General features: G+C 41.7%; 2 protein-coding genes and 2 long non-coding RNA genes across 6 annotated transcripts; 2 read left to right on the top strand and 2 right to left on the bottom strand.

Moving 5' to 3' along the window:
• Positions 1 to 17,580: 17,580 nt before the first annotated feature.
• LOC124279847 lies at positions 17,581 to 53,910 on the bottom strand. Its single transcript, XM_046715726.1, has 8 exons — positions 53,294 to 53,910; positions 52,271 to 52,366; positions 35,571 to 35,636; positions 34,168 to 34,281; positions 32,904 to 33,056; positions 31,474 to 31,695; positions 18,378 to 18,490; positions 17,581 to 17,730 (listed from the first exon to the last, which is right to left on the bottom strand). The coding sequence occupies exons 1-8, from the start codon at positions 53,505 to 53,507 to the stop codon at positions 17,581 to 17,583; spliced, it is 1,128 nt and encodes a 375-aa protein (XP_046571682.1). The 5' UTR covers positions 53,508 to 53,910.
• LOC124279839 lies at positions 29,204 to 31,420 on the top strand. Its single transcript, XR_006899497.1, has 2 exons — positions 29,204 to 29,233; positions 31,293 to 31,420. It is a non-coding gene; the product is annotated as an uncharacterized LOC124279839 (long non-coding RNA).
• A 393-nt stretch (positions 53,911 to 54,303) lies between the features above and the next one.
• Positions 54,304 to 62,328, bottom strand: LOC124279838. The gene is made up of 3 exons (XR_006899496.1): positions 62,236 to 62,328; positions 61,963 to 62,073; positions 54,304 to 54,462 (listed from the first exon to the last, which is right to left on the bottom strand). It is a non-coding gene; the product is annotated as an uncharacterized LOC124279838 (long non-coding RNA).
• An 80-nt stretch (positions 62,329 to 62,408) lies between these two features.
• Positions 62,409 to 98,066, top strand: LOC124279837. 3 transcript variants are annotated; one of them, XR_006899495.1, is made up of 8 exons: positions 62,409 to 62,677; positions 64,700 to 65,389; positions 67,939 to 68,070; positions 69,170 to 69,277; positions 69,619 to 69,762; positions 76,491 to 78,818; positions 88,728 to 88,741; positions 98,056 to 98,066. XR_006899495.1 is itself a non-coding variant. In XM_046715718.1 (6 exons), the coding sequence occupies exons 2-6, from the start codon at positions 64,705 to 64,707 to the stop codon at positions 78,773 to 78,775; spliced, it is 3,354 nt and encodes a 1,117-aa protein (XP_046571674.1). In that variant the 5' UTR covers positions 62,409 to 62,677; positions 64,700 to 64,704; the 3' UTR covers positions 78,776 to 80,886. The 3 variants fall into 3 exon arrangements, 1 of the variants encoding a protein (XP_046571674.1); XR_006899494.1 differs by lacking the exons at positions 88,728 to 88,741; positions 98,056 to 98,066 and adding an exon at positions 79,359 to 80,886 and having other exon boundaries at positions 76,491 to 79,223; XM_046715718.1 differs by lacking the exons at positions 88,728 to 88,741; positions 98,056 to 98,066 and having other exon boundaries at positions 76,491 to 80,886.
• Positions 98,067 to 127,108: the final 29,042 nt, after the last annotated feature.

The following is a 127,108-nucleotide window of genomic DNA, read 5'->3' as shown; positions in this document are numbered from 1 at the left end:
TGTTTTTTTGCCCACATGCATTGTTCTCATTGAACTCTTACTTATATTCTCACTCTCTACCTACAACCTTCTATATTCTCACTCACCACAACATCCTATATTCTAACTTTCACCAACAACCTACTATATTCTCACTCCTCACCACAAGCTCTTATATTCTCACTCACCACAAGCTACTATATTCTCACTCTCACCACAACCTAATATATTCTCACTCTACTACAACAACAACCTTCTATATTCTCAGTCTCACTCACAACCTACTTCATATTCTCATACTCACCACAAGCTACTATATATTCTCTACTCACCACAACATTCCATATTCACAGTCTCACCTCACAACCTTCTATATTCCCTACCTCAAAACAACCTTCTAAGTATTCTAAGTCTCACCACAACCTGCTATATTCTCAGTCTCACAACAACCTACTATATGTTCAGTCTCTTACCACAACCTTTCTACATTCCCTCAGTCTCACCTACAACCTACTATATTCTCACTCTCACTACAACCTTTTTATATTCTCTACTCACCACAACCTACTATATTCTCACCCTCACCACAACCTACTATATTCTCACCTCACCACAACCTACTATATTCCCACACTCACCACAACCTTTCTATACTCTCTCACCACAACCTTCTATATTCTAAGTCTCACCACAAACCTTCTATATTCCCACCCTCACCACAACCTTCTATATTCTCATCCCTCACCACAACCTTCTATATTCTCACTCTCACCACAAACTTCTATCTTCCTCAGTCCCCACCACAACCTACTATGTTCTCACTCTCACCACAACCTTCTATATTCTCACTCTCACAACAACCTTCTATATTCTCACTCTCACCACAACATTCTATATTCTCAGTCTCACCACAACCTACTATATTCTCACTCTCACCACAACCTACTATGTTCTCAGTCTCACCACAACCTTCTATATTCTCACTCTCACCACAACCTACTATATTCTAACTCTCACCACAACCTACTATATTCTCACCCTCACCACAACCTACTATGTTCTCACTCTCACCACAACCTTCTATATTCTCACCCTCACCACAACCTTCTATATTCTCATCCTCACCACAACCTTCTATATTCTCACTCTCACCACAACCTACTATGTTCTCACTCTCACCACAACTTTCTATATTCTAAGTCTCAGCACAACCTTCTTTATTCTCACCTCCACCATATAACTTCTATATTCTCACCCCCTCACCTCACAACCTTCTATATTGTCACTTCACCACAACCTATGTTCTCACCTCACCACAACCTTTCTATATCCTAAGTCCTCACCACAACCTGCTATATTCTCACCTCACCAGAACCTTCTATATTCTCACTCAATTCACCACAACCTTCTATATTCTCACTCACCACCACATTCTATATTCTCCTCCTCCTCAACACAACCTACTATATTCCTCACTCCACCACAAGCTTTCTTTACTATATTCTAACTCTCCACAACAACCTTCTATAATGTCACGGAACAACAACTATATTCTCTCACTCTCCCCTCAACTTGCACTATATTCTCAGCCTCACCACAACCTTCTTCTATATTCTCACTCTCACCACAACCTAATATATTCCTCACCTCACCACAACCTCCTATGTTCTCACTCTCCCCTCAACTTTACTATATTCTCAGTCTCACCACAACCATCTACCGTAAACGTGTAGTATATTTCGCTCAGGTTTTATTCATGCTTTTCGCGCAAAACATTTTAGCGCTGAAAATTTATACACCGCGAATAAAACTATAACACATGAAGTACAGAAATCTACGGGAATCTTAAAATGACTTCAATCGATAGTAGCATAAAACAATCATACTTAACTGTCAGCTGTAATGGATTTCCCAAAAACAGTAACAAATAATGAGCCAAATCCCACTTCTGAATTACCGATGGAAGTTAATGTGTGTTGTGGCCGCCATGGAAATTGGTCACATGACAGATATTTCGATACAAAACAGATTAATGTTGAAACGACTCGGAAAGCAGCAATACAGCAGTATTTATTTATTCATTTATGGATACAAACGTATCATCATGAAGTTATAGCCAGTCACTTAACACTCAATCATCTCTTATATTCTACAAATACCCCGGCTTCAGTTTTGAAATCACAAAAGTTTTCCATATACAGTATAAGCACCTTGTCAGGATCGTCGTGAATTCGGAACATAAGACTGATGCGTTTTCATCTCTCCCGGGAGTAAACGCTATCGCGTACTCAGTATATCGCACAGATAGGATTTCCCGTGAGTATGCACAAACGCCGCCTGACATTTGGGGCCACCTGTTTGTTTTCATTGCTATTAGCGGTGGCCAAAGAGACAGCTGGCAGTTCTGGTACTACTGATTGCGCGAATAATTGACTGCGCTGAAGTAGTCTAAACTGTCAACTCCATGCGAAATTGCACCACGCGAAAATAAGTACGTTTACAGTATATTCTCACTCTCACCACAACCTACTATATTCTCACACTCTCACCACAACCTACTATATTCTCACTCTCACCACAACCTTCTATATTCTCAGTCTCACCACAACCTACTATATTCTCATAGCTCACCACAACCTACTATATTCTCACTCTCACCTCACAACCTTTCTATATTCTCACTCTCACCACAACCTACTATATTCTCACTCTCACCACAACCTCTACTATATTCTCAGTCTCACCACAACCTACTATATTCTCACCCCCAGTCCTACTCCATAACAACCTTCTATGTTCTCAGTCTCACCACAACCTACTATATTCTCACTCTCACCACAACCTACTATATTCTCACCCTCACCACAACCTTCTATATTCTCACTCTCACCACAACCTTCTATATTCCCTCACCTCACCACAACCTTCTATATTCTCACCCTCACCACAACCTTTCTATATTCCTACTTCACCACAACCTTCTATATTCTCACCCTCACCACAACCTTCTATATTCTCACCTCACCACAACCTACCTCACTATATTCTCACCTCACTTCACAACCTTCTATATTCCTATAGTCTCACCACAACCTTCTATATTCTCACCCTCACCACACTACCTTCTATATTCTCACTCACCACACAACCTACTATATTCTCACTCACACCACAACCTACTATATTCTCACTCTCACCACAACCTACTATATTCCCTCACCTCACCACAACCTTCTATATTCCTCAGTCTCACCACAACCTTCTATATTCTCACTCTCACCACAACCTTTCTATATTCCCCTCAGTCTCACCACAACCTTCTATATTCTCCCTCTCACCACAACCTACTATATTCTCTCACCTCACCACAACCTTCTATATTCTCACTCTCACAACAACTTCTATATTCTCTCACCTTCACCACAACCTTCTATATTCTCACCTCACCACAACCTTCTATATTCTCAGTCTCACCACAACCTACTATATTCTCAGTCCTCACCACACAACCTACTATATTCCTCAGTCTCACCACAACCTTCTATATTCCTCAGTCCTCACCACAACCTTCTATATTCTCAGTCCTCACCACAACATTCTATATTCCCTTAAAGTCCCACCACAACCTACTATATTCTCACCTCACCACAACCTTTCTATATTCCCACCTCACCACAACCTTCTATATTCTCAGTCCCTCAAACAACCTGTCTAATTCCCAACCTCACCTCACTACTATATTCCTCAGTCTCACCACAACCTACTATATTCCTCAGTCTCACCACAACCTTCTATATTCCTCACCTCACCACAACCTACTATATTCTCAGTCTCACTCACCACAACCTTCTATACCCTCATTCTCACTCCAACACCACAACCTACTATATTCCTCTCACTCTCACCACAACCTTCTATATTCTCACTCTCACCACAACCTTCTATATTCTCACCTCACCACAACCTTCTATATTCTCACACTCTCACCACAACCTACTATATTCTCACTCCTCACCACAACCTTCTATATTCTTACTCTCACCACAACCTCTCTATATTCCCTCACTCTCACCACAACCTACTATATTCTCACCTCACCACAACCTACTATATTCCCTAGCTCTCACCACAACCTACTATATTCTCACTCTCACCACAACCTACTATATTCTCACTCTCACAACAACCTCTATATTCTCTCACCACAACCTTTCTATATTCCTTACTTCCAAAACAACCTTTCTATATTCTCAGTCTCACCACAACCTACTATATTCTCAGTCTCAATTTCACAACCTACTATATGTTCAGTCTCACCACAACCTTTCTATATTCCACTCAGTCTCACTCACAACCTACTATATTTTCACTCTCACCACAACCTTTTATATTCTCACTCTCACCACAACCTACTATATTCTCACCCTCACCACAACCTACTATATTCTCACTCTCACCACAACCTACTATATTCTCACACTCACCACAACCTACTATATTCTCACTCTCACCACAACCTTCTATATTCTCACCTCTCACCACAACCTTCTATATTCTCACCTCACCACAACCTTCTACATTCTCACTCTCACCACAACCTTCTATATTCTCACCCTCACCACAACCTTCTATATTCTCACCTCACCACAACCTATGTACTCACTCTCACCACAACCTTCTATATCCTAAGTCTCACCACCACCTTCTATATATTCTCTCACCTCACCACAACCTTTCTATATTCCCTACCTCACACCACAACCTACTATATTCTCACTCACACCACAACCTACTATATTCTCCCTCACTCTCACTCACAACCTTTCTATATTCTCACTCACCACAACCTTCTATATTCTCACTCACCACCACAACCTTCTATATTCCTCACTCTCACCACAACCTACTATATTCTCACCTCACTCACCACAACCTTCTATATTCTCCTCTCAACACAACCTTTCTATATTCTCACACTCACCACAACCTACTATATATTCTCACTCTCAACAACAACCTTCTATATTCTCAGTCCGAACAACAACCTTTCTATATTCTCACTCTCACCACAACCTACTATATTCTCACCTCACTCACCACAACCTACTATATTCTCACTCTCACCACAACCTTTCTATATTCTCACTCTCACCACAACCTACTATATTCTCACTCTCACCACAACCTACTATATTCTCACTCTCACCACACAACCTTTCTATATTCTCACTCTCACCACAACCTTTCTATATTCTCAAGTCTCACCACAACCTTCTATATTCTCACTCTCACCACAACCTTCTATATTCTCACTCACACCACAACCTACTATATTCTCACTCTCACCACAACCTTCTATATTCTCACTCTCACCACAACCTCCTATATTCTCACTCTCACCACAACCTACTATATTCTCACTCTCACCACAACCTTCTATATTCTCACTCTCACCACAACCTACTATATTCTCACTCACCACAACCTACTATATTCTCACTCTCACCACAACCTTCTATATTCTCACTCTCACCACAACCTTCTATATTCTCACTCTCACCACAACCTTCTATATTCTCACTCTCAAAACAACCTTCTATATTCTCAAGTCTCACCACAACCTACTATATTCTCAGTCTCACAACAACCTACTATATTCTGAGTCTCACTACAACCTATTATATTCTCAGTCTCACCACAACCTTCTATATTCTCACTCTCACTCACAACCTTTTTATATTCTCACACTCACCACAACCTTTCTATATTCTCACACTCACCACAACCTACTATATTCTCAGTCCTCACCACAACCTACTATATTCTCACTCTCACCACAACCTACTATATTCTCACTCACCACAACCTTTCTATATTCTCACCTCACCACAACAACCATATTCTGAGTCTCACCACAACGTTCTTTACTCCTCACCACACAACCTTCTATATTCCTCAGTCTCACACAACCTTCTATATTCTCACTCTCACCACAACCTCCTATATTCTCACCCTCACCACAACCTTCTATATTCTCAGTCTCACCACAACCTATGTATTCCTCACTCTCACCACAACCTTCTATATCCTAAGTCTCACCACAACCTTCTATATTCTCACTCACCACAACCTTCTATATTCTCACTCTCACCACAACCTACTATATTCTCACTCCTCACCACAACCTTTCTATATTCTCACTCTCACCACAACCTACTTATATATTCTCACCTCACCACAACCTACTATATTCCTCACTCTCACTACACAACCTCACTATATGTTCTCAGTCTCACCACAACCTTTCTATATTCTCTAGTCTCACTCACAACCTTTCTATATATCCTCAGTCTCACCACAACCTTTCTATATTCTCACACTCACCACAACCTTCTATATTCCCTCACTCACCACAACCTTTCTATATTCTCACCTCACCACAACCTACTATATTCTCTCAGTCTCACCACAACCTACTATATTCTCACTCTCACCACAACCTTCTATATTCTCAGTCTCTCACCACAACCTTCTATATTCTCACTCACCACAACCTTCTATATTCTCAGTCTCACCACAACCTTCTATATTCTCACTCTCACCACAACCTTCTATATTCCTCACTCACCACAACCTACTATATTCTCACACTCACCACAACCTACTATATTCTACACTCACCACAACCTTCTATATTCTCACTCTCACCACAACCTTCTATACCTCACTCTCACCACAACCTTCTATATTCTCAGTCCACCACAACCTTTATATATTCTCCTCACTCACCACCTTTACTATATTCTCACTCTCACCACAACCTTCTATATTCTCAGTCTCACCACAACCTTTCTATACTCTCACCACAACCTTCTATATTCTCACTCTCACCACAACCTTCTATATTCTCAGTCTCACCACAACCTACTATATTCTCTCAGTCCTCACTCACAACCTTCTATATTCTCAGTCCTCACCACAACCTTTCTATATTCCAGTCCTCACCACAACCTTCTATATTCTCACCTCACCACAACCTTCTATATTCTCACCTCACCACAACCTTCTATATTCTCACTCATCACCACAACCTCTCTATATTCTCACTCTCACCACAACCTTCTATATTCTCACTCACCACAACCTTTCTATATTCCTCACTCCTCACAACAACCTTTATATTCTCACCTCACCACAACCTTCTATACTCTCACTACTTCTCACTACAACCTTCTATATTCTCACTGTCCCACTCACAACCTTCTATATTCCCTCAAGTCCTCACTCACAACCTGCTATATTCTCAGTCTCAACAACAACCTATCTATATTCTCAGTTCAACACAACTCTATCACAATCCTTTCTATATTCTCAGTCTCACCACAACACAACCTTCTATATTCTCACTCTCACCTCACAACCTTCTATATTCTCACCTCACCACAACCTTCTATATATTCACCTCACCTCACAACCTTACTATTATTCTCACTCTCACCACAACCTACTATATTCTCACTCACCACAACCTACTTACTATATTCTCACTCACCACAACCTACTATATTCTCACTCTCACCACAACATTCCTATATTCTCAGTCTCACCACAACCTTTCTATATTTTCAGTCTCACCACAACCTACTTCTATTCTCACACCTCACCACAACCTCTCTACGTCTACTCACCACACCTACTATATTCTCACTTCACTCACCTATTATTCTCATACTCTCACCTCCACAACCTTTCTATATTCTCTACTCTTCCTCACCACAACCTACTATATTCTCACTCCACCACACAACCTTCTATATTCTCACCTCACACCACAACCTACTATATTCTCACTCTCACCACAACCTTACTATATTCTCACCTCACTCACCAAACCTACTTTATTTCTCACTCTCACCACAACCTTTCTATATTCTCACCTCACAAACCTTCTATACCTCACTTTCTCACCACAACCTTCTAATATTCTCACTAGTCTCACCACAACCTAGTATATTCTCACTCACCACCATTGCTACTATATTCTCACCTCACTCGCACACACCATTCCATATTCTCAGTCTCACCACAACCTTCTATAATTCTCACTCCACTCACAACCTTCTATATTCTCACTAATTTCACCACAACCTACTATATTTCTTCACTCTCACCATTAACCTAACTATATTCTCACTCTCACCACAACTTACTATATTCTCAGTCTCACCACAACCTACTATATTCTCACTCTCACCACAACCTACTATATTCTCACTCTCACCACAACCTTCTATATTCTCAGTCTCACCACAACCTACTATATTCTCACTCTCACCACAACCTACTATATTCTCACCCTCACTCCACAACCTACTATGTTCTCTACTCCTCACCACAACCTACTTATATTCTCACCCTCACCACAACTCTCATATTCTCACCTCTCCTTACAACCTTCATATTCCTCACTCTCACCACAACCTACTATATTCTCACTCCTCACCACAACCTTCCATATTCCTCAATCTCACCACAACCTATGTCCCTACTATCACCACCAACCTTTCTATATCCTAACCACCCTCACCCTTCTATATTCCTCACTCTCACCACAACCTTTTATTTCTCACTTCACACCACAACCTACTATCATTCTCACCCTCACCACAACCTTCTATATTCTCACTCCTCACCACAACCTTCTATATTCTCACTCTCACCACACAACCTTCTATATTTCTCATTCTCACCACAACCTTACTATATTCCTCAGTCCTCACCACAACCTTCTATATTCCTCACTCTCACCACAAATTACTTCTATTCCTCACCCTCACCACAACCTTCTATATTCTCACCCTCACCACAACCTTCTATATTCTCACTCTCACCAGAACCTCTATATTCTCACCCTCACCTTTCAATATTCTCACTCTCACCTCACAACCTATATCCCACTCTCACCACAACCTCTATATATCCCAAGTCTCACCCACCACAACCTTCTATATTCTCACTCCTCACCACAACCTACTATATTCCTCACTACACCACACCACAACCTACTCTATATTCTCAACCTCACCACCACAACCTTTCTATATTCTCATACTCTCACCACAACATTCTCTTTATTCTCACTTCTCACCACAACCTTCTATATTCTCACTCTCTTACAACATAACCTTTCTATAATCTCAGTCCCAACAAATGTAACCTTCTATATTCTCACTCTCCCCCTCAACTTCTACTATATTCTCACTCTCACCACAACCTACTATGTTCTCACTCTCACCACAACTTTCTATATTCTCACTCCCTCACAACAACCTTCTATATTCTCACTCTCAAACAACCTTCTATATTTCTCACTCTCACCACAACCCTGCTATATTCTCAGTCTCACCACAACCTTCTATATTCCTGTTCACTAGTCTCATCACAACCTTCTATATTCCTCAGTTTCACCACAACCTACTATATTCCCTCACTCTCACCACAACCTTTCTATATTCTCACTCACCCTCACCACAACCTTTCTATATTCTCACTATTCTCACCACAACCTACTATATTCCCTCACTCTCACCACAACCTTCTATATTCTCACTCTCACCACAACCTACTATATTCCTCACTCACCACAACCTACTATATTCTCACCTCACCACAACCTTCTATATTCTCAGTCTCACCACAACCTTCTATATTCCTCACCTCACCACAACCTTCTATATTCTCAGTCTCACCACAACCTTCTATATTCTCACCTCTCACCACAACCTTCTCTATATCCTCACCTCACCACAACCTTCTATATTCTCACTCCTCTCTCTCACAACCTTTCTATATTCTTCACTCTCACCACAACCTACTATATTCTCAAGTACTCTCACCACAACCTTCTATATTCTCACTCCTCACCTCACAACCTACTATATTCTCACCTCACCACAACCTTTTCTATATTCTCACCTCACCACAACCTTTCTATATCTCTCACTCTCACCACAACCATCTATCCTGTCTCTCACTTATTCTCACTCTCACCACAACCTTCTATATTCGTGTAGTCTCACCACCTTACCTATCTATTCTCACTCTCACCACAACCTTCTATATTCTCACTCTCACCACAACCTACTATATTCTCACTCTCACCACAACCTTCTATATTCCTCACTCACCACAACCTTTTGAGACTATATTCCTCACCTCTCACCACAACCTTCTATATTCTGACTCTCACTCACACAACCTTCTATGTTCTCAGTCTCACCACAACCTTCTATATTCCTCCTCACCACAACCTTTCTATACTCTCCCTCACCTCACCACCTTCTATATTCCCTCACCTCACCACAACCTTTCTATATTCTCACACTCACCACAACAACTACTAGTCTCACCTCACCACAACCTACTATATTCCCTCACTCACCACAACCTTCTATATTCTCACCCTCACCACAACCTTTCTATACCTCACTCTCACCACAACCTTCTATATTCTCACTCTCACCACAACCTACTTCTATTCTCACCCTCACCACAACCTTTCTATATTCTCACCACAACCTCATGTCATCACCACTTACCTTCTATGTTCTCCTCTCACCACAACCTACTATATTCTCAATTTCACCATGCACAACCTTCTATATTCTCACTCACCACAAACCTACTATATTCTCACTCTCACCACAACCTTCTATATTCTCACTCTCACCACAACCTTCTATATTCTCACTCTCACCACAACATTCTATATTCTCACTCTCACCACAACCCTACTATATTCTTGTAGTCTCACCACAACCTACTATATTCTCACTCTCACTTACAACCTTTCTATATTCTCAGTCTCACCACAACCTACTATATTCTCACTCCCTCACCTCACAACCTTACTATATTCTCACCTCACACCACAACTCTACTATATTCTCACCCTCACCACAACCTTCTATATCCCTACCCTCACCACAACCTTTATATTCTCACTACTCCTCACAACCTTCTATATTCTCATACTCACCACAACTACTATATTCTCACTACCACAAGCTCTTATATTCTCACCTTCACCACAACCTACTTCTATGTTCCCTCACCTCTCACCACAACCTTTTCATATTCCCAAGTCCTCACCATTTTCTATACTCTCTCTCACTTCACCAAACCTTCTATATTCTCACTCTCACCACAACCTTTCTATATTCTCAGTCCCTCACCACAACCTGCTATATTCCCTCAGTCTCACAACAACCTACTATATTCCTCAGTCTCACCACAACCTTCTATGCCCTCAGTCTCACCACAACCTACTATATTCCTCACTCTCACCACAACCTTTCTATATTCTCACTCTCACCACAACCTACTATATTCTCACCCACTCACCACAACCTACTATATTCTCACCTCACCACAACCTTCATTCTATTCCCTCACTCCTCACCACAACCCTACTATTTCTCACTCACCACAACCTTTCTATATTCTCACTCTCACCACAACATTCTATACCTTCCTCACTCACCACAACCTTCTATATTCCCTCACCACAACCTTCTATATTCCTCACTCTCACCACAACCTTCTCTATTCTCACCCTCACCACAACCTTCTATATTCCTCATAATCTCACCACAACCTTCTATATTCTCAGCCCTCACCACAACCTTCTATATTTCTCACCTCACCACAACCTATATCCTCACTCTCACCACAACCTTTCTATATTCTCAGTCTCTACTCACAACCTTCTATATTCCTCACCCTCACCACAACCTTCTATATTCTCACTCTCACCACAACCTCTATATTCTCACCTCACACCACCTTCTATACATTCTCACTCTACCACAACCTTCTATATTTTCTACTCTCACCACAACCTTTCTATATTCTCACTCACCACAACATTCTATATTCTCACTCTCACCACAACCTACTATATTCTCTCACTCTCACCACCACATACTATATTCCCTCCTCTCACCACAACCTTTCTATATTCTCACTCACCATTAACCTACTATATTCCCACTCTCACAACAACCTTCTATAATCTCAGTCCGAATAACAACTGTCTCTACATTCTTTACTCTCCTATCAACTTACTCTTTATATTCTCAGTCCTTCACCCACAACCTACTATATTCTCACTCCTCACTCACAACCTTCTATATTCCCACATACTCCTCACCACAACCTACTTTCTATTCTCACTCTCACCACAACCTACTATATTCTCACTCTCACCACAACCTTCTATATTCCCACTCACCTGACTCACAACTTTACTATATTCTAAGTCTACACCACAACCTTCTATATTCTCACTCCTCACCACAACCTTCTATATTCCTCACCTCACCACAACCTACTATATTCTCTACTCCTCACCACAACCTTTCTATATTCTCCTATTTCCTGCGTCTCACCACAACCTCCTATATTCTCACTCTCACCACAACCTACTTCATATTCTCACCTCACCTCCACAACCTACTATATTCTCACTCTCACCACAACCTACTATATTCCTATTCCTCACCACCACAACCTACTATGTTCTCACCTCACAACAACCTCTATATTCTCATTCTCACCACAACCTTTCTATATTCTCACTCTCACCACCAACCTTTCTATATTCCTCACTCCTCACCACAACCTACTTATATTCTCACCTCACCACAACATCACTATCCCTCCTCACCACAACCTACTTCTATATTCTCTACTCACCACAACACTTATATTCTCACTCTCTATATTCTATATATCTCAGTCCTCAACAACAACCTTTTCTATATTCTCACTCTCTCCCTCACAACTTACTATATTCTCAGTCCCACCACACAACCTACTATATTCTCAGTCTCACCACAACCTTTCTATATTGTCACTCTCACCACAACCTACTATATTCTCACTCTCACTCACAACCTTTCTATATTCTCACTCTCACCACAACCTACTATATTCTCACTCTCACCACAACTTCTATATTCTCAGTCTCTCCTCACAACCTTTCTATATTCTCACTCCTCACCACAACCTTCTATATTCTCACTCTCACCACAACCTACTATATTCTTCTGACTCTCACCTCACAACCTTCTATATTCTTACTCGCACGACAACATCCTATATTCACACTTTCACCACAACCTTCTATATTCTCACTCTCACCACAACCTACTATATTCCCTACACTCACCACAACCTACTATATTCCTCACTCTCACCACAACCTACTATGTTCTACTCTCACAACAACCTATCTATATTCTCACCACAACCTTCTATACTCTCACTCACCACAACCTTCTATATTCTCAGTCTCAAAACAACCTTCTATATTCTCAAGTCTCACCACAACCTTTCTATATTCTCAGTCTCACAACAACCTTCTATATTCTCAGTCTCACCACAACCTTTCTATATTCTCAGTCTCACCACAACCTACTTCTCATATTCCCTCACCTCACCACAACCTACTTCATGTTCTCACTCTCACCACAACTTTCTATATTCTCACTCACACCACAACCTACTATATTCCTCACTCTCACCACAACCTTCTATATTCTCACTCTCACCACAACCTCCTATATATTCTCAGTCTCACCACAACATTTCTATATTCTCACTCTCACCACAACCTTTCTATATTCTCACTCACTCACAACCTTCTATATTCTCACTAGTCTCACCACAACCTACTATATTCTCACTCTCACCACAACCTTTCTATATTCTCACTCTCACCACAACCTACTATATTCTCACTCTCACCACAACCTACTATATTCTCTACTCTCACAACAACCTTCTATATTCTCACTCCACCACAACCTTCTATACTCTCACTCCTCACCACAACCTTCTATATTCTCACTCTCACTCACAACCTTCTATATTCTCTAGTCTCACCTCACCACAACTTTCTATATTCTCCTCCCTCACTCAACACAACCTTCTATTCTATTCTCACTCACAACCTTTATTATATTCTCACTCTCACAACAACTCTTCTATAATCTCTAGTCCTCAACCACAACCGCTTATATTCTTCACTCTCCTCCACAACCTTACTATATTCTCAGTCTCACTCACAACCTACTATATTCCCTCAGTCTCACCACAACCTTCTATATTCTCACTCCTACCACAACCTACTATATTCCCTCACTCCTCACCACAACTCTTCTATATTCTCACTCTCACCACAACCTTCTATATTCTCACTCTGACCACACACCTTTCTATTTCTAAGTCTCACCACAACCTTCTATATTCTCACTCCTCACCACAAACCTTCTATATTCTCACTCACACCACAACCTTCTATATTCTGACCTCACAAACCTTCTATATTCTCATACTCTCCACCACAACCTCCTATATTCTCACTTCTCACCACAACCTTCTATATTCTCAGTCCTCACCACAACCTACTATATTCTCACTCTCACCACAACCTTCTATATTTCTCACTCACCACAACCTTTCTATGTTCTCACTCTCACAACAACCTTTCTATATTCTCAGTCTCACCACAACCTTTCTATATTCTCACTCCTCACCACAACCTTTCTATATTCTCACTCTCAAAACAACCTTCTATATTCTAAGTCTCACCTCTACAACCTGCTATATTCTCAGTCTCTCAACAACCTACTATATGTTGAGTCTCACCACAACCTTTCTATATTCTCAGTCTCACCACAACCTACTATATTCTCACACTGTCACCACAACCTACTATGTTCTCATATTCTCACTCACCACAACCTTCTATATTCTCACACTCCCACCACAACCTACTATATTCTCAGTCCTCACCTCACAACCTTCTATATTCTCACTCTCACCACAACATTCTATATTCTCACTCTCACCACAACCTACTATATTCTCACTCTCACCACAACCTTCTATATTCTCACTCTCACCACAACCTACTATATTCTCAGTCTCACCACAACCTACTATATTCTCACTCTCACAACAACCTTCTATATTCTCAGTCTCACCACAACCTTCTATATTCTCAGTCTCACCACAACCTTCTATATTCTCAGTCTCACCAACAACCCCTTATATATTCTCAGTCTCACCACAACCTTCTATATATCTCAGTCTCACCTCACCACAACCTACTATATTCTCACTCTCACCACAACCTTCTATATTCTCCTCACCTCACCACAACCTACTATATTCTCACCTCACCTTCACAACAACCTTCTATATTCTCACTCTCACCACAACCTTTCTATATTCTCAGTCTCACTCACCACAACCTACTATATTCTCACTCTCACCACAACATTCCTATATTCTCAGTCTCACTCCACAACCTTTCTATATTCTCACTCTCACACAACCTTCTATATTCTCACTCACCACAACCTTCTATATTCTCACTCTCACCACAACCTTTCTATATTCTCACCCTCACCACAACCTTTATATATATTCTCACTCTCACCACAACCTCTCTATATTCTCACTCTCACCACAACCTTCTATATTCTCACTCTCACCACAACCTTTCTTCTATATTCTCACTCTCACCACAACCTATATTCTCACTATCACCACAACTCTCTATATTCTCAGTCTCACCAATAAACTACTTCTATATTCTCTAGTCTCACCACAACCTTCTATATTCTCACTCTCACCACAACCTACTATATTCTCTCACTCTCACCACAACCTTCTATATTCTCACTCTCACCACAACCTACTATATTCTCACTCTCACCACAACCTACTATATTCTCACTCTCACCACAACCTTCTATATTCTCACTCTCACCACAACCTTCTATATTCTCACTCTCACCACAACCTTCTATATTCTCACTCTCACCACAACCTTCTATATTTCTCACTCTCACCACAACCTTCTATATTCTCACTCTCACCACAACCTTCTATATTCTCACTCTCACCACAACCTTCTATATTCTCACTCTCACCACAACCTTCTATATTCTCAGTCTCACCACAACCTTCTATATTCTCAGTCTCACCACAACCTTTCTATATTCTCAGTCTCACCACAACCTTTCTATATTCTCAGTCTCACCACAACCTTCTATATTCTCAGTCTCACCACAACCTTCTATATTCTCAGTCTCACCACAACCTTCTATATTCTCAGTCTCACCACAACCTTCTATATTCTCACTCTCACCACAACCTTCTATATTCTCAGTCTCACCACAACCTACTATATTCTCACTCTCACCACAACCTTCTATATTCTCAGTCTCACCACAACCTTCTATATTCTCAGTCTCACCACAACCTACTATATTCTCACTCACCACAACCTACTATATTCTCACTCTCACCACAACCTTCTATATTCTCAGTCTCACCACAACCTTCTATATTCTCACTCTCACCACAACCTTCTATATTCTCAGTCTCACCACAACCTACTATATTCTCACTCTCACCACAACCTTCTATATTCTCACTCTCACCACAACCTTCTATATTCTCAGTCTCACCACAACCTTCTATATTCTCACTCTCACCACAACCTTCTATATTCTCAGTCTCACCACAACCTTCTATATTCTCAGTCTCACCACAACCTTCTATATTCTCACTCTCACCACAACCTTCTATATTCTCACTCTCACCACAACCTACTATATTCTCAGTCTCACCACAACCTTCTATATTCTCACTCTCACCACAACCTTCTATATTCTCAGTCTCACCACAACCTTCTATATTCTCAGTCTCACCACAACCTTCTATATTCTCAGTCTCACCACAACCTTCTATATTCTCAGTCTCACCACAACCTTCTATATTCTCAGTCTCACCACAACCTTCTATATTCTCACCCTCACCACAACCTTCTATATTCTCTCAGTCTCACCACACCTTCTATATTCTTCTATATTCTCTATCTCACACCACAACCTTCTATATTCTCAGTCTCACCACAACCTTCTATATTCTCACTCTCACCACAGCCTTCTATATTCTCACCTCACCACAACCTTCTATATTCTCACTCTCACCACAACCTTCTATATTCTCAGTCTCACCACAACCTACTATATTCTCACTCTCACCACAACCTACTATATTCTCAGTCTCACCCACAACCTTCTATATTCTCAGTCTCACCACAACCTTCTATATTCCCATCAGTCTCACCACAACCTTCTATATTCTCAGTCTCACCACAACCTTCCTATATTCTCACTCCTCTCACCACAAACCTTCTATATTCTCAGTCTCACCACACACCCTCACCTATATTCTCACCATCAACTCACCACCAACCCTACACTCAGTCCTCAGTGTCACCACAAACTAATCTCACCCTCAGTCTCACCACAAACCCTACATCACCCTCAATCTCACCACAAACCAACCTCACCCTCAATCTCACCACACACCAGCCTTACCCTCAGTCTCACCACAAACCAGCCTCACCATCAATCTCACCACAAACCAGCCTCACCCTCAATCTCACCACAAACCAACCTCACCCTCAGTCTCATCACAAACCAGGCTCACCCTCAGTCTCACCACAAACCCATCATCTCACCTCAGAGCAGCTTGTCGCTTCCCTTGCATATAAAAGTTCCAGCCCATGTTCTCATGCAGCTGTGACGCCATCATGATGGAGGCAGGGTCCTTGACAGCAAACACCAGCGCCCGTCTGTACATGCTCTCCCCTGCAGGGTAATCTGCCTAAAACACACAAAACAGTTTCATGTTTCAAGATGAATTTCTGCAAGATCAGAGATTTTTGCAAGAGAAAACTCTGTGTTGAGACTGAGGGTTCAATAAATAAACTGGACGCCAATGTACGCTGATGGATGTGGGTTGGAATTGAGAATTCAGAACCTGGAATATCATTTTGAAAAATGACTAGGCTCATTTCCACATGAACTCACACAGACATGGCACCACACTGGGGTATTATGATTGACTCGATGATACCTGCTTCCTGATCAGAAGCAAGCAGAGAAGAATCGACTGAATCAATGACTCCTGGCGAACATAAATTAACTGAGATATTGAAAATACCAAACAGAATGGCATGTAGTGTTTTTCAATCTGGACAGCTCACATGCACATATTTAACAGAACACACATTCACACCCTACATCACTGAACAATTAGCTTTTCACTTAGTTATCTCTTGCTTGCAAACCACATGGTGCATTTGTTATCAATATTTGAAATTAGCTGTATAATTTTGATCTCCAGACTTGAATGCTTTGGTCACTCATACTGAGAACTTATAACCCTTGATACTGATTGGCTGACAAGAAAGTTCATCTGATCACCCATGGAAGGGTTGCCAGTTCTTCACGAGTCGGAGAGACACTGACCTTGACATTAGTGAGTACCCTGCCATAAGCACAGCTGACTACAGCATCATCTCTGGGTTTGTCATACATCTCACACAGCTTGAGACACTTGGTGTAGAATCTGTAGCTCTCACCTGAAAGTTCCCAAGAAAGGATGGAATCAAGGTCAAGGACATCTTGAACTGATGATGGTTGCCAGAGTGATGTGACAGTGTACATTTAATGTATAAAAACATTCCGTTTTCCAGGCAAGAAATGTACAACAGGCATATATGAATAAATCAACATTCTTCCTGTCACTGTTAGTTTCTATATCAACTTAAAATACCTAAGTAATGAACTACAACCTAAATGTAGAGTATCTACCTTTAGTTAATAGTATCTTGTCATACTGACAATTACTGATCAGCCTGGGGATGGTAAACTAGTGGCCGATGGCATGATCAACGACACACAATCAGCTAGGTCACACACCATACCATCAATCCCCATGTTGGTCAGCTAGTTCACACATCGTACCATCTATTCCCATGTTGGTCAGCTACGTCACACATCGTAGCATCAATCCCTATGTTGGTCAGCTATAGGTCACACATCGAACCATCAATCACTATGTTGGTCAGCTAAGTCACACATCGAACCATCAATCACTATGTTGGTCAGCTAGGTCACACATCGTACCATCAATCCCTATGTTGGTCAGCTAGGTCACACATCGTACCATCAATCCCTATGTTGGTCAGCTAGGTCACACATCGTACCATCAATCACTATGTTGGTCAGCTAGGTCACACATCGTACCATCAATCCCTATCTTGGTCAGCTAGGTCACACATCGTACCATCAATTCCTATGTTGGTCAGCTAGGTCACACATCGAACCATCAATCACTATGTTGGTCAGCTAGGTCACACATCGTACCATCAATCCCTATGTTGGTCAGCTAGGTCACACATCGTACCATCAATCCCTATGTTGGTCAGCTAGGTCACACATCGTACCATCAATCCCTATGTTGATCAGCTAAGTCACACATCGTACCATCAATCCCCATGTTGAACAGCTAGGTCACACATCGTACCATCAATCCCTATGTTGATCAGCTAAGTCACACATCGTACCATCAATCCCTATGTTGGTCAGCTAGGTCACACATTGTACCATCAATCCCCATGTTGATCAGCTAAGTCACACATCGTACCATCAATCCCTATGTTGGTCAGCTAGGTCACACATCGTACCATCAATCCCTATGTTGGTCAGCTAGGTCACACATCGTACCATCAATCCCCATGTTGGTCAGCTAGGTCACACATCGTACCATCAATCCCCATGTTGGTCAGCTAGGTCACACATCGTACCATCAATCCCCATGTTGGACAGCTAATTCACACATCGAACCATCAATCACTATGTTGGTCAGCTAGGTCACACATCGTACCATCAATCCCTATGTTGACCAGCTAGGTCACACATCGTACCATCAATCCCTATGTTGACCAGCTAAGTCACACATTGTACCATCAATCCCTATGTTGGTCAGCTAGGTCACACATCGTACCATCAATCCCCATGTTGGTCAGCTAGGTCACACATTGTACCATCAATCCCCATGTTGGTCAGCTACGTCACACATTGTACCATCAATCCCTATGTTGGTCCGCTAGGACACACATTGTACCACCAATCCCTTTGTTGGTCAGCTAGGTCACACATTGTACCATCAATCCCTATCTTGTTAAACTAGGTCACACGTTGTACCATCAATACCTATGTTGGTCAGCTAGGTCACACATCGTACCATCAATCCCCATGTTCGTCCGCTAGGTCACACATCGTACCATCAATCCCCATGTTGGTCAGCTAGGTCACACATCGTACCATCTATCCGAATGTTGGTCAGCTAGGTCACACATCGTACCATCAACCCCCATGTTGGTCAGCTATAGGTCACACATTGTACCATCAATACTTATGTAGGTCAGCTAGGTGACACATTGTACCATCAATGCCCATGTTGGTCTGCTATATTAAACATTGTATAATCAATCCCTATATTGGTCAGCTAGGGCACACATTGTACCACCAATCCCTATGTTGGTCAGCTAGGTCACACATTGTACCATCAATCCCTATCTTGTTAAACTAGGTCACACATCGTACCATCAATCCCTATGTTGGTCAGCTAGGTCAAACATCGTACCATCAATCCCTATGTTGATCAGCTAATTCACACATCGAACCATCAATCACTATGTTGGTCAGGTAGGTCACACATCGTACCATCAATCCCTACGTTGGTCAGCTAGGTCACACATCGTACCATCAATCCCTATGTTGATCAGCTAAGTCACACATCGTACCATCAATCCATACGTTGGTCAGCTAGGTCACACATCGAACCATCAATCACTTTGTTGGTCAGCTAGGTCACACATCGTACCATCAATCACTATGTTGTCCAGCTAGGTCACACATCGTACCATCAATCCCCATGTTGGTCAGCTAGGTCACACATCGAACCATCAATCCCCATGTTGGTCAGCTAGGTCACACATCGTACCATCAATCCCTATGTTGGTCCGCTAGGTCACACATTGTACCATCAATCCCTATGTTGGTCACCTAGGTCACGCATTGTACCATCAATCCCTATGTTGGTCAGCTAGGTCACACATCGTACCATCAATCCTCATGTTCGTCCCCTAGGTCACACATCGTACCATCAATCCCTATGTTGGTCAGCTAGGTCACACATCGTACCATCTATCCACATGTCGGTCAGCTAGGTCACACATCGTACCATCAATCCCCATGTTAGTCAGCTTGCGGTCACACACTGTACCATCAATGCTTATGTAGGTCAGCTAGGTGACACATTGTACCATCAATGCCCATGTTGGTCAGCTACATTAAACATTGTATAATCAATCCCTATATTGGTCAGCTAGGTCACACATCGTACCATCAATCCCTATGTTGGTCAGCTACGTCACACATCGTACCATCAATCCCTATGTTAGTCAGCTATATTACACAATGTCCCATCAATCCCTATGTTGGTCAGTTATAGGTCACACATTGTACCATCAATCCCTATGTTGGTCAGCAAGGTCACACATCATACCATCAATCCCTATGTTGGTCAGCTAGGTCACACATTGTAAAAGCAATCCCTGTGTTGGTCAGCTAGGTCACACATCGTACCATCAATCCCCATGTTGGTCAGTTAGGTCACACATCGTACCATCAATCCCTATGTTGGTCAGCTAGGTCACACATCGTACCATCAATCCCTATGTTGGTCAGCTAGGTCGCACATCCTACCATCAATCACTATGTTGGTCAGTTAGGTCACACATCGCACCATCAATCACTATGTTGGTCAGCTAGGTCACACATCGAACCATCAATCCCCATGTTGGTCAGCTAGGTCACACACCGTACCATCCATCCCTATGTTCGTCAGGTAGGTCACACATCGTACCATCAATCCCCATGTTGGTCAGCTAGGTCACATATCGTACCATCAATCACTATGTTGGTCCGCTAGGTCACACATTGTACCATCATTCCCTATGTTGGTCAGCTAGGTCACACATTGTACCATGAATCCCTGTGTTGGTCAGCTAGGTCACACATCGTACCATCAATCCCCATGTTGAACAGCTAGGTCACACATCGTACCATCAATCCCCATGTTGAACAGCTAGGTCACACATTGTACCATCAATCCCCATGTTGGTCAGCTATATTACACATTGTACCATCAATCCCTATGTTGGTCAGCTAGGTCCCACATTGTACCATCAATCCCTATGTTGTTAAACTAATTCACACGTCGTACCATCGATACCTATGTTGGTCAGCTAGGTCACACATCGTACCATCAATCCCCATGTTCGTCCGCTAGGTCACACATCGTACCATCAATCCCTATGTTGGTCAGCTAGGTCACACATCGTACCATCTATCCACATGTTGGTCAGCTAGGTCACACATCGTACCATCAATCCCCATGTTGGTCAGCTTTCGGTCACACATTGTACCATCAATATTTATGTAGGTCAGCTAGGTGACACATTGTACCATCAATGCCCATGTTGGTCTGCTATATTAAACATTGTATAATCAATCCCTATATTGGTCAGCTAGGACACACATTGTACCACCAATCCCTATGTTGGTCAGCTAGGTCACACATTGTACCATCAATCCCTATCTTGTTAAACTAGGTCACACATCGTACCATCAATCCCTATGTTGATCAGCTAATTCACACATCGAACCATCAATCCCTATGTTGGTCAGCTAGGTCAAACATCGTACCATCAATCCCTATGTTGGTCAGCTAGGTCACACATCATACCATCAATCCCTATGTTGATCAGCTAATTCACACATCGAACCATCAATCACTATGTTGGTCAGGTAGGTCACACATCGTACCATCAATCCCTATGTTGATCAGCTAAGTCACACATCGTACCATCAATCCCTACGTTGGTCAGCTAGGTCACACATCGTACCATCAATCCCTACGTTGGTCAGCTAGGTCACACATCGTAGCATCAATCCCTATGTTGATCAGCTAAGTCACACATCGTACCATCAATCCATACGTTGGTCAGCTAGGTCACACATCGAACCATCAATCACTTTGTTGGTCAGCTAGGTCACACATCGTACCATCAATCACTATGTTGTCCAGCTAGGTCACACATCGTACCATCAATCCCTCTATGTTGGTCAGCTAGGTCACACATCGAACCATCAATCCCCATGTTGGTCAGCTAGGTCACACATCGTACCATGAATCCCTATGTTGGTCCGCTAGGTCACACATTGTACCATCAATCCCTATGTTGGTCACCTAGGTCACGCATTGTACCATCAATCCCTATGTTGGTCAGCTAGGTCACATCGTACCATCAATCCCCATGTTCGGTCCCTAGGTCACGCACATCGTACCATCAATCAATCCCTATGTTGGTCAGCTAGGTCACACATCGTACCATCTATCCACATGTCGGTCAGCTAGGTCACACATCGTACCATCAATCCCCATGTTAGTCAGCTTTCGGTCACACATTGTACCATCAATGCTCATGTAGGTCAGCTAGGTGACACATTGTACCATCAATGCCCATGTTGGTCAGCTACATTAAACATTGTATAATCAATCCCTATATTGGTCAGCTAGGTCACACATCGTACCATCAATCCCTATGTTGGTCAGCTACGTCAAACATCGTACCATCAATCCCTATGTTAGTCAGCTATATTACACAATGTCCCATCAATCCCTATGTTGGTCAGTTATAGGTCACACATTGTACCATCAATCCCTATGTTGGTCAGCAAGGTCACACATCATACCATCAATCCCTATGTTGGTCAGCTAGGTCACACATTGTAAAAAGCAATCCCTGTGTTGGTCCAGCTAGGTCACACATCGTACCATCAATCCCTATGTTGGTCAGTTAGGGTCACATCGCACTATCAATCCCTATAATGGTCAAGCTAGGTCACACATCGTACTCATCAATCCCTATGTTGATCAGCTAAGTCACGCCATCGAACCATCAATCCCTATGTTGGTCAGCTAGGTCACATCGTACCATCAATCTCCCTATGTTGATCAGCTAATTCACACATCGAACCATCAATCCTATGTTGATCAGCTAATTCACACATCGAACCATCAATCACTATGTTGGTCAGCTAGGTCACACATCGTTATTCATCAATCCCTATGTTGATGAGCTGTCACACATCGTTCCATCAATCTCTACGCTGGTCAGCTAGGTCACACATCGTACCATCAATCCCTATGTTGATCGGCTAAGTCGCACATCGTTATTCATCAATCCCTCATGTTGGTCAGCTAGGTCGCACATCCTACCATCAATCACTATGTTGGTCAGTTAGGTCACACATCGTAATTCATCAATCACTATGTTGGTCAGCTAGGTCACACATCTAACCATCAATCCCCATGTTGGTCAGCTAGGTCATTACATCGTACTCATCCATCCCTATGTTCGCCAGGTAGGTCACACATCGCACCATCAATCTCCATGTTGGTCAGGTAGGTCACATATCGCATCATCAATCACTATGTTGGTCCGCTTAGGTCACACATTGTACCATCATTCCCTATGTTGGTCAGCTAGGTCACACATTGTACCATGAATCCCTGTGTTGGTCAGCTAGGTCACACATCGCACTCATGAATCCTCTCATGTTGAACAGCTAGGTCACAATATTGTACCATCAATCCCCATGTTGGTCAGCTATATCGCACATTGTACCATCAATCCCTATGTTGGTCAGCTAGGGTCCCACATTGTACCATCAATCTATGTTGTTAAACTAATTCACACGCCGTTAATTCATCGATACCTATGTTGGTCAGCTAGGTCACACATCGTACCATCAATCCCTCATGTTCGTCCCGCTAGGTCACACATCGTACTTATCAATCCCTATGTTGGTCAGCTAGGTCACACATCGCACCATCTATCCACATGTTGGTCAGCTAGGTCACACATCGTACCATCAATCCCCATGTTGGTCAAAGCCGGGTCACACATTGTACCATCAATTATGTATGGTCAGCTAGGTGACATTGTACCATCAATGCCCATGTTGGTCAGCTACATTAAACATTGTATAATCAATCCTATATATTGGTCAGCTAGGTCACAGATCGTACCATCAATCCCTATGGTTGTCAGCTATGTCACACATCGGGCCATCAATCCCTATGTAAGTCAGCTATAGGTCACATCATCGCACATCAATCCTTATGTTGGTCAGCAAGGTCACACATCATACCATCAATCCCTATGTTGGTCAGCTACGTCACACATTGTACCATCAACCCCTAAGTTGGTCAGCTAGGTCACACATCGTACCATCAATCCCTATGTTGGTCAGCTACGTCACACATCGTACCATCAATCCCTATGTTAGTCAGCTATATTACACAATGTACCATCAATCCCTATGTTGGTCAGTTATAGGTCACACATTGTACCATCAATCCCTATGTTGGTCAGCAAGGTCACACATCATACCATCAATCCCTATGTTGGTCAGCTAGGTCACACATTGTAAAAGCAATCCCTGTGTTGGTCAGCTAGGTCACACATCGTACCATCAATCCCTATGTTGATGAGCTAAGTCACACATCGTTCCATCAATCCCTACGTTGGTCAGCTAGGTCACACATCGTACCATCAATCCCTATGTTGATCAGCTAAGTCACACATCGTACCATCAATCCCCATGTTGGTCAGCTAGGTCGCACATCCTACCATCAATCACTATGTTGGTCAGTTAGGTCACACATCGTACCATCAATCACTATGTTGGTCAGCTAGGTCACACATCGAACCATCAATCCCCATGTTGGTCAGCTAGGTCACACATCGTACCATCCATCCCTATGTTCGTCAGGTAGGTCACACATCGTACCATCAATCTCCATGTTGGTCAGCTAGGTCACATATCGTACCATCAATCACTATGTTGGTCCGCTAGGTCACACATTGTACCATCATTCCCTATGTTGGTCAGCTAGGTCACACATTGTACCATGAATCCCTGTGTTGGTCAGCTAGGTCACACATCGTACCATGAATCCCCATGTTGAACAGCTAGGTCACACATTGTACCATCAATCCCCATGTTGGTCAGCTATATTACACATTGTACCATCAATCCCTATGTTGGTCAGCTAGGTCCCACATTGTACCATCAATCCCTATGTTGTTAAACTAATTCACACGTCGTACCATCGATACCTATGTTGGTCAGCTAGGTCACACATCGTACCATCAATCCCCATGTTCGTCCGCTAGGTCACACATCGTACCATCAATCCCTATGTTGGTCAGCTAGGTCACACATCGTACCATCTATCCACATGTTGGTCAGCTAGGTCACACATCGTACCATCAATCCCCATGTTGGTCAGCTTTCGGTCACACATTGTACCATCAATATTTATGTAGGTCAGCTAGGTGACACATTGTACCATCAATGCCCATGTTGGTCAGCTACATTAAACATTGTATAATCAATCCCTATATTGGTCAGCTAGGTCACAGATCGTACCATCAATCCCTATGGTTGTCAGCTACGTCACACATCGTACCATCAATCCCTATGTAAGTCAGCTATAGGTCACACATCGTACCATCAATCCCTATGTTGGTCAGCAAGGTCACACATCATACCATCAATCCCTATGTTGGTCAGCTACGTCACACATTGTACCATCAACCCTATGTTGGTCAGCTAGGTCACACATCGTACCATCAATCCCTATGTTGGTCAGCTACGTCACACATCGTACCATCAATCCCTATGTTAGTCAGCTATATTACACAATGTACCATCAATCCCTATGTTGGTCAGCTAGGTCACACATCGTACCATCAATCCCTATGTTGGTCAGCTAGGTCACACATCGTACCATCAATCCCTATGTTGATCAGCTAAGTCACACATCGAACCATCAATCCCTATGTTGGTCAGCTAGGTCACACATCGTACCATCAATCCCTATGTTGATCAGCTAATTCACACATCGAACCATCAATCACTATGTTGGTCAGGTAGGTCACACATCGTACCATCAATCCCTATGTTGATGAGCTAAGTCACACATCGTACCATCAATCCCTATGTTGGTCAGCTAGGTCACACATCGTACCATCAATCCCTATGTTGATCAGCTAAGTCACACATCGTACCATCAATCCCCATGTTGGTCAGCTAGGTCGCACATCCTACCATCAATCACTATGTTGGTCAGTTAGGTCACACATCGTACCATCAATCACTATGTTGGTCAGCTAGGTCACACATCGAACCATCAATCCCCATGTTGGTCAGCTAGGTCACACATCGTACCATCCATCCCTATGTTCGTCAGGTAGGTCACACATCGTACCATCAATCCCCATGTTGGTCAGCTAGGTCACATATCGTACCATCAATCACTATGTTGGTCCGCTAGGTCACACATTGTACCATCATTCCCTATGTTGGTCAGCTAGGTCACACATTGTACCATCAATCCCCATGTTGAACAGCTAGGTCACACATTGTACCATCAATCCCCATGTTGGTCAGCTATATTACACATTGTACCATCAATCCCTATGTTGGTCAGCTAGGTCCCACATTGTACCATCAATCCCTATGTTGTTAAACTAATTCACACGTCGTACCATCGATACCTATGTTGGTCAGCTAGGTCACACATCGTACCATCAATCCCCATGTTCGTCCGCTAGGTCACACATCGTACCATCAATCCCTATGTTGGTCAGCTAGGTCACACATCGTACCATCTATCCACATGTTGGTCAGCTAGGTCACACATCGTACCATCAATCCCCATGTTGGTCAGCTTTCGGTCACACATTGTACCATCAATATTTATGTAGGTCAGCTAGGTGACACATTGTACCATCAATGCCCATGTTGGTCAGCTACATTAAACATTGTATAATCAATCCCTATATTGGTCAGCTAGGTCACAGATCGTACCATCAATCCCTATGGTTGTCAGCTACGTCACACATCGTACCATCAATCCCTATGTTGGTCAGCTATAGGTCACACATCGTACCATCAATCCCTATGTTGGTCAGCAAGGTCACACATCGTACCATCAATCCCTATGTTGGTCAGCTAGGTCACACATCGTACCATCAATCCCTATGTTGGTCAGCAAGGTCACACATCGTACCATCAATCCCTATATTGGTCAGCTACGTCACACATCGTACCATCAATCCCTATGTTAGTCAGCTAGGTCACACATCGTACCATCAATCCCTATGTTGGTCAGCAAGGTCACACATCGTACCATCAATCCCTATGTTGGTCAGCTAGGTCACACATTGTACCATCAATCCCTATGTTGGTCAGCTAGGTCACACATCGTACCATCAATCCCTATGTTGGTCAGCTAGGTCACACATCATACCATCAATCCCTATGTTGGTCAGCTAGGTCACACATTGTACCATCAATCCCTATGTTGGTCAGCTAGGTCACACATCGTACCATCAATCCCTATGTTGGTCAGCTACGTCACACATCGTACCATCAATCCCTATGTTGGTCCGCTAGGTGACACATTGTACCAACAATCCGTATGTTGGTCAGCTAGGTCACACATTGTACCATCAATCCCCATGTTGGTCAGCTGAGTCACACATCATACCATCAATCCCTATGTTGGTCAGCTAGGTCACACATCGTACCATCAATCCCTACGTTGGTCAACTACGTCACACATTGTACCATCAATCCCTATGTTGGTCACTTAGGTCACACATTGTACCATCAATATTTATGTAGGTCAGCTAGGTGACACATTGTACCATCAATGCCCATGTTGGTCAGCTACATTAAACATTGTATAATCAATCCCTATATTGGTCAGCTAGGTCACAGATCGTACCATCAATCCCTATGGTTGTCAGCTACGTCACACATCGTACCATCAATCCCTATGTTAGTCAGCTATAGGTCACACATCGTACCATCAATCCCTATGTTGGTCAGCAAGGTCACACATCATACCATCAATCCCTATGTTGGTCAGCTACGTCACACATTGTACCATCAATCCCTATGTTGGTCAGCTAGGTCACACATCGTACCATCAATCCCTTTGTTGGTCAGCTACGTCACACATCGTACCATCAATCCCTATGTTGGTCCGCAAGGTGACACATTGTACCAACAATCCGTATGTTGGTCAGCTAGGTCACACATCGTACCATCTATCCACATGTTCGTCAGCTAGGTAACACATCGTACCATCAATCCCTATGTTGGTTAGCTAGGTCACACATTGTACCATCAATCCGTATGTTGGTCAGCTATGTCCCACATTGTACCATCAATCCCTATGTTGGTCAGCTGAGTCACACATCGTACCATCAATCCCCATGTTGGTCAGCTAAGTCACACATCATACCATCAATCCCTATGTTGGTCAGCTAGGTCAGACATCGTACCATCAATCCCTATGTTGGTCCGCTAGGTCACACATCGTACCATCAATCCCCATGTTGGTCAGCTGAGTCACACATCGTACCATCTATCCACATGTTGGTCAGCTAGGTCACACATCATACCATCAATCCCTATGTTGGTCAGCTACGTCACACATTGTACCATCAATCCATATGTTGGTCACTTAGGTCACACATCGTACCATCAATCCCCATGTTGGTCAGCTGAGTCACACATCGTACCATCTATCCACATGTTCGTCAGCTAGGTAACACATCGTACCACCATCAATCCCTATGTTGGTCAGCTAGGTCACACATCATCGTACCATCAATCCATGTTGGTCATAAAGGTCACACATCGTACCATCAATCCCCATGTTGGTCAGCTAGGTCACACATCGTACCATCTATCCACATGTTGGTCAGCTACGTCACACATTGTACCATCAATCCCTATGTTGGTCAGCAAAGTCACACATTGTACCATCAATCCCCATGTTGGTCAGCAAGGTCACACATCGTACCATCAATCCCCATGTTGGTCAGCTGAGTCACACATCGTACCATCTATCCACATGTTCGTCAGCTAGGTAACACATCGTACCATCAATCCCCATGTTGGTCAGCTAGGTCACACATCGTACCATCAATCCACATGTTGGTCAGCTGAGTCACACATCCTACCATCTATCCACATGTTCGTCAGCTAGGTAACACATCGTACCATCAATCCCCATGTTGGTCAGCTAGGTCACACATTGTACTATCAATCCCCATGTTGGTCAGCTAGGTCACACATCGTACCATCAATCCCTATGTTGGTCAGCTAGGTCACACATCGTACCATCAATCCCTATGTTGGTCAGCTACGTCACACATTGTACCATCAATCCCTATGTTGGTCACTTAGGTCACACATCGTACCATCAATCCCCATGTTGGTCAGCTGAGTCACACATCGTACCATCTATCCACATGTTCGTCAGCTAGGTAACACATCGTACAATCAATCCCTATGTTGGTCCGCTAGGTCACACATCGTACAATCAATCCCTATGTTGGTCCGCTAGGTCACACATCATCCCATCAATCCCCATGTTGGTCAGCTAGGTCACACATCGTACCATCTATCCACATGTTGGTCCGCTACGTCACACATTGTACCATCAATCCCTATGTTGGTCAGCAAAGTCACACATTGTACCTTCAATCCCCATGTTGGTCAGCAAGGTCACACATCGTACCATCAATCCCTATGTTGGTCAGCTACGTCACACATTGTACCATCAATCCCTATGTTGGTCAGCTAGGTCACACATCGTACCATCAATCCCCATGTTGGTCAGCTAGGTCACACATCGTACCATCTATCCACATGTTGGTCAGCTAGGTCACACATCGTACCATCAATCCCTATGTTGGTCAGCTAGGTCACACATTGTACCATCAATCCCTATGTTGGTCAGTTAGGTCACACATCGTACCATCAATCCCTTTGTTGGTCAGCTAGGTCACACATCGTACCATCAATCCCCATGTTGGTCAGCTAGGTCACACATCGTACCATCTATCCACATGTTGGTCAGCTAGGTCACACATCGTACCATCAATCCCTATGTTGGTCAGCTAGGTCACACATTGTACCATCAATCCCTATGTCGGTCAGCTATAGGTCACACATCGTACCATCAATCCCTATGTTGGTCGGCTAGGTCACACATCATACCATCAATCCCTATGTACCATCAATCCACATGTTGGTCAGCTAGGTCACACATCGTACCATCAATCCCTATGTTGGTCAGCTAGGTCACACATCGTACCATCAATCCACATGTTGGAAGGCTAGGTCAGCTATAGCTCATTCAAACACATGCAAGGCAAGTTTCTACCATGTTGTACTGGGGGACCCTATTGCCTTCGATTAACAGGGATAGTGTTATCATTCAAACACATGCAAGGCAAGTTTCTGCCATGTTGTACTGGGGGACCCTATTGCCCTCGATTCACAGGGATAGGTTATCATTCAAACAGATGTAAGGCAAGTTTCTGCCAGTTTCACGCACCTCCAAAAAAGTTTTGAATAACTTCTGAAGAGGATTCCACCATCTGAATATAGACGGGGTATGTCTCTTGGTTTGAATGCCTGACATCCATCATGAGCTTTTGAAGGTTGGGATGTTCCACGGCCAGGTCAGCAACAGCTTCAGTGTAGTCCTTGGTTCCCAGCTTCCGCGACAGCTGATTCATCACCTCACTGAAGGTCTGGCAGTAGCGGCGCCGCACATCTGAAAGATCCATGATCGCAAATCACATGCTATGTCCCAATCATTAGCATCAAATTACATAAAGCCTTGAAAGTAATACCTGGTATTAATCAACATATCTGTTTGTTTATTGATGACATATTTCATTTATTTCATGCCATGTAAATTCCCTATGTTACATGTTACGTCAATATATTTTTAGCACTCACGTGGTGATTTAGCAGTACTTTTATGCATTACTACAGAATGCCTTTGAGAAAGGGATCAAATAGAACATAGTACTCACTTATGATTGACAATCATAAATCAACTGTAATCATACATGTGACCCCCGTTATAACGGCAAAATGCACTCGTTCTCTCAGTTGAATTCTCAGATATTAATTTGTTAGTGTTGGGTGAGTAATATAGAAAATACTAAACAATGTACTGTGTAATACCATATTTATGAAACTCGTGAATGGTACTGGTATCTGACTTGCTTTCGCTTGTTAGATACCAAGCCAATCACTCATTTCATCAATACGGAATTACACAGGACATTTTTAAGTTTTCTATCTATATATGTCACCTGTAAGGTTCTCTACAGACAGTCCTTGTGTCTGCTTATCTCACCTGTAAGGTTCTCTACAGACAGTCCTTGTGTCTGGTTATGTCACCTGTAAGGTTCTCTACAGACAGTCCTTGTGTCTGGTCATCTCACCTGTAAGGTTCTCTACAGACAGTCCTTGTGTCTGGTTATCTCACCTGTAAGGATCTCTACAGACAGTCCTTGTGTCTGGTTATCTCACCTGTAAGGATCTCTACAGACAGTCCTTGTGTCTGGTTATCTCACCTGTAAGGTTCTCTACAGACAGTCCTTGTGTCTGGTTATCTCACCTGTAAGATTCTCTACAGACAGTCAATGTGTCTGGTTATCTCACCTGTAAGGTTCTCTACAGACAGTCCTTGTGTCTGGTCATCTCACCTGTAAGGTTGTCTACAGACAGTCCTTGTGTCTGCTTATCTCACCTGTAAGGTTCTCTACAGACAGTCCTTGTGTCTGCTTATCTCACCTGTAAGGTTCTCTACAGACAATCTTTGTGTCTGGTTATCTCACCTGTAAGGTTCTCTACAGACAGTCCTTGTGTCTGGTTATCTCACCTGTAAGGTTCTCTACAGAGTCCTTGTGTCTGGTTATCTCACCTGTAAGGTTCTCTACAGACAGTCCTTGTGTCTGGTTATCTCACCTGTAAGGTTCTCTATGCTGAAGTACACCTCCAGACAGTCCTTGAGGATACCGTGGATGTTGTATCTGCGTTGTGGTGCATCAAACTGCACCATGTGTCGACGCATCAGAGGAGACAGTGTCCTGTCTTTCACAGATTGAAGGGAGGTCTCATCTACAAGATAAAATGTTAACATAATGAAGAGTAGGACATTCCTTGAAAGGCTCCTATTAATGATACCAAATACCCTGGGCTCAGAATCTTATTGCACACACACAATGCTCCAGAACCAAATACCCTGGGCTCAGAATCTGATAGCACACACACAATGCTCCAGAACCAAACAACTGGGGCTCCCAATCTGATAGCACACACACACAATGCTCCAGAACCAAATACCCTGGGCTCAGAATCTGATAGCACACACACAATGCTCCAGAACCAAACAACTGGGGCTCCCAATCTGATAGCACACACACAATGCTCCAGAACCAAACAACTGGGGCTCCCAATCTGATAGCACACACACAATGCTCCAGAACCAAACAACTGGGGCTCCCAATCCGATAGCACACACACAATGCTCCAGAACCAAACAACTGGGGCTCCCAATCCGATAGCACACACACAATGCTCCAGAACCAAACAACTGGGGCTCCCAATCTGATAGCACACACACAATGCTCCAGAACCAAACAACTGAGGCTCCCAATCTGATAGCACACACACACAATTTTCCAGAACCAAATACCCTGGGTTCAGAATCTTATTGCACACACACAATGCTCCAGAACCAAACAACTGGGGCTCCCAATCTGATAGCACACACACAATGCTCTAGAACCAAACGACTGGGGCTCCCAATCTGATAGCACACACAAAGCTCCCAGACAACAGCCATCCAACACCCAGACACCTGCCATCCAACACCCAGACACCTGCCATCCAACACCCAGACACATGCCATCCAACACCTGCCATCAAACACCAAGACACCTGTCATCAAACACCCAGACAACTGCCATCCAACACCAAGACACCAGCCATCCAACACCCAGACACCTGCCATCCAACACCCAGTCACCTGCCATCCAACACCCAGACACCTGCCATCCAACACCTGCTATCCAACACCCAGACACCTGTCATCAGACACCAAGACACCAGCATTCACTGACACAGGGACCTGACACCAGGTCCAGTAATGCTAGAACTCCAGACTGTATTCAAACAAATGGATACAGATGGGTATGTTTAGGAGCGCCAGAGACAACCCCCAACTTACCCAGCATACGCTGAGCATGTCCAGTAGTGAAGGAGCCTGGGATATATCCCAACACAGCCAGTCTTTGTCGGAACACCTCGGACAACCTTCTGATAAAGTTCCTGTACACTGGCCCTGTCAACAGACATTCAGAGATTTCAACCATGCAATAACTGCAAGTATTGTACACCTCAGGAAAGATAACGCTTCATTTGCTGTCCAGATTCCCCATAAAAAGCACCTGCAGTGAAAAATAGAATTTATCTACTCACTAGTCTTTTAGCTTTGTAGAGAAAATGATGGCATGACCAATCCAAAGAGAAAAAGGACATAATAATTGTTTTTAGGTAATCTTACAATTTGCCAAAGATGTGCACTTTCTCAAAAATAAAAGGTGGATATCTACACTCCTGAAACACATGATCTAGCTAGGACACATGATCTAACTGGGAACACATGAGGTGACTGGGAACACATGATCTAGCTAGGACACATGATCAAACTGGGACACATGATCTAACTGGGAACACATGATCTAACTGGTAACATGTGAGGTGACTGGGAACACCTGATCTAGCTAGGACACATGATCTAACTGGGAACACATGATCTAACTGGGAACACATGAACTAAGTGGGACACATGATCTAACTGGGAACACGTGATCTAGCTAGGACACATGAACTAACTGGAAACACATGATCTAGCTGGGACACATGAACTAACTGGGACACATAATCTAACTGGGAACACGTGAGGTGACTGGGAACACATGATCTAACTGGGAACACCTGATCTAGCTGGGAACACCTGATTTAACTGGGAACACCTGATTTAACTGGGAACACCTGATCTAGCTGGGACACATGAACTAACTGGGACACATGAACTAACTGGGACACATGAACTAACTGGGAACACGTGAGGTGACTGGGAACACCTGATCTAGCTGGGAACACCTGATCTAGCTGGGAACACCTGATCTAGCTGGGACACATGATCTAGCTGGGAACACCTGATCTAGCTGGGGCACATGATCTAGCTGGGAACACCTGATCTAGCTAGGACACATGAACTAACTGGGAACAAATGATCTAGCTAGAACACATAAGGTGACTGGGGAACACATGAACTAGCTGGGACATGAACTGGCTAAGGACACACGAGCTATAAACATATTAAGGAAGAGGGTTTTTATGGATGTCAACTTCTTTATTGTGAAGAACACTACGTTTCGGAGTATATCCTTATTCCTACATCAGGTGAATGAAAGCTGTAAAGCACAGTGCATTTCTCTTGTGTATCACTTATACATGCCACTTAAACACTTGAGCTAAACACACATCAGTTAGCTAGGGGCACATGTGCTGGTTTGGGGCACATGGGCTAGTCAAATACTTCAGGGGTCTAGGGACCAGTCTCACCGATCTGTTCCTCTTCTGAGTAGCTGCAGTCTCTACTCCAGGCCTCCAGGCGGACCTGCGTGCCATCTGAAATGTCATTAGGGTGAGTGAGTGAGAGCATGCTGTAGTGTTCCAGCTATATCATGGCAATCTGGAAAGGCTGATCTGGGTGCTGTTGTACAAAACAACCTTAGTGCTAAGACTACCTTGTCCATGTTAAGGTATGGGAGTTACTGTCACCTTAGTGCTAAGACTACCTTGTCCATGTTGAGGTATGGGAGTTACTGTCACCTTAGTGCTAAGACTACCTTGTCCATGTTAAGGTATGGGGGAGTTACTGTCACCTTAGTGCTAAGACCCTTAGTGCTAAGACTACCTTTGTCCATAGTAAGGTATGGGGGTTACTGTCACCTTAGTGCTAAGACTACCTTGTCCATAGTAAGGTATGGGAGTTACTGTCACCTTAGTGCTAAGACTACCTTGTCCATAGTAAGGTATGGGAGTTACTGTCACCTTAGTGCTAAGACTACCTTGTCCATGTTAAGGTATGGGAGTTACCCGTCACCTTAGCTAAGACTACCTTGTCCATGTTAAGGTATGGGAGTTACTGTCACCTTAGTGCTAAGACTACCTTGTCCATGTTGAGGTATGGGAGTTACCGTCACCTTAAGTCCATAGGCTAAGGTGCTAAGACTACCTTGTCCATGTTAAGGTATGGGGTTACTGTCACCTTAGTGCTAAGACTACCATGTGGTATAATGGGGTTACTGTCACCTTAGTCTAAGACTACCTTGTCCCATAGTAAGGTATGGGGGTTACTGTCACCTTAGTGCTAAGACTACCTTGTCCATAGTAAGGTATGGGGGTTACTGTCACCTTAGTGCTAAGACTACCTTGTCCATAGTAAGGTATGGGGTTACTGTCACCTTAGTGCTAAGACTACCTTGTCCATAGTAAGGTATGGGGGTTACTGTCACCTTAATGCTAAGACTACCTTGTCCATGTTGAGGTATGGGGGTTACTGTCACCTTAGTGCTAAGACTACCTTGTCCATGTTGAGGTATGGGAGTTACTGTCACCTTAAGCTAAAGACTACCTTGTCCATGTTAAGGTATGGGGTTACTGTCTACCCATGTCCATAAAGGTATGGGTGCTAAGACTACCTTGTCCATGTTAAGGTATGGGGGTTACTGTCACCTTAGTGCTAAAGACTACCTTGTCCATGTGTTAAGGTATGGGGTTACTGTCACCTTAGTGCTAAGACTACCTTGTCCATAGTAAGGTAAGGTATGGGGTTACTGTCACCTTAGTGCTAAGACTACCTTGTCCATAGTAAGGTATGGGGTTACTGTCACCTTAGTGCTAAGACTAGTGCCATAGTAGGGTACTGTCACCTTAGTCCATCGTACCTTGTATAGGGGGGGGTTACTGTCACCTTAGTGCTAAGACTACCTTGTCCAGTAGGGTTACTGTCACCTTAGTGCTAAAGACTAACTGTCCATAGTAAAGGTATGGGGTTACTGTCACCTTAGTGCTAAGACTACCTTGTCCATAGTAAGGTATGGGGTTACTGTCACCTTAGTGCTAAGACTACCTTGTCCATAGTAAGGTATGGGGTTACTGTCACCTTAGTGCTAAGACTACTACCTTGTCCACTAAGTAAGGTATGGGGGTTACTGTCACCTTAGCTAAGACTACCTGCTAAGACTACCTTGTCCATAGTAAGGTATGGGGGTTACTGTCACCTTAGTGCTAAGACTACCTTGTCCATAGTAAGGTATGGGGGTTACTGTCACCTTAGAGCTAAGACTACCTTGTCCATAGTAAGGTATGGGGGTTACTGTCACCTTAGCGCTAAGACTACCTTGTCCATAGTAAGGTATGGGGTTACTGTCACCTTAAGCTAAGACTACCTTGTCCATGTTAAGGTATGGGGGTTACTGTCACCTTAGCTAAGACTACCTTAAGTCCATGTTAAGGTATGGGAAGTTACTGTCACCTTAGTGCTAAGACTACCTTGTCCATGTTAAGGTATGGGGTTACTGTCACCTTAGTGCTAAGACTACCTTGTCCATGTTAAGGTATGGGGTTACTGTCACCTTAGTGCTAAGACTACCTTGTCCATGTTAAGGTATGGGGGTTACTGTCACCTTAGTGCTAAGACTACCTTAAAGTCCATGTTAAGGTATGGGGTTACTGTCACCTTAGTGCTAAGACTACCTTGTCCATAGTAAGGTATGGGAGTTACTGTCACCTTAGTGCTAAGACTACCTTGTCCATAGTAAGGTATGGGGTTACTGTCACCTTATAGTGCTAAGACTACCTTGTCCATAGTAAAGGTATGGGGTTACTGTCACCTTTCCAGTGGTATAAAGACTACCTTGTCCATAGTAAGGTATGGGGTTACTGTCACCTTAGCGCTAAGACTACCTTGTCCATAGTAAGGTATGGGGGTTACTGTCACCTTAGCCATGCCAAGACTACCTTGTCCATAGTAAGGTATGGGGAGTTACTGTCACCTTAGTGCTAAGACTACCTAACCGTCCATTAGCTGCTATGGACACTACTGCAAGTCCTTAGCGCTAAGACCTACCTTAGTAAGTCCATCAGGGTATGGGACTTACTGTCACCTTAAAGGTATGGGGGTAGTTACTGTCACCTTAGTGCTAAGACTACCTTGTCCATGTTAAGGTATGGGAGTTACCGTCACCTTAGTGCTAAGACTACCTTAAGTCCATGTTAAGGTATGGGAGTTACCGTCACCTTAGTGCTAAGACTACCTTAAGTCCATGTTAAGGTATGGGGTTACTGTCACCTTAGCGCTAAGATTACCCCTTGTCCATAGTAAGGTATGGGGGTTACCGTCACCTTAGTGCTAAGACTACCTTGTCCATAGTCGAGGTATGGGAGTTACTGTCACCTTAGTGCTAAGACTACCTTGTCCATGTTGAGGTATTGGGTTACTGTCACCTTAAGGCTAAGACTACCTTGTCCATGTTGAGGTATGGGAGTTACTGTCACCTTAGTGCTAAGACTACCTTGTCCATGTTGAGGTATGGGGTTACCGTCACCTTAGTGCTAAGACTACCTTGTCCATGTTAAGGTATGGGAGTTACCGTCACCTTAGTGCTAAGACTACCTTGTCCATGTTGAGGTTACTGTCACCTTAGGGAGTTACCGTCACCTACCTTGTCCAGTGCTAAGACTACCTTGTCCATGTTGAGGTATGGGAGTTACTGTCACCTTAGTGCTAAGACTACCTTGTCCATGTTGAGGTATGGGAGTTACCGTCACCTTAGTGCTAAGACTACCATGTCCATGTTGAGGTATGGGAGTTTACTGTCACCTTAAGCTAAGACTACCTTGTCCATGTTAAGGTATGGGAGTTACCCGTCACCTTAAAGCTAAGACCACCTTGTCCATGTTAAGGTATGGGGTTACTGTCATCTTAATGTTACTTGCTAAGACTACCTTGTCCATGTTGAGGTATGGGAGTTACCGTCACCTTAGTGCTAAGACTACCTTGTCCATGTTGAGGTATTGGAGTTACTGTCACCTTAAGTGCTAAGACTACCTTGTCCATGTTGAGGGAAGCCACCATGGGAGTTACTGTCACCTTAGTGCTTAAGACTCACCTTGTCCATGTTGAGGTATGGGGAGTTACCATCACCTTAAGCGCTAAGACTACCTTGTCCATGTTGAGGTATGGGAGTTACCCGTCAGCTTAGTGCTAAGACTACCTTGTCCATGTTGGGTATGGGAGTTACTGTCACCTTAGTGCTAAGACTACCTTGTCCATGTTGAGGTATGGGAGTTACCGTCACCTTAGTGCTAAGACTACCTTGTCCATGTTGAGGTATGGGAGTTACCGTCATCTTAGTGCTAAGACTACCTTGTCCATGTTGAGGTATGGGAGTTACTGTCACCTTAGTGCTAAGACTACCTTTTCCATGTTGAGATATGGGAGTTACTGTCACCTTAGTGCTAAGACTACCTTGTCCATGTTAAGGTATGGGAGTTACCGTCACCTTAGTGCTAAGACTACCTTGTCCATGTTGAGATATGGGAGTTACTGTCACCTTAGTGCTAAGACTACCTTGTCCATGTTGAGGTATGGGAGTTACTGTCACCTTAGTGCTAAGACTACCATGTCCATGTTGAGGTATGGGAGTTACTGTCACCTTAGCTAAGACTACCTTGTCCATGTTAAGGTATGGGAGTTACATGCCGTCACCTTTAGTGCTAAGACCACCTTGTCCATGTTAGGTATGGGAGTTACTGTCACCTTAAGCTAAGACTACCTTGTCCATGTTAAGGTATGGGAGTTACTGTCACCTTAGTGCTAAGACTACCTTGTCCATGTTGAGGTATGGGAGTAACTGTCACCTTAGTGCTAAGACTACCTTGTCCATAGTAGCATTGTGGGGGTTACTGTCACCTTAGTGCTAAGACTACCTTGTCCATAGTAAGGTATGGGTTACTGTCACCTATAGTGCTAAGACTACCTTGTCCATAGTAGGTATGGGGTTACTGTCACCTAAGTGATAAAGACTACCTTGTCCATAGTATAGGTATGGGGGTTACTGTCACCTTAGAGCTAAGACTACATTGTCCATAGTAAGGTATGGGGTTACTGTCACCTTAGTGCTAGACTACCTTGTCCATAGTAAGGTATGGGGGTTACTGTCACCTTATAGCTAAGACTACCTTGTCCATAGTAAAGGTATGGGGGTTACTGTCACCTTAGCGCTAAGACTACCTTGTCCATAGTAAGGTATGGGGGTTACTGTCAACTGAGCACTAAGACTACCTTGTCCATAGTAAGGTATGGGGGTTACTGTCACCTTAGTGCTAAGACTACCTTATCCATAGTAAGGTATGGGGGTTACTGTCACCTTAGCGCTAAGACTACCTTGTCCATGTTGAGGTATGGGAGTTACCGTCACCTTAGTGCTAAGACTACCTTAAGTCCATGTTAAGGTATGGGAGTGACCGTCACCTTAGCTCTAAGTTTGTATAACGCCACCCTGGGCCACACAAACCAGTGACAAGGCACATGCATCATGCCACACCTTTGGAGGCACACAATGAGCCACACAGCTCGTGTGACAAGCATGGAATATTCATGACAACCAAAAATTATTGAGAATTTAAAGATTGTAAATTTTAATATTTATTTCACTCATTACTCATGTATTAAATGTGAATATTAGCAGAACTTCCTCTTCTCTAAATCATTCATACTGAGGATCACTTAAAATGTCGTCTGCTAGCAAGTAAACAAAGGGTAATAACTCTTTACAAACTAATGAAAAAGGATTAACGGAGTTGTCTCTCTTGAATGAAACCAAGCACTTGATAGCTGGTCATGGTTGTTTATACCATTCTAGTTTTTTTATGAGGTATGAACAAAATAAGCTTTCAGATACCATTGTTGTTACCTGACACCAACGGACATCAGTCAGAGCAAGATGGACAGGGAATTGGTAGAAGGCTATCTGGAGTTGCCAGAAGGACAGGGCATTGTTAGAAGACTATCTGGAGTTGCCAGAAGGACAGGGCATTGTTAGAAGACTATCTGGAGTTGCCAGAAGGACAGGGCATTGTTAGAAGACTATCTGGAGTTGCCAGATGGACAGAGCATTGTTTGTAGACGCAAGAATAACAATTCACCAGAACTCGCATCCACAGGGTTTTATTCTTTGATGGTAAACAATGGTACGTTATGCGTTGATGTACGGTGACAAATGTAAGATACATGTTGGACGTTGGTCGTTAGCCATAGTGTGAAAGGATAAAAAGTCAAGTGGATAAGTCGATGAGTGGATGAGTGGATGAGGTTTGGAAAACTAGAATAAACAGAAACAATTTGTAATATAATTTGACTATAAAATACAATGCATTGACAAAGTATCATCTAAATTCATGCTTAACAACTTTGAAAACCTTTGAAGATTATTTGAACACTTTCAGAAAATATTGCATGTAACAATAACATTATGAGGCCATGAACTTCAAAGAAGATTATTAAACATTATATTTATACAAAATAGAATAGTAACTGTGAAATAATAAAGATGCAAGACTTACATTTGTGTTCCTGTTTGCTACATTGAGATTAACAGTCAGAGGAGACCTCTTGACAGTATGGAGGCTGCTAACACACTGAAGCATGGGGTCCCAGTACCACATGTGCTTTTTATGGTCACATGACAGGAAAGTGGTACTATGGGATATGAAACATAACAAATCTGCAAAAGTTTTATTAGAAAGCTGGGATTGAACCCTAGCTGGCTGGGTTACTAACAAGGGAGGTAATAGCTGATACTAGGATGAAGTAAGAGCTGCACTGTGCTACAGAGACAGTACACATTAGGAAGACATTTATAATGCATGAAATATGCAAATGAAATATGCAACTGAAAATTATGTGAAAATACCTGCAGGAGGGAAATGTGCACAGAAAAAATGAAACATATGTACCTTGCATTAACATACTCGGCCTCTTAAACATACCAAGGGTAGTTTAGTAAATACACATATAATGCAAAGTTCAATCAATACCTCACATGCCAACCTGTGCTGAGCCCGATGGGAGGAGCAGAACCAGCTTGTGAATAGGTCGTCATAACTCTGCACCTCTTGCTTTCAACAAAACACTTCTGACAGTGCCATGCATATCCACCTCAGTCTGGATTACACGACCCATGGACCATGCACTCCTGGGTAAAGTGTCATCCTTGATAAGCACAACATCGTCCAGTTGAAAGTTCCTCTTGGGACAATTCCATTTTTGTCATTGTTGCAGAGACTGAAGGTACTCTTTCTTCCATCTGGACCAGAAGACGTTGGTCAGATACTGAATACGTTTCCAACGCTGGCGGGCGTACACATGATTATGCTGAAATGTGCCAGGCGGTGGGATAAACACATCAGGCTTCATCATGAGGATGTGATTTGGAGTGAGGGGGTGAAGGTCGTCTGGATCCCCAGAAACTGTAGTAAGAGGCCTGGAGTTCAGGATAGCCTCAATTTCACACAATATCACACAATAATGTTCTGTACAGCTCATCGTCAAGGTATGATCCAAACTCATGAAGCATGGGATTGAGAATACTGCGGACAGATCTGATCAGTCTCTCCCAAGCGCCACCCATATGGCTTGCTGATGGAGGATTAAAGCTGAAATTGATTTCCTTGTGAAGCATATCAGAATGATTTTTTTCTTGATCGAGCTGATCCAAAGACTCCTTCAGCTCTCTAGCTCCACCAACAAAGTTTGTCCCATTATCACAGAAAATTTCTGAACTGGTCCCCTCCTGGCAATGAAGCGACGAAGAGAGTTAATAAAGGAACTTGTATTAAGCGAGTTAGCCGTTTCAATATGGACAGCTCGGCTACTGAGACACGTGAAGAGCAAGCCATAGCGTTTAACACACTTCCTTCCGTCCTTTACAACATGTGGTCCAAAAAAGTCAATTCCAGTGTAGGTGAATGGACCAGCTGGAGTCACTCTACATGCCGGAAGGTCAGACATCATCTGGGTACTTGTTGGGGTCTTAAATCTTCTGCAAAATATACATTTGTTCATCACACTTCTTATAGCAGAATTTGCCCTAGTAATCCAATACTTGGCCCTCAAGGCTGATAGAAAATGATTTCTCCCAACATGCCCAAGCCTGTCATGAGTGTCTCTAATGATTAACATGGAGACATGGTTCTTTTGGGGCAGAATGATAGGATGTTTCATGTCTTCAGAAATTTCGGCTCTACTCAGGCGTCCACCAACACAGAGAAAACCGTCTCTTATAACTGGGTTCAACTTGTACAATGGGCTGCTTCTGCTTACATTCTGTGCTCGGCCTCATTCATCTGCTGCTTTCAGCAATAAGATCATCTCAGACTGGTACTCTTGATGCTGGACAAACCTAAGGATAGTTTCTGACTGATAGTTGGAATCCCCAACTTAATGAGGGTTTTTCTATCTCACCTACTGAAGAGCTCGCTATCCTAGCTAGGATAGGCAGCACAAGTTAGGACAGGGATATGATCGTTTCGGGAATGGGTCTTATCATAACGGTAGGATGCCCTAACTTCTGTCTTAACTACTTAGGATCTGTCTTAGCTGGGACACTTTCGAGGATAGGGGCCCAGGTCTGTACTGAATCTCAAAGTCATATGTCTCAATGACACTAAGCCACCGTGCAAGCATTCCCTCAGCATCCTTAAAGTTTCGAATCCAAACCAAAGGGGCATGATCAGTTCTGACCACAAACTTCCTGCCAAACAGAAAGCGCCTAAACTGCCGAAGAAAGATAACCACTGCCAACAGTTCCCTTCTAGTGGTACAATAGTTCTCCTGAGCCTTATTCAGTGACCTACTAGCATAGGCTATGACCTTTTCCTGCCCATCCTGAATCTGAGATGAAACAGCACCTATCCCTGATGCACTAGCATCTGTGTCTAAAATGAACTGTCCTTCATCGCTGGGGAAAGATAAAACAGGAGCTGATAATAAGCTGTTTTTGAGTTGCTGAAAAGCCTGCTGACAGGAATCATCCCAGAGAAAGTCAACCTTCTTTCTTGTAAGACGTGTCAAAGGTGAAGCTATCGAGGAAACATTCCTGACGAAGTGCCGATAATAGCCTACTAGGCCAAGAAAACTTCGTACCTCAGCCCTATTCTCCGGAACTGGCCAATCTTCAACAACCTGACACTTTTCCTGATCACAACTTATCCCATCTTTAGAGACCATATGACCAAGAAAGGACACCTGAGTTTGGAAGAGCACACATTTCTTAGGCTTCAGCTTTAGGTTTGCTACACGAAATTGTGCCAAGACCAACCTAAGATTCTAAAAAGCACTTGCAAAATCTGACCCAAACACTATGACACCTCTTCCATTTCAAAGTCCCAAATATCGTATTCATTAACCTTTCAAAGGTCGCAGGAGCATTTGTTAAGCCAAAGGGCATCACGTTGAAGTGAAACAGACCTAGGTGAGTCGAGAAAGCAGTTTTACTTTTATCCCTAGGGTCCATCTTTACGTGCCAATAGCCGCTAGCAAGATCCAGAGTACTGAACCATTTAGCTCCACCCAAAGTCTCGAGCATATCATCCATCCGGGATATTGGGAACGCATCGCTCAGGGTGACCAAGTTAAGTTTTCTATAATCTATACAAAACCTAACAGACCCGTCCTTCTTAGTGACAAGACAGACTGGCGCAGACCAAGGACTGTCACTTGGCTCAATAATACCCCGATCTAACATCTTGTTGATCTCTTCCTCTACAACTGTCTTACGAGCCAAGGGTACCCTACGAGGTGGTAACTTTATCGGAGTGGCATCTCACGTATTGATCTTATGAGTAATTAGGCTAGTCTGACCAAAAGTACCATCCTTATCAACAAACACGTCCTGATACCCAGCTACAAGATCTGATAAAGCCTGTTTCTCATCAACTGACAACTCCGGGGAACTATTGTCAATCAAGGGTAAAAGATGGGGTGGAAGATCTAACTTGGCTTGAGAGTGACCTGACTCACCAACCTCTACACACTTCTCTACAGACTCCACTGTACCCATGACCGATGATGGTCCCACACTGACGTCGCTATTGGTGATGTTAAGCACTGAAATAGCCACCTTATGCGGATCCATATCAACTAAACTTCTAGCAACGAGCAATCCCTGACCTTGCCAATGCTTGTTGGGCTCTATCACACTCAGACACTTGGGTACTAGACCCTCAGTCTCACAAAAAACTATCTGCTCCGATTGTGCAGGTATTCTGACCTTATCAACAATCCTTATCCTAGCACAGCTTTTGGTTGTCCTTTTATACAACTTCACCCTACCCTTCTTTGTCTTGAGAGTACGTTTTGTTACGAGGACATCACACCCAAAGGTTTCAAAGAAATCCATGCCGAAAATTCCAGATAAACAATCAAGATCTGCTATGATGAAATTGTGTCCAAAACACAAACCATCAACCTTAAATTCGACCATAGACTGACCTTGTACCTCCAACTGTTTACCATCGACAGTAACTAGGTCAACATCCACCCGAGCCAGTTTCTCGGTGTCAAGACCTAACCTGGAAAATTCTTCAATAGACAACAATGAAATTGGTGACCCCGTATCAATAAGCATCTCACTCCGATGATCATCGACCTGGATATTTGTGAAGAGACAACTACTAACACCCTGGATATTACATACACGATAGGTGACTTTGGCACAACTGGAAGTTCCTCCCTCCAAATGAGTACCCGAGTCATCTTCGCTATCCAAACTAGGTTTACCTAGCTCTGGCCCTACAGGATGCTCCACCTGACAACTTTGGGCTGGCGGCTCGGCCTCAGTCTCAGCCCGATCTAGTTTTCCGACTCATTAGCATGAGGTTTTGACAAGGAAAGTTCCTGCAACTCTGCTAGCTTTGGACACTCCCTAACCATATGTCCCTGTCCCTTGCAGAAGTAACATTCTATCCTTCTATCATTACCCTTCCTTTGCCTAGTGAAAGACTGCTTAAACTGTTGCAACTTCCTATCAATCAACTGAGAGATTGATTCAAGAGTCAACGAACTGTCAACCTTCTCCGAGCCTACAACCTCAGTAACAGCAGCACAAACCTTGCTACTGCCTTCACTGGGTTTACGACACCTACTCCCTTCAACAGCTTCGTACTCTATTGCAAAAGAAATAGCCTGTTCTAAAGTCTGGGGATGACTAAATGTAACCCTCTTTCTCATCTCAAAGTCACTTTAACCAGTAACATACTGATCAATGATCTGCATCTCTAGAGAGCTATAAGGAATGTCAGGGTATGCCAACAAAGCCAAACTTCTGAGCCGATAACCATAATCTGCAGCAGATTCGTCCTTCTTCTGACGTCTATTCCTGAACTCACAACGTTGAGCTATACTCCATTCCCTTGGACTAAACCTCTGAGACAAAACAGTATAACTGCTAAGCTGACCATAAGTGAGGTTACTAAGCAAAGTCTGAGCTGTACCACGTAAGTTCATACTCAGCTGCTGAGCCTTCTCTAAATCATTCCAACCATTCCATGCTGCAACCTGTTCAAAATGAACTATGTAGTCTTGCCAATTTGTAGATCTACCATCAAACGTATCAGGCTGAACCTCTCTACGAGACGACATAACAGACCTATGACTTTGACCTACATCCCGAGGTATTGATGACCTTGGAGGAATGTCTAAACCAGAAAATTCCCTGCCGCCCCTCACTGGATAGGAAATATTGTGTCTACCAGAGAGATAATCCGGAAACTCCAAACGTGTATTTGGTAATGAAGGTTCAAACCTAACAGAACGATCCTGACTCTGACCTCGACCTGACCTAAGGTCATGTCGACCCGCACCAGTTAGTGGAACACTTTCGGTTCTAACACTTGGGGAATTGACGTTTGAACGACCCACATTCTCCTGGCCTAACCTAAGGTCATGCCGACCCGCACCAGCTAATGGAACACTCTCAGTTCTAGCACTTGGGGAATTGATGTTTGAACGACCCACATTCTCCTGGCCTAACCTAAGGTCATGCTGACCCGCACCAGCTAATGGAACACTCAGTTCCAGCACTGGGGAAAGCGAGATGAGAACGACTAACATTCTCATGACCTACATCTACCCGAAGTAACCGGGAGGCGACACTATGTGGTGGAACGTACGGAGTGACATACCATAATTCACATCACCTGTAGGAGACGCACAAAAAGCCTCATTTTGAAAAATATATGGGGACAAACCAAACATCTCATAGTCCAAATCCATATTGAAATATGCCGATTACCTAAAGAAAGTTTTACCAATAAATTGAGAAACTCCAAAAAAAACTAACTTCAAGCAAAGTATCTAACAATACAACAGCTATATGAGACCAAAATATAACTGTTAAACTGCATCATTTCACAACAAGTATATGAATAATACAGAACAAGAAATGTCCATGATTAATCACAAATAAACTGCATCCTGGTCACGGCACCAAAATGTAACAGGTGTGGTTTGCTCTGTCTTGTGGAAACTACAAGTTCAATGTGTGGTTCTACTTTGCGTTGTGTTTTTCCCTTTCAACTGGCATGTTTACAAGAGGGTACGCTCCAGGTATAACCTGTAAATCTGTGAGCAGAATTCTCCTCCACGCTGTTTCCCGGTTACGAGATGCAGCCTTGCGATTCAGGACATAAGACAAAATTTATATCACCATTTTATTTACACCAAAACACAAACTCCAAATGTAACAAAATATATTTCTGGGAAGTTTTAACTAAAATCTAAATTAAATTAACAATCACGATCCCCACCTAATCCCGACCTAAGATAAATCTAGAATACTACAACTGTCTCTTAACAGCGGTAGTTAGTTGGTAAAAACCACCCGTCCTTCCCACTTCCTAACAATTACCCTGTATATCTATATAAATATATCCCTAAAACTAAATACCTTTATTCCCCCCAACCACCTATACCTATGTCTACCCTCCTATTTCCTAAGTGCTTCGCCGTGAGAAGGGGGTCAACTGTTTCGTCTCGAAACAAGGACTGGTCCGTCATGGAGCAAATTCTACTTTTTCACAAAGCAACTGGGAAGCTGTTTCGTCTCAAAACAAGGGCTCACCTAACCTCGGGTGTCTCCAACTCAGACAATAAAACACCTGTCGCGCGCTCCTTATATACGCAATAGCGGGCCTGTCCCACTAAGCGAGGAGCACACCCCTACCCTTGGAATGGAACCTTCCAGTGCGTGCAGCCAATCGCTGTGCCGAAACGGCAAGCGAAACCAAACAAACCTGCGACAGCCGTAACCCGCATGTCCCCGCAAACACCAGTAAGAAAAATCCATTTAATATACCAAAATGTATGATTTATACCCCCCAGCTAAGTTACTCACGCCAACCCACTCCTTCCTAATATCTATAGCACCTATTATACTTATCCCCCGTTACAGTGCAAAACAGTTGGGTGACTTTTACCACAGGTCCTGCATTTTCTCCTCTTCATGCATCCCTTGACAGAGTGATCAAGTCCGTAACAACCAAAGCATCTGTTGTTCTCTTTCAAATAGGAACGTCTATCTGCCAGAGACTTGCTGCAAAACGCACTACAATTATCAATGTCATAAGGTTCCTTGCAGAAGTAGCAAGATATGTTTGTCTTACCATTTGAAGCACTGTTGTCAACTTTTGTAGCAAAACTCTGAGACTTGGGAACTTGTGGTTTGTTGCGTGAAGCATCATTAGCTTTGCAAGGATGATCATTGCTCACAGAAAGTGCCTGCTTACCAAAAGTTGGCTCATTTGCTGATTTAGCTGCAAAGTCTACAAAGTCTACTAGATTTCCAAATCCAACATACTGTGCTCCATTCATTCTGGCCTTGGTAACATGATCTCTCCATCTAGTCTGTAGATGCTGTGGAAACTTCTGTACAATTGACTGCATATAAGGAGCATGGTTTAATACAGACATATGAGATATGCTGCCCATCACGTGATAACACTTCATAAGAAGATAGGAAAACTGTTTAAGTCCAGAATAATCATCATTTTTCAGTGTAGGCCATGATAGCACTTTGTTCAGGTATGCTGATGATACTTTATATGGATCTCCATATTCTTTGAATAGCAAATCTTTTGCAGATTGATAGCCAGTAATCATGTCCATATATAGGCAACCAGACACAAGATCCTTAGGCTCACCTTGCAAGTGCTGGTTCAGATAGTACAACTTGTCTGCGTCAGCTCTTGCATGTGGGATGATCCGAGCATCAAAGGCCATGATGAAAGAAGCAAACTCTGTAGGGTCACCCTGGAACTTCGGTACTTCTGGCTTGGGAAGAAACATCGCGTTGACCATCTGTTTCTGAGTCTCAACAAAAAGCTGACTAGAATTAAGATCTTGATCTGGACGGTTATACCTCATGTTCCCTTGAGTTACATTGTTATGAGACCTTTGAGATGTAGGCTGAAAGTCCCTAGCATCAGGATTGAGAACTTTGCTGTTTGGTTCTTTACATGCTGAAGAATGCCTCTGAGTATGAATATCATATTTGCAAGTGTTAACACTGGCCGTTGATATGGGTACTTTAGGCTTTGTCTCATTGAGAGAAGTATTGGACATGGAACATTCTCTGCCACCGTCAATGACATTTGAAACCATATGCTTAGGGTTCGACTCACGTGATTGTAGATCAAGTGTTGCATAGTCCTGACCTTCAGCTTCAGCAAAGACTTGCTCACGGGCAGCAGACTAGGCAATGGCAATGTCCAGCCTCATTTCTTCAATGTCCATCTTGGTCTGCTGCATCATCTTCTCCATCTCCAACTTCTTATGCAACATAGTCCTCTCTGCGAGCAGACCTGCAAGCTTAGCCTTTTTCACATGTATGAGAAGATACTGACCCACTGACGCTTGTACGTGATGTGGAAGACTTAGACTTAGACTTCTAACTTTCACACGAACCTGTAGCAGATACCGACTCATTCTGAACTTCTTCTACCAAGTCCCGTTCAGTGGATTGGATCCAATGCTTGGTCAAGTCCTTGAATGCCACCATGGAATTCACCCTGATGTCTACAATCTGCTGCACACCGTGCCTCTCAGCTGGTTCTAACTCGCTGCAATAGAGCTCAGCACAGGTGAGGTACCTAAAATACAACTGGTTAAATGTATCAGAAGCAGTCTTAACTAAATGCAAATTGTCAACACTTTCCATCAACTCGTTAAGCTTATTTCTACATTTAGTAACAGCTGAAAGAGAAGTAGCAGCCTTATTTCTCAACAGATGTAAATGTTCAATTTTAGCCTTTTCAGTAAGAGTTCTTTGACGAGAAGAACGTCGAACGTCATCACTTCTGTCTTGTGAACCACCAACAGCGCCCTGGACACCATCAAAGTCATGAACATCGGATGAATAAACGTTCTCAGTGCCATTAGGAATGTCACCAGTTATGTTGTGCGATTACATCTTTCACGTTGCACAACAAAGTCAAAATATAAGCACCATACCTTGCACACGTTGAATACAGAAACGACACCACACAAGGTCGGAAGAGTGGTGTAGCAATACGGCCTCACACAGAGGACATCAAGAACATCGTTGTCATCCTCTGACTGTAAATTTTTCCAAACAAATGTAGACACAAGAATAACAATTCACCAGAACTCGCATCCACAGGGTTTTATTCTTTGATGGTAAACAATGGTACGTTATGCGTTGATGTACTTTGACAAATGTAAGATACATGTTGGACGTTGGTCGTTAGCCATAGTGTGAAAGGATAAATAGTCGAGTGGATAAGTCGACGAGTGGATGAGTGGATGAGGTTTGGAAAACTAGAATAAACAGAAACAATTTGTAATATAATTTGACTATAAAATACAATGCATTGACAAAATATCATCTAAATTCATGCTTAACAACTTTGAAAACCTTTGAAGATTATTTGAACACTTTCAGAAAATATTGCATGTAACAATAACATTATGAGGCCATGAACTTCAAAGAAAGCTATTAAACATTATATTTATACAAAATAGAATAGTAACTGTGAAATAATAAAGATGCAAGACTTACATTTGTGTTCCTGTGTGCTACATTGAGATTAACAGTCAGAGGAGACCTCTTGACAGCATGGAGGCTGCTAACACACTGAAGCATGGGGTCCCAGTACCACATGTGCTTTTTATGGTTACATGACAGGAAAGTGGTACTATGGGATATGAAACATAACAAATCTGCAAAAGTTTTATTAGAAAGCTGGGATTGAAGACATTTATAATGCATGAAATATGCAAATGAAAATTATGTGAAAATACCTGCAGGAGGGAAATGTTAACATTGTTAGAAGGCTATCTGGAGTTGCCAGAAGGACAGGGCATTGTTAGATGACTATCTGGAGTTGCAAGATGGACAGGGCACTGTTAGAAGACTGTCTGGAGTTGCCAGAAGGAAAGGGCATTGTTAGAAGGCTATCTGGAATTGCCAGAAGGACAGAGCATTGTTAGAAGACTGTCTGGAATTGCCAGAAGGACAGGGCATTGTTAGAAGACTATCTGGAGTTGCCAGGTCAGGGCATTGTTAGAAGACTATCTTGAGTTGCCAGAAGGTCAGGGCATTGTTAGAAGACTGTCTGGAGTTGCCAGAAGGACAGGGCATTGTTAGAAGGCTATATGGAGTTACCAGAAGGACAGGGCATTGTTAGAAGAATTTCTGGAGTTGCCAAAAGGACAAGGCATTGTTAGAAGGCCATATGGAGTTGCCAGAAGGACAGGGCATTGTTAGAAGACTGTCTAGAGTTCCCAGAAGGACAGGGCATTGTTAGAAGACTGTCTAGAGTTCCCAGAAGGACAGGGCATTGTTAGAAGGCTATCTGGAGTTGCAGAAGGACAGGGCAAAAAGAGATTGAAATATCCCGGTACACAATGACGATGTAACCCCTATTTGATCTTTATTCCATGCTGAATGGACAGAGGCAAGCAGTCATGGAAACAGTGTCACAGTGTCATCAGATTGATTATTAATCACATGTCGTATTTGATATTGTGTGCCACATGACAGTGGACAGTGGACATTTGGCCTTTTCAGCAGATGCATACAATCTTTTGAAGTGGTGCTTCTATGCAAACTTTAAGTACTATATAGAACTGTGAAGCCTGTTTCGACATTCAGACAATGAGGAAGATGCTCTGTCACCTGAGTCATCATCACAAGCCTCCAGTCGACTCTGGGCTAAGATGTCCACCATCTGGTCTGGAGTCAGGAAATGATTGTCTATCTCCAGCTCTGAACCTGAAACAAATTGAGAGTCAAATATTACCAAAAATTCACAAACTGCTAATAGGTGTTCGAGAACGGATGGAGACGGCACAGCACAGGTGAATGAATAAATAACTTTGTCTGTGAACGTGCTTCTCGAACACCTGGCTGTCCCTTTCTCTGCACTCCTCCCTTGTAACAAACAGTGAACTGCGTCAATATTTTAATGATAGTTTGTTAAACAACTTTATTATTTTTAGGACAAAAATTCTGCAAAAACTCACAGAGTTGGTATGATGTTTTGATTATGATAAGCGTTTCATTGAGTATGTTATGTTTATTAGTTTTCGAGTTAGACTGCAATTCATCGGTCCGCTTTTGAGCCAAACGGACTATAGTTTCAAATGTAAATTCTCTTTGATGATATATATTTCTTGTCGCTATGCAAATTAAACGTGAATATAGACTCCAAAGAAGAGACAAATTCACTTCAGCCTAGCTATTCAGACACATGATGACAAACAGACAGATAGACAGACAGACAGACAGACAGGCACAGATTCACTGTTGCCCAGCCATTCAGACATATTAATTAACACAGACAAATACAATGATGCTCATCTCTCCAGACATATGAATGAACAGACAGACAAATATACAGACCAAGCCATTCAGACACATGGCTAAAGACACATACAAACAGAGAGAGAGAGAGACAGAGAGAGAGAGAGAGAGAGAAATATACCGCAGCACATCGATTCAGACGCCTAGATAAAGAAAGAAAAAACAGACAAGTCAATGGTAGCTGATATTCAGACATATAAACAGGTAGACCATGATGACAGTAAGATATACACAGCAGACAGACAGACATCTAAGTAAGATATTCCATCTTAACAATCAGTGCACTGTCAAATATTCAAATAACTCTCAGTTAACAGAACCTTTAGCTGAACCTACCTGTCATAAGAACTGCCAAGGGAAGACCCATGCACAGTTCCACAATCTTGTCAATCAATCCTTGGTTGTACTGTACACTCGGGGTGATCAACGCAGCAGAGCCACTCCATCGCCATGGGACAGAGGCGGCAGGTCCATCCAGCAGTACATGCTGGCGTATCTTGGGAAGGTCACTTTGGCGGTTGATGTGAAGACAATCTTCAAACTCATACATCTCTCAATCAGCATTCCACAAGTCAGCACAAAGTCTGCTTTCACTTCACTTTCTATCACATCTTCAGCATTGTCAAAGTTGACAACATAAAATATAGACGGAGTACTCTCCATCTTGCTCAGAATATTTCCCACCAACTGTTCAACTTCATCAATCTGGACATCATCAAAGAAACCGAAAGCTGTTTTGACTTGGAAAATGAAACGCTGTAGACTGGTAACAGCATTCAGATCTATAAGGATGTGATGAATTGAGTCAGAGGATGGATGTTCAGATTTCATACGGTGAATGAATTCTTCAACTGTTCTGGATTTTCCAACAGACCTCATGCCAAACACTCCAATAATGCGGTACCTGCTCCACAGACCCCATAACTGTTGCAGAGAATCTTCCCTCCCAACAAACGGCTTTAAAACATCCAAGATCTTCTGTTTCCTCCATATGGAAGGATTAAATGATGATCTTACAAATGATATAATAGTTTCCTACAACTGATTCATTCCCCCCATCGGAAATAACAAGTCCTTGAACAACCTCAATTCTTGATCTCCTAAAGTGATGAATTTAAAGCAGATCTATGGAATGATATGCTGGTTTCCTATCAACTACTGACACATTCGTTTTCAGGAAGTCATTAAGTCAATAAACAATGCCAGCTCTAGGGGATAATATACTATTGTCCTATGAACAACTCTCCATTTTCATGTCCTGCACACCAATATGTGATGCCCATTTAAGGAACTTCATGAAAGTTGGTACACCATGCCACCGGGACACTTCTGCCACTGGATCTCATCTCACTCTGGATCTGTGCTGACAGATTCCACTGGTGTGGATATATTGGAATCCTCAACTCCTACCAGTCTGGAACGCTGGCGTCATGTACGTCAGTACAACGACAGTATTGGATGACCAGCTTCAGTTCTCTCACCAGTAGATCTATGCAATGACGATGCTGAAAGCCAGATTGAGAAGAAAGTCAAACAATGCAGTTGTCTTGACGAACTACTACCGGGAGCAGGGTTCCCTGTGATGTGTACTTAGCTGTGCATCGTTTTTAGCCTTCTTGTTGATCGGGCTTGCAGGTTAGGCCTGTAAAGATTATAATCTTTCATCTCTCAGCCCCATGCCTGTTAATCAGTTATTGGTTCACCAATACAATATAGCTGGTTCTGTTTAATGCAAAATCTGCTGCCCAACAAAAATTGGTACATGTATCTGCAAAATCCATTCAATACAAACATGACATAAAACTCCTTCACTCACAAAGAGTTTACGATGTCATAGGTAAAAAGAGGTCAAGTATTGGTAAGAGTTCCGCCTCTCCACTTGAAATGTATTCTATTTATTAGGATTATTTCGATTGATTAGGCTTGAGGGCTTTTTTAAAATAAAAAACATCTATTCTTAGACATAGAATGATAAAATGGGGGATGGGAGGAAATATCAGTATTTAGGCCAAAGTCATACTACAATGCAAAAACTGATACTACATTAAGGAATGCATCAGTTTACAAATGAACTTAAGATGGGGTGGATTTTCCAAAGCAAGCCAACAGTGAAAACTGTTCTTTCAAAGTGTACTGGGAAACAATGAGAGTAAACACTAAACCTCTCTTTCTAGTATTGTTACTTAAAATTGTTACTTAAACAGTGAAAAACACAGTTGTTCAAATTCTCAATCAATGTCATCACACTGACAGTCATATTGTTAAAAGTATTAAATATTCAATTAATCATTCCGGTTGTGCATGAAACCTAGGCGGTCGCGTGTTTGAGGCGCTCTCGCTACCCACGGATGGCTATGCCTAAACACTGCTGAAAAACAGGCAAATGTATATGAACTAAACCTTACAATTGGAAGGCAAAGTATTGAAGGTAAACTTTTTTTTCAATTTCAAAACCGTGCGATTAAACAATTAAAATACACACGCCACATGGGGATGTCTGACACAGTGAGAACAACACGTGCTACAGCGAACATGGAAGAAATTGTCCAAAACTCAGAAAAAAGGTTGGCTGCGCTAATTTCTAATTCCAAAACAGAACTTCAAGCTTCCATCGATTCCCTTAAAAGTGAAATTTCTTACATTAAACAAACAGTTAGTGGGGTTGAGCACGCGGTCTCGCAACATGACGACGATTTGAACTCTCTCCGTAACGAGATAGCTGAACTAAAAAAAGAAAAGTCGATTCTTGAGAAACAAGTGACTCTAAAAGATATACATGACCGGAAAAGTAATCTATTGTTTTATGGAATTCCCGGTAGAACCCCAGGAAGACGCCGAGAAATATTGAGAAAGTTCATCACTAAATCGCTTAAGTTCAGTGAGGACCGAGCCGACACTATGTATTTTAAGATCGTGCATAGGTTACCAAAATCTGAATATCAACGCCAGAATAAGCCTTCTGCCCCACCGTTGATGATTGCTACCTTCATTCATATGTCCGACAGAGACGCGATATATGGAGCCAGAAAGCTGTTGAAAGGTACTAATTCTAGTATTCAGACCGACCTACCAGCTCTCATGAAGAAGCAACGAGCAATCCTTGGACGCCATGGCTACTACTATTCGAATCGCGAAAACCTCTGGACCAGAGTAAAGGTGTTAGGCACAGAGGTCATCTTGCAAACGAGAGATCCAACAAAACCTACGTCAACTTGGAAGAAATATGATTAAACTTTGAAAATCACACAGTGACAGTCATCTAATATGAACTCCCAAGTCATGATGTAAACAAAGTTGACAGAAATGTTCTTTCCTACAACTTCTATTGACGATATGAACCACTTGCACTCTAATATATAGTCATATACGATTTCCGTAAAATATTTTAGCGCCAAATAGAGCGTTTTGCGTTGATAAGATATTTTATTTTTTGTTTGACCTAAGTAATTGTTACATTTCTTGATTTTGAGTTTCAAACGTTTGAATTTCTTACAAATATAAATAGTTGGACTACAGGTATCTGCTACATGTGGACTTCGTGCAGATTTCACCGGCCTGGTATGAACACGTGGTCGGTCTTCTGTTCATTTGGGATGACTCTGTTTGCGACTGTTTTTTGTGTTGCTTTTTCATATATGGATTAATATGGATTAACTTCATGCAATATAAATGTAAGTATCATATTTAAGCACATTTTAAGTATACAATTGACGTTAAAGCTGTCATCAGTGGGTACTCCGACACGAGTACACTTCCACTCCGCCAAAGGAATATGGCATTTTATTTTACTGAAATTTTCTTGTTGCATATTTTTCTACTCTTCATTACATTTCAACATGACATTACCAGTAACAAAATGAAATTTGTTCTGTCAGATAACATTGTGTAAAACTTTGCTGCATCGCCAACTTTATGTTCCAATTTAACATATTATTATGGATACGATAAAAGTTACATCGTTAAACTGTAGAGGCTTAAATGACAAAGTTAAACGTAAGGAAATGTTCAGATTTTTAAAAAAGAAACGTTCTTCAATCTACTGTTTGCAGGATGTACATTTCACTGAAGACATGGAAAAACAGGTCACAGAAAAGTCAGAATTGTTATTTTAGTTCTCATAAAGGCAATTCTAGAGGCGTAGCTATTTTATTTTCAAAACGACTAGACTATAAAATTGATAATGTGAAGAAAGATAATGAAGGCAACATTGTTGCCATAGAGATTACAATAGATAAATACAAACTAACTATAATCAATATATATGGTCCAAACGCTGACAGTCCAAACTTCTTCGATAAACTGGACACAATGATACATTCACTGAAAAGTGATCATGTACTTGTATGTGGAGACTGGAATGTAGTTCAAGATTATTCCATTGATACATATAACTACAAACATCATAATAATCCAAAGTCGAGAGAGAGAATACTAAAATTAAAAGACGAAATTGATCTTGTAGATCCATGGAGAGAAAGATTTCCTCATGAAAAAATATATACATGGCGGCAACCAACTCCACTGAAACAGGCTAGCCTTGACTATTTCTTGGTTTCTCACAACATGATTCCCTCCATAACAGATACGTCAATAGAGGCTAGTTTTAAATCGGATCACTCTCCTATATCAATTACCTTTACTCTAAATGAAATAGACCGTGGAAAAGGATTTTGGAAATTTAATAACTCCCTTTTGAGAGATCAAAAATATGTCACAATGGTTAAACGAATAATCTCAGAAACGTGTTCACAATATGAAAACATAGATACGAATGAAAATGAATTTACTATTGACGATCAGTTGTTCTTTGAAACATTATTGCTATTGATACAAGGAGAAACAATTAAATACTCATCATATAAGAAAAGAGAAAGACAGAAAGAGGAAAATAGTGTGACGAAACAATTAGAAGAAATTACAGGTAAAATGGACCAAACAAGCGATCATGAAATTAAAACTGAATTAATGAAAGAACTTGATACTTTAAGTCACAGGTTGGAAGAAATAAATACGATAAAAACGTCTGGTATTATGATAAGATCTAAAGCGATATGGTTTGAACAGGGGGGAAAAACCTTCTAAATATTTTCTTGGATTGGAATCACGAAACTTCTTCAATAAGTCAATTACTCGTTTAGAAAATGATAAACGAGATATTTTATCCAGCCGACATGAAATAGAAGATGAAGTAAAAAACTTCTACTCCAAATTATATAGAAAACAGGATATTAGCGATGTTAATCTCGACAATCTACTCAGAGTGCAACTACATCATCAGCACTAGAAGGTGAATTGGAGTATCAAGAAGTACTTTCGGCTTTAAAATGTTTGAAAAATGATAAAAGTCCAGGACCAGATGGTTTTAACGCAGAGTTCTTGAAATTCTTTTGGATTGATTTGGGCAAATATTTAATCAAATCGTTGAACTTATCTTATAAAAAGGGAGAACTTTCTATATCTCTTAAAAGGGGACTCATCACATGCATTCCAAAAAGCAATAAATCAAAAATATATTTAAGAATTGGCGACCAATTTCTTTGTTATCAATTTTCTATAAAGTTGCGTCTCTCACAATTTCCAGACGGATAAAAACAGTTCTTAAAGGTCACATGCAACCAAAAAATCAAACATAATTAAAACACAATTATCACTTCTTCATGACATATAATATGCATTGCTGATTATGAAAAAACAAAAGAACAAAATTATAAGCGAATAATCGCAAATCAAAAGTGCAATATTTTGTACTTGGGTTTACCTCCCTCGAAACGAAGCAGCCGGGATACCGAACCCAGTCAGAGCGAATGGTTGTGCACTCAAGTGTAACGGCTGGTTCATTAGCAGATGACGCCTTCATGGGTCATTGTGTGTGTATATATAGAGATGTTGGGTTTTGTAAATACATGCTCATTTTTTGTGTATAACATTTTGCAATCAACAGACATCATAACATGTCATGTGTTCAAGTATCACACCTGCCTGTCTGTGTAATTACATAATGTGACAGAGACCCGAACTCGGGCCATAAATCAATGCGTTTTGTTTATGGTGTATAGCCTGATTGGTGTTAAGTTCAAATTGCATGTGGTCAGTGATGCGCAGTTGTGTATTGAATATTGTCATTAGCAGACAGGCAGGCAGACACACAGGTGTCAATAAAACAAGACATTGAGTTTTGTCTGTGACAATGACATATCTATATCACAGTTAGAAATTGTGTCAACGCTAAATAATGACATTGCTTTTAAGTATCGAACTGAGAAAGTGTCTCGGTAAGAAGAACGTGTGGTGAAATAGACAAATGAAATTATATAAACAGTTAATTTACTGTCATAACATATAAAAGCTCGCAGCCTGTGAGATATCAACAAAACATTAGAAAAATAGCTCACACCAAAGCTTTCACCGAGTATTCACCGGACAACCCGCTTCCAAGCTGCGCGAACCTATTTCACTGCGCACATGCTATGAGCGCAGCCCAGCTGTTGAAACCACTTTTCCCCAGAAAAGTCGGGGGAAAATTAGTGAAACGTTTGAACTCCGATTTCGCGTTTTTTTTCATCGCGTTATTTTTCAACTTTATAAGTTGAATTTGCATTTTTGACGATTTGTTTCGAAAGGTATCAGAATCTGCAAAGTTGTGTTTTACGTTGCATGTGACCTTTAATATACTGATCAATGAAGACCAGAGAGGTTTTATGTCTGGTAGGTATATTGGGGAAATTACTAGAATGATATATGACCTTATGGAATATACAGAAACGCATCAAATACCTGGTCTACTTTTACTTATAGATTTCGAAAAAGTATTTGACACTGTGGATTGGGCATTTATAGATAAAACGTTGTCATTTTTCAATTTTGGAACTTCTATTAGAAAATGGTTTAAAACTTTGTATGGAGGAATCGAATAAAATGTTTTAGTCAATGGATATGGATCCGCTATGTTTAATATATCTAGAGGATGTCGCCAAGGCGACCCTCTCTCGCCATATATATTTATTCTATGTGCGGAAATACTTGCCATATTGATAAGAAATAATAAAAATATCAAAGGTATAAATATTGGTAATATAGAACATTTACTTCATCAGTTTGCTGATGACACAACCTGTACCTTAGATGGTTCTGGACATTGCCTTTTTGCAGTTTTAAATGTATTGGATATCTTTGCAAGATTCTCAGGACTAAAAATTAATATCGAAAAAACAAGGCTTATATGGATAGGATCAAAAAGCTTCGAGAATGAAACTTTGTCCTCAAAAGAATCTAAACTGGGACCAAACGTCCTTTAACCTACTTGGTATAACATTTAAGCTAGATACTGGACGATATAGTCGAAGAGAATTACAAAGAAAAACTTAGAGCATGTGAAACACTAATGTATATCTGGTCCGCCCGTAACCTTACTCCACTCGGTAGAAATGTAGTTCTAAAATCACTAATTATTCCAAAACTAAATCACCTCTTTGGCTCTATTCCTAATCCAAGAGATGATGTTATAAACGCATTTCAACAAAAATGTTACAGATTTATTTGGAACATTAAACCTGATAAGATAAAAAGAAAACAGATAATGAGTGATAAAAAAGATGGAAGATTTAATATGCCCAACATAAAAGGTATTATACAATCGCAAAAATTGTCCATGCTAAGACGCTTTCTTTCACACTCTGCTTAATGGTGTAATCTTTTATTTTGAATCTCCCAAAGATAGGTTATGGTAATATATTTGAGTATAGTTGTCAACATTTGAGAGATAAAATACTTCCTTTTATAAGAAATAATTACTACAAAGATGTCGTTTCAGCGTGGTGGGACTTTACATCTCAACTTGAATTAAACTCTGAAAAAGATAGTGATAATGAAATCCTTACTGAAAGTATATGGTATAATAAAAATATTATGGTAGAATCAAAACGGTTTACTACAAAGAATGGTATGAGCACGGGGTTCGCTGGATTAATGACTTGATTGATAATAATGGTAATTTCTTTCAATTTGAAACGTTTCTAAAAAAAATTGACATAAAAACAAATTTTCTGAAATATCATGGTCTTATTTGCTCCATTAAACAATATCTTCAAAAGATTAAAACAGATTTAAAAACAATAACACGCAAACCAAACCCTGTTCTACCCCAATATATGCAACATCTCTGTAAGAATGTAAAAGGGACGCAATACTTGTACAAAACTCTAATTTCAGGTCTAGGTTTAAAAAACCAACATGCATCGAAATGGGAACTAAACATTTTATACGACGACATTATATCTAATGATTGGCCACTTTACAATACTATTCCCTTTAGATGTACGAAAGGTACTAGACTACAATGGTTCCAATACAGACTTTTACACCATATCTTGCCAACAAACATTTTTTTAGAAAAGATAGGATATAAAGACACTAGTAATTGTAGTTTTTGCTCCGAAGATATAGAAACAACTATCCACTTATTCTGGTCTTGCAGCAAGGTAAACCATATATGGAAAAAACTTGAGAACTGGCTACATGCTAAAGCACAAATAAAACTCAAAATTGAAAAGAAACATGTAATGCTTGGTTACCCAAATAAAAACAATGATCCAATAAATATCATCTTAATTCTCTTCAAGGAACTAATTTTTCAAAATAAGTTTAACAACATTATGCCATCTTTCCAAGTTTTTCAACATAAACTGTTTGAATATTATATGTTAACAAAGTGTTCATCAATAATTAGTTGTAATATCAATGCTTTCTACACGTTCTGGTCATCATGCCATGATTTATTCTGCTAAAACTATTTGATTTTTCATCATGTATACTGGAATAACACTGTTATTTGTTTGTATAAAAAGTTGAAAAATGCAACAAAATAAAAAACTATTAAAAAAAATTAATCACCCTAATGGAAGTGAGATACTGTTATTTTTCTTTAATCGGAAAATGGGGTTTACCATTAAAAAAAGAAGTTAATGTATAGCCAATACAAAGTTATTTAACACAAAATGTTTACTCACGTCTTGGCCCTAACATTCCCCGAATGTGCAGTGGTGATGATGAAAGTGCATATATATCTGCTGCATCACGGCTCTCTGAGAGACTTCGTTTCCAAGAAATAGTCTTCACAACTGAAAGTACAAACACTTACATAAATTCAGGAAGTAGGTCACCTTGTGTCATCACCTCCATCCATGACATGTACAAAGTTACCATTTTGCTTCTGTAACATTAAATTAAGCTGTCAATTTTCTAGCTAAATTTTATTAATACTTATTTGACTGCTGTCTTACCTGTCCAAACCCTTCTCGAGACTTCGTGTGGCAACAAAAGATATATGGAGAGTTACTTCCCTTTGTACTGACTGGGCGATAAAAGCTCTCGTAAAAGGTTCTTGAAAAAAATAAACACACTGACAGGGGAGATAACTACTACACAAAATCATGCGTAATTTTGGGATTTCCCAATTCATTTTCCCAGTCGCAAGCTTTTCCGAAGATAGCTTGGTCACAAGGTCGATGTCTGTCTGTTTGAATAACATATTGATCTAAGTTTGTAATTGATATGTTATTTATGTTTACTTACCCACAAATGTTAGGCCTGCAGTAATGTCACCGCCGAAGGTACGTTCACAGATGTTACAGACATCAATCAACTGGTAGGAACAAGTGGCTGGTTTGGGAATTTGAAAGTCTGCGTACTGAGAATCTCAGTGAGATATTGTCAAACCAGGAGGTAAGCTTGTTTTTCACCTAATATCTTGCTTGACCTAAAGAATTAAGCGTTTGTTGTTATTTTTCAACCCAACTTTACCAGAACTGTTTAATCATGGACCATGACTGGTAGTTTATATGCGACAATAACATTCAAATCAACGCTGTAATTATTGTTGTTCAAGTTCATTATTTCTGAAAAGGTACTGTCAGACATTACCTCTAAATTCACATTTCTTTTGACATAAATGATCATGATGAAATATAGATAGATCACTCCAACAGGGACATGTCATGGTGACCTGCTTAGGTCAACAATATCAAAGTGACATTCTTTCCTTTTTCAAAGTACAGTCAGGGACGATACTAAACATGCTAAAAGACTAAGACGTCTAACTGTTACCATGGTTACAGAGGTAGTTATGAGATTAACTGATCATGTTGAGATTTGATGTGTTGATGCTTGCTTCTCATACGAAGAATTGTTGTTAACCTAGAAACCCCCGGTATCTGGGCACTGTAAGCTAAACCTGTTTAAATATGTAGAAGGTAACTACCATTATACCCAGACGTTTGTTATTCATACAGAAAAGTCCTGTTACCATTGGTTACACCAGAAAACCCCTCATCAGGGCAGTTACTGTTGGGTTAATGACTATGAAAGTTAGAAGAATGATGACAATTCTTATGGATATACAACTTCTTTTATTCTGTGAGGGGCGAGTCGCGACATAGATTCTAATGTCATTGTCAAGCAAGTGAAAGTTGGATATTAATAAAATAAAAGTTGATAATCCAAATAAGAAATTGATAATCCAAATAATATCACTGAAAGTGGCATTGTCCAGATTAATAAGGGTTTATGTGTATGTAAATCAACTGGTCACTACAAGCACAACATGCAGGAATGGGTTGATACTGGCCATCAAATAACCTGCAGTCCACTGTCCAGAGTTGCTTCCCTTACATCTACCAGGATCAGAAGATCATGTGTCAGAATTGTAGATCTATATGTTAGAATTATGTTTAGGCTTATCATCACCATACCTGTAATAGTGGGTTTCATCAAACAGATGAAGGTCTATGAATTTCTTTATTCAGCTGACATAACTTAATTAAGCAGTGTTGAAGGACCGTAGGCAGCATCAGACCAAACTTTCTTGCTTCTCATTCCTTCTTGCTTCATGTCTTTGCTGTTCAGTGTTGAACCAGGGTTTTACATTTTATGAAAGTGGAGGTCAAAGGGATCCCAAATAATTAATTTCACTGGTCCTTGCAGGTATAACGAGGGTTCTATGATGAGGACATTTTGGAAATCGCTTGAAAGAGTAGAATGTATGAATCTTTTCATGTGGACAGTGATCATGTTTGATGGATGAAGTTACGCGTGTAACTCTTAGGAAAAACGACAACTATCATGATATTTTTCTGATTTCATAATCTTTATTGTTTTATTCCCCACAGTGGCTAACACCACTTTGATTCTGACTCGTGTACGACTTTGTGACATGACCACTCTGTTAACACTTACTGATAGTTTCACATGCAGCCTTTCTTTAGCATTAGCAAACTACTTTGCCCTTTATGTGTAGTGGTCATTATCATGTCTGTTCTGAGAGGATTTGGTCTGTAACAATGTGTCTAATAGGCAGGTCCCAAAACATCAGACTGTGGGTTCAAATCTTGTTTGCTTTCCTCCAACACCAACCAGACACACTGTGATATAACCGAGTTATGTTTACTGAAATACATGTAGCTGGAAAAAATTATTAGAATAACAACAGTTAAGCTTCAGTACATAATACCTGTGACCTGTGAAGGTCAAGATGAGAATTTGTCTTCAGCAGCCCATGTTTGTCATAATATTGAGAAGCGATTAAGCTTGTGGTAGGCAACTAACAGGATTGGGTGACCTGGTAATCCCAATTGTGTAGATCGATGCTCATGATGTCAGTCACTGGATTGTCTGGTCCTGACTTGCATATATACAGACCGTCAACTCAAATATCCCAAAGACCTAATAACTTTTGTTTTTCTTTTATAGCTACAATGGATAGCGGAGAGATGGAGGCCGAACACAAGTTTATAGGCAGGGAAAAACTGTCTGAGGACCTTGTTAGCCAGGTCGTGTCAAAGAAGACACGTGTGATCTGTTTAGACGGAGAACCGGGCATTGGTGTGTCAAGATTTGCCGAGTTCTGCTTGAGAAGGGTTGAGGAACATCAGCAACACACATGCTTCTTTATTGACTGTCAGAAAGTTCCAGGAAAAACAAAAGAAGAAGTTGAGGAAAACTTTAAGACATGTTTTGAAGAAGATGTTATCCAAAAGACTGTAACAAAGTCATCAACTATTTTTGACAGCAGTAATCGGCAGGAAATGATAGATGATCTGGTGAAGAAGTTTGCAGCATTTCTTCATGGAAATCAAGAATCTCATGTGAATCTCCTGTTGGACAATATTGATCGGAACAGCAAGGGTATCGTACAGTCGTTTGTGATCAATGCACTTAAGTCATTCAAAAGAAGAATCACAAATGTAACTTTTATTCTAACTTCTCGGATGAAGCTCTCTTTTTCACAATTTAAAATGGAATCAGTGAAAATCCAGCCTTTCACCAAAGATGAAGTGAGGAAATTCTTTCTTGACAACTTTGACTTTTCATTCCGAGAAGATGTATTCAGGATTGTTCATGACTGGTGTGGTGGGAACGTGACTGTCTTGTGTTTAGTAGGTAAGCTCCATTGGCCGTATCTATCTACTGTAGGCCAGAGATTATTTTTGTGGCTGATGTAACATACATAGATTTGAGGAGGAAACAGCTAGTCCTTTATGTTTCTATTGGTCTCCATCTAATGGTCTATGGCTGGTCTATGGCCGGTCTGTGTGCTGGAAGGATCCATCCCCACTGTACCGGAGGGTCACATGGAGCTCATGCTGTATATGTATGTCACGTTTGATGTCATGTGATTGTCTCAACCAGCCAATGAAATGGCCACTAGGGTTTCAAAATAATTTTTTTTTATGTCATCGCTTATTTAACACATATGGATAATATTTTTCAATATGGTATGCAGACAGTACTTTTTAGCTTTTAGTTCACCTGAATGAAACTTTCGTGAGTTTATACCATTGACTGGTTGTGTTCCCAGGGTTTTGCGCGACACACAATTGTGCGTCCTGTTCGCACAGATGTTGGCTATAGATCCAGAAAACAATTCACTGTGTTAAGATTGACACACAATATTATTCATTGTACCCACAACACATCTGTGACTTTGCTGAGTGTTTGGTTGTTTCTTTCAGAGCAGTTACATGCATCATTTCATCCATCAGTCCACATGGTCAATGGTTCATTCCAGGCTCTTATGAAATTATCAAAACATTCACTTTTCCATGCTGTTACCCTCATTTTGTCTGTAAAGCCCCCTTGGACCGCCATGTTTGTGAGTCGAGCTAAAACACTGTGTTCCCATTAATTGAAATTATCAATAATTGGTCGAACAGGCAATCAATTGCGTTTTCTTGTAGTCGAGCACAAATGATTTGGAAACAGTCATTTGCATAAATAATATTTGTACTAAAGGTTGTTTTTGTTTGTGTGATTACATATACATTTCATAAGCACTACCTGCTCATCTAGCTGCTAAAGTAGTTCAACTCATTGTTTGATAGTCACCCCAGCATTACTGAGCAACAAAATAGGATAGGTATTCAATTCTGCATTACAGATTTTCTGGAAAAGTTGTGTGCCTAGCTGTCAAACTTATTTTCTGCTTATAAGTAAAGATTACTAACTGACATGGCAATACAAGTAGGATAGCAGGATCAGATAGTTTTATATGTTAAATCTCTGTGTAACATAACAAGGTATGGTATGGATTTACAACTTCTTTATTATTTACAACACAACGTTTCTGGGTGACTTCTTACCCCTTTATCAGGTGAATGACAGCATGTGATTTACAGGCAAAATATATAGTACAGGAGGCCACTGTCAGAGATGGAAGTAAAGATTGAAATGTACAGAGATCAAGGAGATTAAGTGATATGTTTTGATTGAGACGTAACAGAGTTGATTAAGTGGTATATTATGCAATAGATTTGTATTGGCATGTACAGACTATTTATACAGATGACTGTGGCCTCCTTTCAGTAAAACCATCCTACTGTGATTGCTGCGTGTACCACTCAACACGCAGGTGTAAGTACTTGTATTTTTCCAAATTGAAATTCTATTCTATTCTAAGTTTTAAACTCTCTATATGCCAAAGCATTTAGTTTGAAATCAACAGCTAAAAAGGATACAGTAAGCAATTGTATTCTGAAATTGGTTTAACAAGGGATACAAATTACTGTAGAGTAATTATGTTGGAAGTACTCGATAGAGTGGCAGTAAAACATGGGGAGATAGGTAGTGTTGGGAATTGGTTGAAATCTCATAATTGATGATTGGTTCATTACAACCGATCAGTCATCGAAAATAATTGGTTAGCGTCATTTATGAAATTTGTTAATGCACAAACAAATAAGGAAAAAAACCTGTAGTTCTTTTGGGTTTTTTTGGCAAAACTTCACATCTTTAAAATATGACTAGTATGTTAGGAACATAAATTTCTTGGAGTCTTTAGGATAAATTCAATCATGACTTGGAATGAGCTTGTAGTGCTTATGAAATGTAACAGACAAAACCAACCTTGTGAAAAATACTGTTAATGAAAACAAGTATTCCAGAATTGTTTGTGTTCGATTATCAGAAAACATGATCGATTGCTTGGTCGTTTAGTCACTGCGACCAATCTTCGATTATTTCAATTATTCGGACAACCACTAGAGATAGGGGGGTCATCAACTTTGTACACATGTGCTTTGGGGTGGGGGGTGGGTGTGTGATTCACATTGTGCATGCTTCTCCATAAAAATCATCACCACCACCCCTAGCCATCAATTAAGAACAGTCCCTTACTTATTCAAGGTCTCTGTGATATTGGGATTCGAACCCACACCCTATGAGTTTAGGCACCTAATTGCCAGCACACAAAGTCTGCCACCTAACCCGCTCAGTCACCGCGGCTTTCACTCCAGAGGGTGTGGCTTCTCCGAATCTCGGATGGGACTCAACCCAACAAAAGTACTAGAATCTGTGCTTTACTGAGAAAATGTAATCCCAAATATGTCATATGTTACATTTGACCACTTGCTTTATGGCACTGTGTATTCATAAATGTGATAGACTCACAATTAATTTCAATGAAATTTTTTTTGTTGTTTTGATTGGCACAGGTCGGGAACTGAGAGATCTTGAAGACATGTCCTTTGACCAGGAGGACTTGTCAGCTGTTATTGTCCAAGGGTCATCACAAGATGCTTTACGCCTCGTCAACAGCGAAAGCTTGGCAGATGAGGAGAAATGGAGTAAGTGGGTTGGCCGACAAGCTGCTCTCACAGATTTAATAAAATACACAGACTCCTTGTATAGCGCTGGGCAAAAGAATGGATCAGGTCATCGGCCTGCTTGACCTTGTTCATTACTTGTCATCCCTGTTCAAGTGCTCATACTGCCCACCAATGGACTGACCAGTCCAGAAGCAATTATTTACAGAACACCAGCAGGTTACTGACTGAACAATAAACAACAACATACATATAATTTGGCCACAATGGTATCAAATTTCTTTCCAAAATTTGGAGGATTATCACATCTGCAGGTTTTCTGTGCAACAACACTGGTGAATAAATAACATCTGTTATCATACTGTCATGGCCCAGAATCTACGATCACACTGCCTGACACACTGACCACACTGGTGAATAAATAACATCTGTTATCATACTGTCATGGCCCAGAATCTACGATCACACTGCCTGACACACTGACCACACTGGTGAATAAATAACATCTGTTATCATACTGTCATGGCCCAGAATCTACGATCACACTGCCTGACACACTGACCACACTGGTGAATAAATAACATCTGTTATCATACTGTCATGGCCCAGAATCTACGATCACACTGCCTGACACACTGACCACACTGGTGAATAAATAACATCTGTTATCATACTGTCATGGCCCAGAATCTACGATCACACTGCCTGACACACTGACCACACTGGTGAATAAATAACATCTGTTATCATACTGTCATGGCCCAGAATCTACGATCACACTGCCTGACACACTGCCTGACACACTGCCTGACACACTGACCACACTGGTGACATCTGTTGATACACTGACCACACTGGTGAATAAATAACATCTGTTATCATACTGTCATGGCCAAGAATCTACGATCACACTGCCTGACACACTGCCTGACACACTGCCTGACACACTGACCACACTGAGCATGCTTGGCAGTAACTACTGTCTATTGCTGGAGTCTATGCTGTTACAGTCCTAACTTTGTATTGATGAATTTGGCTTGCGTACTGGTATTCAGTTAATCTGCTATATGACATATTTTGAAATGTACATTTTCTTTAGTTCTTTGGATTCTTGTTTCAGGCCAAATCTTTGCTCGATTCTTTGAACAGCTGGCTAGAAGAGCACAAGATCATTTGCAGAAAGTTGCATATTTTGCCAGTGACTTCACAGCAGAGGATTTGAACAAAAGTAAGCAACCCAGTTTGTGTGAGTGGGTAGGTGAACAAGTGATTGAGTGAGGAGTTTGATTAGGGAAGATAAGTAAATGACTGAGTGAGTGACTGAATGTTTTACAAAGCTGACATCTGATTGGCTAAAATATCCATGAATCCATTGTTAAAATTAGGAGGGTTTGTTTATTCAGGTTCAGGATATTTTATTCTGATTACTGTGAAACTGTTCAGATGTGAAAATTTGCTGATTTGTTGAATTTACTAGGTGACGTATTTGGAGCAACACAGTGAAAAACAGCATCACCGTATGAGGTTTATGGTTGTATGTGTTGTCAACATGCCCTTTGTTTATTTCAGTGCGTCCAAATGAGTCTGTAGCTCTGACAAAACACCGTGTTCTTGTTGAGCTTATGAGGACAAATGCTATTCGTCACAATCGGACTGACAAAACCTTCAAGGTTGATCAACTGACTAAACAGTGGCTGGCCACCCAGGAAAAAGGTTGAGTAGAAAACACTTGTCAACCTTTGTTTGTCATCCCATTGTATAATAACATTGTCCTCAGGCTGACCAGCCTACACCCATGAAGATCCGGGCTAGAATTGATCTTCAGAAACCCATGCTTGTCGTAAGAGGCGACTAAAGGGATCGGGTGGTCAGGCTCGCTGACTTGGTTGACTCATGTCATCAATTTTAGAAGTGTCTAGATCGATGCTCATGCTGTTGATCACTGGATTGTTTGGTCCAGACTCGATTATTTACAGACCGCAGCCATATAGCTGGAATATTGCTGTGGCGTAAAACTAAACTCACTTACTCACTCACTCACTGAAGAGTCTACATGATCCATTGGTGTAGTTGAGTGTCATCACGTAGGTATCTTATCACGCTTGGAATCATTATAATGTCTGTGTGGTGTACCCACGGTAAACTAGAGACTGGTCTCTCATTGGACTAGCATAATTAAACCAGAATACGTCTGAACTTGTTGTCAACAGACACACACGTTATACATACATCACTAAATAGTCCTAATCCTGGTGTCAACACGTTAGTCATCAGGAAACAGGGCCTTGTGTACACTGTAGTAATTTAAAATAATGGATGAAAATTGGTTAGTTATTTAGTTAGTTAATAGTCAGGCGTTCATTTTATTTGTTGTGTATAATTTGATTTCAGGTGTCAGTTAATATGTTTTTGACAAAGTAACATTTATTTTTTAATCTGCTTACATGATTACTGCATGATACATGTATCGGCAAACACCATGGATTGGGAGATGTAGTGATTGGTCAAACTATGGCCAGTGATTGGAACTCATGGATAGCCAGTAAACACACCAATGATTCACCATTATGAGTAGTGGCTATAAACATAACAAAACAAAGCATTACTGCTGAAAATTTACAAATTTTTCCTTATCCTGACTCATGCTTAATTGCTTGTCTTCTTCTTCTTGCAAACTATAGTGGAACACTTGAATCCCCTTTTGAAGCTCCCTTCAAAAAAGTGGACATAAAATCACCTACCCCAGTAGTCTCCCTTTCCCCCATCTTTTGACGCCAAAAGTTGGTCACATGATCGGCCATGCTTGTTACTCTCTCCTTCTTCGCTCTAGTGGATGGTTGTGAGAGCGCCTGGGTCCCCTATACGGCATTTATCCTTTGAATTTTAGGCTTTTATACTAAATTAGGCTGTATAAGGGCTTTAGCAAGGATTTACCAGCAATATGGTTTGAAATTTATTCTAAATTTGTCCGTTTTTCACGTTGTTGACTACATAAACATGTGGTCAACAACGTGAAAAACGTACAAATTTAGCTTGTTTACATTTCATGAAGACTTGCATTTCTTGCAGGTTTCGTTGTCAGCTGCTGATCCGCATTCTTTATGTCCTAACTGCACTTCTATATGTTCTTCCAGCCTCCGCTGTAAACTTTGTCAACATTTATCTCAAATTGAATTTTGTAATTATTTATTTATATTCTGTTCATAGACGTGCCAAGGACAAGTTGAGGCGACAATTACAAGTCATGTCTCAACAGGGTGAATGCGTTAATAATCGTGGGTTGTTGTCTGTCGAGGTACATCATTCCAGTGAGCTGCTGGTGGCATCTTCAGAGCAGAGGAATGAGGTTTCCGGAAAAGATCGTCATCGACTCAACAATCCTCGTCGCAGTCCAAGAAGACTAGGACGTCGTCTGCTGTGAAGACTAAGCCGTCTTCAGACAAGTCTACAGTCAAGTCGTCAGTGGGGGCAGCGAAGAAGTCGAGGTCCTTCGCCGCAGATATCAACCCATCGGACGAAGCAGACGTTTACGATGAGCTGCCGATCCTCATCCCTGAAGTACCGGTGAGGAAGAAGACGATATCTTCCTCTATACTGACGTCTGCAACTATATCAATGCAATCAGACGTCCTATCTACGCAGACTGCAGATACCAGAGAGGACAGGCAGTCCTTAGATGACACCTCAGCACTGTCAGATGCGGCGTCATCTGTACAACAGCACCAGTTATCAGCGCAGACCTTCAACCCGGGCATCTTTATGCAGCAGTTTACCAAGCAGATGATGGACCTGATGGAACGGAGGTTCGCTCAGGAGAAGACTGCCGAGAAGCAGACGAATCTGCAAGGGGGACGTACATCATCTACACCTCATCCGGATGAAGGAAGCAGTGTTCATGAAGACAGCAACACTCGTGACGGCACTCGCGAAGGCATTCGCGGAAGAACCACTTGTGAAGACACTCATGGAGACAACAGCCGAGACAGCACCTGCGAAGGCATTCGCGAAGGAAGCAACAATTATGAAGAGGCTCCTGCAATAGAGACAATCATCGGAGGACTGCGCGAACGCCACGTAGAAGAGAATATACACCTTCACGAAGGCATACAGCTCACAGAGACAGATCACCTTCGGGCAGGTCTTCGGGGAGGGCTTCATGGTCGTCGCCATGCAGATACAGATCACCTACCACATCTCCAGCAAGGCACTCGCGAGTGCCCCTCGCGCAGGCTTACAGATAGATCTCCACCTAGAGATCAGGACCAACGGCAACAATCTTCAGAACGAGACACATCGAAACCTGAAGATGATGGGGGAATCATTTTCTCCGACACAGAGATTAAATCCTGGATGGCTAATGGTTTAGAGCTTGCATCACCATCTAAAGAGAATAATGAAGCATACACATACATGATGTCTAACGACGATTTTGACACGCTGACGCTGCCACCCATAGAACCTGTACTGGACGTCCCAGACAACCTCAGCTCAGCCTTCAAGAAGGCAACGAAGTATCAAAGTCAAAGCATTCCACCTTTTAATGCCAAGAGCTTTTCACTACACCACATGGAACCATTCATGAAGGCCCCAGAAGTAGATGAAAACTATAAACTCATCAATGACGCTCACATCAGGACTTATAAAGTGGAGGACAAGAAGCTAGCGCAACTAGACACAACTGCTAGACGTACCTTCTTTGGTTTAACCAGATCAAGAGCCATCAACGAAACCCTAATTGCGAAGTTTGCAAACTCAACATCTGAAGAAGATCGGATGATCTACTCAGCTTTACTGACCCAAAGGAAAGACCAACAGTTCATGTCAGAACATTTAGCGTCTACATCGGCGGGATTAACGCTGCTAAGAAAGCAAGGTCTACTATCATCTTGTAAATGGAGTGAGAAGTTTACCAAACCACTATTCAGAGCTCCATGGGCAGCAACGAATATCTTCGCAGGAGAAATTGAGGACGTGGCAAAAGAAGTTACGAAGGAGTCCAGAGAAGTGATGATGATCAAGTCCATCGATACGCTGGCCAGCGTTATCAGACAGACATCGCAGGGCTACTCTGGCATATCTAAATTTGCAGGAATTCAGAGAGCTAGAGACAAGAAATATGGCACTTCCAAGGGATATAAGGATTCTTTTCCTCGCCCCACCGGAGCTCCTAGAGGTAACCCCGGAAGAGGCAGAGGATTCAGAGGTGCCAGGAACTTTAGACGTTGATGGACAGGGTCGGAACGACTGGAGTCTTCCACCCCCAACCATTCCCGTACAACCCTCACCAGTGGGTGGACGCCTACAACTTTACTGGAAGAATAGGGGAATTCTACAAGACGATTATGTATCTCAGATACAACACAGAGGATACAAGATAGAACTGCAAGCGGTTCCACCTTTAACAAGCACTCCTCAGATGTACAACTATGCTACCGATCAGGAGAAATTACTCGATGCCATTACAACTCTACTTGACAAGAAGGCAGTGGAAGAAATAAAAATCGTCACACCCGGTTTCTACTCCCCAATTTTTCTGGTTCCAAAGAAAAATTCAAAGGAAAAGTTCTGACTGATTTACAACATGAAAAAATTCAACCAGGATTATCTAAGAAAGCCCGCAAGATTCAAAATGGTACATCTTCCACAACTCAGACAGATTATCCGTCCGTCAGATTATCTAGCCAGCATAGATCTACAGGATGCGTATCTTCACATCCCAATACATTAGGACTCAAGGAGATACCTACGATTCCTATTCAACGGACGTCACTACCAGTGGAAGGTACTACCGTTTGGAATATCGTCGGCCCCCTGGTTGTTTACTCGAGTGACAAAGCCCATCGTCAGTTACCTACATCATCAAGGTCTACGCAGTGCGTTTTACCTAGATGACGGGATTCAAGCTCATCAAGATCCCAATCTACTCAGACGGCAACTGACGTTTACAATCAAACTACTCACTCAACTAGGATGGCTAGTAAATCATCTCAAATCGGAATTGGAGCCTACACAAGATCTACAATTCCTAGGAATACGAATCGTCACTTCAACGAATCGACTACTAGTACCGGAGGACCGTTGGATCAAGATACAACAGATGATATCACAAACACTACTCTCTCCGTTACCACTACGAGAGTGGCAGAGTCTACTCTGTCTCCTCATGTCAGCACAAGACATGACACGCAGAGGCAGATTACTTTTGTGCCCACTACAAGTATTTGTGAACGATCATCTAGACAGTCTGGATCCATTCATGCTACCGAACGAACTGAAACCATACCTGTTATGGTGGACACGGAAGTCGAATGTCTGCGCAGGAACCTACTTAGCAGAGCCGGAATCCAACATTCATCTTTACGCAGATGCGTCCCTTCAAGGATGGGGAGCTCACTTAAACAACAAAGTGGCATTGGGGAAGTGGTTGAATCAGGAACAAAAACTACACATCAACATGCTAGAGTTGAAAGCAGTTATAAACGCCTTACTACACTGGTCCAGCATACTAAGGAACGCTCAACTGATGATCCATACGGACAACTCCACAGTGGCGTTTTACATCAACAAACAAGGGTCAACAAGATCAAGGAGCATGTTGGACTTCAGCTTTCAGCTATTCAGCATAGTAGACAACCTGAACATCGACATAAAAGCGTCACACATTCCCGGAGCCAGAAATGTGATAGCAGACGCCCTATCCCGTCCAATGAATCCATCATGGACGGAATGAATGTTACATCCAGAGGCATTCATGGACATCATTTGGACAGTAGGATCCCCACTGGTAGATTTGTTCGCAACCAAGTTCAACAAACAACTACCAACATTCGTCTCTCCGGTTCCAGATCCTCAGGCATGGGCAGCGGATGCTTATCTTGGGAAGGACTAAACGCTTATGCGTTCCCTCCACCAGCGTTAATACCGAAGGTATTACAGAAAATCAAAGTGACGAACAAGTTACAACTGATTTTTGTCGTGCCTTATTGGCCAGCGAGAGAGTGGTTCCCCAACCTCATACAAGAAATAGGAAATCCAATCCTACAACTTCCAAAGTGGCCAAATTTACTGATTCATCCACACACCAAGCAAGCACACAGAAACCCAACAATGTTTCAACTACACGCATGGAGCGTATCACGACTTGCTTGAAGAAAAGAGGATCCTCCACGAGCCTCCAATCCTTTTGAAGTCAGAGCACTGGCATCCACACTAACTCTGCACGGAAACCATCTCAACAATAATGGAGGGCTGCTTTTGGATATCGGAGACAGTGTTTGCCAACCACTACCTCAGAGACATGGCTACAGAGGACGCCTCCGGCATCCACCAGTTTGGGCCCTTGTTGTAGCACAACAATTGACGATACCTCAAAGACGCTGAGATTAATCTCACCCCTTTGTCACGTGACTTGTAAAAGCCAACACTCAACAGAGTTATGGTTTTAAAGTCCATGCGCACGTCTAGGACAGGCTAGCATGAGTGATGAACCCTGTACTTGTAAGGACTTACTTGTACACGAAGTAGGGTCACTTCTCCACTTGATGCAAGCATCAAGAGATGGAGTTGCATAAATCCACACAGAATGTCAGGAGAAGATTTCCAGGATAAATCTGACAAGTTGTGGTCCCCCACATTCATCAGAGGAAGCTGGAAGAAAGGACAAAATGCCATTAGAAGTTCCCAAGGGGGTATAAGGACATAAATCAGTAGAGAATCCAGAGTGGCTTGACCCACCACCGTTTCCGTCGGATTCTACAAGCAATTAAGCATGAGTCAGGATAAGGAAAAATATGTATTTTTCTGATTAAGATTGATATTTTATACTGATCCTGACTCATGAGGTTAGCCCTCCTAACCTCCCCTCATGGCACTCTGGATTTCCCTGCAAATCCAAGTGTCGGGCTCGAACATACGGAGAGAGTGACAAGCATGGCTGATCATGTGACCAACTTTTGGGGTCAAAAGATGGGGGAAAGGGAGATTACTGGGGTGAGTGATTTTACGTCCACTTTTTTTAAGGGAGCTTCAAAAGGGGATTCAAATGTTCCACTATAGTTCGCAAGAAGAAGAAGACAAGCAATTAAGCATGAGTCGGGATAAGTATAAAATATCAATTTTAATCAGAAAATTACATTTCTATTTGATTGACAAAAGAGCCCAACCTTGTTTGAAGATACATGGAGAAATACAGCCTTGTGTCTTCTCATTTTAAATACATCGAGTCAATAGTAGTGTAAAATGCTTAATAAATCAAAGATAAATGTTGTCTTGTGTGGATGTGATGAGAAACATTGAGTTTGTGTCATTCTCAGTGATGGAGGCCACCATGTCATGCATATTGTCATGATAAATGCAGCAATGTGATGTCATGTTCAGTGAGACTGGGATATAGTGGAAATGTGTATTACACTTGTGTTTTAACCATTATGCATTCTTTACAGGAACTGACGAGGACTGCTGGCTTGATCCGTCTAACCATGGCCGTGATGATGAGGTTCAAGACACAAAAACCGACCCCTTTTCTGAATCTATGGATGACAACACACAGCAGCCTGTTAAAGCAAACGGACAGGTAGATGGAAATATCAAACCTGGCCACATAACGCTGAATGAACTTTTGCGGCAAAGGAATGTGATTTCTGAACCAAGCCAGCACGATGGTTCCAATCAATCGTCCGGTGAGCTGAAGAACAATACTCCTGATATTGCTGGAACTGGGCCCCTGGAGTCTCCAGCAAGATCTGAGAGATGTGACAATGTAACTCTCAACATTGTTGCAAGTGACGGCAGGCCTATGGCATCTTCAACTCCATCTTTGTGTCAGCCACAAGGATGTGTTAATCTGTGTGGTGATCCCTCTCCGAAGGAAAAACTACCAGAACGCTTTAAAGACTTATCAATAAAACCTTGTAACCTTGACAATAATACCAGTGGTTTTGAAGGGAGGAGTGTAGATTTAGGGGAGTTCAATGGTTATGCAGATCCAAGTCGTAAGCAGCACATATTTTCGGAGAGTAGTGTGGACAGTTTTGAAAACAATGAACTGCAGCCTACAGCCATGCCCACGCCTTTTAGAAAATCGGCATCTATCCCAGAACAGGATGAACCTCATGCCATGATCAGCAAAGATAAAGGATCTGCCTCTGTGGTTGATTTTGTTCAAGGGTCACCCTCTCAACATGTTGAACAGACACTACCATATGAACATACACTACCATGTGAACAGAAAACTACATGTGAACAGACAGCACCAAGTGAACAGACACCAGCATGTGAACAGACAGCCCCAAGTCCCTGTAGACAAACTGAAGCATCATGGACAAATGTACCTTCAGATAACGACAGAATAGAATCTCAGACTCTTTTAAAATTTGCTTTAATGGCAGATCAGCCAAGAGAAGCCTCGGACGTGCAAGGATGTGACCATGAACAGTTCAACATGACCTCATCGGGACCCTTTGCCATGGCAAAGAAGACAAAAGATGATCATAGAAATCTTCTAAAACAAGATGCTGTAGATAAATCAGAATGGCATGCGGACACAGAAGAGAATCATCAAAACTACTCAGCACAAAAGACAGAATCAGTGATGGGAAGAACCAGCGGTGGAGAGGGACACTTGGAAGGGCATCAAGACCTTGCATCAGGGATGAGACACAACAGTTCCTACTTCGACTCTGATACTCCTGCAACAGTCCGACCTCCACCCGACCGCCATCTTTTTGGAGCATTCAATAGGACTAATGAAGAAAGAACTAACATCAGCTCAAGGAGATCGGACACAGGGGGAAAAGATGTGACTGACAAAGGTGCACAGAACGTTCAGAATTCTAGAACTGTTTATGTTCAGCCAATACAGTGCACTTCAGTCGGACTCCCACAGGGCTGCACCCCTTCTGACCAACAGAACATCCAGTATCCCAGCTTGGACCAATCAGCAAGGTCATATGTAGAACCAATTCAGTTGTTTCAAACAGCCCCAGGTGATGTTCTGGAGCAGCAGTTGCCCCATTACAGACTACCTTGCCCAGGGAGTGCTGTCACACTGAACTCTCAGCATTACCCCAGGAGTCATTTCCCACTGAATACTCAGTCCCACCCCATGCGAGGTGCGACATGGCACTCACAGCCTCAACCTAGAGGAGGTGGGCAGACACGTCCTGCATTAAGACATAATGTCCAGCAGCAATCATCTGCTCAAATCTTCAGTTCTTCAATGGCACAGCTTCCATTACTTGCCAGTGAGTATTCCCCTGATTCAACACAGAGCCAGCCAGTTCCAAGCTTCCCTAGCCACATTAGTACAGTGACACCATCCAGCAATCATCAGAACCCCCAGCATAGATGTACATCATCAGGGACTTCCAGCATACGGTTGCACCCACAGGGACCTCAAGGACCATGGGGAGTACAGATCAGACATGCTGCTTCCCAGCCTTTACAACAGCCAACTCAAAACTCAATTCCTAGCATTCATCTGATTGCTCAGCAACAGCAATACTACCAGCAACAACAGCAGTGGCAGCAGCAGCAACAATACTACCAGCAACAGCAGCAGTGGCAGCAGCAGCAACAATACTACCAGCAACAGCAGCAAGTGGCAGCGACTTATCAGCAGAACCTTCCCAGCTTCCGTTTTCAGAGAAATGAGCCAATAAGAACACCAATGATGTGTGCCATGCAACCAGAGAGTGCTGGATTCATCAGTCATGTCCATCAGCATTAACCCCTGTGTGTGTCCCAGGCATTAACCCCTGTGGGTGTCCCAGGTTAGAATGGGTTCCTGACACTATGGGTGGCCAGTGACCCGATTCATTGTGTGAAATGGTTATGAAACTATTAAACATTTTCTTAACCTTCCAGAGCAAAGTATGATGTTTGATCAACCAAATATGTTTTCATTCTCTTACTTGCTTGTTTTTATTTACAGGTTTATGTATACTGGCTTATTAGAGATGGCGCACAGATAAATGTCCTTACTTGAATCATCAATTACACAGTGTTTATATCTTCAGCAACTATTTCCCAAACTCAGATAGATGTAATGGAGATACTTACTTTAGATGTGGTCTATTGTGTCAAATTGCACCAAAAGTCAGAATCACTTTTCACTTGGCCTTGACCTCTGAGAGTAAGGCTCTCACAGGGTTCCTTTGAACTCCAGCGCTGGTTAGGTTCAGATGAACTCAAGTGCTGGTTAGGTTCAGATGAACTCAAACGCTGGTTAGGTTCAGATGAACTCAAGCACTGGTTAGGTTCAGATGAACTCAAGCGGTGGTTAGGTTCAGATGAACTCAAGCGCTGCTTAGGTTCAGATGAAGTCGAGCAGTTGACCAAGGTACATAACTCATACCTGTGTTTCTCTAACATGCATGGCATCCATGGAAAAGAAGCTGTACAGTGTCTTGAGGTAGAAAGAAAAATGACAAACAGTTGATGTTTTTGCATGTTCCTGTTAAAATCCAACAGTCCAGTTTAATGGAACTAAGGGTACTTGAGTACATCTTTTCTATTCATCAGATGCCTATCTGAAGGGTGTTTCCTCTAAAATGTTTGACCTATGAATCTTTCTCCACTAAATGATTTGATGTGTATATTTATTGTGTATAGTTATTTGGTATGGCTGCCATAATGGACAAGGTATTAGTGACTGCTTCCAGCTCAGTTGATTGCATCATTCAGTATATTGTAAATGAAGCTGTATCGCTTATTATTTCTAACAATGATAGCTCATGGACATAGATGAATGTTCTTGACTAGAAGAATGATGAATCAGGCTGTCAAATGTCTGTGATTTGAGGGTGATGTTCTGTGTACGTGTATGATACACAGTTCAGTCACTTCTGTTCCATCCACTTCCTGGCACGTCTTCCATCTTGCCTGGCTAAGCAATACTCAGATCAGTGCTCACTAGTGTTGACTTGTTCTGCTTGAGATTATCTATTTTATTGGGTATCCTTTATTTATGATTCAAAGTATTTATGTGTATGACACATATATATTATTACAGGCACTATTTATGACACTTTGTAACATCTCTGAAGAATTATCTCATGGAGATCACTTCAGTAATATTTATCCAAGTTTCTATGAATATGATAAACATGTGACCTTGGTATGATTATTTTGTACAGATGTGACATTTTACTTGCCAGTTGAGTGTGTTATTAGCTCATCAGAAAATGGCTGCCTTAAATCTCACTCAGACATGACCCTGTTATTATTCAACAGCTGTACATCTCAGTCCGAGGGGTTGTCTCCCTTATGTCAACCAACCAAATGAAATGTCAAGATGACTGATGTAAATAAACCTTACAGTTTGTCACATACACTATTGACTGTCGGGCTGGATATACTTTTGTCTGTTTGCCTTGTCAAGTACATTTTCTTTTCAAGACATTTAACGTTACCAGATATGTATGCATATTACTTCAGCATAATAACTCATTCGTAACCAACTTGTGTTATTCTGGGACAAGCCGAATATGTTATGGAAAGGGGCGAGTGGTGATGAATGATAACAACTGCGCTGTTAGGTTTTTATATTTACACCAGTATCTGTTTACCCTATGCTGTCTGACGGTCTGGAAGATCACCATTTTGGAAATCTTGGACCCAACATGAGATTAAGATTACGGCAGTTTGTTTATATGTGTTGTGATGTTTTGATGTATTGGGGATACATCAAGTCTTTATTGAGGATAATTAAGACCTATAGATTTGTCTATAGACATAATACCTGTGAAGGTCCGGGTTAGAATTGATCTTCAGTAAACCATGCTTGTTGTAAGAGGCTACTAATGGGGTCGAGTGGTCAGGCTCACTGACTTGGTTGACACATGTCATCCCAGTTGCGTAGATCGATGCTTATGCTGTTGATCACTGGATTGTCTGGTCCAGACTCGATTATTTACAGACCGCCATCATACAACTGGAATATTGCTGAGTGTGGCGTTAAACATCAACCAACCAAATTATAGGCGTAGGTGGTAATGCCTATTTAACTGGCAAACAAGGATAAGTTGGACCGGCACAGAGAACGCGTTTACGAGAAGTAGGCAGTGCACGGCAATGAGCAGACCCATTTGGTTTGTGAAAGGTAGAGCAGATGTAGGCTAGTGCATATGCATTGCATGACGATGAAATTGATTTTGTGCGTAGCTGCACACACCTTGCCCCTTGTTTCACTCATTGCACTGCACTTGATCGTGGACAACCTGGGGCCCCTTCGCTAACGATCGCATTCGCCAGTGGGCGGCACTCATACATGCTAATATGGGTCAATTATCAGGTCGGTGCTCAACTTATCCTTGTTTGCCAGTAGTGTGTTCAGGTGTTGGATGTGACTGCACCTTACTGATATTTAATCTACAATTTGTGATATGGTTTGACGTACTGCCTGTAAATGGCTATCATTCTGACTGTCAGTATTCACACGTATGTTTTGTTAACTACCACACATTTATCTGGTAGTCCTGTTTCTGTCGTATGTTTTCAAAATGATGATGTCATGATTTATGTTTTATATCATTTTACAGAGTGAAATGGGGATGAAATGGGTGGGGCAGGCATGAAACTGGGGATGATTGCATGGATGGGGGTGAGGGTGGGGGGGGGTGTCTGTCGGTTAGGATGATTCCATGGATAGGGATGGGGGTGAGGGTGGGGGTGTCTGTGGTTAGATGATTCCACGGATAGGGATGGGGGTGAGGGTGGGGGGTGTCTGTGAGATGGGATGATTGTATGGATCGGGGTGTCTGTCCCGGATGCGACTCAACCCAACAAAAGTACTAGAATCTGTGAGGTGAGGTGAAATTGGGTTTTACGTCGTGCTTGAGAATATTTCGCTCATATGACGACGTGAGTAGAATCTGTACTTTACAAACAATGTGTAATCCCAATATGTAATATAACATATGTGTGGTGCATAGAATAATAAGCTTTCAATGTACAGGTTTTCCCATGTCCCCTTAATTACTGTACATGCTTTGATGTGTGTTTTCATATATGTTTTCGTATCATTGTTTTCATAAGTGGCTTCCAGTCATCCTATCATTGTTTTCATAAGTGGCTTCCAATCAATCCTATCATGTATAACCAATCCTTTTCATTGTATAAACATTCTATACATCCATTGCATAAACATACCACTTAATCTCTGTATCTCAATCAAAACACATCACTTTATCTCTGTACATCTCAATCGGTAATACTATCTCACTGGCTTCCTGTACACACTATATTTTGCTCGTACCATATTCTGTCATTCACCTGATGAAGGGGTAAGAAGCAGCCCAGAAACGTTGTGCTGTAAATATTAAAGAAGTTGTACATCCATACCATACCTTGTTATGTTATCCTTACTGTTTATTGTTATTATTATAGGATATTTATATAGCACACATATCCAGGCAACTAGTGCATGCTCAAGGCACTGGTATTTTCCCCTCGATCATTGGATGTTAATCTCAACGGCACATCGTATTATCAATCTCAACTCCCTGGGGATCATACAGCTCTTGCAGCCACTGGGCGCCACTGGAGTTATTGTGGCTTTCTCATCCTAACGAGGTTCTTACTTCTTCATCAGGTGACATCCATAAAAAGTCTCTTCCTTCTGTGTATCACATCTCAATGCCATTCAAAGACCTGCAAGTCAGGGGTTATTTCAGCAGCTTAATGTTTGTTGTTACGTCAGCATTATTGTTGAACAGCGCACCACACATTAAGCTGATGTGCTGTCCAAGAACTTATGTGTGTGACAAGTTTTCTCATTTGAGACTATCTCACTGGGCTATCTCACGACCATATTGTTAGCTTCACAAGGCTTATGTCTGTAGGTTATTTTGAAGGCTTTCTCTTCCCTGAGTTTGTAGTATTATTAAAATGCATGATGTACATGCATGAAGAACAAAAACCGAAATAAAAACTTCTTTTCATGCATCAGTCAGTTTTCTTATACCATGACACAAAGAACAATACATGTATGCCATGACACAAAGAACACGTCATGTATGCCATGACTCAAAGAACACGTCATGTATGCCATGACACAAAGAACACGTCATGTATGCCATGACACACAGAACACCACATGTATGCCATGACACAAAAACACCTCATGTGTGCCATGACACAAAGAACACCACATGTATGCCATGACACAAAAACACCACATGCATGCCATGACACAAAGAACAATACATGTATGCCATGACACAACACGTCATGTATGCCATGACTCAAAGAACACCACATGTATGCCATGACACAAAGAACACGTCATGTATGCCATGACTCAAAGAACACGTCATGTATGCCATGACACAAAGAACACCACATGTATGCCATGACACAAAGAACAATACATGTATGCCATGACACAAAGAACACGTCATGTATGCCATGACACAAAGAACACGTCATGTATGCCATGACACAAAGAACAATACATGTATGCCATGACACAAAACATGACAAAGAACAACACATGTATGCCATGACACAAAGAACACCACATGTATTCCATGACACAAAGAACACCACATGTATGCCATGACACAAAGAACAATACATGTATGCCATGACACAAAGAACACCACATGTATTCCATGACACAAAGAACATGTCATGTATGCCATGACTCAAAGAACACCACATGTATGCGATGACACAAAGAACACGTCGTGTATGCCATGACTCAAAGAACAATACATGTATGCCATGACACAAAGAACACCACATGTATGCCATGACACAAAGAACACCACATGTATGCCATGACACAAAGAACACCACATGTATGCCTTGACACAAAGAACACCACATGTATGCCATGACACAAATAACACTACATGTATACCATGACACAAAGAACACCACATGTATGCCATGACACAAAGAATACCACACGTATGCCATGACACAAAGAACACGTCATGTATACTATGACACAAAGAACATGTCATGTATACTATGACAGAAAGAACATGTCATGTATGCCATGACACAAAGAACACCACATGTATGCCATGACACAAAGAACAATACATGTATGCCATGACACAAAGAACACCACATGTATGCCATGACACAAAGAACACGTCATGTATGCCATGACTCAAAGAACACCACATGTATGCCATGACACAAAGAACACGTCATGTATGCCATGACTCAAAGAACAATACATGTATGCCATGACACACAGAACACCACATGTATGCCATGACACAAAAAACACCACATGTATGCCATGACACAAAAAACACCTCATGTGTGCCATGACACAAGGAACACCTCACGTATGCCATGACACAAAGAACACCACATGTATGCCATAACACAAAGAACACCACATGTATGCCATGACACAAAGAACAATACATGTATGCCATGACACAAAGAACACATGTATCCCATGACACAAAGAACACCTCATGTATGCCATGACACAAAGAACACCACATGTATGCCATGACACAAAGAACACAACATGTATGCCATGTCACAAAGAACACGTCATGTATACTATGACACAAAGAACATGTCATGTATGCCATGACACAAAGAACACCACATGTATGCCATGACACAAAGAACACCACATGTATTCCATGACACAAAGAACACCACATGTATGCCATGACACAAAGAACACCACATGTATTCCATGACACTTAGAACACCACATGTATGCCATGACACGACAAAAGAACATGTCATGTATGCCATGACACAAAGAACATGTCATGTATGCCATGACACAAAGAACACCACATGTATGCCATGACACAAAGAATACCACACGTATGCTATGACACAAAGAACACGTCATGTATGCCATGACACAACACCACATGTATACCATGACACAAAGAACACCACATGTATTCCATGACACAAAGAATACCACACGTATGCTATGACACATGCCATTTACATGTAATTCCGTATAATTAATCATCTACTGTTTTTTATGTTTAGAGTCACTCTATTCTTGCTATATGTGAAAGAAATCGAGTTTGGAGCAGACAATACAGTGATTCACACCACGAAAATCGATGTTCGCTTTTTGAACTGACATGCATCAACCTGGTCGGCGAGCCCGTTAGCTGAAAGTGATTACATGTAACTTGATGGTAGTCAATTGTGTTGGGGGTTTTCAATTGCCGCTGGAAGAATCGACAGTCACTTATGCAGAGACCAGTTGATATCCACCGCATGCATATCATAAGGCAAATTGTGACTTAAAGGATCGCCGAGTGAGACTTTGCGAAGATCGATGCTCATGATCGATGACCAAGCACTGGATTGTACGGTCCAGACTTGATTACTAACGGACCACCCTCATATACATGTAGATGAAATATTGCCGTGTTTGCCCGTTGACATTCCTACATGCAGTCTTGCATAAAAAAACTAGAACGGCAGGCATAGAAGACGACATTGTGGCTGTTGGTAGGCCGAGTAGTGACAACTCCAGTTGAAGACGCCCGTGAATACATGGTTACTGTTTTCAGGCATCTGCTGCTGGAGTGGTCACAACAGTATCAACTGCAGCTATTCCCCAGGACGCTACAGTGCTGTAACATTAAGAGTTTATTTTCAGTCCTGGCAGATGTTCCATTTTCTAGGGAAATGCCCTTGTCCAAATATTATTTGTGTCGAATGTAGGTGATGAGTTTGCAATCTAAACCCTCAAACAGACCTTAAACAATCAAAACCTAAACCGCAACAGGTTTTCCTATCAAAATTACTACTGAAGTTGATACCTTGAAAATATCGGAAAAAATATAATAATTTTTGTGGCAAGCTGTCGTGAGGACATGTTCACACGATATAGCCTCATCGCGTTCATTGAATTTATCAACGCGTACACGTTGGCAGGGGAACTAGGTCAGAATTACACGTTGACAAAGATGAAGGAATACGTTGTGTTCAATTTTTTTTATTTGGCTGTACAACATGATAAACAAATACACAACCAAGCTAACACACAACGTTGTGGGAAGGTTGTAGATTAGTAATGTAGATCCCGAAAACGTTAGTATTACGTCATTTGTGTTGCGATATGTAATAACAACGTTGCAAATTTAAGTTGAGGAAACGTTATGCTTTGGGCTCCTCACGATGTTATAACAACTTGTCTCATAGAGTTTTCTGTAAACCTTTTCATGCAAATTGACGAATAAACAATGAAGTTAATTTCTGTATGTACTGTTCTCTACTGGGATGACTATTCAACTATTAACGTTAAATAGAACGTTAAGACAACGTTATTAAATAACTTTAACCTTGTGGCGACGTTAAAATTGACGTATCACAACGTCAGGCCACAACATTGTGACAACGTAAATGGGAGTCCACAGAATAACGTTTTATCATCCAAAACTGTGTTCCACAGGAGATATCGCTTGTGTGAGATCAAACGATATCTCCCAGGAGATATCGTTTTGACAGTAGATTTTGTACAATGCCCTGACAATGCTATGATGTCAGGTACTTGATGACGTCACAGTGCTATGACATCGCTGCACTGCAAGTCTAATGACAGTACCATGTTCAGAGATGTACATTTTTCATTGAAAATTAATGAAGAGTGATTTTGGATGATAAATAGAATCTCACCCTCGTGTCTTCTGATATCAAATATATCAACACTCGTTGATAAAAGTAAAAATATCCTCGGCAAGCCTCGGATATTTGTAACTTTATCAACTTGTGTTGATATAATTGATATCAGAAGACACTTGGGTGAGATTCTCTATGTACCATATAACGTTGTGACAACGTGAAATTGTTAGCTGGGAAGACAGCAATGAGCCGATATGAGCTGAGTTGCCGGCTCAGACGTAAAGGAGGTGAGTTCCTGCTCATCCCCAGGTCGTTTCCTACGAGCGGCATTACCCTGCTCCCTACAGGCAGTCGGAATACCGCACTGGTGACAGCATAGATAGGAACATGAAAATAGACAACAATGGACAGACGAAGAGACAACAAAGAATATCCGGTTAGATATTATTCAGCCTTGGGAAAACGTGCACCTGTGTGACCATTATTTGGATAGTTAATAATTTCAGACATTATTTCAAACGTTAGAAGTAAAACGTTTCCATTAAATTTGCAGCGACAGAAATGATGAGGAACTTGTAAAATTCTAAATGTTCGGCACACTTTGGATGTAAATGAGGTACGAGTTGCAACTATATGCATGGAATATGTAGAGAAAGACATGTCAAAACAATGAGTCGCGTGCCATTGCAATTGCTTTTAAGACCATATATTTACATGAATGCTCAGTCAAACAGAAATAAATATATTGGAAATATAGGGACATTTAACTAACCTTTTAGCCTGAAGTCGGTATCACGGCAGTCTGTATTAAGTCACACAGCTCATTAACGTGGGCGAAGCTTTTAAGCACTCCAGCGAGGGACATCTAATTGCTTGTGCCACGGGGAGGTTTAATCTATTCTTAGAACTTCAACACAGAGGGATATTTGATGAAGACTATTACGAAAACAATGTTTTGCTTTTAAATGCAAGGCATTAAGTGTTTGTTTTGTTTGTTGCTTAACGCCGATATTCCAGCTATATCGTGTCGGAAACATGATATACCTACTTTTGTCGACAACTGAAAGATATTCCTAGATAATATTATATGAACAGTTTGCTTGTACTATAACGTTTATAAAAACATACGACTTACACACAATATGGCACATTGCATCATGAGCATCAATCTTCGCAAGTGGAATACGATCGCATGCATCACTCATAAGTGAGAACACGAAGGTTCCCGCTTCTGACAGCATGAGTTGCTGAAGAGCAATTCTAACCCACATGTTTTTACGGGTCCAACATATTTGTGAACCTGTGAGAATGTTAATGAATATATGCATAGTCAGTCTCATGATATGGATTGTCGGTAATTGCCAATACTATTATAGATAACACAATGTCGCCAGTATCAACTGGTCTCTGCATAAGAACATAACCTCCCAGAGGGATATGTCAATTTACATATAATCACAATCAGCTATTCAATACACTCACAGAAGGTGGTACATACATTGGCAGACGTGTACGATGCATTAGATATAGGGTTACAATAGAAGTTGTATGCTTCTCTCGAGGGTAATAGGGTCTGATGTACGCCTGTTTGTAGCAGTGTCACCCGAGCCGGTTAAATGTACAAATATAATTTTATTTTATTTTGAAGAACGATAAACTCGCTAACGACAATATTACACGAAAACAAAATGGCGCCTGCTTCTCGACTGGATTTTTAAAATCAGTGAAACATTTTCTGTCAAGCTTAAAACTGCTATAAAAATGGTTAATTGTGTTTAAGTTGAGTGTGCAAACGATACAATGCATAAAATAGTTTAAATAAAGCAGTGAAAGTCGGTAAAATAAATGTGTAAACAGTGAACTCTTTATCAGTATCAACACATGTCCGCACTATTTTCAATAGGTCGCAACGAAGTACCCTTGCCAAACTACGATGTGGAACTTCACCTCTGGAGATTGAGCTTGGTCGTTTTTCACGGCCTAAAACCCCTCTTGAACTACGGCTATGTAAATATTGTAAGAATAGTGAAGTTGAAGACGAGGACCATTTTCTATCCAAATGTAATATATATTCCGATATAAGGTCAGTTTTATGGCAAAAGGCACTTAACCCTCTGTTTAGCTTGATGACTCCTGTTGACCAGACCATTTTTATTATGGAATGTGATAACCTAGTATATCCCTTAGCTGCTACAGTGTTACTTATGTTTAAAAGAAGAAAATCATTATAACGTACGATATTACACCACCCACTTTTTCTGTAAGTTTTACTATGTGTGTATGGAGCTATATTTCATTTATGCAACGTTTTATGGATTTTATGTGTCTCGTAGGCCTGTAAAGGCCGGGCAGATGTTTCATATGTGATACAGAAGATTTTTAAAATATATTTTGTAAACATCTGCGTGACACAATAATAAAATAATGTACAGGAAGGTGTAGCTGCAAGAGGTTGAACCTGTCGTGTACTTCAGCATGTGGATGTGGACTTGAAACATGTTCCCGTGATCTTGACGTTGTTGACATTGACTAACATGTCAACTGGGAATACGCTATATGACTATTACGAACAATAGACACAAATTGATAAGTAGGAAATGTTGCTTGCGTTATGATGACATGACTCACTCATCATTCTTTGATGAGCAAAGAAAGACTAATATCTGGAATAACAGAATTATACATTTAAGAGCTTTCTGTTATATTGTGTGATTTTACCATCGGGAGCACAGCCCTTCTGACACTGGGTAATGCAGAAGGCTGCAGTTGTTCGGGAGCCTTCATATTCTCCGGAAAGTTCTTGATGGGTTCGAAGAGGGAGCTCAACACACTGTTTTGTGAAAAACGTATGGGTTGATTGAACGCACGTTAAAATAGTCGGGCTGTCCGGTTTTCGGTCAGGCTTTTAGCATCGCGAGTGTCACCCCTTGTGTTTTATGTAATGAGTGTAGCGGGCGAATTTTCTAAACAATCCATTTCTTCACCGATTTCGTTCACATTTGAAATATATAAGTTACTCATAACATATAAAAACAATATACGGTTGCAAAAAGCTAGATTTTTATTGGTAAAAATTATTGTCCAAACAGTGATTCGAACCCATGTGCTTACAAGTGTTTTTACTACAGATCAAAGGTCAGTTTACATATTTAATCCTCCATTTAATTCTTCATCGTACTAGTATTTTTTAAATCTTTGATGTCAATCTTGTCAAATAAATAACTAAATCATTAAAAAGGATTTTTTTGCCAATAACTTTGTTACCGAGGACTTCCTATAATCGACATTTCGGCACTCCCGTTTGTTAGTATCTATAGATAGAATCTATAGTTTTCGAATCAAATGTTTTTAAACCACATGCGATATACCTTCTGAGTTTTACCAAAACTACATGTATCATTGAGGTTCTTGAGAAGCTGGTATTCAAGTATAAGACAAAATATTTTGGATGTCAACTTCTTTATTACATGTATCATTACCAACTAGCTTCATCTTCATTACTTCTTTCTTTGTATAATCATTTGTACATTTCATTTCAAGCATCTCTGCGAGAAGGATTGACAAACAAGCATCTCTGAATGATAACAAACTAGAAATCACCTTAGTTTTTTGTTTCGTGGCCAGTTGATACAAATAAGAAAGCAATATAAACTACAAGACTTATATGAATCAAATCGTTTTGATGTAATAATGAATTGATGGTCTGACTGTAGAATGTCAATATTTGTCTGATGTGATATTGAGTTACTACCATTTAGGCAGGGAGAAACCTTTCGCGTACATATATGATTCATATCGAATGTTATCATATTTAGGACACATGAAGAAATAGTGGAATACAAGCATTATCAGAAATGAAACGATTATATTTATCACTTTTTAAGTCACTGCATCCCAGTCTAAGACGACAGTGTATTATTTGACAAAAACGACTACCAAAATCTAGATCGAACATTGTATTAGTATCAACTTGTGGCGTGAATAGGTTCTTAAACTGTCCAACAGAGGAAACAATTGTCGCATTTTGTAAGTCGGTTATTCAACAATTTAAATTTATCAGGCTAAAACAAATCAGCATAATTGTTAGTAGGTTTGCATCTTATAGTCTGATAATTGTCATTATTCCTAAAACTGTAGTTACTGTTGTCAGACACATTCCCTGGAACAAGATCACAAGATAGTCAGGAACCATATGGTTTATCAGTTTATGAAATGATGTTAATTTGAAAGTTTCTCTTCGCTTCACTATTGAGGTCTGGTTTGTTTCATTGTATAATTTTGCATGGCTCGTACCTCTGACTGCACCGCATATTGTGCGTAAGGCATCAAGTAAAGGTGTTCTAGTGACAAGGATTGTTCGTTTGTACAATTGTCCCAGAGATGACAGCAATAGTCAAATAAAGGTAAGATAAAGGATTTATACATTGTTTCGAGAGTTTTGCGTGATAGTCTGTATTTAAAACTACGATGGCAATTAATCATGGGGCTAATTTTTTCATTTCATTAATGTGGGAATGCAAAAGGAGGTTTTCCTGAAAAGTAATACCTAAGTGTTTATGAAACTTCACTTCATTTATAGGGGTACCATTCATCGAGGGGGGAGGATTCATAGAAGGTTCAGTTTTGCGTGAAAATGAGATAGTTTCAGTTTTGTTTGGATTAAATTATATTTGCCAGGTTTCCGCCCACTTACATATTCTGTCTAAATGTGAGTACATGCACTCGTATACGGATCGCCGATTATTACATAGAGTGACGTGTCTGCAAAAAGACGTATATTACTTCCGATTACATAAACTATGTCGTTTATGTATACTAAGAATAGAAGAGGTCCAAGGACTGATCCTTGGGGCACTCCGCTATTGTCGGTTTTAATTCTGATTTATAACCTTGAATAACTACTCTTTACATTCTATTGTGTAAATAACTTTAAACCATGTCAGTACCTTCCCATCTATCCCATATCATTTTAGTTTATGGATAATTCCTTTGTGCCAAACTTTATCAAAAGCCTTGCTTATATCGCAGAATACAGCTCTAACTACGTTTCCGTTATCTATAGCTTTGGCAATAACATTATGCGAATACGTAAGTTGGTAAGCTGTTGAATCTCCTGGCATGAATCCAGATTGTAAATTTGAGAGACAGTTGTTATCTCTCATGAAGTTAAGAGAGAGAGAGCGATGTATTTGCATATAAGGCCATACGACCTACAGTACAAAATAGTACATAATATACTGAGTCAAAAAAGAAACTTCACATTCTTTCTTCAGGGCACTATAAAAGAACAAGAGATGGTAAGATGGTGAAATTGTTATTATTTCATTGCTGAGATCTGTGTGATGTACTCGATATACTGACAGTGCCATAATCAGTTCCATTAGGCTACACCGCCGTTCCAAAACATGGGTATACAGAATGTCAAGTCACAAGAATAAAAATGCGAAATTTCTCAGTTCAATATCGTGTATGGCCGCCCCGCGCATTTACCACTGCCAAACACCGTCTCCTCATCGACTGCCTGATGCTTGTGAACACGTGGTTGGGGATTCTGCGCCATTGCTCTTGCAAGGCAGCGCCAAATTCCTGCAAATTCTGAGGTTGGTTCCTAAGACCACGAAGCCTTCTCCCAAGTGCATCCAAAACGTGCTCTATTGGATTAAGGTCAGGGGACCTCGATGGCCAGTCCATGACGTTGATTCCAGCGTTTTGAAGGAAATTTCGTGTCAACATCGCGGTATGCGGCCGAGCATTATCATGCTGGAACTGTAGACCTGGGCCATGAGCCGCCATGAAAGGAACGAGTTCAGGGGTGAGCACCTGGTCGCGGTAAGCAGCAGCTGTGAGGTTTCCACGGATGACCAGAAGTCGGGAACGGTTGTTCCCACAGAAAGCACCCCACACCATGCAACTTCCGCCCCCGAATCTGTCGACTTCCTGTACACAACATTGGGCATACCGTTCACGACGTCGTCTTCAGACTCTATGCCTGCCGTCCGCGAATCTGAGGGTAAACCTGGATTCATCGCTAAAGACGACTCGATTCCAGTCTCTCTGGGTCCATCGGAGGTGACGTTGGGCCCACAGCAGACGTTGACGTTGATGAAACAGCGTCGAGAATGGAGATTGGCAGCCCGAAACCGATTTCGAATGGTCTGTGAGGACAGTCGACCTTTAAACATCTCAGCCCTGGTTCGTGTAACCGGCAGAAATCTGTCACGTAGGTGACGTAAGACGATTTGACGGTCTTCTGTTCGTGACGTCACACGTGGACGACCCGACCTTGGGCGATCAGAAGTGGTGCCAGTTTGTTGTAGACGACCTCGCAAGTCATACACAGTACGACGGCTGCATCCCATTGCTCTTGCGACGTCAATAACTGATCTTCCCGCTTGCAATATGCCAACGGCATGTTCACGTTGCACATTTGACAATCGTGGCATTTCAAGTACCGTTAGAACTGTGGTTTAAAAGTGCTTTTTCAATTCTTGAGGCCAATGCAAACACGTGCATATGACGAAAACTTCGATGCGAAGATCACGTGATCGACTGCACGTGCAAAACCTGATTTGGCACTAACGTCATTTGCACGAGGAATGGATGGGTTTGAGTGGGTTTTGCTAACGTTTTTCTAGAGTCGAAAGATAGGGATCCCATTTCGGATACATAGATGTATCATCAGAGAAAGATTATTCATTATTTTTCAAATTACATTTTCTGAAGTTTCTTTTTTGACTCAGTATATAATTGAGTTACCAAATGTGTGCATAATATGTATCGAAGAAACTATTTTGCTGACAATGTTTCGCAGAATATAGATGTTTCAGATATTTCACAAAGTTGTTAATGATGTTGATATCTGAGGATGTCCAGAAACTTTGAATGGAGACATAGTACCCACTTGATGTTTTTGGAATAAGACGTTGGCGAAAACTATCATAAGACTTACAGTTGTATACAACATGAACTTCATCTTCAACAGCTTTACAATGCTTGCATACTGCGACATTGTCATTGACAGTAGCAAGACCTTTCCTGATTAACTGAGTACCGAGTATATTACATCCTGATCTAAACATTGTAAACTTACGTTTATCAGCATTACTAATATTAGAAAGGAGATATTTTTCACAATTCAACAAAGATTTATGAGAGTAATAAAAACACAGTGATTCGCTGTCACAAAGTGATGAATGCCTATCTTGGTGGAGACAATCATTAATTCTTTCAATAATTTTACATAAAACTATCTTTGGATCACCAACAGATTGTGTGTTCTATACAATTTCAAACCCATGCCTAAACAATAAATGCTTACATAACTTGCCCATGTTGGGCGTTTTCTAGATTCGATTGACAAATTAATTTCGTTCGTTCGAGAAAATAAATATCAATAGTAAGTCGTGGCCACGAGATGATAAGTCGAGGCCACGAGATAATAAGGCGTGTTACGACGTAAATTGTAATAAAACGCAAATTGTAATACTTGCAGCAAATTGTAATAAACTTGACGTAAATTGTAATAAAAACGTAAATTGTAATAAAAATTGACGTAAATTGTAATAATTTTCGTTGCGGTAAAATGTAATAAATATTTACGTAAATTGTAATAACAGTTTTAATCACTCGTAAATACGCGGGTGTTTGTTTTTCGTTGCATTTCATACATCAAATAAGCTTGTTAGGGCGATAACTCAAGAAAGAAATGATGGATTTTGTTCAAATTTGGTACCAAGGTATAGTGGCGAGATTCACCGACACAAGTGAAATGGAGTGACCTTGAGATAATTTTCAAGGTCACAGCAAAAATCTGAGGGTTTTGCCAATATAAAGATTGTTAGCGCGATAACCCAAGAACGAATTGACAAATCTTAGCTAAATGACGAAAATGATATTCGTCCTGATATATAATCGATATAAACTGTGCTCTGTATCATGTCTTTTCGCAAATATCTTTCGAGGTTTTGATATGTATACATATAAAGTGGGGGTGGGGTAGGGATGGGTTTCTAATGGGTATATCTAACACACTTGCATGCATGTAGAGTCGGAGAGGTGGATTGGTGTTCTAACGGGTATAACAACGAGGGACGTTCAAATAGTAGTCAGCCTCACCTATAATATGATTCAAATACAGCTGTTTTTATGTTTTATTTTTCTACATATTATCTGTCAGCCTCAAGCAAATTGGTTTTGCTATGTTGCAGCCTCACAATCCCCATTTTGTGAGACTTTGTATCTTGGCTTGGTACTCCCAAAAACCGTAAAATCTGCAATAAAATGCATCACAAACTTCAGGAAACAAAATATGCTATGTTTGAGATTGGTAGAAGTCGGCTAGAATCAAACTTAGATGTTAAACTGCACAAAAAAAGCAATTTCAAAACTACAATCGCTTGTTCAAATGACTCCCCATTCTGCTTACTGAAAGAACTCGAGAAAGAAATGATGGATTTTGTTCAAATTTGGTACCACGGTTTATTGACTTGAGATTGGAGATTTACCGACACCACTTGAATTTAGTGACCTTGAGGTCATTTTAAAGGTCACAGCGAAGGTGTAACAGTTTTGCACATGCCAAGCTTGGTATCCGCGAACTCAGGAAAGTATTAATAGATTTTGATCAAATTTTATATCAAGGTGTATTGGCGGGATTCCCCCAACACAAATTGATTGGGAAACTTGTGCTCATTTTAAGTTCACAGTGAAAAGTGTTTTGCACATGTCTAACTTTTTAGTGCGAAAATGCAAGACAGAATTAATATGTTTTGCTTAAAGGTAGTACCAACATGCGTTGGGAGTATCGTCTAACGTCAGTCGAATTCAGTGACCTTCGGATTATTTTCAAGGTCACAGCGAGTATTCTTGCGATATCTCCAAACCTAATGGATGGAATTTATTGCATTTTGTATCAGGGCGTCAGATGACAGTTTCGGCAACGTTAACATAATTTTCAGGGTCAGACAGAGGATAATTGCAACATTCAGATATCGACATGTGGCGGGGGTAATAGCTATGTTTGTGACAAACGCTTTGTCATTACTAATGTTCAAATTTTTGTTAGCATATGGTTTCTCATTCTCTTCACAGAGGTTACTTGTCATATCTCGTAGGAAGATATGACAAATAACCTCCGTGGGAAGAGAATGATGGTTTCTATAATTCCATGTTAATTCTACCAGCTGTGAAATTATTTGTGACACGTCTTAAAAAAGCCAGAGATTATTTGTGTATGTTTCGAAAATTAAAGTTAATTGTTTTTCATTATGGAGTTATTTTCGATGTTGACGCAAGGACATATTTTACGAGCAATAGCTTTCAATAATTTAATGTTATTTCTATTACATTTTGAAGTTCTTCATAGCATATCCCAAAATAACAGGATATTGTTTGTTTACGCTTTGAAATGTACGTTTCTTTTTCTTCATTTTCGAATTATTTTCAATGTTATAATCATAAGTGATTTATTATGATTTATGTTTCGATCATACATTCATCTATTGCGTTGTCATAGTTTAGCCTGGTTCGTATTATTTTCTTCATCATATTACTAAATATTATTGTATTTTTATGAGAGGAATTTTAAGTTACATTTGCTAAGGATATCATAAATCGCTGGCGCCTGGTTATTCCTTGCCACATAGCAGTCAATCTGTCTACTCATTTGTTGTATTTGATTGATGCATTTAAAATAAAATGTAGAAATGATATTGAATTGCATCATTTGCTTCAAGGAATCGATCAGAAGTGCTCGTTATCAAAGTAAAGTCAAAACTTTTTTCTGTAAGGTATACAGTGGAAGTGGACACCTTAATTGTTATGGGTAGACTAAAGAAATCATTTATTTAGTTTCACCGCTCAAAATACAACAAAGAATTCAACGGGTGGCATTAACCTCAAAGAATGATCATAGCAATGCTTATAACCTACGAGGGCAAACATATCGGGGATAATTTGTTTTGATGCGATATGCACCGGGTAAAATATCACTTTGTCATGGTGACATGACATCATGAACAATGTTATGACGTCACGTTGCTTCTAAAAGCCGCCATCTAAATACAACGATGACGGGGAGCCTGCCTTTGTTGGAAAGTAGATTATCGCGTAATTTCCGCAATTAAAGACTTCGGTAATAAATAGAAAATTATATTCGTGACCATAATATGCTAGGTTAACGACCTAAATATCGGCACATCCCTTCTCTGGTTCCGAAAATACCAAGATTTAGGCAGTTGTGTTGTAAACTGATATTTATCTTCTATAAAGTCGGCTATATTCAAACCATGAGAAATGTCGTCAAATAATGTCTGATCGCAGTTACCAACGTCCCAATAGTGTCCATATATTTTAATCAACCGTATTAAAATGTTTTCAGGCTTGAAGGACGAAGCTCATTAAAATATATTGCCAGCTCCCTTTTAGAGACTGATATAGTGGGTCATAAATGAATGAAAGTTTTTATTGTTGTTCATACCCGTTAGGCCTCCCGCCTCTACATGTATTTGAGATATAACCGTTAGAACCACCACCACCCCCTCTATGTCTTAAAGTATGCTAGATATAACCGTTAGAACACACCAAACCACTTTTCTGCCCATTTATTCAATTGGGCTAAATCATAGTTGAGAGTTGCTTCTATGGATTTTACATATTTTCCCGCAACACCGATTGATGTGTCATCGGCCAACATTATTGTGATATTTTGTAAATTTCCAGGTAAATCATTGATATATACAAGGAACACAAATTAACCAAGGGCAGATCCTTCAGGAACCCCTGCAGTAACATTTAGTTTTTCATAATGTTCCATTAACAGAGACACACTGTCGTCTATCAGGGCCCGGTTGTTCAAAACTCGGTTATCTTTTAACCAGCCGTTAAGTACATTTAACCGACTGTTACCTAATAACAGAGGGTTATCGTGTTGTTCAAAACTCTGTTAGTAGTGTACCTCGTCTCTCTGGCGTCTTTTTCAAGATGGCGGCACATCCGGTCCCCATGGGCGCCGCCATCTTGGATCCGGTCACTTCCGGTCAGGGGAGATCACTCGGGTTCCGGTTCCGGTGGGTGCGTGCGTACGCATCGCGATGACGTCACGTCCGGTTCCGGTGGGTGCGCGCGCATGACGATGACGTCATCTCCGGGCCAAGATGGCGGACGCGTTTCAAGATGGCGTCCCATCCGGTTGGATCGCCCGAGATCTCGCGGGATCTCGTGGATTCTCGCGGGATCTCGCGAGCGTAGACGCCTTTCAAGATGGCGGAACGGACGAGCGGCGGACGGGACGGGACGGAGAGGGAAGGGAAGGAGAGGAGAGGGGAAGGAGAGGGAAGGAGGGAGAGGGGTGAGGGGGGACGATGGCGTGGCTAGACAAGTGTGTGTGTGTGTGTGGTTCAAAGCTTTGGATGTAGCATTCTTTCGAGCGAGGTGGGTGGCCCTGAAAAGGGCCGTTGGTATGGGTGGATGAGAGATCACCGAGGTATCTATTGTGGTGATGGTGGTGCACTGGAGGCAGTGCTGCTGGAATCGTCCATGGGTTCGACAAACTCCAAGATGCGTTGAAGTAGAGAGTACATGGTGTCTATGCGATCTTGAACGAGGAGGACCTTGTCATTGAGTAGAGCCAGTAGATGTTTGCTTTCACGTTTACTCACTTTCTTTGGCGGTTCACTTGACTGGTGGGTGGAGGGAGCCGGACGTTTCTGGGCCTTGTTAGAGCAGTTCATACTCTTATGGTCCTCTTTACCACAGTGACGGCAGGGATGTGGACAGGCGTAACTGAGATGACCTTCGTTTTTTCCACAGTTGTAGCAGGTGTTGTTATCGTGCTTGTTGTTGTCCTTGGTCTTCTTGGGACATACGTAATGGCGATGGCCTTGAGCACCACACTCGGTACAGGTCACCTTGGGACAGTGTAGATAACTGTGGTCATCTGTTTCACACAGCCGGCAACGGAAGGAGGCGGAGGCGGGAGACGTCTGCATGCTTCTAGTTTCAGTGAGCAACTGATGGGGAGAGCTGGAAAACCTTGAATTTATATAGCTGACGTGGATGACGCCACTTTGACGCATCAGGTTCACACCGGTTGCATCCGGTTCGCACCACTCTCATCCTGACTCAACAGGTCGATAGGCTAGTGTGACGTCATGAGGTATGTCATCATTCCTATAAATAACAAATGAGCTCATGGTGTGCACTGCCACGCTTAGGACGACCTATTGTGACGTCATAGGGTGACGTGACCTATATAAACCAGGCTCAGCTTGGGTCTTACCAGTTCTCACCATGCCGTCACCACGAATGAACGAAGATGAGATTGAAGAGGAGCCTGTGCCGTACCAGTTGGAGCGGACGACCCAAAAAACAACCAAGAAATTCCGGACTGATACTCAACGCTACAACCTGACGTTCAATCCAACTTGGCTGCAGCGTCAACAGCCTGAAGACCTCCCCGTCGTTCTCACTTTGATGCAGTGTTAGCAGATTTGAGAGACGATGTAGGCGGACAGGATGGTGATCGTGTGGGATTGGCCCTGGAACACCCAGCCCTGGATACACCCATCCGAATCACGTTTCGGCGGATGGGTGACCTCCAGGGGAACACATCATGGCCGAAGTTGAAAAACCGTATGTGGCGTTATTTCACCGAACAGGGAACACGCCACTACCTTAAGGCATTACCCCAACTGCTACATTCCTACAATCATCGCGTCCATCGTACGATTGGACAACGGCCCGTGGATGTACGTCCTAACGCTCCCTACGATGAAATTCGGGTGCTGGATCACATGGAACGACAGAAGAAGAAGAAGCAGCGCCAACTCAAGACAAAGAAGAAGAAGCACCCTCTCTCGTTACCCGGGACCCGTGTCCGTTTGAACAAGACCAAGGGCACGTGTTCACAACGGGCACCTTCCTTTCAGCTGGACCTACCGAACTGTTCACCGTCGGATCCTGGGTGGTTGAAACCCACGTGTTCCTCCTGTCTCACCATCAGAATTACGATGATCATGGAGAAGTGCTGCAACTATTGGCACCTTGTGACCCGGATCATGAACTGCAACCCATTCAGAAAACGGATGACGTGCCAAAGTGGATCAGGTCCTGGACAATGACGACGTCGTCTCAAAAAGGATGGTGGTTCCGAAGTGTTGGTTTCAGATGGTCAGGATACCCTGCCAGCTTTGATTCATGGATCCACTGCGGCATCATCTGGTCTTTAAATCCAGCGTGGCCTCCAGTCTCCACGTCGTCAGTAAGATCTGAGCCTCCCCCATCATGTTACAGAGTGAACCACCCATCTCAAGGTGCAAACAAGGAGGAAGACAGTGGACAACAGCGTCAGTTCATCTTCCCCAAGATCAAAGGGACTTGTTCCCAACGAAGTGAAGTGGTGTTTTTCTCCCGCGTTTCTGATATATGGCGTGGTCGTCATGAGCATGGTTCAGTTGGCATTGGACAACGGTGAGAAACAGTTGTGGACAGCTTTGTTGGCCAGTGGCTTTGGGTACTTGCTCCCACAACCCACGTTGGTGTCGTCGTCATCATCATCCCCGTTGCCTCCTTCCTCGACTGCATCTCCAACCACCTCTGAATCCAGTCTGGTTCCCTAAGAGAGAGAGAAAGATGTCGGTGTCTGTGTTTTCCAAGCGGGACTTTTACGTGACCTTACCCAGCGATGCGTCCATGGATATTCATCCCAACAACAGAGTGAATCATTACGAAGTCAAACTACCCTTTCCCATTCAAGTGAATCGCCAAGAGTGGGAAGTCGGCGTCAGTAAACTTCATTTCCCCATGACATGGTACAATGTGTCATTCCCCTTCAACTGGTTTGTCCTTCATGTGAACTTGGAACGCATGACCCGGATTTACAGTTCAGCAGAACTCAATGCGACCGTGACAGAAGAGAACCCAGGCATCATCAGAGCCGTCAGCGAAAAGGTCATTATTCGAGAAGGAGTGTATTCCAGTCGCCAACTGGTCCAGAGACTGAACATCCTGCTTCAACACACCTGTGCACGGCTGTTGGAAAAGCATACAGCTGATGTGTACCAACAGGATGCTCGAGGTCGTTTCACCATCACCTTGAACTACCCCAAAGAAGACCTCCGATTTGAAATGCGTGGCAAAACGCATGTCAACTTTTATGCTCCCACCCCGAAAGACATGTGCAGAGCCCTCACGGGTTCCTCCTGCAAAACCACAAGCCAACCTGGCCATGATGCCATCAAGTCTGCCTACACCACCCGATTGGTGTTGCCTGCTCCTTTAGTACGTATGCTGGGATTCATACAGCTCCCCATGGTGGACGAAGCAGAAGAAATAAGCCAAGTCTCTGCTCAGCCTGTCCAGGTGGCTGTGTTTGACCGTCCTCTCGTCGTGGGTGAACAGGAAGCACACCATCTGGCTGGTTTTGATACCGTGTACGTCTACTCGGATGCAGTGGAAGATCAAATCGTCGGGGATACCATGGCTCCCTTACTGATGTATGTTCCCGTGTCGCGCCAGATGATGGAAGACAGCGTCGTGATCAAAACCCCTCAGCACCTACGCTACATGGGATTGCGTCAGGGAACCACGGATGCCATTCGAATCTATTTAACGGATGACGTAGGACGTCTTGTGCCATTCCAGACTGGGAAGACCATCGTGACACTTCATTTCCGTCCCCGTCGCCTGGGTACGTACTGAGAATCAGCATGGTAGGACACCAGTGTATCAGACACCACAGCAGCAGCGGCTTGGGTGGACAGCAGCGAGGAGGCAGCTTAACCGTGTACCGAGGACGCATTCATCAACGAGGGAGAGGTTTCGGTAACATCTTGGGAAACTTGGGACGTTCAGCGCTCTCCATCCTCAAGACGGTGGGAAAATCAGCTCTCAAAACAGGCGTCAAGATGTTGCCGGGATTGGTGCAAGATATCCGTTCAGGACACCGAAGTGTGGGGGACAGTTTGAAACATCATGGGAAACAAGCCTTACTTGCCACCTTGCGACAGCACCCACCACCACCACCAGGATCACCCGCTCGCAAACGAAAACGGAAACAGGCCGTGGGATCCACCAAGAAACGTAAACCCTTGTTTTGAGAGAAAGAGATAAAGACTCACCCCGATGGGAAAGGAGTTCAGTTCAACACCAGACACCGTAGGGTCAAGACCTGTTGTGCAGACCTGTGGTCCAGACCTGTTGTCGAGATCAGCTGCCAAGATGATGCGTCGGGATGCCTGTGAATGTTCCAAGGCCCAACTGGATCTCTTTTCTGTGCCCCCTGTGGTGACTTCCGTCCAAGAAGGTCAGTGGATTCGATACAGCCCTCTGGCACCCCCTTCGGTCGCAGGTCCCCTCCAATTTAACATTGCTAACCCTGTCAATGCCTACATCGATTTGAGCCAGTGTTACCTCCGCATCTGCCTCAAAATCAAGAATACAGATGGTACGGATGCAGTTCGTGATGGCGATGGGGCACTCGCCGTGTCCACGGTGAACAACATGATGCATTCCCTCTTTCGTGAAGTGCGTGTGCAAGTGGGACACAACCAACTGGAAATTACTCCTTCCATGGGTACCTATCCCTACCGAGCCTATTTGGAAACGTTGCTGAGTTATGGGAAGGCAGCCAAAGGGACCCATCTCCAGTGTCCAGGATGGTACACCGATGAAGCTGGAAAAATGGATCACTTTAATGCTGTCGCCCAGAATGCCAACGCAGGGACTTGTCGCACGACGAGGAGGGTCATTCTACCCACCGAGACGTGGAACTGACAGGACGTCTCCACTGTGACCTGTTTCTCCAAGACCGGTACCTGGTGGATGGAGTCCCCATGAAACTAGAACTGATTCGCAGCCCGAGTGATTTCTACTTGATGAGTGCTGGAGATGTCGAGTGTCGATTTGAACTGACCAAAGCCGAGTTTTACGTGCGCCAAGTCAACATTGATCCTGCCATACGGGAACAACCGCGTGAAACACATGTCACCAGGAGTCCGCGGCCAAATATCCTTTGACCCGAGTCCAAGTCACAGCCCACGACATTTCAGGAGGAGGACGCGATTTCCACAAAGATCAACTGATTGGAGGCCAACTGCCCAAATGAGTGGTGTTGGGATTGGTGGACAATGATGCTTTGCTGGCAGCAAGGAAAAGAACCCCTACCATTTCAAGCACAACAACGTGACCAGCCTCAAGCTGAAACTCAATGGACAAGAAGTGCATGGCACTGAAATCAAAAGCGACTTTCAAAACAACAGTGCCTCGCCTCAAACAGTTGTACATGAACCTGTTCCGCAACCACGGGACACCTGTGGCAAGAACATCCCTGCAACCTCACCCTGGACGAATTCAGGAACGGATTCACCGTGTGGGTGGTGGATCTGACGGGCGGATCTGAAGCAGATGAAGGGTATAACTACCCACGACAGACGGGCAAGTTGGGACTTGAACTTCAGTTTGCAGAACCCCTACCACGCCCCCGTCACGCTCGTCTGCTACGAGGAATAAGAAAGCGTTTTGGAAATTGATCGGTTCCGCGAATGCTCTGATGGTGTAAGGATGGACGACAACAGTGGCTTGACTGACCAAACACTTGAACGCCTACGTACAACGGGATCCCCTGCTGCAAGCCCTCTACCAAGGTGCCTTTGCCAGAGATCACTTTGCCACCACCGTGCTGTGTGAACAGCAGGAGGGACATTATCCTAAAGCCTACATTGTCAACACGGACCCCAGCCATCTCCCAGGACAACACTGGGTGTGCGTGTATCGCCCAGCACCAGGTGTCATGGACTACTTTGACAGTTATGGACTCCATCCTTACCAACAGCATCCAGACTTTCGGAATCTCATGACCTTCGCCGGATGGCTCCAACAACAGTGGAATCATCAATCACTTCAACCCTGGTTCAGTGCCTCTTGTGGGATGTACTGTTTGTATGTACTGGCTCATCGTGCCCGTGGATGGTCTTTTGACGAAGTGATGGAACAGTTTGATCCCTACGATACCCTCGTCAATGAAGAACGTGTAAGACGTTGGTTTCAATCCACACGCCTGACAGACAACAACGCTGGCCATGATCCACACCCCTGCCAAAGGACACAACCTTATCGTTCGGATGTTATGATGTTACAGTTCTGATGTTACAGTTCATACCGTTTGTCAACAAAAGATCAGGGACGCCCCTAATCCTGTCTCTTTTGTCAAAGTGTTCTTGTTAGCGGGGGAAATAAAACGTTTGAAAAATGTCAACCTAGTGTTGTTGTTGGCATTGAAATGAACCCTTCTTTTGAGAGAGATGGATGGCCCTGAAAAGGGCCGTTTTTTTAGAGTGTACCTCACTCAAGGGACCAGAGCTGGCACCTACATTGACAGGGATGAATGGCCATCTTTGTTTTTACGGGGCACTTGCTCCCATGAGTCAAACGCCTGATATAAGTGTCCTTTAACACTGTCTTGCAGTAGACGCATTGAAAGGTACCATTGTACACAATGGAGCCATTGGCGTAGACGGGTAGGCAACCATGACATTGGTGGCACTGCCATGCCGGTAAGGGGGGTGGTGATGCTGTCTCCAAGGACATGAGTTCCAGATCCCAGTTTTCAGCCATGATTGCTGGTTGTAACACTGCTTCGGTCATCCCTCTCATCATATATAGTGAGAGCTCAGCCAATCCAAGGCTATGGGGGCGCCACCACCTCACGGTGACGTCATCGGTTCTACGTCATTACCCTCACGCGCGGCCATGACGTCATCGATACCACGTCATCGAAGACACGTCATCGCTGTCTCGTCGCCTGTATATAAACTCCAGCATGGGTCAGTGAGGGCTATCTTGATGCAACATGGATACAAGAAAAGTGGAAGTCATGCGACCGGCGCCTTACCGGAAAAATTGCGGTAGACGGCAATGCTTGCGGTGCAGCCCTACCTTACAAGGGAAGGCTGGCATCAAAATGGAAGAGGCAGCAACAACACCTGTACAACCGGTACCCACAACAGCAACAGAAGCAGCGGCAGCCCCACCACCACCACCACCTACGGCGGCAGCAGACACGGTAGCCCCACCAACAACAATGGCAGCGAAAACATTACCAAAATGGTCATCCAAATGGCGACTGATTATCTGTCCTACCTGTTTCAAAGCCTATCCCTCGAATCGCTTTGATGTCGTCCCAGGAGCTGACTTCTACATTTGCCTCTGCTGTGGGGAAGGCATCATCAAGAGAGAACAACAGCAGCACGATGATGTGTGCCCCGGAAAATTTATTTTTCGGGGTCTCCATCTCCTCTGTGAATGTTAACCTGCCTGGTTCACATACCAACGGCCCTTTTCAGGGCCACCCACCTCGCTCGAAAGAATGCTACATCCAAAGCTTTTTTTAACCACACACACACACACACACACTTCTCTAGCCACGCCATCGTCCCCCTCACCCCTCTCCCCCTTCCCTCCCTCTCCCTCCTCTCCTCTCCTTCCTTCCCTCTCCGTCCCGTCCCGTCCGCCGCTCGTCCGTTCCGCCATCTTGAAAGGCGTCTACGCTCGCGAGATCCCGCGAGAATCCACGAGATCCCGCGAGATCTCACGCGATCCCACCGGATGGGACGCCATCTTGAAACGCGTCCGCCATCTTGGCCCGGAGGTGACGTCATCGTCATGCGCGCGCAACCACCGGAACCGGACGTGACGTCATCGCGATGCGTACGCACCCACCGGAACCGGAACCGGAACCCGAGTGATCTCCCCTGACCGGAAGTGACCGGATCCAAGATGGCGGCGCCCATGGGGACCGGATGTGCCGCCATCTTGAAAAAGACGCCAGAGAGACGAGGTACACTACTACTTCTGTTAACTTTAAACAGGCTGTTAACGTGACGTTAAGTTAACACACCTAAGGACCGCCGCTAACTTTTTAACAGTGTGGTTAACTCGCAAATGGCGTTCATGGCTAACACTGCTTTCACGATCCCAGTTCAGCAAAGAAAGGATAGGGTGTATCGTGGACTGGACTTCGATATTGGAAATTATTCTGACGAAGAGTTACATACGAAACTGTATCTATGCACATCATAGGAACTAAAATACATGTTGTACAAGTACATGATGCCTACGTTTCATCTTTTAACACTTGTGGAAAGGTTTATATATGCTTTACTACACTAAATGTGTGAATTTCTTCTGTAAATATTATTCAAACAAGCACTTTCAAAGAATATAACACGTACACCCTATACCCACGTATGATATGATATTGAACAAGGCAACATGTAGATAATTAAATTAGTTTCATGAAAAAATATCCGAACGATTACATTATGATACTGAAAGTGTAATCTGCGGGATATGGTGATTGTGTATACTCTTATTCTACCGACCTTCACCTCAGAGAAATTGCCAAATACACTGCCATTTTAAGAAAGAGAAGCCAGAAATGCCGATTATTACCGTTGTCGTTCTGCGTGATTTTGCGTCAGTCATGGCGTCACGCAGCACAGAATCTTGACAGTTTCGTGTAAACACATCACATTCCGTTATTGTATCTATTTTTAATTTCCTATATCTTGCTACTATGCTCTTTCCATGCAAATGGGAGTCTGAAAATTTGAGAAAATGCTACACAGTGTAAAGTCTGAAATTTTCTTTGTTTACATTTCAAACAGGTGTTGTCTTTCGAGCACAGCAGTTGTTTCCACCCCCAATATCTTTCGTTTCACTTTATCTAGACACTTGGTATTGGTGCCAAAAAGACCAGTTGTAATTAGATTCTAAAATGTATGAGGAATTCAGTAGGGCTGGGACGAGGAGGAAACAATGGAATCGAGTACCCGCATGTACGTATCCGAATCGGAATCGAGTACCCGGAAATGTAAGAAATACATTCGGGTCAACTTTCTGAATATTCAATCACGGTTTGACAGAGATTATTGCAGAAAACTTAAACAGTTGGTAATAAGACATTAAAACTGACCTCACACTATTAAATTTACGTCTGTTTAACCAATATAGAGAGTAACACCATTACTTACATTCCTCGTTATAACAACGAACGTTTTATTCCTGCTGCTACTGTAACTTAACTACTCACTGCTCATGCGCAGATATATTACAGTCAATAAAACTATGCTCCATTAATCGGACAATACCAATGATGTAAAAACCCGTGAATTTCCGGGTTAGAATATGGATCTTCAGTAACCCATGCTTGTCGTAAGAGGCGACTAACGGGATCGGGTGGTCAGACTCGCTGACTTTGTTGACATATGTCATCGGTTCCCAATTGCGCACATCGATGCTCATGTTGTTGATCACTGGATTGTCTGGTCCAGACTCGATTATTTACAGACCGCCGCCATATAGCTGGAATATTGCTGAGTGCGGCGTAAAACTAAACTCACTCACTCACTCAATGATGTAAATGTGTGTTACGTCAAAAATGAAAAAGACAAGCTATTGTCTGCCCTTGTCATTACAGAGCTCTCTCCCGTACAGCTGGAATCGATTCCTAGAAATAGGACTCGATTCCAGCTGTACCCGACCCGGATTCGAGTACCAGAGTACCCGTCCCAGCCTTAGAATGCAGTGATTCATTTGTCGCCGCTGAATATGAAATACAAGTGATGTAATTGGCGTTTCAATACCGGCCTTCGCGAAACGTGATTTTGTAAACACTATCCAATAGGGCGCAAAGTGCACCTGGGCGTTCGTGTGAGTGTATTTATGAAAACATCTGAACACGATTCCAGGCTTATCGGCAACGTTTCCGAATTATTAGTGATTTTATTAAAAACTGATATCATTGTTAATTTATATGCTATTTTTGAAAGTCGATACTCCAAGTAATTATCCGATTTTGTTTTGATATGTCCGTCTGGCATCCCTTCCCATAGATGGATTTTAATTATATTTTTACTAATCATTTCAGCAATCTTTTAAAAATGCTGTATTAATTGATGAAAACTTAGTTAGCATAAATATTGCTCTCGCAACTGATGTGTAGGAAAATAAACATAACATTATTATGTATCTATTTCTGTTGTGAGTGATATGTCACAGCGAACACAACACTATCTCTTGTCATATTACACGATAATATTTGGAATTTTTAACTTATTTTATAACAATATCTGAATGCTAATGTTATACACTGATAGGTTCATATAAGGAATACTATGGCACAATAGTATTTCTCTGCCGAATCGTTGCAGCGTTCTATAATACACTTATGAAATATAATACATGTTTTCCGTCCTTGAAGACATTGAAAAGAACTATCTATGCATTAATGGAGTTTTTCCTGATTAATGAGTATCGAGGAAATTATTGATATCTACTTCAGCGTTCTATAATGCACTTATGAAATATAATACATGTTTTCCGACCGTAAAGTCATTAACAAGAATTATGCATTTTCTGCAGTCACTTGTGAATTGAACTAAATGAAGGTTCATCTGATTAATGAGTATCGAGGAAATTATGTTCATCTATAAATTAGACGCAGCTTCATGTTTTTCAAGACATCTTTCCGGAATATGCGTCTGTGAATGGCGTTCAGATAATGACGATATTGCACAGTATTATTCATGAGATTCCTGTCAAAAGTAAGGTCGGATAATAGATCGATTTTATTCAGCAGTGTTGGCCCTGGGGCCTATAGTACGATTACAGTTTGATTACTTGCACGTGGTGCTAGAAACATATTAAGTTTCTATTGGTATTGAATGCATATTTCAGATAAAAGCTAATGGCATTGTCACAACATCTATATTGTTTGATGTTAAAAGATTTGGCAATGTGTGTTCATACATTACAATTTTTGACAGACTTGGAAAATAATTAATAAATGATATTGATAGCATCTTCACGACTTGGCCATACAGTCATGACAATTTAAGGAGTGAAAAGTGAGCGATGGGTCTTGTGGGAATTCAAAGATTCATTAAGACTGTAGCCGTCTAAGCGTAACTCTGTGTGTAATATTTATACATTTTCTATCCACGGACAACATGCTTTAATATTAATATTATTTTCATGGATTCATCATATTCTATCTATAGCTGTGCTATAGTTTTTCATTAAAATGTCTTTTCTGTTGCTGAAATTGAAGTAAGTCCTACACAGAGCTGGGATCATATGTCTTTGAAATATAAATTATGCAAACGGCTGGAACCTCGTGTTCCAATACAAAACGTTCGTAACGCTACGACATTCGCATGCCTATAATAAACTATAGAGTTGGCCTCAACCATTGACTGGATTACATTCTCTTCGTCAGCAGAGAAATTTCGACTTCTCTTTTTCCATTTTTGGTAAACCGGAAGTAAACAGAAAACGGAACTATGGGATATATGGAAGCTAACTAGTGACGTTAACCACACTGTTAAACTTTGACGGTGACGTTAGCTAACGGCATAACTAACCATGTTTTGAACAACGCATATTTAACGTTCGGTTACCTAACGGCCGGTTAAGGATTTAACCGGCCGTTAGGAGTTAACCGGCGGTTAAGATAACCGAGTATTGAACAACCGGGCCCAGATAGATAGTTAGTTAACCAACTAAGTACGTTTCCACGAACACCATCATTTTCTAATTTGTGCAATAAACCTTTATGCCATGCCCTGTAAAAAGCTTTAGAAATATCACAAAACAGCATACAGTAAAGGTGGTGATTATCTAGGACTGGGCATATATTATGATAAATGTCTATTTGAGATGTAGTAGAATGACTAGCAGTAAAACCTGACTGGAATTTACTTAAATTGTTATGTTCATGGAAATGGTCGTGCACATGCTTTACCACTATTCTTTCAAGGATTTGCCAAAGGACAGGTAATAAACTATTAGGGGTCTGTAATTAGTTGGGAGGGATGCATCTCCTTCTTTCAAAATAGGAGTAACATTACCCGTTTTCCACAATGTAGGAAATACAGTCACTCAGTGATATATTATACAACAAACAAAGAGGTTCAGCTATAGATGTACAAATTCGTTTTAACACTCTCATGTTAATGCCATCAGGTCCACTAGATTTGTTTGCTGGTAAGGTCTTATCAGATACCTCCTTTTCGGTTACAATGACATTTGTTATACTGTTAACACAGCGATGGCTAACAGGTGGCAAAGTCTTGCCGCCATCAGTAACAAACAGATACAAAATATTCATTTAATGTTTGAGCTTTAGCCAAATCTGTAAAAACTGAAGGTATCCCAGAATCATCAGTGACAAGAAGGGGAGTGGGCCCCGATGAAGTACTAACCACCTGATTGAGTAGACTGAGGTGATAAATAGTTATCAAAATTAGAATAAAAGTTTCCCTTGGCTATTCTTTTCAGATTATTTACTTTATTCCTTTGCTTTTTGTATTTAAATAGCTCAGAAGTATTCAGAGATCGAAATGCTTTTTTCCTTAGACGTTCTCTTTTCGTTTAAGTATGTTACGAGGGGCGTTGAAAAAGTAGTCAAACTAACTATATTCTCGATGTCCAATGTTTGAAAAGAAGCTTCCATTTTATTTTGAAGGAATCATTAGCAAAGTCATATCCAATATTTCATGTGGGTAATGTGGTTAACGAGATATTAGTCATCACAACATTGGGGTATTATGTTTCTTGCAAATTTGCAGAAAATGGAAAACGATCTCCCATTTGGTATCTAGTAATAGTCCGCTTATATGGCGCTCACATCCAGGCACATTGCCTGCTCACGGCGCTACGTACATTACTATCCCCGATCATAGGACACTATCGTAGTTTCCGATACTTTTTCAACTCCCTGGGGAGTGTACAGCCATGCTGCCTGTTTGGAGCAATGAACTAAACACTCACATTGCCAGCACATACTCACGGGTACCCATTTTACAGCTGGGTGAACTGAGACAGTGTAGATCTAAGTATCTTGTCCAAGGATACTACGCAAATGTGCCCATCTCGGGAACCGAACCTCGGTGCCTCCTCGAAACCGGGCCTTCAGCGTGATAGGCAGACGCCTTACAACTGCACTATTGCGCTTTCGATTGGATAATGGTATACCCTCAGATAATATCATATAAAATATGTTCAGCATAGTATTGGATGACTTCCCGTTATCATCAACGTTCAAAGATTTGGATTGCTTGATTTACATTTAGACGGGGACTGTTTTTTTAGGACACCCTCATTTTAAATTTTCAAAAACATTGTGTCCAGATATACAACATATTGAGAGCTGACACTTGTGTGACCATTCAGTATTTAGTTTGAACCCTTGACATCATGTATGAATAAGTGAAAACTTTAGGATGAGTTATATCCTTTTGATGACGTCAACTGAAAGGGGGTGGGTAGTGTCTCCAAAACAAGCCCTTTCAGTAAACATGAAGGGGGAGTCACTTGAACAAGCGATTATAGTTTAAAATTGCTTTTTTGTGTACCAACATACAACATGTTTTTTGCATATTTTGTTTCAATTGGTGTAGGGGGGTACATTCAGATATCGACATGTGGCGGGGGTAATAGCTATGTTTGTGACAAACGCTTTGTCATTACTGATTTTCAAAGTTTTTTTTAGCATATGTTGGAAGGATAATGACAAATAACAGTAATGTTCACTTCCAGTCTGGAGTTCCATACCAGCAGAAAACACACCAGGAGGAATACACAAATCAGAATCCAGTGCCGCGAAATCAAGGTAAAACTGATGTATTCCCCTCACAAAGCCAGAGATACTACAACACTGAAAATCCTTTTTTATTCAACACTTGGAATGTGAAGAAAAGAAGGAAAATGAAAAACCAAAGACAGTAGACATAAGAATATTTAACTTGTCCAGGCGCCCTTTAACAGGAGATGAAATTACAATATTAAATTAGTGACTCAAATGTACACCTACCCCAACATCAAGTAACTGCAATGAAGTGAAAGAAAACCTAACTGAATTCTGCAGAAAACTCCGACATGAGGAATACTTGTTCGAGTGTGAAAATGGGGAGGAATCCCTAGTTAGAAATAAAAGTTTTTGGTGCGCCAAAAAGGGACAAAACAAACATTTGGATAATTTTGTGGATCAAATAAACGGTTATCCAATAATTCCTAACACAAACAAGAAACACTCTAATATAACCAGCAAACAGAGATTCTTTAAACTCTTTGGCCAATGATCCGAACATCATAATAAAAGCTGACAAAGGCGGAGCAAAAGTGATAATGGATTCAACGAACTACAAACACATGGCAATGGACTTACTCCTGGACAAAGGTTCTTATGTCCCGTGCAGTGAAAAAGAGTCAGACAGTGTACTTCGGAAATTAAAGAACCTAACCAGTCAGTACTCAGAAGAGCTCACATCAAAGGAATTAAATTATATAACACATTTTGACTGCAAATCGAGCAATTTCTATGGCTTACCCAAAATTCATAAAAGTAAGGAGATCATAAGACATTGTGAAAGTGCTAAAAGCAGCAATGTTGAGATGGAACACCCGGGAGATTTGAAACTCCGACCTATAATTGCAGGCCCAGCGTGTGCTACACATACTCAGTAATTTCATTGATATTTTATTGAAACCAATCTCATCAAATGTTAAAAGTTTTACTCGTGACACCATGCATTTCCTTTCCTCCTTACCACAAAACGTTAATGAAACAAGCAAACTTGTAACTTTTGATGTAAACAAATTGTATTCAAATATCCCACATAGCCTAGGAATTAAAGCGTTGGATTATTAGTTCAACCGTTGTGAAGAACACATAACTGAGCGAATTTCAAAATCATTCATTTTGGAAAGCGTTGAATTCATCTTAAAAAACAATATTTTCTTTTTTGACGATAAGTACTATAAACAGATTAAAGGAACAGCCATGGGAACCAAAATGGCGCCGACTTATGCGACGCTTGTCTTAGGATATCTGGAGGAAAAGTTCAAGCATAAAAGCAATCAAATTCTAGGAGAGGATGTTGCCCATTATTTCATGGAAAATTGGAAAAGATTTCTAGACGACTGTTTCATAATTTGGCCATTTTCCTGAGGAGACATTAAATACATTTTACGAACTATTAAATAGCATGGACGAAAATCTTGTTTTCACTATGGAGGCAGATGAAACTAAAACAGCTTTCTTAGACACAATCGTCATCAAATCGGGGCGGAAATGTGACACATATCTTCTACAAACCTACAGATACGAAACAATATTTAAACTTCAAATCTTGCCATCCGAGCCACACCAAAGAAAGTCTTCCATATAACCTGGCACGAAGAATATGTACAATAGTTTCAAACCAGGACACCCGCAATCAAAGACTGAATGAACTTAGGATGTTTTTACTATTACGGGAATATCCAAAATCTCTTGTTGAAGACGGAATAAATAAAGCTTTACAGCTTAATAGAGAAGATCTTTTGACAGGAACGATGAAACACCAATGAGGAAAAAGTAATTGCTTTTGTATCTACTTATAATCCGTTGAACCCAAATGTGTTCCAGAACATAAAAACAAATATGTGCATCTTAGAACAAGATGAAAAACTGAAATCAATGCTGAAATCTAGAAAAATAATAAATAGCAAAAGACAAAATCAGAATCTTAAAAAGATACTAACAAAAGCCAAATTTATTTTAAAGAAACAGAATCAAATCCTACTGTGTCTAGATGCAACAGAGGTAACTGTAGAACGTGTCGACATATTGTTGAAGGACACTCTGTAACTTTCACGAGACACGGAGAATTCTATGTAAAACAGAATTTTGACTGCTCTTGCAAAAACATAATATATGTCATAACATGCACAGGCTGTAATGAACAGTATATTGGTCAATCAGAAAATTTAAGAGCCCGGGTTCGTGTCCACAAACAACAAATAAAGTGTCCTGAAACCCGATGTATCCCACTGAGTGAACATCTAGATATCTGTGCGAAAGGAAACGATGTTAAATTTACAATATTTCCTTTTTATCAAGTTCAAAATTCGGACAAAGTAAAACGAATTTTAAAATAACACTACTTCATAGACAAGTTCCAAACCAATGTTAAACCATTGCAAGCTGTGACCTTGTCGCTCTAGAATGTTGTCCCTATTGTGACGTCACAATATATATGTAATGACGTCATACTGTAACCGCTACAATCTCCCTGAAGAGTAAAGAACGAAACATGTTGGAGAAAAAGGCATGCTGTTTTTATTTATCTATGTAATATATATTTATAGCTAAAATACATGGAATTATCATGAAACGGCCCTCCCATTATCAGAAATTTGCGGGCCGCTGCAAATAATATTGGACCGCTCAACCTTAACGACGGGCCACTATCAGTTCTGTTGTCAAGTGACGTCATATTGGGTGCGTCGCTTCATTCGACATTGGCTTTGGACTGGCAGATATTCTGGGTCAAACAAGTCAAAGCAACCCGAATTCCCGCTTTAAATAGCGGTAATATTGGCTTTCTTGCTTGTGCTAACCTTAACAATTGCACTAACGTTGTTGTTGGACCAAAACCGGACACTGACATGGATTGGCATGTTGCAGGCTATGGTCTTGTCAAAGGCCAAGGTCGAATATCGTCACTTTCTGTTGTGACGTCACTTGAATTGTTCGATGACGTAATTGCATTCGCGCAGTCAACCGAGTCAGAAGTTGGTTTTGAATAAACTTAGTCAAATTCCTTCATTGTTTCCTTTTTCTTTTCAACACAAATTCCATGTATTTTAGCAATAATAACGGTAATGCTATTTTTGAGGGCATTATCATTTGCAGAAGCCCGAGGTCTTTTCAACTGCCCTCCTTCGTCGGGCAGTTAATGGAAGACCTCGGGCTTCTGCAAATGATAATGCCCTCAAAAATAGCATTACCGTTATAAGTTATATATAACTATTTAAAAATACAGTTCGCTCTACCCCATGTATAGTGTAATAAAACACACTTTTGCCCTGAACTACTATAGTTAAAGCACGAGGACCCTTGCGTCCGAGTGCTTTAACGTCATAATAGTTCAGGGCGAAAGTGTGTTTTATTACACTATACATGAAAGTAGAGCGAACTGTATTTCTTTCTAGATGCCAAATTTAATACTTTCTAAGGATAATTACGATTAATTTATGGCAGAAAACAAACGACGGTGTCGGTGACCTAAATTAAGAATCCTCGCACAGGGCTAGCTGGCGCGCTGTTCTATTGATGTGTCTGCCCCCCTACGTTAAGACGAACGTTACCAGAAAAACAAATGATAAACAGTTTCATGACGGTTTACGTTCGGATTAAATATCTTCTCTAAAGTATTTTAATTACATCTGTGATTAACGTGGACCATGTGAACGTCGTATTTCTACTACCAACGTATGTTTAGATCAGTACATCCAGACGAAGCTGAGTAGTCTAGCGACATTCCACGATTGCATTGTGGGAATGTAAACATTGCGAACGTTATCGTGTCGCTGAAAACTTGCGAGTCGAATTGAGACATTTAAAACGTCAGAAAACATAAACGTAATGTTTCCACCAGTGATGTTAGGTGAGTGAAGCAACTGCAAACCAAGAAACGGGGTGCAACGCAGTAGTTTACTGTAGGAGGCTGTACGAGGCGAAGACAACTGACATGCATCGTGACGTCGCTTACACTGTGACGTAATGTAAAATGGTTCGATTACGAGGGGGCACACTAGAATGGCGCAGTGACGGGATAACGTCATTCAATTGTTACGTCATCAAAAAACTATACCTTTATTGTCTGATAATGTATTTTTTTTTCGATTGTTCTAAGCGCTAAGCATCTTATAAATATAAATATATCGCTCATCTCCTACGTATATACGAGATATTAAGTACAACGTAGGGTATAATTTGTCCTACGTAGGAGAAAATATGCCTTACGTAGGAGATAGTGAGACCAAACATTTTTTTCACCGTGGCCCTACTAGGCTTCCGTAGTACTAAACCCTAACTTGAAACTCTACATATTACTGTAAGAGACAGTTATCATGAACATAGAACCGTCCATAGAGAACCGTTCTCTGTCAAGTTTGTACAGGAGGTGGTGCGCGTGTAAACGTATGAAGTAATATCCGGTACATGTTCCAACACGAATGGCGTTATGAATTAGCTTCACAATATCATCTGCGACTGAATATCTTCGATATTCACTGCGCGATCAAAGGTAACAAGAGTTTTTAAAACTCCAAGCATTGTTGAGTGAGTGACTCAACATGGATTTATGCATAAACACCATACAGGGCATTGATTAGATTCATGTTCCCGTCATGTTCAGATATAACCACAAAGGAAAGACCAGCACGAACAAACACAGGTGTTCACTACACGCTCTCGCTTTATGAGATATACGACGACAGATGGTTGTTGTCACAACACGTACTCAGTGAATGTTCAATAGCAAAAAACAGTCAGTAGTTTACAAACTAAATTAAAAAAGCAAGGTTTCTTTTTATCCACTATTATGTAACATTTAGCATGTGTTAAGTTGCAGAAACGCTACACTTCAAAGAGTAAATAAGCACAAGAACTTCCATTTGTTTTCCGTTGTCAGATCACATAATGCCAATGTCATCGCTGGGCGTGGGACGTGGAGTGACTGAAAAGCAAATCAGCTCGGAATAGAAGTTGTGTTTCAAAGACAGGTATTTAACATTAATGGCTGGTGTAATTCACAATGCCAGTGTCATCGCTGGGCGTTGGACGTAAAGTGACTGAAAAGCAAATCAGCTCGGAATAGAAGTTGTGTTTCAAAGACCGGTATTTAACATGAAAGACTAGTGTAAATTTTGCAGTAATGACTTTAATAACGATCGAAATGGGTTGACCAATATGAATAATCTCTCCATATATGCCTATGAGTATGAAGTCAAGTACATGTAATGCCTTGCAAATGGTATTATTGATAAATATAACTTGACAAACGTTCAGCCATTATTTGGGCTGTGGGGTAGCCAAGTGGTGAAAGCGTTCACTCGTCACGCCGAAGACGCGGGTTCGATTCCCCAAATGGTTACTATGTGTGAAGCCCATTTTAGGTGTCCCCCGCCGTGATATTGCCGGAATATTGCTTAAAGCGGGTAAAACTAAACTCACCCACTCACTTCATTATAACCGACACTGTCCATGTATTTCATGCAGCCCCGACTATTTTGCCGTCGCCCATGTCCGTGTATGAACCATACAGAGACACATACAAATTGCATGTTACTATAATGTCAGTAAAAGCTGATATCCTCTAAATGCGTTTTCATGCAAGATTAAAGAGTTACAATGCCTTTAAGGAGATATGTAAATAAACGATAAGAAGGAATCTCGTAGCATGCTGTTACTCTGTAATCAACGAGTGAGCGAGTGAGTGTGGTTTGCGCCGCTTTTTGTAATATTCCAGCAATATCTCGGGGGTGGCCTCACACATTATGCAAATATGGGAAATTGAACCCGGATCCACGAGCGAACGCTTTAACCACTTGCCAAGCAAACCGACCCTCCATGATCAACGAGGACACGTGACCAGAACATAATTTGTTAAACATCAAGCACATTCCTATGGTTTTCATATATGGACACAGCAGATATTTTCATATATGCTTTCATTCGGAAAGTGAAGTATGTGTATATATAAAATTTTATTTTCTAGCATTGCCATTGAAAAACAGTTTTATTACTTCCTTTTTAAAACTGTTTCTGAAGAGAGAATACAATGCAACCATTCTGAATAACACATGTAAGATTCAGATTTAAAATTCACAAATCGTAATCGAGACGGAAAGCTATATGAGGACCTTAGGAGAACGCATAACTTGTCAGTTGACACGATTTATCATCAATGAAGATCTTACCGGACCCGAGCAGCGCAAGCTCGAAGGGCCCGCCAACTGGTCTTGTATAAGAAAGTTGAGGCGTCATGGGTGACCAGCGGGGTCATGCATCCTCATTAAGATGGGGGACGGGCCGTCGAGAAAGGTGGCCAACAGCACTTCGATGAAGTGTGCGAGTCTACTAAACTCAAGGTGGTGATTAATCTGAGTCAAGACAAATGAATACTATTACAGTCATGAGAACTTGTTTGAAATACCCATAATGCCCTTGCACGATCTCATGAACAGTTACTGTCGACAGTCATCATAACTCCATACTTTACATCAGTATAACTGTGCATAAAACTGTTGTTTACAGTAACATTGCGCTTTTGCAGAGATTCACATGTGATGTAAATGAACAATTTATATGATTTAGATAAATATGATAATATGCGATCATGAAGTTGTCAATGCCTCCCTTCACGTCTTCAGTCAGTGACACGCACCGCCAGATGTTAACGGTGAACGCGCTGCGAATGTTGAGAAGCACGTGCACGTGAGTGTGGGATGCACGAGCAGTGTATCCGTGCTCTACTTGCTATGTAACGGTTCTGTCTACTACAGACAGACAACACGTATTTATAATAGATCCGTCCATACAAGCAAAATGTGAGCTTCCTCCAATGATAACGAGTCCCAGTGTACCAACTTGATTTTTATGCATACTATGATTTTGCTTGCTTGGTTCCTCATTTCATTAAAATGCACATACGAATACACATTTATTTGCATCTCTAACCAGGTGTAATCTTGAATACGAGTGGACGTTGCTTAGCATAGCATTGACTACATGCATAATACGTTGTGTAGTATATGTGCAGCATATACAGTATTGCAGTATGCATATTACAGTAAGGGCTGGACAGAAGGGCTAATAATATCGGTCTGTGACTGGGATACAGACTGGGACAAGGTATGGAAAACCAACAATTTGGACAACAGACCATTGTTTGGGTCTTTTAATTGTAAATATAATTCAAATAGCTTAACCTAGATTTCGATATCCTTCGAATGTACATTTGGTTGAAACTGGAAAATATACATTAATCCCGAGACAGGAACGAATGTTTACATATAATTGAAAAGTATGACAGCACGAGTATCCATTTTGTCTTTTGTCTTCTACCCGTCCCTACTAGACGAACAACTGGTCTCTGAAATGAACATATTTTACAGAAAAAAAGTTCATAGTAAAAAAGAGAAATATAATAAAAGGAGCCCTGAGACATTCTCCTGAAGCTGTGGAAATCTAGACTTGCCACATTTTCTAGACTTGCGTGGACTTGGATATATTTGCTTCAGGGTCTGTATGACAGACTACGTCCCTACATACGCTCAATCACAAGTGTCTCCAGGTCAGGGGCTCGTATTGCAATTCTCGTGCGTTTGCATGTGTTGTTGACGCGGCATGGACGCCTTGTAACATCACTATTTGATTATGATTCACAAACACATGCTCATGATATGGTCGGAATCATGCCACGGATTAGCAGATATTTATCATGAAAACAGGTTTTTATGTAGGTGGCTTGAAACTTGCTTTTACAAAGGCCAATAGATTCGATCACAATACTTTCCTTTTACAACTTTTCTCTTAACATGCTGACCTCAAAACTGATTTAAATTCTAATCGCTGATTAAAGAGTAAGACAATAAATAGTATGCCAAATTATCGTTACCATGACAACCCTGTGATATTTCACCTTATGTAAGAGTAATAAATACGATGCTAGGTATGGCAGTACTACTGCAGTTGATAGCGTCTGTCGTAAATGTTAATATTTACTTCAACGCTATCACTAATCACTGGGTATGTGTATACAATTATATGTGTGATGGAGGAGATCTTGCGTCGCTAGTTTTCTCAATCTGAATACATGTATGTAGCGTGAAACCGACAGATACCTATAGAAGAAAGTGTTTGCCCTACCTGTAACAACGATGTCCCTTGTATATAGAAGGGATATAATATGGGGATGAATGGCATGTACTTTTATCTTGGCCCGTTTATGAAGATAAATACTGCGATCTTTCACAATAATCTCTCTGGCTATCAGATTGAGGGTACTTTTGAAACATAACTGGTATTTCAATTATATAATTGTATTTATACAGTAACATTCTTCAAACGTTCTCCACATACGTTCGTCAGATACATCGCGCTCTCAAACGACTGTTACAAGTTCGGAGAATCCTGGTCAAAGTTGAAACGTCTTAAGACTATACCCTACTATTCTGTAACATGCACATTGTACTTAAAATGGGTAGAGCTTCCGTTCGGGGAATATCAGAAGGACAGCGATACACTTGTCTCCAATGTTGTAGAAGACACTCCACTTATTAAGGAAAACAATAACCCAATGAGATATTGCATTCATGACGGATTCAATTTTTTCGGCCCCTATCAGATGTGAACTTGAACATGCGAGGTCTGCGTCTATGTCAGACTAAAGGTCTACGAGTTGTTTAGCAGCACTGGGGCGTAATAGTCATATAGGCCTGCTCCAAACAACGGAATATATATCTTTTGAGAAGGACTTCTCCGACGGGTAAAGGTACAGCAATGCAACATTACGAAAAATCTTTTTTTTCACTATTTTTCATTATATGTCTCACAGAATATATAATTTGATGGGCGAGAGTTTTTAAATATCGTTCTAACTTAGTCGAATTAAGTCAAAATGAGCTGACATTTGTGTCATGATGCTTATAAACATACACTCATTCATTTACAACCTCCAAAACATGAATTCTGAGCGAAATTAAACATTCTCGCCCATGGGCCAACATATTTTTTGCCCATCGGCGGGATTTTTTAATATCGCCCTAAGTTAGTCGAATTAAGTCAAAATGAGTTGAATTTTGTGTCATGATGCTTATAAACATACACTCATTCATTTACAACCTCCAAAACATGAATTCTGAGCAAACTTAAACATTCTCGCCCATGGGCCGGCCCATGGGCGAGCGAGTTTAAATCTAAAGTTTTCATAATTTTTGTTTTTCATTTTTTCATCCTTGACATATATTCATAACAACTGCATGTTTCATTTGGTCAAATCACTTGTCAGAAAGTACCCACAGTGCGGAGAGTTTCTGGACTTTGTGAGTCCAGAATATAATTGTGACGTTAATGACATTTGTTATACTGTTAACACAGCGATGGCTAACAGGTGGCAAAGTCTTACCGCCATCAGTAACAAACAGATACAAAATATTCATTTAATGTTTGAGCTTTTTCCAAATCTGTAAAAACTGAAGGTATCCCAGAATCATCAGTGACAAGAAGGGGAGTGGGCCCCGATGAAGTACTAACCACCTGATTGAGTAGACTGAGGTGATAAATAGTTATCAAAAATAGATTTAAAGTTTCCCTTGGCTATTCTTTTCAGATTATTTACTTTATTCCTTTGCTTTTTGTATTTAAATAGCTCAGAAGTATTCAGAGATCGAAATGCTTTTTTCCTTAGACGTTCTCTTTTCGTTTAAGTATGTTATGAGGGGCGTTGAAAAAGTAGTCAAACTAACTATATTCTCGATGTCCAATGTTTGAAAAGAAGCTTCCATTTTATTTTGAAGGAATCATTAGCAAAGTCATATCCAAAATTTCATGTGGGTAATGTGGTTAACGAGATATTAGTCATCACAACATTGGGGTATTATGTTTCTTGCAAATTTGCAGAAAATGGAAAACGATCTCCCATTTGGTATCTAGTAATAGTAATAGTCCGCTTATATGGCGCTCACATCCAGGCACATTGCCTGCTCACGGCGCTACGTACATTACTATCCCCGATCATAGGACACTATCGTAGTTTCCGATACTTTTTCAACTCCCTGGGTCTCCTTTCACGAAGCAACCTTTACTAAGATTAACCTTAACTCCCATTCTTTAACATTGCACTAAGGTTACCTTAGTGACTTACGATCACCTTAGTGCTTTTTTAAAAGAGGCCCTGGGGACTGTACAGCCATGCTGCCTGTTGGGCGCAATGAACTAAACACTCACATTGCCAGCACATACTCACGGGTACCCATTTTACAGCTGGGTGAACTGAGACAGTGTAGATCTAAGTATCTTGTCCAAGGATACTACGCAAATGTGCCCATCTCGGGAACCGAACCTCGGTGCCTCCTCGAAACCGGGCCTTCAGCGTGATAGGCAGACTCCTTACCACTGCACTATTGCGCTATCCCTTGGATAATGGTATACCCTCAGATAGTATCATATAAAATATGTTCAGCATAGTATTGGATGACTTCCCGTCATCATCAACATTCAAAGATTTGGATTGCTTGATTTACATTTAGACGGGGACTGTTTTTTTAGGACACCCTCATTTTAAATTTTCAAAAACATTGTGTCCAGATATACAACATATTGAGAGCTGACACTTGTGTGACAATTCAGTATTTAGTTTGAACCCTTGACACCATGTATGAATAAGTGAAAACTTTAGGATGAGTTATATCCTTTTGATGACGTCAACTGAAAGGGGGTGGGTAGTGTCTCCAAAACAAGCCCGTTCAGTAAACATGAAGGGGGAGTCATATCTGGACATAGCGAACTACGTACCGTTCAAAGGAGGGTCGTACCTAGACTTGCCACCATACTAAAAGAAGAAGCAAGCCATGGTCAACGTCAAAAACAAAGGTGATGATTGCATGAGGGTTGCGATCAGATCCGCGAAGTTTCCGGTCAAAGCACATTCAGACAGACTTTCGAGCTATCCCGAAGACGATGGGATCAACTGGGACGGCATAGACAAACCCACCCCCATCTCCCAGGTCACCAAAATCGAAAAGCAGAACGACGACATAGCCATCAATATCTTCGGACATGAAGGGAATATAACGATCGTGCACAGGATCAACTCCCTCACAAACGAACACCGCAAGACGATCCATATATTCATGATCCAGCAAGGCGACAAGTATCTCTACATGTGGATAAAATATTTCAACAGACTGTTGTACGATCAATCGAAGCATAAGGAAAAGAAACACTTCTGCGAAAGGTGCCTGCACGGCTTCACGCGAGCAACCTGCTGGAATCCCACCGAGAGGATTGCCCAGGCGTGGGAGAGACGGACATCCGAATAGACATGCCCGACGAAGAAAGAAAAACATGCTAAAATTCTTCAACCACAAACATCAAATGCCCGTGCCCTAAGTCATCTACGCCGACTTCGAAGCCCTCGTCAAAACCGTCGACACTGTCGCGCCGTTTCACGCATAAAACGCAAGAACACAAAGCCTGCGGGTTTGCTTATGTGGTCGTTCGATCCGACGGGGAAACACACTTGCATGGTCTACCGAGGTCCGGAGACGGCCGAACGATTTCTCACGTGTTTGCAACACGAAGAGAAAATCATCAGGAAACAGTTGTGCACCATCGTCCCCATGCGCATGACCCAAGATGACTGGCGAACTCATATGAAAGCTAAGAATTGCCACGTGTGCGACGAACCCCTGAACGGGGATGTTGTGAGAGATCACTGCCACGTCACCGGCAAATACAGAGGTGCCGCTCACAATGCGTGCAACTTGAAGCTCAAAATCAATCTCAAGACCATCAAAATCCCCGTCATGTTTCACAATCTTCGCGGTTACGATTCTCACCTGATCATGCAGGCCATCGTGAAGGTCGACGGCAACATAACGTGCATCCCCAACAACATGGAAAAATGCATCTCGTTCTCGTTAGACGGTCTGAGATTTATTGATAGCGTTCAGTTCCTGCTGTCGTCTCTAGACAGTCTGGTGAACGCCAACGACATGGACGACATCACCAATCGATACACCGACGCCGAGACTCGACCCCCCTGCTGCTGAGGAAGGGCGTCTACCCCTACGAGTACATGGACGATTGGTCCAAGTTCGACGAGACGTGATTACCTCCCATCGACCGATTTTACAGCAACTTGACCGATTCCAATATCTCTCAAGACGATTACGCGCACGCGATTAACGTGTGGAACAAACTGGGCAACATGTTCGAGATATTCAGAAAAACGTGCCCGAAACAATACGGCCTGGATCCCGCGTGGTATTTCTCATCCCCAGTCTCTCTTGTGACGCCTTGTTGAAAAAGACCGGCGTGGAGCTGAAACTACTGACGGATTACGACATGCACCTGTTCGTGGAAAAAAGCCTGCGAGGCGGGATTTCCATGACCTCCAAACGGTACGCCAGAGCTAACAACAAGTACGTTCCCGATCACGACCCCGGCAAACCGACCAAACACATACTCTATCTCGACGCCAACAACCTGTACGGCTGGGCCATGAGTCAGTATCTCCCCACCGGGGGATTAGAATGGGTCTCCTCGCCCGAGATGATTGTCTTGAATATCATCACGCCGGATTCGAACAAAGGCTACTTGCTCGAAGTGGACTTGAAATCCCGCAGAACTACACAAATCGCAAAACAGCTATCCGCTAGCTCCCGAACGATTGACGGTGAACCCAAACTGGATGTCCGAATATCAACGAAACTTGCTGGGAGACAACAAGCTGGCTAACGTCGAAAAACTCGTGCCGAACTTGATGAACAAGTCAAAATCGTCCTTCAATATCGCAATCTGCAGCTGTACTTGTCGCTGGGAATGAAACTCACGAAAATACACAGGGCGCTCCAGTTCGATCAAAGTCCATGGATGGAACCTTACGTTCGGTTGAACACGAATCTGCGAAAACAAGCCACGAGCGAATTAAAAAAAAGTGTGAAGTGCTGTACACGGACACAGATTCCCTGCTGATGGATATTCACACCAAGGATGTGTACGAGGACATGAAGAAACACATGCACCTGTACGACACCAGGGACTACCATAAAGATCACCCTATGCACAGCCAAGTCAGCAAAAAAAGTCCTCGCCAAGATGAAGGACGAATGCGCGGGCACGCCGATTGACGAGTACGTCGGCTTGAGACCCAAGATGTATTCCATGAAGAAACCTGATGATGACAAAATCCGAAAGGCGAAAGGCGTGAAGAAACACGTGCTGAAAAAACATATCAAGCACGCCAGATTCAAGGAAGCCCTGTTCAAGAATAAAACGTTCAAACACCAAATGAACATGCTGGCAAATCTACCTGCCAGTGCCTCAATACATCCTGAGAAGAAAATTCGACATTTCAACGCCGAATCGCGTCCACCAAGCCGATCTCCTGTTTCTCCCTCACGACAAGGTGAGGCGTAAACCCTACAAGTACGCCCTGACAGTCGTCGACGTCGCCAGTCGCTACAAGGAAGACGAACCGTTGATTACCAAAGATTCGAACGAAGTCGCCAAAGTCTTAGAACGCATATACAAACACAGTCCCTTGACATGGCCTGCCGTATTGCAAATCGATCCCGGACGCGAGTTCATGGGAGCCGTGTCACAGCTGCTGATGAAGCACAAAGTCCAAGTGAGACGAGGTATGGCAGGAGTTCACCGTAGCCAAGCCATAGTCAAAGGGATTCAATCGCACCTTAGCCGAACGTCTGTTCTCGCACCAATACTCGCAGGATTTAATGGATCCCGGAAACAGAAACACCGAATGGGTCGTACGCTTACCGCGAGTGGTGGATGTCATCAACAACGAAGTCACACGACTCGTGGGCAAGAGACCCGTCGAAGCCATCAAAATTAAATCTGTCGAATCGTCGTTGGCAGCAGCACGTCACGATAAAACAGAGAAAACATTACCGGACCGGGTCAGCGTTAGGTACTTGTACCAGCCAGGAGAATACAAGGGCGACAGCAGAGAACGCGCCACCGATCCGATATGGTCCATGAAAACGTACAACATAGACCTTGTCGACATCAAAGATGGCGAATCGAACTTGTACTACTTGAAAGACGGACCGCCGAGAGCATTCGTCAGAGAGGAGCTGATGATCGTACCTCACGATACAGTCCCTTACACATCACCCACCATGTGATGATAGTTTCTCGTCAGGATTTTTTATCAGTCTTGCATGCCTATTTTTCTGCTTAATATAGCCAGCCAGCCAGCCACCCGTACACCAAGCCGAGAGAGACACACCCACACGCACTGCGACTCGTCCGCCAACAGCGCTCGGAGGAGCAACCACCCCCGAGGCGACCCGGGAATCCCGACCGACCCCATGCCCACTTAAAAGTCAAATATTTCAGAAACTATTCGACCGATTTTCATCAAATTTTGCATGCACCTCAGTAGTAGTATACACAATGGGGCTACGGGATTAGGGACTTCCCAAGGGCTAAATTCTTCAAAACAATTGAGCCCTTGGTAGGGACCTGGTCCCGTAGCCCCATTGTGTATACTACTGGGACTCCATTATGTTCTTGTTGACATTGTTGGTAGCTGGAGGTATTCCGTTTTACACAGTTTGGATGCTGAACATGTCAAATACCTAAATATATGTATACATGTTCGTGGCACTTAAATCATTAATAAATCGTTTTCACCTTCAAAGGGGATTAAAGTAGAGTAAAAATATTGTCTTCCTGAGAAGGTACGTTAGTCCCAAAACATTTGAAGTAAATTTAAATATACCAGGTTTATAATTGTAGGATATTTGTGTTTATAAGTGATGGCTAAATTTGAGCACAATCGCCACCGTCTGAAGGGACCGTGTAAATCCATCTAGGGTTCTTGCAGGTAGCAAGAGTACTGTAAGTCCCCAATGGTGATCTACCTTCAGTTGCTGGTGGTCTATAGCCTGTTTTTATTTTGTGTATTGTCCGAATAGTGCTATTACATGTATATAAACATTAAATGCTAGGTTTAAATCTGACTGATATTCTGGTTATTTTACTGTCTCTTGGCGAAGCAATTCGCATTGTGTTTTCATAAAACGTAGAAAGAATTTTGTCAAGTGTCAGGATAGTTATAGACAATGATATATGTTTTTAGCAAACCAAAAGAATGAATTTTGAAATTAAGTTAGCTTGCCAGTAGGACAAACTGTTTCGCCCATTGTGGACTGACATTTATTACTGAGTTTTGAGTAAAAGTAAATATTTTCGCCCATGGGCGAGATACTTTTTATACAGCTCTAAATTAGCCAAATTAACTAAAAAAAATACGTTTGTATCATGATACTTATAAACGTACTTTCAATCATTTACAACCTCAAAAACATGTATTTTGAGCAAAAGCAAATATTCTCGCCCATGGGCCAAATTGTTTTTTTCAGCCATGGGCGAGATTTTTAAATAACACTCTAAATTAGTCGAAATAAGTCCAAATGATTTAATATTTTTGTCATGATACTTATAAACATACTTTCATTCATTTAACCCCTCCAAAACATTAAAATCCATGTATTTTGATCAAAAGTAAATATTCTCGCCCATGGGCCAAATTGTTTTTTTCAGCCATGGGCGAGATTTTTAAATAACACTCTAAATTGGTCGAATTAAGTCCAGATGATTTTATTTTCTTTGTCATGATACTTATGAACATAAGTGTCTTCAGTGACTGTATGTCATCTACTAAAGTTTTTCTGTGAAATAGCCATGGTAACAGATGTTTGCGAAAACGCAACCAAAGTCTGCCCTCACCACAGGTATCTGTGACAAACTAATCAAACGAATAAAATCGATAACATTTGGTTCACACAAAAACAAAAAGGGAACCCATGGTGCAAGTGAAAATAGGCCACTTCATTCGCTACTTTT

This window comes from Haliotis rubra, unplaced genomic scaffold (genome assembly GCF_003918875.1).
Source record: "Haliotis rubra isolate DU_JTF1 unplaced genomic scaffold, ASM391887v1 Scf257, whole genome shotgun sequence".
Classification (NCBI taxonomy): Eukaryota; Metazoa; Mollusca; class Gastropoda; order Lepetellida; family Haliotidae; genus Haliotis; species Haliotis rubra.
This window is presented reverse-complemented; position numbering and strand designations above follow the sequence as displayed.

Bases quoted from the DNA above. Each gene is read 5' to 3' on its own strand.
- LOC124279837 (XM_046715718.1), top strand. From the start codon at position 64,705: ATGGATAGCGGAGAGATGGAGGCCGAACACAAGTTTATAGGCAGGGAA. The intron at 65,390-67,938 runs GTAAGCTCCATT...TGATTGGCACAG, and splicing joins GACTGTCTTGTGTTTAGTAG to GTCGGGAACTGAGAGATCTT. The intron at 69,763-76,490 runs GTTGAGTAGAAA...CATTCTTTACAG, and splicing joins GCTGGCCACCCAGGAAAAAG to GAACTGACGAGGACTGCTGG.
- LOC124279847 (XM_046715726.1), bottom strand. From the start codon at position 53,507: ATGTATGAGTTTGAAGATTGTCTTCACATCAACCGCCAAAGTGACCTT. The intron at 34,282-35,570 runs GTGAGACTGGTC...GTCTGTTGACAG, and splicing joins CTCAGAAGAGGAACAGATCG to GGCCAGTGTACAGGAACTTT. The intron at 18,491-31,473 runs GTGCGTGAAACT...GGGAACTTTCAG, and splicing joins TATTCAAAACTTTTTTGGAG to GTGAGAGCTACAGATTCTAC.